This window comes from Moschus berezovskii, chromosome 28 (assembly GCF_049115385.1).
Source record: "Moschus berezovskii isolate FMDL1 chromosome 28, NW_MosBer_1.0, whole genome shotgun sequence".
Classification (NCBI taxonomy): Eukaryota; Metazoa; Chordata; class Mammalia; order Artiodactyla; family Moschidae; genus Moschus; species Moschus berezovskii.
This window is the reverse complement of record NC_142487.1, coordinates 27,347,799-27,491,977: the sequence shown is the minus strand read 5'-3', so window position 1 is coordinate 27,491,977 and position 144,179 is coordinate 27,347,799. Positions and strand designations below refer to the sequence as shown.

The 144,179-nt window shown below is 43.2% G+C and overlaps 1 pseudogene; it reads left to right on the top strand.

Annotated features, from left to right (window-relative positions):
• The first annotated feature begins 143,110 nt into the window (after window positions 1-143,110).
• The window catches only part of LOC129549608 (acidic leucine-rich nuclear phosphoprotein 32 family member D-like), a 1,468-nt pseudogene continuing 399 nt past the window's right edge, over window positions 143,111-144,179 (top strand).

Here is a 144,179-nt window from a genome sequence, read left to right as displayed (position 1 = left end):
TAACTGTATACAGCTTCTCCATCTTCGGTTGCAAAGAATATAATCAATCTGATTTCGGTGTTGACCATCTGGTGATGTCCATGTGTAGAGTCTTCTCTTGTGTTGTTGGAAGAGGGTGTTTGCTATGACCAGTGCATTCTCTTGACAAAACTCTATTAGCCTTTGCCCTGCTTCATTCCGTGCTTCAAGGCCAAATTTGCCAGTTACTCCAGGTGTTTCTTGACTTCCTACTTTTGCATTCCAGTCCCCTAGAATGAAAAGGACATCTTTTTTGGGTGTTAGTTCTAAAAGGTCTTGTAGGTCTTCATAGAACCGATTAACTTCAGCTTCTTCAGCATTACTGGTTGGGGCATAGGCCTGGATTACTGTAATATTGAATGGTTTGCCTTGGAAACGAACAGAAATCATCCTGTCATTTTTAAGATTGCATCCAAGTACTGAATTTCGGACTCTTTTGTTGACCATGATGGCTACTCCCTTTCTTCTAAGGGATTCCTGCCCACAGTAGTAGATATAATGGTCATCCGAGTTAAATTCACCCATTCCAGTCCATTTTAATTCACTGATTTCTAGAATGTCGACGTTCACTCTTGCCATCTCCTGTTTGACCACTTCCAATTTGCCTTGATTCATGGACCTAACATTCCAGGTTCCTATGCAATATTGCTCTTTACAGCACCGGACCTTGCTTCTATCGCTGGTCACATCCACAACTGGGTATTGGTTTTGCTTTTGCTCCATCCCTTTATTCCTTCTATAGTTATTTCTCCCTTGTTAATATCATTCAAAGGTCAAACGTTTCAGTTTTTTCAGTAAATTTTTGATTTTAGAGTAGGTTCAGATTTACAGAAACAGTTGCAAAGGTTGATGCAGGAAGTTCCCGTATACTCCTCATGCAGCTTCTCCTGCTCTAACATCCACTGTCATGATATGTTTGTCAAACTAGGAAACCAGCCTTGAACATTATTACTAACTGAACTCCAGGCTCGGTTTGGATCTCTTTCTGCCTCAAGAACTTCTTTTAGTTTGTGCAGGGAACTGGCGACAAATGCTCTCAGAACTCATTTTGCTGAAAATGCTGTATTTTACCTTTGATTTGGAAATTTCTTTTCTATTTCGGTATAGAATTGCCATGAACATTTTCTTTCAGATGTCGTTCCGTTGTCTTCTGGCTGGAATAGTTTCTGAAAATGTTTCTAATGATGCTTAGCTTTGTTCTTCTAGGTAAGGTAACCTGTTTTCTTGGGCTGCCTCTTGGAAGACTTTCTTTGTCAGTAGTTCTCAGCAATTTGATTTAGTTTGGTATGGTTTTCATCAGATTCATTCTGTTTGGGGTTATTTGAAGTTTCTTAAACCCATGAATTTATGTTTTCAGAAGATTTATAAATTTGAGGGCCATTTTTTTCTCCAAGTATTTTCTGTACCACCTCTCATCTCCCCTCCTTTTGAGACTTCAATTACATGATGTCACTATCACTTAAATTCTCTTCATTTATTTCTGTCAATTTTCGCTGAGTTTCACTTTGGATAATTTATATTGTTATGTCTTCAAGTCTACAGATCTTTTCCTGTGCCATATCTGCTGCTGCTGCTGCTAAGTCACTTCAGTCGTGTCCGACTCTGTGTGACCCCATAGATGGAAGCCCACCAGGCTCCCCCGTCCCTGGGATTCTCCAGGCAAGAACACTGGAGTGGGTTGCCATTTCCTTCTCCAATGTGTGAAAGTGAAAAGTGAAAGTGAAGTCGCTCAGTCGTGTCCGACCCTTAGCGACCCCACGGACTGCAGCCTACCAGGCTCCTCCATCCATGGGATTTTCTAGGCAAGAGTACTGGAGTGGCTTGCCATTGCCTTCTCCGTGCCATATCTAATCTGCTCTTAATCAACTGATACTTTGAATTAGATGTTATGCTTTCTGTCTCTAAAGATTCCATTTCATGATGTTTTTAAATCTTGAATTCTCTCTTCATGTAATTAAAACTTTCTGCATGCTGAACACATTTACAACAGCTGCTTGAAAGCTTGTGAGATAGTTACAAATTATCTGTCATTTCCAGGCTTCTTTTATTTATTGATTCTTTTTCCAATAATTGTCCTACTCCTTTACATAGTTAGGGCTTCCCTGGTGGCTCAGAAGGTAAAGCGTCTCGCTGCAATGCGGGAGACCTGGGTTTGATCCCTGGGTTGAGAAGATCCCCTGGAGAAGGAAATGCAACCTACTCTAGTACTCTTGCCTGGAGAATCCCATGGACGGAGGAGGCTAGTAGGCTACAGTCCATGGGGTCGCAAAGAGTCGGACACGACTGAGTAATTTCATTTTCTTTCTTTCTTTTACATAGCTACTAAATTTTAATTGGATCCTAGATAATGAGTTTATGCTTTAATTTCTGTGTTTTGTTGCATTCCTTTAAGGAATGTTGGATTTTTATTTTGTAGGCAGTTAACTTACTTATAGGTTGATTCTCCAGTGCTTTTATTAGGATTTGACGTTTTTTATCAGTTCACTTGGTCCATCATGTCTGACTCTTTGCATACCTATAGACTGCAGCACGCCAGGCCTCCCTGTCCATCACCAACTCCTGAAGCTTGCTCAAACTCATGTCCATTGAGTTGGTGATGCCATCCAACCATATTATCCTCTCGTCCCCTTCTCCTCCTGCCTTCAATCTTTCCCAGCATCAGGGTCTTTTCAAATAAGTCAGTCCTTCACATCAGGTGGCCAAAGTATTGGAGTTTCAGCTTTAGCATCAGTCCTTCCAATGCATATTCAGGACTGATCTCCTTTAGGATGGACTGGTTGGATCTCCTTGCAGTCCACGGGACTCTCAAGAGTCTTCTCCAGCACCACAGTTCAAAAGCATCAATTCTTTGGCACTCAGCTTTCTTTATACTCCAACTCTCACATCCATACATGACTGGAAAACCATAGCTTTAACTAGACAGACAGGACAGGTATATAGGATATTTTACTTCAGGGATAGTTTAGCCCTGCTACTAAAGTGTGACCCTCTCAAATGCTCTATTAAACTTGTCATGTATTCAGGGTTATGAATTTCTTTGCCTTTACCTCTCATGGCTCATCTGGTACAGAATACCCCTGCAATGCGGGAGACCTGGGTTCGGTCCCTGGGTTGGGAAGATCCTCTGGAGAAGGGGAAGGCTCCCCACTCCAGTGTTCTGGCCTGGAGAGTTCCATGGCCTGTGTCGTCCACGGGTCGCAGACTCGGACACGGCAGAGCGATTTTCACTCACTGTCCATTCTCACTCTTGAAAACGCAGCCTATCCACAGCCTGGTTTTCTGCCTTCAGGTCTGCCTCCAGTAATTGCTGTTTCTTGGGATTTGTACTTCCTCGGTCTTATGAGGTTTTCCTCTGTATGTCCTCAGATTGGTGTTTAGCTGAAAACTCAGGGGACTCCTGTATAGATTTTTGGGACTCCTGCATGTCGTAATCGCTTCTCCTCTAGAACTCTGTCCCACGAAGTCTGGCTGCCTAGGCTTCCTTGAACTCCTTATTCTGGAGCTGTCCTGCTGGTTTTAGTTATCAGTTCAACTCATCAAGACCTTGCTGGGCGCTGCTTGGGTTTCTCCTTCATGCCTTAGGAATCATCGCAGTGCAAAAATCAAGACTACCTTAGGCTTCATCTCGCTTCTTTACCTCATCCCAGGGGCCGTGGCCCCACGTTGTCTGTCGTCTGATTTTAGAAATCAGTTACTCCATGGATTCTTTCCTGTTTTCTAGTGGTTTAGGATGGGAAATATGTTGTTACTCTTTCAAGGCCAGAAGCACCATATTCACTTTTTTTTTTAAGTCAGGTTTTTTTAATGAAATCAACAAAACTCACTAATTCAAATTAAATCGTTTTGAATGGTTTCTCAATTATATTTAAACATATTTAAAACCCACTTCACTAAATTGATTGGTGGGCTTGATTTGCTGGCCTTAATTACCATTGTATCATGATTTTTATTTATAAGGTCACTTGTTTATTTGTTTTTTATTTCAGTCACTAAATGAATATTTATTGAGATTGTAATTGTATAGAAATTCTGGCCTAGTTATGGAGAATGCAGAAGAAAGTAACAGCTAAATGAATTGTTTAGTAATGAAAATACTTTAATTTTTATTATAAAGATCATGCATAAATAAACATTTAGAAACAACTTTCCCTTCTTTTCAAATGGTATGTACTAACTTACTATATACATATCAACTGTTTATGTTTTCAAAATTCAGTTTCTCAGTTGTGTGGTATCTTCTAGTATATCTTTCAAGTCAACAGATTTGAGTTTTCTATAGTTAAGATTTAATTTCAAAAGTGGTATGAATTTACTTGAAATATATTTTGATGATAGTACTTTTCTCTGGATTTAAAAAAATTTTTTTAACTATTCTAGATTTGTCACTTAGATTTTTAAGTTTTGAATTTTTTTTTTTTTTTTTTTTTTTGCTCGGGAGAAAAAGGGGGTCTTTTAACAATATTTATCCAGGAAAGTATATTTATTCTTTTTACTAATATTTTTTATGAAGCATTTCCAATTAAAAATGAAGAGAAATTGTTTTGATTTCACATCTTTTTCAAACATCCTTTTGACTTTGGGATTTAAAGAGAAATGTATCAGAGTACAAGTAGTGCGGATGTAAAGCATTTGTAGAACGGTAGGAATTTGATTCGAAGGAAGTGAAATGGAAGTTGTGCAACCAAATCTACATTTTTTAGTTTTCCCTTCCCAGTGAGTAGATGTTGTTAGAGATTTGTTTGCTGCTTATAAGGTCAAAATAGCCATGTTTTAAACTTTATTAGAGGACATAAAAACTGATGACCAGAGCCCTTCTTGGACAGGGAGGGAATAACAATGACACAGCAGGCTCAGATATAAATTTCAAGTCTCTGGTTTGCAGTGCAAGGAAGGCTCTTGCCAAGAACAACTATGATTTGGCTGTTACAGGAAAAGATGAATAGTGAAGGTCCTAATGAGGCTCAATTCATTCTACTAAGAATAACAGTTTTTCTTCAAACATCTTTTGTTTGACTCTTTAAGGAAGAATAAGGAAAACCTGTATTTTATTCATTGTTCTGAGGGGCCATTTGTAATTAATAAAAAATAATACAGGTAGCCCACTGGTGAAGAATCTGCCCACCAGTGCAGGAGACACAGGAAACGTGGGTTCAAGTCCTGGGTCAGGAAGATCCCCTGGAGAAGGAAATGGCACCCCACTCCAGTACTCTTGCCTGGAAAATTCCATTGACAGAGGAGCCTGGTAGGCTAGTCTTTAATATGAGGAACTTTTGTCTTTTTGAGGGTTGTTAATGAAACAGACTAAGTTAAAGCATATATTTTACCTTTTGACCTTAAGCTACTCTGTGATTTTCCACAGGTTTGGTTTTAATCGAGTTGTTCAATAAGAAAAGAAAAAAACTTAGCTGATGCATGACATTCATCACTAAAATTTTATTTTTGTGATCAAATAATCAAGTTAGGTTCGATTTAGCCATTTACGTTATTTACCAGAAGCTCCACATTAATTTGTAAATCTGATGTTTGAATCATACTCACAAAAACACTGGTGAATTTTGTCGTATTCGTGTTTTAAACTCATTTTGTTGATGTACACTTTGGAGGCCGTCACAGATTTTTTCTTTAGGGAGCATTTCTTCTGTTCATTAGGAGTTACTTAAGCATGGCTTTTCATTGATTGCTTTTCTGCATGCTAGGAGTGTAACATAATCATCTCTGCAAGGTTGTCTCAGTAAGAATCAGTTCAATGGGTGACTTCAGCAGCTATTTTTAAATGAAAATCATGGCAGCTCATAGTTATAGGGCATTAGTTACAAAGACTCAAGAAATGAAGAAAACGCTATGTAGAGTTTTAATTCCCCATAATTTTGTTGTCTGAGTGATAATAGGTAGCTATAAGTGATTACAATAATGTCTTTCAATTCAGTTCAGTTCAGTCTCTCAGTCGTGTCCGACTGTCCGCGACCCCATGAATCACAGCACGCCAGGCCTCCCTGTCCATCACCAACTCCCGGAGTTCACTCAAACTCATGTCCACAGAGTCGGTGATGCCATCCAGCCATCTCATTCTCAGTCGTCCCCTTCTCCTCCCGCCCCCAACCTTTCCCAGCATCAGAGTCTTTTCCAGTGAGTCAGCTCATCGCATGAGGTGGCCAAAGTATTGGAGTTTCAGCTTCAGCATCAGTCCCTCCAATGAACACCCAGGATTGATCTCCCTTAGAATGGACTGGTTGGATCTCTTTGAGGTATTCATTCACTAATTTTTACCATTTTGGTGTGCTCACCACAATGAGAAATAAGAAGACACACATAAGATAATACCACTGCCTTTCAAAGGCTTGCAGCCTTGTCCTTGCCTGGTTTTTATTGGCGTGTAGTTGATTTACAGTGTGTTCATTTCAGGTGTACAGCAGGGTGGGTCACTTACACACACAGCCACTCCTGTTTAGATTATTTTCCCATCTAGGTCACAACAGAGCGTTGAGGAGGGTTTCCTGTGCTGTACAGTAGGCCCTTATTAGTTATCTATTTTACTAAAATCTGTATGTGTGTGGGCTTGCCAGGTGGCTCAGTAGTAAGGAATCCACCTGCCGATGCAGGAGACACAGGAGTTGTGGTTTCCATCCCTGGGTCGAAAAGATCCCCTGGAGAAGGAAATGGCAACCCACTCCAGTATTCTTGCCTGGAAAAGTCCGTGGACAGAGGAGCTGGCGGGTACAGTCGATGGGCCGCCAGAGTCGGATGCGGCCGAGCGATCGAGCCCAGCGCAGCAGTGTGTGTGCCAGCCCAGCCTGTTTCCCTCCTGTCCCCTCCCCCTCGGTGACCAGAAGTTTATTTTCTGCATCTGTGACTCTGTTTCCATTCTGTCAGTCCATCTGTACCACTTTTTTAGATGCCACATGTAAGCGATATCATGGATTTCTCTCTGATTTCCTTTCCTCAGTATGAGAATCTCTAGGTCCATCCCTGTCACTGCAGATAGCGTTATTTCATTCTTTTTATGGCTGAGTAATATTCCATTGTGTATAAGTGCCACATCTGTTTTAAAAAATTTTATTGGAGTGTAGTTGGTTTACAATGTTGTATTCATTTCTACTATAAAACAAAACAAAGACCCTCAAAATTCTTTTGTTGTCTCTCTGTCTCAGTAGCTCTGAAAGCATGGAGCTCTTCCAGAGTGTCCCTGCCTCTGCCTCATCAAACTCACCCCCAGTCCTCCCCAGGCTGCTTCCCCACGGGTCTGGTCATCCCACACTCCCTTTTAGAATACCATTTTCTTTTCCTGACCTGTTCTCCCTTTACTCGTGCAGATAAATCTGGCCTTTCTGGGCTTGTTCCAGTTCTCCTGCCTATTGATTCTCCAGACAGATGTACCCAAAATACCAAGCCCAGTAGTCTCCAAAGCAACAAATGCTCATTCATTTTTGAAGATGAGGAGAGAAGGCTATGAATATGCACATATTGATATCTTTGCCTACTTTGCACAATATCATGGATGTGACTACACTGTTTTCACAGAAACTTGCTTCTTAGAGCTGAATAGAGTCTCAGGTCATTAGCTGGCCCTGTTTCTTACTTCAAGTCATTCAGCTATTTATACTCTGTATTATTCTGAGACTTGACAAATTGGTTTGATATGCTACGAGTCATGGATTTATGGAAAAGAACATGGATAACCTCCAGTCATTGACATTTTGATAGTGCTTTTCCAACCACACTGTACTACTTGAATTTTTTTCATTTTGGCCATTCCGTATAGTTAATCTCTAAGAGTTCAATTTCAGTATATTTCAATTTACTATCTAAATGTTGAACAATCCACCAAATTTTGGACCCTCTACTCAGTGCTGGAGATTTTAAAAGTTACTTTTTACATCGCCCCAGCTTCGAGGTGCTCACAGTCTAGTGGAGAGGCAAATGCTCGCTCTTCTACAGTCTAGGCAGTGGCTGACAGGCAGAATAAACACATGGAATGAGCTCGGAACGGAGCACAGAGGACACAATGCTGTCTGAACATCGAGTAGTGGCCATGAAGTTGATCTTTAGTGCATTTGATATGTGCAAGCAGAACTCCTGGCATAGCAATTAGAAGATATAGTTTTAATGCCAGTAAGTATTGAATCTTGTTTTGTAAATGCTCTCCCTTTTTCTTCCTTGTTACTATAAATGTTGTTGTTCAGTTGTGTCCAGCTTTTTGCAGCCCCATGGACTGCAGCACGGCAGGCTTCCCTGTCCTTTACCATCTCCCCAGGGTTCACCCAAACTCATGTCCATCAAGTCGGTGATGCCATCCAGCCATCTCATCCTCCATCGTCCCCTTCTCCTGCCCTCAGTTTTTCCCAGCATCAGGGTCTTTTCCAAAGAGTCAGTTCATCACATCAGGTGGCCAAAATATTGGCACTTCAGCATCAGTCGTTCCAATGACTATTCAGGTTGCTTTCCTTTAGGATTGACGGGTCTGATCTCCTTACAGTCCCAGGGACTCTCCAGAGTCTTCTCCAGCACCACAGTTCAAAAGCTTCAATAAATAAACATAAATGGGTCATCTCTAATTTGTCACTGAGTCATTTTCATTCCTCTGGTCTGCCTTATTTCTAGCCCGTTTTCTCAGAAGGTAAGCAGGTTACTCAGCTAAACAGTCGCTGGGGGAATGACTTCAAATTGTTTTCTTGGAAATGAAAAGGTCGATTTGGGGGGAAAAAGTCGTCTCTGGGAATCATGCAGCCCTAGTACCTTTCTCTCTGCCTCCTCTTCCTTCCCTGCCTCCTCCTGTCTTCCTCTCCTCCCCCTCCAAGCTGGTGGTGGCTTAGCCATCTTTAACATTTCAAGGGTGCCCCAGCTGACTAGAGTAAGGACCTACTTAGTGCTTTCTTATTCTGAGCCCATGGGAAAATCCTTAAATTTCTCCTTGCAATGATCTCATATTGGAACTAGGGGATAAGAAAAACAAAAATGCATGTTAACTTGTGTAAGGAAAATTCCAGTTTGTCGTATTTGACAATGAATACTGTGGGTTTAGGTATCGACCAGACTTTATTTTAAACGGTAAACAAATGAGAAATGATACTATGCTGGTCAGCAAGTCTTAGTTCCAAGAAGACTTTTGATTTCTAAATGTTCTGCTTCTCTTTAAGATAAAATGTTTGAACTACTGGCCATTGGAACTTCACTTCTCTGACCATGTCTTCGGAACCAAAGGTAGATCTCAGTTCTGCATTGAGGAGGAGATGCAGCCAGGGGCTGGCCCTGTCCCCTTGGGTGGGAGCTGCAGGAGGGTTGGGGTGGGGCTCTGAAAGCTCTGAGACCCTTTAGACACACTGGTGGGGGGAGGCGGTCGCCGTGGATAGAACACCCCCTCTCAGATGCTGGCCTGGATAGTCTTCCTCACTGCCTCTGAATGGATCACTGATGGGGAGACCTGGCGGTCTCAAAGGAGCGTTCCCATCACATTTACAGAGAACTGCATCCATCTCCAGGGAAAGAATGCCAGGACTCTCGAACAGCCGTGCTCTGGCCAAGGGCAAAGAAAGGGATACATTCCTTCTGTGTTCACCACACAAGCAGAAAGGACTCATTTCCTCTTCTAAGTGTGTCATGTGGAAAGTGTTTGATTTGGTAGTTAGATATAGTGGAGGTGTTGTTTAGTCGCTAAGTCGTGTCTTGAGACCCCATGAACTGTAGCCCACCAGGCTCCTCAGGCCGTGGGATTTTCCAGGCAAGAATGCCGGAGTGGGTTGCCAGTTCCTCCTCCAGGGAATCTTCCCAACCCCTGGATCGAACCCAGGTCTCCTGCATTGGCAGGTGGGTTCTTTACCACTGAGCCACCAGCAAAGCTGGTGAGTTATAAAGTAAAACTTTGGCAAAACTAAAGTTATTGAGCTATTTAGCAAAGCTGCATTTAACTTACAGTTGGGTTAAAAAGCAAAGCAAACGCTTTGGCCGTGTCGTTTTTTAAGATAGTCTGTTTCCATTCAGTGCAGTGCTTTGCCTTCTCCAGTGCTGAACAGCAGTCAAGCCTCACCCTGCACATGCCCCTCTCTCTCGCTCTGAAGTTTCGGAAAGAAAATCACAGAGGGACCGGGAGAAGCCGGCCCTCGGGGGCCACGCCCGCATAGCACTGAGCGGGAGGCGGCGTGGCTCAGTGCTGCGTTTGTGACTCTGAAGTCACATGAAGTTCTCCAGTGTTCTGAGGTAAAGAAGGAAATCAGTGTCCGTTCGTTTCAAATATTCACCAAAACCACTCCCCTCTCCCCTGCACTGTGTGTCTAAGGGAATGATGGCACCAAGAAACAGAGGAGACCATGCTGGTGTGGAAATAAATTGGACGACAAAAACTTGACTCAAGCGCTAAAGCCTTTGAAGCTGCCCTAAGCTTTCTTGAAGCGTCTTCACAAATAATCTCCATCAGTTCTGTCTGTTCTAACTGGGTAGCCTTTGAATTTTAAAAGAAACTCGTTCGATGGAATGGTCCTGTTCAGGTTTGTCTTGGGTATGGCACTATAGCAAGAACCCGAACAGTTTCTGTTAAAGGTCACGTTTGTGTTCATTTGAGAAGTGTCACAGTAGGAGCCCAGCTGTTTTTCCTTGCTGGGTTAGGTAGGTCTGTCTGTGTGAGAGTCACAGACTCGCCTGTAACGCAGAGACTGTCATTTCTGCAGGAAGTTGTGAGTCCAGTTTCTAACGTTGACCTCCTGGAAAACTTAAGACACCAAATAAATACTGACCGCCAAAGGATAAGCGTTTTCACTTTTCTCTCCCTCCCCGCCCCCACCCTGTACTGCTACCTAGCTATCACCATCTGTTACCATTTTCCCAGAGTTCTCTCTTTCCCCTGTATTCTAAGTATTCTTCCCTATTTTCTGAGGCAGATTGTTTCCATGTGTCTTTTTTTAAACATCTGACAAAAGACTGTGACCTGAAACAAACAGATATTTCTCCAACAAAGATGGATTTATTTGAGATCATCAGTAAATTGCAGTTTGGGGTCTGCAATTATAACGAGCAAATCCCTGCAGGGTAAGGGAAGGGCAGAGTTTTTACAGAGGGAAAAGGGAAGCTGGGAGAGTTACAGGAAACAGAATCTCTGCTTTCATTGGCTGAGTTCTCACTAGGGAAGAGTCCTCTTCCATTGGTCTCTGCTTTCCTTCTTTGCAGGGCGAAAGAGCTCCCCCTGACGGTCTCCCAAGTCTGTTTAATTGAGGTTCTGTTTTTTGGTTGTTGTTCAGTCACTATGTCTGACTTTTTGTGACCCCGTGGACTGTAGCCCACCAGGTTCCTCTGTCCATGGGATTTCCCAGGCAAGAATACTGGAGTGGGTTGCCATTTTCTTCTCTAGGGAATCTTCCTAACCCAGGGATTGAACCCAGGTCTCTGGCAATGAAGGCCGAATCTTTAGTTCTACACCACCATAATTTCTTTTGTATCTTTTAAATCTCTGAATCTCTTAACAACTGCCTTCTTTATTTTTCTTGCCATTCCTGCCTTCAATAACTTTAGAAAAAAAGGCCATCTCCCATTATTCTTTACATTTATTTGATATACAATATTTATTACTTCCTTCTTACTTCTTTAAGGATTAACTTTTCTGTCCACTTCTTTTGGAAATTTAAATCATTATCCAATATCTTTTCTTGTCTCTGGAGAGAGTCTTTCCTTGGCGACTTTTCTGATTCCTCTTTTTCTCCCCATGCCTTGACTCTGGCTATAAATTAAGTGCCTTCATTTATAAGATAAGGCGGGCCATGCCGTAGCTTCATGGTAAAAACCACAGGCTCTAGCATCAAAAAGGCTGATGTTGGAATCCTGGATATTTGACCTTGGGCGAGTTATTTCACCTCTGCAGTCTTAGTTTTCCTGTTTGTGAAAAGGATACAGGAATATTTATAGGAGAAAGTAGCTGTAAGGCCTAAAACAGATCTTTTATATTTAAATGCTGGGCACGGGGCCTGACACGCAGTGAGCACTCGATGACTAAGATGTTAGTGTCCTTTGAGACATTCCTTCTTTGTTTCAAATATCATCTTCCCTGTTAATAATTCCCAGACCTGTTCCCAGATATCAGCCCTGAAGTGTCTCTCTCAGCTCAGACCTGGATCTTCCATACCTACAGCACTGTTCGTACAGATGATGTCCAAAATTGGCATGCCCCAAACTAGTTGGATTGAGAACATCCTGGAGAACACTGGTATGATGTCTTAGTAAGAATTCCTGTGACGGTGTCCTTTTGGGAGCTGACGTTGTCAAGCAAACAACACTCTATAGTAAGATGGTTTTTCCTTGGTCTTTGGTGTGTCCAAGCATGTTCAGTCACGTCCAACTCTTTGCAGCCCTATGGACTGCAGCCCATCAGGCTTTTCAGTCCATGGGTTTTTCCCAACAAGAATTCTTGAGTGGGTTGCCATTTCCTCCTCCAGCTTCGGTCTTTGGACTGTTCCCTAAATACATGGAAACCTGTATGCCTTAAATATAAAGCCAACTGTTGCAATTTGATTATAATGTAGTGGTCTGAGTAGGTGTCTAGGCTACATCTGAAAATTAAGTGTAGCTGTATTATCATTTTAAAGGACTGTGGGGTTCTTTATGCTTGATTCCCTCCTGCCTCCACCCACACACACGTATCTCCTATTTATTTCAGGGAATTGACTCATGTAATATGTGACCGTGGGAGCTGACAAATTTGAAATTTGTAGGGAAATTTCAAATTTCCCTATTTCAAATTTCTGGAAATTCTGATAGAAATTGCTGCTGCATCATTGAGGCAGAATGTTTTCCTTCTCTGGGAAACCATAGTTTGGCTTTTAAGGCCTTCCGGCTGAGTGAATGAGGCCTGTTCACATTACTGAGAATAATCTTACAAGTCAGCTGATTACAGATGTCAGCCACATGTACAAAATACCTTCACAGAAACACCCCAATTAAGGTTTGATTGAATCAATGCATACTATAGACCTGCCAAGTTGACCATTAAAACTGACCATTACAGACACTAACAAATTATCCCCTGGAACCAACTCTAACCTTCCAATTTTTACATTTCAAAACTTTGGGGAATTCTCGATGTAAGATTCTATGTTAAGTAATCCATTGGCTGCTCTAAGGCTCTTGTTTCTTCCCCCATGTCTCTGGATTTTACTCACTATGATAGACAGTACTGACTATGATGTACTAGGCACTGGCCAGGTATGTGTGTGCTCAGTCGTGTCTGACTCTTTGCAGCCTCATAGACTGTAGCCCACCAGGCTCCTCCATCCGTGGGAATCTCCAGGCAAGAATACTAGAGTTGGGTGCTATTTCCTACTCCAAGGAATCTTCCCGACCAGGGGTCAAACCTGCGTCTCTCGCATCTCCTGCACTGGCAGGCAGATTCTTTACCACTGAGCCACCTGGGAGCCCAGCCAGGTGTAAGGGTGCACATGTCCCTGCTTCTGGCCCATCACCTCATGGCAAACAGATGGGGAAACAGTGGAAACAGTGTCAGACTTTATTTCCTGGGGCTCCAAAATCACTGCAGATGGTGACCGCAGCCTTGAAATTCAGACGCTTACTCCTTGGAAGGAAAGTTATCACCAACCTAGATAACGTATTGAAACGCAGAGACAGTACTTTGTCAAAAAATGTCCATCTAGTCAAGGCTATTGTTTTTCCAGTGGTCATGTATGGATGTGAGAGTTGGACTGTGAAGAAAGCTGATCACCGAAGAATTGATGCTTTTGAACTGTGGGGCTGGAGAAGACTCTTGAGAGTCCCTTGGACTGCAAGGAGATCCAACCAGTCCATCCTAAAGGAGATCAGTCCTGGGTGTTCATTGGAAGGAATGATGTTGAAGCTGAAATTTCAACACTTTGGCCATCTGATGCGAAGAGCTGACTCATTTGAAAAGACCCTGATTCTGGGAAAGATTGAAGGCAGGAGGAGAAGGGGATGACAGAGGATGAGGTGGTTGGATGGCATCAGCGACTCGGTGGACATGGGTTTGGGTAAACTCCGGGAGTTGGTGATGGACAGGGAGGCCTGGCGTGCTGCAGATCATGGGGCTGCACAGAGTCAGACACGCCTGTGCGCCTGGACTGCACTGATGCCTGCGTCTGTCTCCGGGGCTCTGCCATCACCCTGTGCAGGTTCTCAGCACCCGATATTAGAATTAATGCAGTAAAACCATTTGATTTGACGTTACCTCTCTCTTGCTCTCTTCCTTTTATTATTCTGGGAATTGACTGCATACTTTAACGGGCTGTCAAGGCTCAGCATTAGTTTGTATCTGATTGATCTGAACCATCATTCCTGTTTCAGCCTGACAGAATTTTCTGTGTGAGTGACTAAAGTTGCATGTCATAGGTATACATATGCTCACATTTGCTAAGGTATTTAAATTCATTCATATTCAAAGCACTTATTCATACTGGATTTGTGTTCAATTTGTATTCATGTGTATCGGAGTATTATTGAAACAGAAAGTAAATTTGCTTAAACCCATTTAACAGCAAGCATAAATTTTCATTGTCATGTTGCTATCCTAGCTTTCCTTCAGCTCCAAAAGATCTACCAGATCAAAAGATCTACCACGAAGCCATACCCCTGCATGTGAAAGAATTAATTTTTAAATGAATGAATATGATTCTTCATCTGGTTATCTTTCTCAGCTTATGTCTAAGAGCCTGAGTAGTTTTCCACTGTCATTTTTAAGTCCAGACAGCAGTGTCTTCCTAAGGGGCTAATTCGTGAGACGATGAATAAGGACAGCAGGACTGTTACCAATTGTCCAGGCAATTTACCGACTTAACTATTGCTGAGGACAGGAGGAACACCAAGCCAAAACTGTGTGTGCTTTGGTATAGCAACATGTCAATTAGAACATGGGCCTGGCACCCTAGTCTAAAACCTGAGGAAGAAATAAAATGGTAAAAAGACAAGTAAAGGAAAAACTGAAATGTAGTAAGCATCTTCGGAGAAGGCAATGGCAAGCCACTCCAGTGTTCTTGCCTGGAGAATCCCATGGATGGAGGAGCCTGATAGGCTGCTGTCCGTGGGGTCGCTAAGGGTCGGACATGACTGAGCGACTTCGCTTTCACTTTTTACTTTCCACTTTCACACATTGGAGAAGGAAATGGCAACCCACTCCAGTGTTCTTGCCTGGAGAATCCCAGGGACAGGGGAGCCTGGTGGGCTTCCGTCTATGGGGTCACACAGAGTCGGACACGACTGAAGTGACTTAGCAGCAGCAGCAGGAAGCATCTTTAAGACAAGATCAGGATAGAATAGCTCTTGACTCGGAAAGATGCTCTTCCGATCCTTGCTTTTCCATTTAAAACAACTTTGCTGCTGTGATTAAATAATGTAACATTTCCCCCTCTCTTTAATTCCTAGCTCTTTGGTAATATAGACTGTCTTAAGTGGAAGTGTTAATTAAAAGTAAATTCTCATATGGCAGGTGCTGTTCCTTTTTTGCCCATTTTTCTGCTAAAGGATGTTAATTCCACTAATCTGACATCTAGAAATAGTATAATTAAGAGTATTTGTGAGGGCTTGTACACACAAATCTAGTATTTATTGATGTAATACTCTTCATATTATATGACTATCAAGTGTTTATTATCTACATAGTGTGGGAAACGACCCGACATTAACTTCTCCTTTGAGTAGTTACAATAATTTTTTCATAATAAATAATCCTGAGCAATAAATTCTTTTTCTAGGCACTGTGGATGTAGCAGCTATAGACTGTTTATTATTATTTGAGTTCGTGGCAACCTTAATCAAGATGAAACGTCTCACAGCTGTTTGTTTATGTCTTACTCTAAGCGACAGGGTTTAAATTTCTTAACCCTTCTGCGTTTCAGATAACTCAGCCATCCATCAAAACTGCATTGTTATTAACATAAAAATCAGTGATTCAGCAAAGAAAGAGGATAGAAATCATCTGTAAAAGACAGCCTTTGGCTCTCTACTGGCAAGTTTACATGTCCGCATTGATACTATTATTTTGTTAACTTTAAAGTTCTGCCTCAACTTCTAAGTTCTTTCAGCTGGGAGTATATCTTTTTTAGTATGCTCATCACTATAAAATTAGACTTAAGAAAAGCTATTCAGAGGCTGTAATAATAGAGTTTCAGTGAGTACAAGTCTCGGTCCACAAGCTCAGCTGGAAGAAGAGTTAGTCACTCAGTCGTATCCGACTCCTTGTGACCCCATGGACTGTAACCCGCCAGGCTCCTCAGTCCATGGGATTCTCCAAGCCAGAATACTGGAGTGGGTTGCCATTCCCTTCTCCAGGGGAATCTTCCTCACCCAGGAATCAACCCAGGTCTCCTGCATGGCAAGCCGATTCTTCACCATCTGAGCCACCGGGGAAGCCCTCAGTTGGAACAGCACACTTTAAAAATCTCTTTTGAATGATCCCTGTTCTGCCTCTGGGCCATCACTGGCAGAGGTTCTTTTTGGTAGGGTCTCCCTAAGGTCCTGGGGCTTGGGAAGGGCCGTAACTTCAAAGAGGGGTCTCAAGGCCCTCCTGATCACGGATGAGACACCCCCATTTTCTTGCCTTTTGGGTCTCTGAGTTTTGTGGTCACCTTTGGCATGTCTCTGAACCTAAGGGTTTTATGCTGATTCTCAAATAGGTGCCCCACGGGCCCCTGGCACAGAGGTGTGAGCACGTGGCGTGTGCAAGGGCAGACCGACTGGGCCACTTCTGCTCCCTCTGGAGCCTCAGGCCTGATTCATCTGGGGTCTCCAGGAGCCTCTCCTGTTGTCTCCTGTTGCTTCAGAGGTGCCATTCTCTGCAAAGGACTGAAATTTAAAAAAAAAAAACTTTACAAAGGACTTATGCTTAAATAAAAAAACAAACAAATAAACCCTTTGCATTCCAAAACCCTGGATACAAGAAATTAAAGACTTGAGCTACCCTGAGACGGGTAAGGATACAAGGGAAAAATAATTCATTAACATGAAATGAGTTGCCATTTAGGTATTAGTGTTAGTTGCTCAGCCGTGTCCAACTCTTTGTAACCCCATGGCCTGTAGCCTGCCAGGCTCCGCTGTCCCTGGATTCTCCAGGCAAGGATACTATAGTGGGTAGCCATTCCCTTCTCCAGGGGATCTTCCCGGGCCCATTTAGGTATTAACACATCATCAGATTAATAAGCCAGCAACTTATCCTGCCACAACATTTTTTTTCTCTGTACATGAAAAGTGCAGAGTAAGATTTACAAGTTTTCAACACTTCTAATGCCTCTGAGCGACTGAACTGAACTAGCACATTTTTATTTGTTGACAAGTTTGTCCTCACCAGACTCAAGGTGAGGTGTCAGCAAGGTGGAACCTGGTGCTGGGCAGACAGTAGACCCTGAAGTCAACCTCAGTATCTGGGGTGGACTGAATCAGATTCTCAAGCAGAGAGCCTTGGGCACTGAACAAGACTCTTCTCCACTGTGACCTCAAGACCTGACCTACCCCACAATCAGACCTGTGGGGTATTGACTGTCATTTCTGGCTGTGCTGGGTCTTAGATGTGGCACTCAGAATCTTTAGTTGCAGCATGTAGGATCCAGTTCCCTGACCAGGGCTCGAACCCAGGCCCCCTGCATTGGGAGCACAGAGCCTTAGCCACTGGACCACCTGGGAAGTCCGTTTGATTGACATTTCTAACCCTAATCCACCTCCTCCCCTCTTGCCAGTGATACCTGGCAGAGGACAAGGATTGACCATCTCTCCTCCAGATTCCTTGGATGCTGGGCACTCAAGTGATTAGAAAATCAGACGCTTCCACCCCATCCCTTACTTGCTGATAATGCCCTAAAAGGTGACACGAGTGGTCAAGAACCCTCCTGCCAATGCAGGTTAGACGTAAGAGACACGGGTTTGATCCCTGGGCTGGAAAGATCCCCTGGAGCGGGGCATGGCAGCCCACTCCAGTTTTCTTGCCTGGAGAATCCCGTGTAGAGAGGAGCCTGGTGGGCGACAGCCCATGAGGTCGCATAGAGTTGGACACGACTGAACGACTCACCACCCTCAATGCTCTAAAGTGACTGACAACACGTCAGAGAAACTTCGGGCATTCTCTTCACCCCAGCTGTTTCCAAAAGTTATTATTTTCACGGAGATTCTAGCCTGTTCTGGTAAATAAAATTCCTCTGGTAGTTTTCGGGCAGGGACAGTGGGCTTCAGAAGGTGGCTTGTGTTGTGAATCTAGTACTCAGTTATGAAAAGTGTCTGGGAGAGCTGGTCACAGGCTCAAGTGTGTCTCACTGAGCCTGCCTTTCCCAGGGCCCATAGACCACGTCCACCGGGGATGGAAGACCTGCTGTGACCTACGGGTGACTGTCCCTTTCTTCCTTTAGGGAGTGTTCCTCCCCGCCTGTGTTCTATCCTTACCTTTTCCTCCAAACTTCCAGAAGTTCTATCAGGCTACCCTTTGATCTGCCAAATCACCCCATTTGTTCATTTTTTTATGTCCTCTAAAGCATCATGGGCTTCTGGTCTTACCTTTTAGCTATCGCTTTATCTTCTAATTTCCCAACACGTTTATAGAAGTCTGTTTGAAATACCCAAGAAACTGGTATTCCTACTCAGAGTGTAAGCACTTCCAGATAATATATGTCATCTCAAAAAAGCCTTCATCCCTAACCCAGAAGAGTGTCTCGCAATGGGAGTATCTGGTGGGATAAGTGGATGTTGGGTAGCAGTTTTGACCCTTTTCATAGGAAGTGAATTTCTAAATATTTTAATAGCATGTGAAATAAACCACTTTCCCCCAAACATGTTTATATCATGGCACCAAAAAGGAAAGGATGTTATTTGCATATCACAAAGGGTACAAACTGCCCATGGACAGAAACAAACAGCCTGGGGCTCTGACTGTAGCCCTCCTCAGATGTATGGTGGTAAAAGAGAAGATTCAACGTCTTAACTCACCAGTAACCACACCATTAGAAGGCTCTGTATCAATAACTGTCTACCCAGCTATGTCTAGGACACTCATTATCTGAACAATTAACATTGCTTATTTTTAAGTAATAGCGAGAAAGCTATAATATTTACTATTATTGGAGATTGGGCTATGATGCAAAGCTTCCTGAAAATGGCCTCATGTGCTTTAAGGAAGCTAATCTGTTCCTGTGATAAAAGTCTTCTTTATCAATTCCACTGTCTATTTTTCATAGCTTTGTAATTTGGGGTTTTGACTATTTTAAGTATAGTCATTTTCTTTGAAATGTGGGTTGCCATGATATTCCATTTGTGTATTTTCAGGAAAAAGTTTTAAAAATATATCTTATGGAAAGTACCTAAATATGACCAACCTCGAAAAGAGAAAAGTCTGGAGCAAGGTTTTAATACAGAGCAAGACTATCTCTGAAAGGCTATATGTAGTGGGGGCACCAAATTTTTATGAATTGTTTCAGAAAGCTGAGTTGGGACCAATAGTTTGAAGCTATGGAGAGAAATAATTTAGGCTCAATATATTTTTAAAAGGACCCGTCTTTTGATGGGGTGCTCATGGTTTATAACATAAATGGCATTATTTTGAGAGAGGGATAACTTAGGTATGGCATCGGGTTTTTTTCTTTTTGCAGCCTGAGGCAGTTGTAAATAACTTAATGTAGCTTTTTACAACTGTGTATTCTATAGTATTTTTTCTTTTGGTGAAATTTTAACTGTTAATGTTTTTGGCATTTGTTAAATAAAAATTTTAGGAAAAAAAATAAAAGGACAGAAAACAATTGGGAAGTAAACTAGGCTTTCTTAAAAGGAGTGGGTATTCCTTTATCTGGAAGATAAAAGTGGCTGAAAGGCGATGAAGTATTCTGAAGATGAGCTTGCCCGGAGCTCGTGTTTGGTTGACGTATGTGATGTTTGATTCCACCACTCGTTATCTTAGTTTCAGTTCAGTTCAGTTGCTCAGTCATGTCCAACTCTTTGCAACCCTGTGGACTGCAGCACGCCAGGCTTCCCTGTCCTTCACTATCTCCCAGAGTTTGCTCAAACTCATGTCCATTGAATCAGTGATGCCATCCAACCATCTCATCCTCTGTCATCCCCTTCTCTTCCCGCCTTCGATCTTTCCCAGCATCAGGGTCTTTTCCAATGAGTCAGTTCTTTGCATCAGGTGGCCAAAGTATTGGAGCTTCAGCATGATTCCTCCAATGAATATTCAGGGTTGATTTCCTTTAGGATGGACTGTTTTGATCTCCTTGCTGAGCCACTAGGGAAGCCTAACGTGTTTTACTGGCTGCTGATTAATAGCAAGTTGTCTTTGGTTCTATTTCCTGAAGTGTTTAAGATATTTAGGAACTCTGTTAGTGTCCCTAAAGTTCAAAGGCCTTGGTGTGACAAGATTTATTGAGAGGAAAAGGCTAACTGGTGGTGACCAGACACTGGTGACCTGGGAAAAATGAGCCACAGCAAATATACTTTTAAAAATGAGCAAAAAACAATGTTTTGCTCATTATATATTGGCCAGAAGGAATGATGAGAAGAAAAACATTTTTATTGCAAAATTGTATTTGCACAAATTTTTCAGATGTCAGAAAATGTCAGATGTCATCTTCAGCAGGATTGCTACTCTCTGTTCAGCAATATGAGTCTGTACTATTATCGCAAATTATGCATAAAGGGACTTCAGTTAGATAACCCACCACATACATACCAAGTAAACAGGGAAGTCAGCATCTATAAACAGATTTCTCTTTCTCTCTTCTCTTTTCAAATCTGTGATTTTTTTCTCTGAAAAAGAATACTCATTTGGTTACTAGGGTGAGAAGTTGGCTCCATATTTTCTTTCAAATGTGGATTTTCAAAATATCTTTTTACTGGACATTTTACAATGAGCAGCACTTCAATGAGTCCCTAAATTTGGACTAAATACTAGGTTGTATAAGAGATTTTACCCCTTTATTTTAAGTGTGTTAATTAATTTGATCCTTTTCTTCTGGGAACTAGAGAGACCACCTCAAGGACAAATCTGCAATATCATCAGAACTTGATTGAATAATTATGTACTCTTTAATTCACTTTACTTTTTATTGAGCCATTGTAATTAATATTGGGGTAAAAGAAAGTATTCTTAAGGAGAAGTGGGAAAGTAAACTGATAAGGACATGAGAGAGGGGTTGCCGCTTCTGAATTTGGGCGAGTATTCACTGAAGTTTGAATATTAAGGTTGAGCTGATTACAAGATGTGCTAATAAATTTTATAGTGGGATTTCCTGTGCAGCTTAGGAGCAGAAAGCTCCCTGATACATACCTCTGTCTTTTCTCTTTTTCTCTTAAACACTTCATTTTAATGTTTTTAACCCCAAATTAACAGAATTTTCAAGAATTTTCTTTAAAAAAATAAAACTTCACCAAAGAAGATATACAGATGGCTATAAGAGTGTGAAAAGATGCTCCACATTCTATGTCATTAGAGTCACGCAAATTAAAACAAGGAGATACCTCTACACACTTATTAGAATGGCCAAAATCTGGAACACCAGATGCTGGGGAGAACGTGGAGCGACAGGAACTCTCATTGCCGGGGGGAATGTGAAAGGGCACAGCCACTCTGGAAGTCAGTGCGGCGGTTTTATGCAAAACTAAACGCAGTGTTAACGACACGATCCATTAATCATTCTCCTTGGTATTTATTCAAAGGAGTTGAAAAATGTATGTCCACACAAAAACTTGCATATGAATACTTACTGGATCTTCATTCGTAATTGACAAAACTTGGAAGCAACCAAGATATTCTTCAAGAGGTGAGTGGATAAATAATCTGTGGTACATCCAGACATTGGGATATTTCTCAGCGCTAAAAACAAATGAGCTCTCAAGCTATGAAAACATGAAGGAATCTTAAATGCACATTACTTAAGTGAAAGAAGCCAGTCCGAAAAGCCTGCATACTATAGGCTTCCAGCTATATGACATTCTGGAAAAGGCAAAATTATGACGATAGTAGGAAGGTCAGTAGATGCCAAGGGTTAAGGGGAAGGGAGGGATGAAAAGGCAGAGTCCAGAGGATGTTTAGGGCAGTGAAACGACTCTGTACAACACCGTAGAGCCAGACGTAGGCCATTGGAAATTTGTCCAAACCTGTAAAACACACAAAGCAAAGCATGAACCATAATGTTAACTATGGACTTCGGCTGATTATAGTTTGTCAACATGGTTTCATCAGTTGAACCTCCTCCTCCCCCGCCCCGCCGCTCTGATGGGGGATGTTGATAAAGCATGCGTGCACATCAGGGGCACATGAGAAACTCTGTCCCTTCTGCTCGGTTTTGTTTTGCACCTAAAACAGATCTGAAACATGGAATATTTTTTAAAAATAATGAGTATATTCACAGAATGTGATATATTAAAAAAACACAGTATTCAAAACAGAAACATAACACCCATCTAACATAGAGAATTTCAATTTGCTAATTATTTTGAAAATACTTTAGGCTGTGCAGAAATTAACAAACATAAACATGATTTCATTGATAACAACTGTCAAAGACACTGACAACACCTATTTTCAACTTCGACCTAATTCAGTTCAGTTCAGTCGCTCAGTCGTGTCCAACTCTCCGCGACCCCATGAATCACAGCACGCCAGGCCTCCCTGTCCATCACCAACTCCCGGAGTTATACCAGCCTAAAAATGAAATACGGGTAAATCACAGTAAATAAAAATGTAGCTGTGTTCTCTCTCTCTTTTAGTGTCTGGTGCTGGTTTATTTTTTCGATTCGTTAATCAGATGTATAAACACAACCTATCTGAGTCAGTTGGGGAGTGTTGCGTGGAAATATCACCACGTGGCTTCATGGTTATGTATGTTTAATATCCGTAATTTAGGAAAATAATGAACACAGATGAGACTGTTTCTGTGGCCCGGAGGTATTCATCTGGTGGAAACAGACATTGGAACAACATCGGCATAAAATTAATGTCTCAGACTTGAGAGACTTGACTGATAGAAATATAATCATTAAGGGTTTAGAATACAAATTATCTGGTTTATTTTGCAACTATCTGTAAATATAAACTACTGTACGAAAAGGTATTATTTGAAAGGTAAGTCTAAATGCCCCAGAGGCTAACCAGTCTTTCAGAGTCCTGAAATGACTGAGCATTCATAAGTTAACCACAAGTTTCTAAGTAAAATGATTATTATACACACACAGACACACACAAATATATTTTTATATGTATGTGATATGTATATTCCTTATCAGCTGATGTTGCAAGCACTACCATAGCTATCTATTTTAATATATATACATAATATGCATGTACATATGTATACCCACAATTATAAATCCATACGTGTTCTAATACATTTTTTAAAACATACACAAATATTGACATTTTAAAAGTATAAGAGAACAAATTTTAAACCTAATATCTGACTTCTTTTTTGTTCATTTATGGTATTGGCATAGAATCATTTTTCTCCCACTATGGTCTTATTAATGGTGTTCTAGTGGTTTACTTTTTAAATATCACTCTCATAGTGACAACCTCATGCTATCACAGAATGTTAGTTGAAGGTAGAATATGTATTTAGTGTGAAGCTTATCATTAGTTATACCAGATGCAAATTCATGCTTTAAATAGTCTTGTTAGTTTTGGGCTCTTGTCTGATCTCATCAGATTATTATTACTTTAACCCTCAAGTGGAGGGAGAAGAGCTTGCTTTAGCAGTAGGCAAAACGCTGGGCTGGAAGAAGCACAGGCTGGAATCAAGTTTGCCGGGAGAAATATCAATAACCTCAGATATGCAGATGACACCACCCTTATGGCAGAAAGTGAAGGGGAACTAAAAAGCCTCTTGATGGAAGTGAAAGAAGAGAGTGAAAAAGTTGGCTTGAAGCTCAACATTCAGAAAACAAAGATCATGGCATCTGGTCCCATCACTTCATGGGAAATAGATGGAGAAACAGTGGAAACAGTGTCAGACTTTATTTTTTTGGGCTCCAAAATCACTGCAGATGCTGATTGCAGCCATGAAATTAAAAGATGCTTAGTCCTTGGAAGGAAAGTTATGACCAACCTAGATAGCATATTAAAAAGCAGAGATATTACTTTGCCAACAAATGTCCGTCTAATCAAGGCTATGGTTTTTCCCGTGGTCATGTATGGATGTGAGAGTTGGACTGTGAAGAAAGCTGATCGACGAAGAATTGATGCTTTTGAACTGAGGTATTGAAGAGACTCTTGAGAGTCCCTTGGACTGCAAGGAGATCCAACCAGTCCATTCTAGAGGAGATCAGTCCTGGGTGTTCATTGGAAGGACTGATGCTGAAGCTGAAACTGCAATACTTTGGCCACTTCATGCAACGAGTTGACTCACTGGAAAAGACTCTGATTCTGGGAGGGATTGGGGGCAGGAGGAGAAGGGGACGACAGAGAATGAGAAGGCTGGATAGCATCACCAACTCGATGGACATGAGTTTGAGTGAACTCCGGGAGTTGGCGACGGACAGGGAGGCCTGGCGTGCTGTGATTCATGGGGTCGCAAAGAGTCGGACACGACTGAGCAACTGAACTGAACTGAAAGGTTCAGTCTGGCATTTTCTCGTTCTTCTCACGTACCTTCATTGTAAATATTTATCGGTCACGTATGGTTTCTATGTAGGCATATTTTTTTCAACTTTTTATTTTGTATTGGGATATAGCCAGTTAGCAAACACTGTTGTGACAGTTTCAGGTGAGCAGTGTAGGGACCCAGCCATACACATGTATGCATTCTCCCCCAAAGTCCCTCCCATTCAGGCTGCCACACCGTACTGAGCGAGCTCCATGCGCTACAATAGGCCCTTGTTGGTTACACATTTGTAGAGTATTTTTAAGCTAAGTGTCCATGTTGTAAAGAGTATTTGAGTTCAAATAGTTGAGATAATACATCCTATAAACACGTTTAACCAGAAGCCCACCGCGTAATATAGAGTCCGCATCTTTATCGCCTTCTGCTGGTAGAACTCCCACTCTGCCCTGATTTCTGTCCTTGACACGTAACTAAGAGACATTTGTCAATCCACTGGAAAATATTAGTAAAGGCTACGTTCTTTCTTAATTTTAGATAAATATGCAAATAAAGCACTCGTTTTCCCCACGCCCCAGTGGATTGTCTTGACAAATCCTGGTGTGAACACAACGTGCCACTGTGGAGGTCCCCGAGCCCCCTGCATAGTGGCAGGCAAATCAGCTCACCACAAGAACACAGCTCTTTGGGCTGCCTCTGCAAATAGCACCTTCAGTTTGCAAACTGTTTTCTAAACAGAGGCACAATTAAACATTCGTGGCTTACTGAGTCTGGGCTAAAGTAAGCATAGTACATTGAACACATGACTGAGCAGGTCTCAGACGAACGGCTCAGTAGTAATACAGGGGAGGACAAGGAAAGAAGGTCATGATTGCTTGGCTGCATTTATGCTTGCATGCCGTGTGCTTTTCCACTGCTGTACTTATTTCCATTCCTTCTTTGGATTTCCCAAGTATTTATATAGTCCAATAAACTCTATACTTGTTGGATTCCAAAGGAACATGAAATCTCAGAGTTTGAAGGCACCTGCTGCTGCTGCTGCTGCTGCTAAGTCGCTTCAGTCATGTCCGACTGTGTGCGACCCCATAGACAGCAGCCCACCAGACTCCCCCGTCCCTGGGGTTCTCCAGGCAAGAACACTGGAGTGGGTTGCCATTTCTTTCTCCAATGCATGAAACTAATAAGTGAAAGTGAAGTCACTCAGTTGTGTCCGACTCTTAGCAACCCCATGACTAGAATATATCTAATCTAACTCCTCCCCTCAAGGCATAAATCCTTTCTACGAAGGCCTTAGAGGTGGAAGTCCAGCTTCTGGGTTTCCACTTGTAGAACGGAATGATTATTTCCTCAGTAGGTCAGATGTAATGACTCCCATAATAGCTCCTAATCTTTTTAAGGTCAAACATCCACAGATCTTCAGCTATAATAAACACGACAAAGAATTTTCAACATACTGATGAATTCCATCTAGGATCCTATGGTTTACTTTGCTAGTCTTTTTCTAAAATATGAAATATATATGCAATAAACATGAAACAACAATTCAGAATACTCCAAGTGCTTTGGTGCAGCATGAAAGTGATTCTGTTAAGTCCTCTGATTTGGCCCTCGCACTCTTCATGTCAATCACTTTTTGCAGCAGATAAAATTTGATGATTCTTCATAATGCGCTAGTCTACCAATCAGATCTACTGTTTTTAAGATTCATGTCAATGTGTGGCAAAACCAACCAATATAATATTGTAAAATAATTAGCCTCCAATAAAAAATAAATAAATTTAAAAAAGAGGAAAAAAAAGAATTTTTGTAAGCATTTCTGCTAAGAGCCATCCCTAATCATTTTTTTTAAGCATCTGACCTTTCAAAAGAATGAAATCCTAGAGGCTTTTTTTCTTCTTGTCTGTTTGTGTTCCTAATAATAACTCTATCGGTATATTTTGATTTTGCATTCCTGGTGATCTGATGAACTAGTGCTAAGTTTTGTATCATATGTATTGCTTTGCCCCCACACCCTGCTCCACTGATCTGAGTTTTTTCCACAGATTGAGAACCTAAACTATGCATCATTTTATTTGCCAAGGCATGTGATATACATTTTATAATATCAGATGTTTGATTTGATTGGATCCCCTGGTGGCTCAGATGGTAAAGAATCCGTCTGCAACGTGACAGACCTGGGTTTGATCCTTGGGTCGGGAAGATCCCCTGGAGAAAGGAACGGCTACCCACTCCAGGATTCTTGCCTGGAGAATCCCATGGGGAGGAGCCTGACGGGCTACAGTCCATGGCGTCACAGAGTCAGACACGACTGAGCAAGTAACACGTTTGATCTGATTGTCAAAGTAATAAAAATTATGTTGCAGGGCTATGGAGGGTTTTTGTTTTATTTATCCATTTGTGTATTGGCTTCGCTGGGTCTCGTTGCTGTGTGTCCAGGTGCGGGAACGGGCGCTCTCCTCTGGGCGCAGTGTGCGGGCTCCTCCTTGCGATGGCTCCTCTCGTCGCCAGGCACAGGCTCGAGGGCTCCCGTAGCTGTGGTCCACAGGCTTATTGCCTCGTGGCGTGTGGAATCTTCCGGGATCTGGGACTGAACCACATGTCTTGCATTGGCAGGTGGATTCTTAACAACTGGACCCCCAGGGAAGCCCTGAGACCATGAGTTTTTGTTAATAAGCTGGAGTGAAGTGAGGCTAGGAATGCGTTACCAATGAAAGGAGGAGGAGGTGTTGAGAGACGGACGGGGAGGGATGCAGGGAGGCAGCGCAGAAACGTGAAGAATTAGAGTCCAGGCTACAGAGGCCCAGCCACGAGCAGCTAGTTTCCGTGGCCTGGCGCGCTCCGACTCCCTGGTGGGGAAGGACTTTTCTACACGAGCCTGTGTGCTCAGTGCTTCGGTCGTGCCCGGCTCTTTGCAGCACCATGGACTGCAGCTCGCCAGGCTCCTCTGTCCATGGGATTCTCCAGGCAGGAATGCTGGAGTGGGCTGCCACACCCTCCTCCAGGGATCTTCCCAACCCAGGGATCGAACCCCAGTCTTCTGTCTCCTTTGTTGCACGTGGATTCTTTACCTGCTGAGCCACTGGGGAAACCCATGATCCTTAGAGATTAATTGAATATTAGGATTAATATTAGCATCTCCAACCCCAAGATGAATTTGTGCAGGTGCCACTTATCATGTTCATAATTAAGATGAGGACAGTCCGCCGACTCTTCTGCCCCGTATATATACACAACTCGTGCCACTCCATGGGCCTGATGACAAAACGGGCTTCATTGGCAGCTGCTCCCTTAGAGTGAATGAAGTTATTCAATCCGTTTCTGAAGCAGGTTTTCATCCGCATGTCTCTGACTTTCCATGAAGAAAGGATACATAGCAGGACCTTGAGGCCTCTATAAAACAGATGTTATGAAACTAACCTTTATGTCTGGGGCTATCCTGCCTCTAAGAGCTTCCAGACTTTTTGTTAGGAACCCTGGATGATGAGGAGCCTGCCTCTGTTTCAGAAAGAGCCTTGATGATTTAAAACAATGGAAACTGGCAAACTGTATCAGAAATAGGGACATAAATCTTTCCTGAATGCTTCAAATAAAGTAAGATAACAAAAGAAAAGCAGCATTGCTCTGCTAAAGGAACAGCTTTCAGAAAGGTGAATGCAGCTTTGCCCCTTCCTGTCTGTCTGTCCTGTCAGGAGACTCTGGGTGGCAGGGAACTGTGGAGGTTGAGGGCCACACGTGCTACTTAGGGATTTGCTGTAGGGAGATCAAATCAAATAATGTAAGCGGGGAGGAACTGGGAAATCAGTCTATCCGATCACAGCAGAGGGCAAGCAGGACTTGTGGGTACTCCACCTTTTTGTCACGGATGTAAGCGGGGAGGAACTGGGAAATCAGTCTATCCGATCACAGCAGAGGGCAAGCAGGACTTGTGGGTACGCCACCTTTTTGTCACGGATGTAAGCGGGGAGGAACTGGGAAATCAGTCTATCCGATCACAGCAGAGGGCAAGCAGGACTTGTGGGTACGCCACCTTTTTGTCACGGATGTAAGCGGGGAGGAACTGGGAAATCAGTCTATCCGATCACAGCAGAGGGCAAGCAGGACTTGTGGGCACGCCACCTTTTTGTCACGGATGTAAGCGGGGAGGAACTGGGAAATCAGTCTATCCGATCACAGCAGAGGGCAAGCAGGACTTGTGGGCACGCCACCTTTTTGTCACGGATGTAAGCGGGGAGGAACTGGGAAATCAGTCTATCCGATCACAGCAGAGGGCAAGCAGGACTTGTGGGCACGCCACCTTTTTGTCACGGATGTAAGCGGGGAGGAACTGGGAAATCAGTCTATCCGATCACAGCAGAGGGCAAGCAGGACTTGTGGGCACGCCACCTTTTTGTCACGGATGTAAGCGGGGAGGAACTGGGAAATCAGTCTATCCGATCACAGCAGAGGGCAAGCAGGACTTGTGGGCACGCCACCTTTTTGTCACGGATGTAAGCGGGGAGGAACTGGGAAATCAGTCTATCCGATCACAGCAGAGGGCAAGCAGGACTTGTGGGCACGCCACCTTTTTGTCACGGATGTAAGCGGGGAGGAACTGGGAAATCAGTCTATCCGATCACAGCAGAGGGCAAGCAGGACTTGTGGGCACGCCACCTTTTTGTCACGGATGTAAGCGGGGAGGAACTGGGAAATCAGTCTATCCGATCACAGCAGAGGGCAAGCAGGACTTGTGGGCACGCCACCTTTTTGTCACGGATGTAAGCGGGGAGGAACTGGGAAATCAGTCTATCCGATCACAGCAGAGGGCAAGCAGGACTTGTGGGTACGCCACCTTTTTGTCACGGATGTAAGCGGGGAGGAACTGGGAAATCAGTCTATCCGATCACAGCAGAGGGCAAGCAGGACTTGTGGGCACGCCACCTTTTTGTCACGGATGTAAGCGGGGAGGAACTGGGAAATCAGTCTATCCGATCACAGCAGAGGGCAAGCAGGACTTGTGGGCACGCCACCTTTTTGTCACGGATGTAAGCGGGGAGGAACTGGGAAATCAGTCTATCCGATCACAGCAGAGGGCAAGCAGGACTTGTGGGCACGCCACCTTTTTGTCACGGATGTAAGTGGGGAGGAACTGGGAAATCAGTCTATCCGATCACAGCAGAGGGCAAGCAGGACTTGTGGGCACGCCACCTTTTTGTCACGGATGTAAGCGGGGAGGAACTGGGAAATCAGTCTATCCGATCACAGCAGAGGGCAAGCAGGACTTGTGGGCACGCCACCTTTTTGTCACGGCTGTAAGCGGGGAGGAACTGGGAAATCAGTCTATGCGATCACAGCAGAGGGCAAGCAGGACTTGTGGGCACGCCACCTTTTTGTCACGGATGTAAGCGGGGAGGAACTGGGAAATCAGTCTATCCGATCACAGCAGAGGGCAAGCAGGACTTGTGGGCACGCCACCTTTTTGTCACGGATGTAAGCGGGGAGGAACTGGGAAATCAGTCTATGCGATCACAGCAGAGGGCAAGCAGGACTTGTGGGCACGCCACCTTTTTGTCACGGATGTAAGCGGGGAGGAACTGGGAAATCAGTCTATCCGATCACAGCAGAGGGCAAGCAGGACTTGTGGGCACGCCACCTTTTTGTCACGGATGTAAGTGGGGAGGAACTGGGAAATCAGTCTATCCGATCACAGCAGAGGGCAAGCAGGACTTGTGGGCACGCCACCTTTTTGTCACGGATGTAAGCGGGGAGGAACTGGGAAATCAGTCTATCCGATCACAGCAGAGGGCAAGCAGGACTTGTGGGCACGCCACCTTTTTGTCACGGCTGTAAGCGGGGAGGAACTGGGAAATCAGTCTATGCGATCACAGCAGAGGGCAAGCAGGACTTGTGGGCACGCCACCTTTTTGTCACGGCTAGATATTGACAGGCAGCCTTGGAGAGCTGCTGCTGCTGCTAGGAAATGTGCCTCGTGGCTTAGAATCTCAACATTTTGCCGATTTTCTATTTGGAGGCAATTTTTACACTCCAGATTTGGTCAGTAAGGATTTTTCCATAATTTCATATTTGTTTAATGTTTCTACAGCCTAGGGTGGTTGTTGTTGAGTAGCTAAGTTATATCCAACTCTCTTGTGACCCCATGGGCCATAGCCCACCAGGCTCCTCTGGCCATAGGACTTCCCAGGCAAGAACTAGAAAGAGTTGCCATGCCCTCCTCCAGGGGATCTTCCCGACCCAGGAATCGAACCCACGTCTCCTGCTTGGCAGGTGGATTCTTTACTGCTGAACCACCAGGGAAGCCAGGGTAGGCGCGTTGGGAACAGTTGTTGTTAAAGAAGGTGAGGTCACATGGTAGGACTCACCCATCTCCTTCGAGGCTGACTTAAGCCCCGTTCTTTTGATGGTTATGATGCGTTCTCCATGGCCCTTACTCTTCACAGCACCATTCTTAAAAGCTGTAGTATTTGTTGAGCTCTTACCATATGTCAAGCGTTATTCTGACACTAATAGATCATTTCATCCAAGACCTTTAACGAGCCCATGAGGTAGGGAGCAGTCTTGTCTTTGGTATCATTATCACCATTATTCTCACTGTCTGAAGCTATTTCAGTCCGGTGATGTTTCTCACTCCTCCAAGCTCTTAGATTGTGCGGTGGAGCCAAGAAAGAACTGAAACTCTTGAGCCCACGCTGTGTGTGCCATTATGTTTCTACGAAGTGGTTTATAGGGGTTAGCTGTGGGGGGGGGGAGGGGAATCATGACTATAAATATATTTTCTTCTAAAATGAGTTTCAAAAATGAGTTTGTCTTGATGGTTGTCAGACCACCACAGTTACCCATCTGCCTTTAAGAAATGGCGTGGCTTCCCCACCCGCTAGTCCCAAGTCCCAGTAAGAGGTTTGGGATTGAGTCAGGGACGTTAGGTTTAACACTGAGAATCCATGCAGAGGCTGTGTTGACTGTATAATCTTAGAGATGATGTATTCCTATACTGATAATACTTCTCAATGTTCTGTATATTGTCCTACGAATTAATATTTGGGTCTTTTAAATTAAGCTCTTTCCTCTGTCTACTCTCATAAACTCTTTGTTTTTTAAAATTTATTTATTTATTTTAATTGGAGGCTAATTACTTTACAACATTGTAGTGGTTTTGCCATACATTCACATGAATCAGCCACGGGTTTACCTGTGACCCATCCTGAGCCCCCATCCCATCCCTCAGGGTCATCCCAGAGCACCAGCCCTGAGCACCCTGTCTCATGCATCGAACCTGGACTGACGATCTATTTCACATATGATCATATACATGCTTCAAAGCTATTCTCTCAAATCATCCCACCCTCGCCTTCTCCCACAGAGTCCAAAAGTCTGTTCTTTACATCTGTGTCTCTTTTGCTATCTTGCATATGGGGTCGTTGTTACCATCTTTCTAAATTCCATATATATGCATTTGTATACTGTATTGGTGTTTTTCTAACTTACTTCACTCTCTATAATAGGCTCCAGTTTCATCCACCTCATTAGGACTGATTCAAATGTATTCTTTTTAATGGTTGAGTAATACTCCATTGTGTGTATGTACCACAGCTTTCTTATCCATTCATCTGCAGATGGACATCTAGGTTGCTTCCTTGTCCTCCCTATTATAAACAGTGCTGCGATGAACATTGGAGTACATGTGTCTCTTTCAATTCTGGTTTCCTCGGTGTGTTTCCCCAACAGTGGGATTGCTGGGTCATATGGCAGTTCTATTTCCAGTTTTTTAAGGAATCTCCACCAACGGTGTAAGAGGGTTCCCTTTTCTCCACACCCTCTCCAGCATTTATTGCTCGTAGACTTTGATAGCAGCCATTCTGACAGGCATGAAATGGTACCTCATTGTAGTTTTGATTTGCATTTCTCTGATTATGAGGGATGTTGAACATCTTTTCATGTGCTTGTTAGCCATCTGTATGTCTTCTTTGGAGAAATGTCTGTTTAGTTCTTTGGCCCAGTTTTTGATTGGGTTGTTTATTTTTCTGGAATTGAGATGCAGGAGCTGCTTGTATATTTTTGAGATTAATTCTTTGTTGGTTGCTTCGTTTGCTATTATTTTCTCCCATTCTGAAGCCTGTCTTTTCACCTTGCTTATAGTTTCCTTCATTGTGCAAAAGCTTTTGAGTTTAATTAGGCCCAATTTGTTTATTTTTGCTTTTATTTCCATTACTCTGGGAGGTGGATCATAGAGGATCCTGCTGTGATTTATGTCAGAAAATGTTTTGCCTATGTTTTCCTCCAGGAGTTTTATAGTTTCTGGTCTTACATTTAGATCTTTAATCCATTTTGAGTTTATTTTTGTGTATGGTGTTTGAAAGTGTCCCAGTTTCATTCTTTTACAAGTGGTTGACCAGTTTTCCCAGCACTACTTGTTCAGAGATTGTAGTTTCTCCATTAAACTCTTCTTGGATTAGCATACTGAAATTTTTTACCACGCACTGTGTAGTCAAATTGGGTGCTTCCTAGGAGGCTCAGTGGCAAAGAATCCACAGGCCAGTACAGGCGACTCAGGAGATGAGGGTTTGATCCCTAGGTCCGGAAGATCCCCTAGAAGAGGAAATGGCAACCCACTCCAGTATTCTTGCTGGAAGATTCCGTAGACAGAGGAGTCTGGTAAGCTACAGTCCAGGGAGTCGCAAAGGAGTTAGATATGACCTAGTGACTGAACACTATGCAATATGTAGTCATGGTTACGCTGAGCATAGGTGCTCAGAGGCTAGAAGATTCCCTTTGCTGGGAGCTGCAAAAACTGTCCTCCACCGGTCTTTCACCCATAAAGTTTTCTTCTTCTTCTAGTGTAAGAAAGCTATCTTCTACTGATTTATTATATATTCCCTACCAATGGAGAGTGCAGTGTTAGGGATACAAAGAACATTCATAAATGTATTCATCCTAACAAAGAGCAAAAGAGCAGAGATAAAGAGAAACTGATCCATCAGCTTTTTAAAATTTCCAGTCATTTATTCAGCTTGGCTATGCAAGTGAATTTTCAGCCACATTGAAGCGTTTTTAATTAAGGCTCTGCTCTCACTCTAGCCAGGTTGGTAGTTCTGCCTAAATTGACTGGCCCCAGTTAATAATGGGGAGCCACAGTGAGTGGCATTTTAATTTAGAATTATTTTCTAGAATCTGAATGACATCTCACCACGACTCATATACCAACTACTTATCACTTTTTGCTGCTACCATGTCTCTTTCCACAGCAGATAATGGGGAGTTTAAAAATAAACTATCTGCAGTTTGCTGTTTACATTGCTGATTATGCCCCAAGTCATTTTGAGTATTGATGAATTCCATAGAGTGGTTTCCCTCTTTCTTGCCAAACGATCTATTACTACGGCTTAATGATCCCTCTGTAAAGTCTCAGGGTGCCACGCTGCAGAGATAAAAGAGACTAATAGGAAGAGTGGACATTTGAGGGCTGGAGGGGACAGAGCTGGCTTCCGAAACAGTTCCAAGCTAGTCACTGGGACAGGCTTCCTGTTAAACTGACCTCCCTAACACAGAGACCAGAAAAGCAGGGTTTGTGGAGTAAAAGAACTAATTTAAATAAGGCAACTTATGTCAGTGTAAGTATGTCTGTTGGATCTAGAGAATGAAGAGAGGTCATCACCAAAGCAAATTCAATTTTGTATCATGGGTCCTTGAGTGTTGGTCAAGATTATCTTAGTTCTAGGCAACAAATGCTGAGTCTGGCTAAAAAAAAACCAAACAACACAAATTTCCCAAAAGGATGCTGGTTAGTGCTAAATATAGGGAGAACTGAAGTGAAATGATAATCACTCAGTCTTATCCAACTATTTGAGACCCCATGGACTATACAGTCCATGGAATTCTCCAGGCCAGAATACTGGAGTGGGTAGCCTTTCCCTTCTCCAGGGCGTCTTCCCAACCCAGGGATCAAACCCAGGTCTCCCGCGTTGCAGGCGGATTCTTTACCAGCTGAGCTAGCAGGGAATTAGACTCAAGGAGAACTGGTTGAGCCTCAAAAAGGGCAGGGCCAAACGGGACCAGTGACCCTAGCACCATTTTGATTTTCCAGGCCTCCTTTCTGTGCATCTTCCTATGATGATTTGAATCTTTTAAGTAAGCTTTTCCAGCTGGTGGTGGAAATGTCCAGGAGCAGGCTGATCAGCTTTCAACTTTGGGATAAGAGAGGGTAAGGACTGTCTTTGCCCAGCTCAGAGTCAGAGACTTCTAGAGAGAAAGTCTCTTTGGTTTGGCTGGGATCATGTGATCCTCCATTTTGGAGGGTTAGTTCAGTTGGTAAAGAATCTGCCTGCAATGCAGGAGACCCTGGTTCGACTCCTGGGTCAGAAAGATCCGCTGGAGAAGGGATGGGCTACCCACTTCAATGTTCTTGGGCTTCCCTTGTGTCTCAGCTGGTAAAGAATTCTCCTGCAATGCAGGAGACCTGGGTTTGATCCCTGGGCAGAAATATGTCCCCTTTGAACTCATATGCAAAAAGTGAAGAGGAACTAAAAAGCCTCTTGATGAAAGTGAAAGAGGAGAGTGAAAAAGTTGGCTTAAAGCTCAACATTCAGAAAACTAAGATCATGGCATCTGGTCCCATCACTTCATGGGAAATAGATGAGGAAACAGTGGAAACAGTGACAGACTTTATTTTTGGGGACTCCAAAATCACTGCAGATGGTGATTGCAGCCATGAAATTAAAAGACACTTACTCCTTGGAAGTGTCTTATGACCAACCTAGACAGCATATTAAAAAGCAGAGACATTACTTTGCCAACCAAGGTCCGTCCAGTCGAGGCTATGGTTTATCCCGTGGTCATGTATGGATGTGAGAGTTGGACTGTGAAGAAAGCTGAGTGCCAAAGAATTGATGCTTTTGAACTGTGGTGCTGGAGAAAACTCTTGAGAGTCCCTTGGACTGCAAGGAGATCCAACTAGTCCATTCTAGAGGAGATCAGTCCTGAGTGTTCACTGGAAGGACTGATGCTAAAGCTGAAACTCCAGTACTTTGGCCACCTCATGCAAAGAGTTGATTCATTGGATAAGACCCTGATGCTGGGAAAGATTGAAGGCAGGAGGAGAAGGGGACGACAGAGGATGAGATGGCTGGTTGGTATCACCGACTCGATGGACATGAGTTTGAATAAACTCCAGGAGCTGGTGATGGACTGGGAGGCCTGATGTGCTGTGATTCATGGGGTCGCAAGGAGTCGGACACGACTGTGCGACTGAACTGAACTCATATATTCAAGCCCCAACCCTGTTTTCAAAATGCTAGTGTGTTTGAAGTTAGTGTCTTTAAGGAGTGACCAAGTTAAATGTGGTTGTTAGCGTGGGCCCTAATCCAGGTTATTGGTGTCCTTATGTGTGTGAGAATGCTCAGTCATGTCCGACTCTTCTGGGACCCCATGGACTGTAGCCCACTAGGTTCCTCTGTCCATGGAATTCTCCAGACAAGAATACTGGAGTGGGTTGCCATTTCCTCCTCGAGGGGATCTTCCCAACCCAGGGATTGAACCCGTATCACCTGTGTCTCCTAGGCATTGGCAGGCCTTTACCACTGAGGCACCTGGGAAGCCCCTGGTGTCCTTATAAGAGGAGGGAAATAGGACACACGAGATATAGGGGTGAGGTACAAGAGGAAAACCAGGCTAGGATGCAGGGAGAATGTGGGTTCACAGGCCAAGGACAGAGGCCTCAGGGGAAATCACATTGTTGACAGCCCTTCTCAGATTTCTAGCCTTCGAAACTTCAAGAAAATAAAATTCTATAGTTTAAGCCCTGTGTGTGTGTGAGAGTTGCTCAGTCGTGTCTGACTCTTGCGACTCCATGGACTGTAGTCCACCAGGTTCCTCTGCTCTTGGAATTCTCCAGGCAAGAATACTGGAGTGGGTTGCCACTTCCTTCTCCAGGGGATCTTCCCCACCCAGGGATCAAACCCGGGTCTCCCGCACTGCAGGCTGGTTCCTTACCATCTGAGCCATCAGGGAAGTCCTTAGGCCTGTAGTCTGTGGTCTTTTGTTCTGGTTCCCCTAATACAAGGGCTTTGCATACACCAAACATGTCAAGATTTTGTCAAGACATGGAAAGATCCAGTCTCCTTTGAGAGTTTTGGAACACCAGTAACCAACTAGGCTACTGGGGATTCTGGGAGAAGGCTCCCCAGGGGCAGTGGGCAGAGCACTGTGTGGAGTCGGGGGTCACCCAGAGCCTGCTTTTCCTGTCGATGCCCCCAAGGGGGTGGCCAGGTGGACTGGGCTCCTCCCCACCCTTGGCAGGGCTGTCTGCCCCTACCCTTCGGCTATGGTGATACAGTTATGAGAGACTCTCTGAGCAGTCTAGAAATCCCAAGTGGGAGTGAGAGAGATGAGGGGGAGTCCGCGTGTACCCCTGTTCCCTGGGGACCCCTTCATCCCCGAACTTGGTATCAGTCCTTTCACCTCAGGCATAGGCTTTGTTTATAACCTTAAAATTAATCATAAAAATGCAGCCTCCATGTTTGCTCTTGCCTGAGAACCTCACAAAACATTAGGGATAGTATCAATTAATACATGAATGTGAACATCTTCATTAGAAAAATAAGATCACGGATATTTCCTTTACTCCCTAAACATTTTTCCCTAAAGTAAGGCATTTATGTGTATCCTCATTTCAATGTATAGGCATGATTTTATGTTGGCTTTCTTCCCATCTCATACAGAATTGCTAATGATAAGCACCCTAAGGTAATGGATGGCCTCAAAATTTAAATAGCATGATACACGTTATACTTGAAACCAAAACACTGAGATGTGAGGGAAGATAAGGTGAAATAAATGACCCAATTTACTGTAACTCTACCCCTCATTTTCACAAAACAATTCCAAGTGTTTTTAAGTGGAGAGAAATGTCCCATAATCTAAGTTGAGTTCTCTGAAGGACCTTTACCACCTCCAGCTTCTGGGGAAGAAAATCAAAGAGAAACAGCTTTAGAGAAAGGAGAAGAAAACTGTTCTTCCTACTTGAAAGACCAGGAATACAGAAGTTTTTGTCATTGACACGACATTCACATCTGCCCTGCACTGCTGACTGAAATTCCAAAGCATGCATGCACTTGAGCTTGATTGTGGAGGAACGTGTTGAGTGGGCGGAGGAGGCCTGGATGAAATTTCAGTTTAGTGTGCACGATCTAAGACATTAAAAATGGATAATAAAACTATAGATTGGATTTGGTAATCCAAGAAGTATTTAATTTTATGCCAGAAGGAAATATTTCCTCTTGTCACCTCTGTCAAAATCACTGTACAAAAGATCTAAGTTTAACCTGAGATTTTATTCTTCAAGAGTATTTTTGAAACTGACTCAACTTTAAATAGTTTTCAATCGATCACAGTATAAACAGGTTCAGTGATACCTGTTCTTTCATCTTAATAGGAGTGAAGGGCAAGAACACTCCAGAGATGATTACTTTTCGAGTCATATAATTGAAAATTGAGTATATCTGTAAAAATTGTAGCCTTAGTAATTCATGGATTTATATCGTCTCTGCAAGTAGGATGTTAAGGCTATGTTTTAAGTTCATTCAAAGCTCTAGGAAGAGCTTATAGGAAAAATAACAATATTAATGACAATAAGATTGTAATATAAAATTTGTTGTATTTCATTTTTATAATGGTAGTATTAAGGACATTAATTCTTCCATTGAAAAATACTTATGGAGCCCCCAGGATCCACTCTCTGATAGTCTCTGTAGTAGCTGGTAACAGTTGATAACCCCAACCAGGCTTGATCTCTGCTCCTTGGTGTTGATGGCCTTGCGAGGGAAAAAGGATGAGTTTGACACGGTTTTTGTGACGCTTGTTACCACGAAGAGGTTCGTGTCTGCGTTAGTGCCTCTGCTGTGGGTGCCGGACGTAGACAGATGGCGCAGCAGAGTTTCCCTGAGAAAGTAACGCTGGCTCTGAGATCTGAAGGATGAGAAGGAATCCGCTAAACAAAGAGAAAAGCAAAGAACTTCCAAGGCACAGGGAACGACATGGAGGTAGGTCAGGAGGCCGGGACGATAAAGGGAGCCACAGTGGCATCTGAGGCTGAGGCATTGCTCTCAAAAGACTGTCAGTGTGGAAAGAGTTTGGGATCAGAAAGGCTCTTCACGAAGTGATGCGATTTGCTGCACGGACCATTGTAAGCCAAGTGCATAAAGAACGAGGAATTAGACGGGCTGATTTTTTTTACATGGCTCTGTCTCTGCCAATCAGTCACATTAAGTGTTTGCACTGATGTCTGCAGGACCTATCTGATTCAGTGAGCCAGATGATGGATGTGTTTGGTCCCGAAGCGCATGGATGGCGTTTTCCATGTGTTGGTAGGAGGTGTCCATTGAAAGCCACAGAAGGTTCACTACAGAAGAGATTATAGGGGTCCCACAGGTCAGTCCTTTTTCCTCAAATGGAGAAACAGAGGCCAAGAAAAAGGGGCGTTCTCTATGACTGCACAGCAACCTAGTCACAGAGGTGGTGTGAAAACGTTGATTGATTCAGTTCTGCTCTCTCACTTGTTTTCCTCATAGGCAAGTTGTCATGACAATGTCACCTATTTTGGATTACTCATGGAAGTAGTATTTTCCACTTCTACACAGCTTCAAAAAGAACACAGGTCTGAGAGCAGTTTAACGCACTTTGGTTCTGTTAATGATATTGATGACCAGCTGTTGTAATATTAACAACACTGAATATTATCATGGCAGAGATCCAAATGAACAGAAGAGATTTTGTATATAGATTGCTGAATTATAAATTAAATACTTCATACAAATGAAAATCCTTTAAAACTAGACTTATAAGCAGCATGAATCGGTTTCCTGTTGCCGGCTGCTGTGAGTAGGCAAGTGTGATGGAAGTGTACAGAAAATGCATCATCTCTATGAAAACAGGGCTTCGAATCCACTTTTCTTTTTCCTGAAGATTACCTTCTTGCTTTGTACTTGTACATAATGTCCACTCACACAGACACACAAAAGGATTTTTCATCAGGCTTCTTTCAAATCGGTGGCATGATACAGCTTTTGGGAAGTTCAACTTGAAAACTACTCAGCCATGTATCACAAGTCAATTTTTTTTAATTTTCTTAAATATTTATTTCCCTTGGAAAAAAATGGAACAGCTAAAAGGAAAGCAGAAGGCGTTTCTTTAAAATTCTGCTTCAGTTCTATTTTTCTTGTTGTTCAGTCACTCGGTCATGTCCGACTCTTTGCGACCCCGTGGACTGCAGCACGCCAGGCCTCCCTGTCCATCACCAGCTTCCAGAGCTCACGCAAACTCATGTCCATCGAGTCGGCGATGCCATCAGCCTTCTCATCCTCCGTCGTCCCCGTCTCCTCCTCTCTTCCGTCTTTCCCAGCATCAGGGTCTTTTCAGGTCCACAGTCATTCTTTTTTCATTTATTGAAGTATAGTTGATGTATTAGGGAAGTTCCAGGTGTATATAGTGATTCACAGTTTTCAAGGTTGTATTCCACTTAGTTATTTTAAAATATGGTCTGTTTTCTCCGTGTTATGCAGTGTATCCCTGTAGCTTATTTTTCACGACAGCGTGTGCCTCTTAACTCCCTACCCTTGTCTGCCCCTCCCGCCTCCCCGCCCCCCATGATCACAGCTCCTTTGTTCTGTCAGTCTGCCTCATTTTTGTCACGCTCACTAGTCTGCCACGTTGTCTGGATTCCACGTATGAGTGGCATCTTACTGTGTTGTCTTCCTCTTTCTGACTTGCTTCACCTAGTATGATCCTCTCTAAGTCCATCCCTATTGCTGCAGATGGCATGGTTTCATTCTTTTATGGCTGTATAGTATTCCTTAGAGAGAGAGGCACAGCTTTATCCATTTATCTGTCGATGGACACAAGTTGCTTCTGTATCTTGGCAGTTGTAAATAATGCTGCTATGAATTTTGGGGTGTATATATCTTTTTAATTAGCGTTTTGGGGATTTTTGGATGCATACCCAGGAATGGAGTTTCTGGAATGTATGGCAGTTCTTTTTTAGTTTGTTGAGAACCCACCACACTGTTTTCTGCAGTGGTTATACCTCTTTATATTCCCAGCAACTGTGTATGAGGGTTCTCTTTTCTCCTGTCCTTGCCAGCATTTGTTAGTTTTGCGCTTTTTGACGATGGCCATTCTGATGGATATCTCACTGTCGTTCTGATTTGGATTTCCCTCATGTTGGTGATGTTGAGCACCTCCTCCTGTGCCTATTCGCCATCTGCATTTCCTTTTGGGGAAAATGTCTATTCAGTTTCTCTGCCAATTTTTTAATTGGGTTGCGTCTGTATTCTCCATGTTTTCTTTTTTGACGTGTGTGTTTTTTATGTTGAGTTGTGTGAGCTATCTATCTGTGCTGTATATTAACCCCGATCTGTCACACTATTTACGAGTATTGTCTCCCATTCAGTAGGTCTGTTCAGTTTGTTGACTGTTTCCTTTTCTGTGCAAAAGCTTTGAAGTTTAATTGGTCCCGTCTGTTTATTTTTTGCTTTTACTTCCTTTGTTTAGGAGGTGGATCCAAAAACACATTGCCCTAATTTATGTCAGAGAGTATTCTACTTATGTTTCGTCAGAGTTCTCTGGTGTCCAGCCTTACATTTAGGTCTTTAGTCCATTTTGAGTTTATTTTTGTACATGGTGTTAGAGAATGATCTATTTGCATTTTTCACATGCAGCTGGCCAGTTTTCCCAGCACCACTTGTTGAAGAGACTGTCTTTTCTTCACTGTATAAGCTTGCCTCCTTTGCTGTCAGTTAATTGGCATGAACGCATGGGTTGATTTCTGGACTTTCTATTCTGTCCCGTTTGATACTCAGTGTTGTGCTTAGTAAAATGAGATTTCACGTGTTTCATTATTACAGGTTCATTGTTCATTATTAAAGGTTAGAAATCATTTCAGTTCTGGCTTTATTTTGTTGAGGGGAGCGGTGTATCTCAAATACTGAAATTAAAGGTGATGAGAGACTTAAGGACCTTATTCCTGATGTTTAGGTTAAAAAAAATTGTTTGAATGCTTCATTTCAACTCCTTTATCTTTCATTGTATATTAGATGCTTACATGGTGTTTCCTTAGCTAATTCTTTTCAGCGGAATTCACCATGTAAATGTTTATTGTTATCTAAGCTTTTTTAATGACTATTAAAATTTTGGGAAATAAATCACTGAGAAAAAGGATGGGAGAAGGCACTGAGGGTTTAACTGGCGTAACAGCCATTTGCGTGAACGAAGCATTAGGGTGTTTTCCTGCAATGCGCTTCGTTGCAAATTCAGCATTTTGGTGAGCGGACCTTGGTGCGCGGTTCCTCTAAGCTGGATTGGAGAGGCCCCTCTGTGCGACCTTCCCTCTTCTTCCATGTCCCTCAGAGGACTCTGACTGACCACAGAGCCGCAGTGGGGCTTGAGAGGGATCCACTGAACTATGAGGCCAGCAGCCAGTGTTAGGCTGAGTTCTGTGTGTCTCATGCCCCAGGTATGTAAAGCAGCTTTCTTCCTTTCCCACTTTGTATTCCTCCTAATACTATTGATATATATTTGTCGTTTTTAGTGCATGATGAGAATATATCATTGTCTCCTTGCAGAGCAGAAGCTGTGCCTCCTATATGTTTCCATTCCCACAGTGCCAACTTACCACGTTGATTTCAAAGAGAACATGTGAGCCAACCACCAAAAGCTGACCTAAAAATAGACTTTGAGAACAAACCATTTCCAAGTCGAGGGCCTGTAAGGAGTGTGTGCGCACACACATACACACGCCTACATGGCGTCACATAGTATGGTCAGTCTGCATTCCACAGAAATACAAGTGTGTACATTTGATTTTTATAAATAAAATGTGCTACTTCTGAAATATCTATATTCATGTGCTCCGTGTGGGCAAAGATATGAAGACATTTAACCGGTGCTTTGTAATTAGTGCCACTTGAACTTGTTAGTTTGATTTTTTACTTTACCATTCATCCTCTTCATTTTCCTGAGTTCCTTTAAGAAATACATGTATTCTTTCATCTGTACTGCGTTGATCTGAGATAGACTGCCAGATGTTTCTCCAACAAAGATGAGTTTACTCAGGATCAACAGAAAATTGTAACTTGGGATCTGTAACCATGGCAAACCATATGCCATGCAAGTCCCAGATGACAAAGAAAGGGGAACACTTTCATAGAAGGAAATGGAAGTGCAGAGGACTGTGGTAAATAGAGTCCATGGCTTTTCACTGGCTGAGACCTTGCCAGGAAAGAACAGGTGTCTTTCTCCTTCCTGTTGGGCTCCGCCATGTCCCCGGGTGTGAGGGCTCCCCCTGCCGGTCTCCTAACTCTATTTAGTTGAGATTTCCGTTTATTAATTTTTTACAAAAAACAAAAGGGAAACAAAGCTTTAGAGCACTGATAAGAGTTCTGATAAGAGTGAAGAGCTGACTCATTTGAAAAGACCCTAATGCTGGGGAAGATTGAAGGCGGGAGGAGAAGGGAACGACAGAGGATGAGATGGCTGGATGGCATCACCGACTCCATGGACATGGGTTTGGGTGACCTCCGGGAGTTGGTGATGGACAGGGAGGTCTGGCGTGCTTCAGTCCATGGGGTCACAAAGACGATTGAGTGACTGAACTGGACTGAAGAGGGTGTCTGGCTCAGAGTAAGTGTAAGTGAAACGCAGATAGACACTCTCCTAATGATAATTTGGTTTGCTGTTGCTCAGAGTTGATTTCATTTGCTGATAGATTTGAAGGGATATGGAACTTTGATTTGGGGGTTTTAAGAAGGTGGTGCTAGGAGCTGTAGTTTTCACTCAAACTTGACTTTAGGAACCAAGTTATCAGTGGTTCCCTTGACCTGGAAACAGCGATGTAACAGATTGTACTCATGTGCTTCCTGACAGTTATCTTAAATAGAAATTCCTACATTAAAGGAAAGTGGATATGCCTTCAGTAGTTACTTCATTCAGAATTTTACTGAGCACCAGCTTTATCCAAACACTGTCTCAGACTCTGAGAACACAGGATGAATGGGCTGTAGTTCCTCCTCTCAAGAAACTGTCTTTGCTGAAGAACCTGTTCCTACAGGTTAAGCTGCAGGTGCTTGTTGGCATGGGTGTGGCCATGCATGCCTGTGTTCTACCTGCCTTATTTAAGTATGAGTCTTCTTGTAGCATTTTTCAACGCAAATAGATCCTAGGGGAAAGAGTTCTGAAAAGTGAAAAGCCCTGGTACTACTCCCACAAGGAGGCAGTCTTGGAGAACAGAAAGTACCTGGGCTTTAAAGCCGTTCAGACCTCGGCTGAAACCTCCAGTCTAGCATGTTTCAAGTCTCAAGCTCTGGGCTTTGCCAGTGACCTGAAGATGGTAAAAACCGCCTCTCAGTGGTGCCAGAGGTCTGAGATCATTTCGGTGTCTGGTTCCCGGTCAGCACTTAATACTTGCCTGGGTTCATTGGAATACGGTCGTAAATTAATGTCGTCAACAGTTTAGTATGGGAGAGCCAGCCTGCACTGTGTTCAAGAGCCCTTTCCTGGAGCCCACCTGCCTGGGTTCCACATCTGATCCTGCCACGCTGTAGTTTACTTGATTGCGGGGAATCTCTCTGGGCCACTGCTTTCCCATTGGCATTTTAAATAAAGAGTCAGTTCAGTCCAGTCGCTCAATTGTGTCAGACTCTTTGCAACCCCATGGACTGCAACATGCCAGGCTTCCCTGTTCTTCACCAACTCCTGGAGCTCACTCAAACTCGTGTCCATTGAGTCGGTGATGCCATCCAACCATCTCATCCTCTGTCATCCCCTTCTCCTCCCGCCTTCAATCTTTCCCAGCATCAGGGTCTTTTCAAATGAGTCAGCCCTTCACATCAGGTGGCCAAAGTATTGGAGCTTCAGTTTCAGCATCAGTCCTTCCAATGAACACCCAGGATTTATCTCCTTTAGGATGGACTGGTTGAATCTCCTTGCAGTCCAACGGACTCTCAAGAGTCTTCTCCAGCACCACAGTTCAAAGGCATCAATTCTTCGGCGCTCAGCTTTCTTCACAGTCCAACTCTCACATCCATACATGACCACGGGAAAAACCATAGCTTTGACAAGACGGACCCTTATGGGCAAAGTAATGTCTCTGCTTTTCAATATGCTGTCTAGGTTGGTCATAACTTTCCTTCCAAAGAGTAAGTGTCTTTTAATTTCATGGCTGCAATCAGCATCCGCAGTGATTTTGGAGCCCAGAAAAATAAATTTTGTCACTGTTTTCATTGTTTCCCCATCTATTTCCCATGAAGTGATGGGACCGGATGCCTTGATCTTAGTTTTCTGAATATTGAGCTTTAAGCCAACTTTTTCACTCTCCTCTTTCACTTTCATCAAGAGGCTCTTTATTTCTTCATCAATTTCTGCCATAAGGGTGGTGTCATCTGCATATCTGAGGTTATTGATATTTCTCCTGGAAATCTTGATTCCAGTTTGTACTTCACCCAGCGCAGCGTTTCTCATGATGTACTCTACATATAAGTTAAATAAGCAGGTTGACAATATACAGCCTTGACATACTCCTTTCCTGATTTGGAACCAATCTGTTGTTCCATGCCCAGTTCTAACTGTTGCTTCCTGACCTGAATACAGATTTCTGAGGAGGTAGATCAAGTGGTCTGGTATTCCCATCTCTTGAAGAATTTTCCACAGTTTGCTGTGATCCACAATTAAAGGCTTTGGCATAGTCAATAAAGCAGAAGTATATGTTTTTGTGGCATTCTCTTCCTTTTTCAATGATCCAGTGGTTGTTGGCAATTTGATCTCTGGTTCCTACTCCTTTTCTAAAACCAGCTTGAACATCTGGAAGTTCATGGTTCATGTACTGTTGAAGCCTGGCTTGGATAATTTTAAGCATTACTTTGCTAGCATGTGAGATGAGTGCAATTGTGCGGTAGTTTGAGCATTCTTTGGCATTGCCTTTCTTTGGAATTGGAATGAACACTGACCTTTTCCTGGCCTGTGGCCACCACTGAGTTTTCCAAATTTGCTGACATACTGAGTGTAGCACTTTCACAGCATCATCTTTTAGGATTTGAAATAGCTCAACTGGAATTCCATCACCTCCACTAGCTTTGTTCATAGTGATGCTTCCTAAGGCCCACTTGACTTCACATTTGAGGATGTTTGGCTCTTGGTGAGTGATCACACCATCGTGGTTAACTGGGTCATGAAGATCTTTTCTGTATCGTTCTTCTGTATATTCTTGCCACCTCTTCTTAATATCTTCTGCTTCTGTTAGGTCCATACTATTTCTGTCTTTATTTAAATAAAGAGTAAGTTACTGTTAATAATGGAATGTTAAGAATAGTTCCTGGTACCTACTAATTACTATGAGTTTTGTTAAAATTAGATTTAACTCGCTTTGATTCTATGGAATTTACACTTATTAAATTAGACAAAAACTTTTCAAGATTTGGGAGACGTTTTTATCAATTTTTCAATAATGAGATGACAGTGATAATATCAAAGCAAACGACTAACTAGATTATCTCCAGTCGTGTATTTGATGTGTCTTAGTAGTGAGATCACCAAGTAGACTAAGAAGATTTCATAGAAATAATTTTACTTTCATCCCTGTTTTGGGTACTGTCCTTTGTTTATTTTTGTTGCTGAATAACTTTAAGCTTGCATTTACACTGTATGTGTGCTTAGTCACTCAGTAATGTCAGACTCTTTGCGACCCCGTGTACTATAGCTTGCCAGGCTCCTCTGTCCATGGAATTTTCCTGGCAAGAATACTGGAGTGTGTTGCCATTTCCTTCTCCAGGAGATCTTTCTGACCCAGGGATCGAACCCCATTCTCCTGCCTTGGAGCCCAGGCACATTAGAGGAACACCAAGGCAGGCTTGCCTGGTCTCCCTTCTCCCTGGTGTCAGCAAGGCCTCAGCTGGGAGGGCTGTGTATCTGGGAAGAACAGATTTTCAGCATTTAGAGATGATTTATTTCAACCATTGTATTTCATTGCTAGGGTAATAAAAAATTCCAGGGTGATGAACTCTCTCGTTTGCCACCTTTGAAATGTCTGAAGGTGAGAGATGTTGGAATTAATGGTTAAAATGTAACTTTTAAAATTACCATGGCACAAGTCAGGATTCCCAAAACCTGTTTTGCTCATTGTTACCAGTGCTGTTGGGCTGAACGTAGTTTCACCAGCAGACTCGCCAACATGACTCATGTGGAGTCAGCAACGACATTTCTAGCAAAGGAGCCGCAGCTGTCATCATGGTCAGAGGGCCCCATGTCACCGCTGATACATTGCTGAGGTTGTTTGGGAGTATAGCAGTGATATTGTCTGGATGTTATTAAGGCCAAGGAGAGTCTTACCTCGCTCATGTCAGTTACCACAGATGTCAAAAGCCTAGTGTATGTTATTTTCCCTCCCAAGGTTTTAGAGATTTTTTTTTAAAACATCAATAAATTATCATATATTCTAAGAAACATTTGGAAAAGATAGTATTTGTGATACACATTGTCTAGTCTTAAGAGAAAATTTTGTCTGGTTTCTAACAGTAACTATTTGATATTTCATTTTGTTACATATCATTAAACAAGGTAACATTAAATAACTATCTTTTGATATTTAATTTCATCTCTCTCACACTACTCTTTAAATGATACTGATAAATAAAGTTGCCAGAAAAAAACACAGTTGTCCAGTCAATTTAATTTCATATTAACAAAAAGAATATTTATACTATAAAATGATTCATTGTTTATCTGAATATCAAATTGAACTGGGAGCTAAATGTTTTTATTTGCTAACTCAGACGATCCTGTAAGTGTTGTCACAAGTCCAAGAAGACAACTTTGAAATCTGTTGTTTGAAAGTCTAACACCCGTTTCAAGACAGAGTTAATAATGATTGTTTTTGTGAAATACCCTTGATGCCTCCAGGAAGATTCGGGTCTCTCTGTAGCATCCACGTATCTTTAATGCACCCATTCCAGAGCTTGCATCAGTGTGTTACCATTTCTCTTTACGTCTCTCACATTCTAACCTGTGAGAGTAGGGGTCTGTTTTCTTCAGCCTCGAGTCACCAGAATCTAGCTCTGTGCCTGACAGATTAAAGCAGATAACTCATGGATAATGAAGGCTTTCTGGTGCCCAGCCTGCAGCCTCCTGCTGAGCTCCAGAGAAACGGACATCCAAGGCACCTTAGATTGTCCATCGGCTCTTCCAGGCCAGCATATCCAAAGCTTACTCTGTCCTCCTTTTGTGAGACCTGATCCTGTCCCTCCAGTTCTACCCTGGTCAACGGCAGCACTGCTCAGTCAGCCAAGCAACCACCCTGGAAGCCTTGCGAGGTGTGCCCCTTGCCATGCCTGTCTCCGTCATCTGTTCAGCATGTAAGATCTTAAAGGTTCTCCTTTAAGATGTCTCGTACTCAGCCCTGCTTTCCAACCTCATTGTGAAATAATGGGGAAGAATAGCAGCGTCAAAGACCAAGTGGAACTGAAATTCAGAAATAATAAATTACTTCTGAATATAAGCATTCTGACTTCGGTTGTAGTTCTAAAACAAACAACCCCCAAATATCTGATGCCCAGTTTCAAAAGAGAATAACCTTTTACAGGGCTTCCCCAGTGGCTTAGCAGTAAAGAATCCACCGGCAATGCAAGAGGTGGGGGTTCAACCCCTGGGTCAGGAAGATCCCCTGGAGAAGGAAACAGCAAGTCTCTCCAGTGTTCTTGCCTGGGGAATCCCACGGACACAGGAGCCTGGCGGGCTACAGTCCATGGGGTCGCAAAAGAGTCGGACACAACTGAGCGATTAAACAACAAATTTATTACATCAGGAAGAATAGAATTTTTGGTTAAAGTCTAAAATGCTCTTTAGAGGAATATAACTTTATTTATAGACAGTGATTATACCTACAGAGTAACCTGATATAAGTGATCTGACTTTTGTCGTGTTTTTGTAAGTATTTTGAGTAGTTATTGTCATCCTTGGAATCATGGGACTTGTTCCCAGCCACACAGGTGGTGGCAGAGTCCAGCACGGTGGAGTCTTCTGCAGCCTAAGTTAGTGCTTTTCCAAATACGTGCCTGACATCGCCCGTTTTTTAAATTCTGAGTTTGTTTACTGTTCCACAAATAACCTTGTTAAGAAGGAGATTGTCATCTCTGTTTTTAAAATCAGTTTGATAATCACATAATCTTAAGTACACACATGCAATGTCTCCTCTAATGTCGTCTGAAAAATGCCGTAAGAGAAATTGTCTGTCTACGTTTTTTCTGCTCATTGGCTGGCTATCTCCCAGGAAGAAGGGTATGCGGGTTAGAATGAAGAAGAATGGAATTCATGCTCCAATTTGGCTCCGTCTGGCTGTTTGGTATTACATAACTTATCTGACCTACTGCTCAGTTTGTTTACAACGTGGGAGAATAAGTCCCTCTTCTTATGCCTACTCTGGACCCAGCAATGTTGGTTTAGGTTCCTTTTTGTGGTGGTTGTTGCTTAGTAGATAAGTCGTGTCTGACTCTTTGCAACCCACGGACTGTAGCCCACCAGACTCCTCTGTCCATGGGATTCTCCAGGCAAGAACACTGGGGTGGGTTGCCATGCCCTCCTCCAGGGGATCTTTCTAACCGAGGGATCTAACCACTGTCTCCTCCACTGGCAGTTGAATTCTTTACAACTGAGCCAGCTGGGAAACCCAGCTTCCTTTTCCTGTCCCTTAAATGTTAGACGAGTTACTCACATGAATAAAAGTACTTTTTTCCCTCTGTTTAGCCTAAGTTATTTAATATTAGAGTTATCTTTCTAAAAAGTAAAGGGTCACTGCTGGGCTTCCCAGGTTGCTCATCAGGTAAAGAATCCATCTGCAATGCAGGAGAGAGACCCGGGTTCGATCCCTGGGTCGGGAAGATCCGCTGGAGAAAGAAATGGCAACCCACTCCAGTGTTCTTGCCTGGAGAATCCCGTGGACAGAGGAGCCTGGCGGGCTACAGTCCATGGGGTTGCAGAGTCGGACATGACTGAGCAGCTAAACACAGCACAGCACATGGTCCCTGCTGTCTGGTTATTTTGAACTCAGACACCTGGGCTATACAACATAGGCACTGAAACGCTGATCTGTGCAAGTTTTACTGCTCTTAAATATAAGTTTTAAAATGCTGTGTTAGTGAATCAATGGAATGTATCATCACATTACATTATGCTCGTGTGTTTCCTGAAAAAGCTGTGCAGATGCATGCCCTGTGCTCATCACGGGCTAGGAAGGCGCGCTGGATTTGAAGAATGACCTTCGTGCCAAGTTAATCGTTCTCTTCTCATGTATGCTAGGTCTTTGCAAGTTAAGATTCTGTGTGTCAGAAGCTTTGTGAAGTGCCAGTGTGTTGATTCACTTCATCCGGCCTGAAAAAGAAATGCCTCAAAAGAGAAGCACTTCCGCATCAGTAATTTTTTGCTGGGAAATTAAACTTCCTGTAAAATTTGCACTTCTGTAATTATGAGTGAAGGTAGGAATCTTTTCTAAAATTACTGTGATGAATTCAATACATACAGAGAAGGTTTTAAATACATTACAGCCAATACTTTGTACTATACAGCTGGAGAAATGAAACAGTACTAATGACATAAAGCTTCAGGTGTCCCCCGACTCTGTCATGCTCCTCTGCCCTTTCACAACCCAGAATCTGGCATTTATCGTGCTGTATGTTCTTTATTGGGCTTTCCAGGTGACGCTCGTGGTAAAGAACCTGCCTGCCAATGCAGGAGACCCGGGAGATGTGGGTTCAGTCCCTGGGTTGGGAAGACCCCCTGGAGGAGAGCATGGCAAGCCACCCCAGTGTTCTTGCCTGGAGACTCCCTTGGACAGAGGAGCCTGGGGGGCTACAGTCCATGGGGTCACAAAGAGTTGGGCAGGATGGGAAGTGACTCTGCGCGCACACTCGCACGCACACACATGCTCTTTCTAAGTAGATTTTCAGTGTGTAGGTTTGCATTCCTCAGTGATTCATGCAGCTTGGATTTGCGTGTTTTTTAACTTTATACAAATAATATACTGTTCTGCTTCTTACGCACCCCTTCCTCCTGCTCGGTTCAGTGAGCCGTCTGTGCAGACACAGGCATCTCCAGCCCACTTACCGTCACTGCTATTATGAGTTTGTCACTGTTCACTTGGTGGATAATTAGGTTGTTTGGGGATTTGTTTTTTCAATCCCAGAAATGACTGCCTTGAGCACACCTTGTTCATCTCTCTGTACACAGGTGTGAATTCTGTTTGTGTACATACAGGTGGAGTTTCTGGGGCATGGAGTCTTCAGCTTCCATGAGACACTGCAAAACTGCTCACCAGTATCAGCTTACATTGGCCAGCAGAGGAGAAGAATGCCCTTTGCTCCACATCCTCTCCAATCCGTGATTTTATATGGCTTTTGAATGGGTGGTAGGATCATCTAGTGGCTTTATTTGTATTTCTTAGATTCTTTACCATCTGAGCCACCAGGGAAGCCCTCTTAGATTACTAATGACTTTAAAATATTTTACTTGTTTTTATCAGCCATTTGCAATTTCTCTTCTCAGAACCGCTTTTTCCCCCTAAATTACTCTTTGTGATGCCTGATGTCATGTTGGCTTATCTGGGCTCAGGGAAGCCCAGATAGCTGATAAGCATTATTTCTGGCTGTGCCTATAAGTGCATTTATGGAATGAAAGTTGCTCAGTCGTGTCTGACTCTTTGCAACTCCATGGACTGTACAGTCCATGGAGTTCTCCAGGCCATAATACTGGAGTGGGTAGCCTTTCCCTTCTCCAGGGGATCTTTCCAACCCAGAGATCAAACCCAGGTCTCCCACATTGCAGGCGGATTCTTTACCAGCTGAGCCACAAGGGACCCAGAATGTGACTGCATTTGGACATAAGGTCTTTAAAGAGCAACTTGGTTAAAATTAGGTCATTAGAGTGGGCCCTAATCCAGCTGATTGGTGTCCTGATAAGAAGGGAAAACTTGGACAGATGGAAGGACACCGAGGGTGGAAGCTCACAGAGACGGTCCCAGGACGCAGTGAGAAGGGCCCCCCTGCAAGCCGAGAGAGGCCTCAGAGGGGACCAGTCCTCTTGACACTTTGATCTTGGGCTTCTAGCCTCCAAACTGGGAGGAATAAGTTTCTGCTGTCTAAGCTCCCTAGTCTGTTACCGTTTCTTATGGCCAGCCCCAGCAAACTAAGAGAGTCATGAATGGTGTTTGTAATGACAGACACTCGTTATGACCATGGTGGGACAAGCAGATCCCATTCCTGGGAATCTGAAAATGTTCTTAGGGTTACATTGAAAGAACAAGCAGGTGGAGGTGACTTGTTTGGTAGGGAGGTTGAGAGAAAAAGTCCATCATGTTGTTTTCTGAAAGTCATGAGGATTTTGGATTTATGTCCTTGCCATGGGTTAGTTTTTCAGCTACTCTGTGAACAGGTATTGTAAAAATGTCTTTCCACTAAAAGCCCTTTGCTCACTGGGGAGTCAGAGTCAGTTTCTTACAACTGAACTGAAGAAATACACTGAACATGCCCAAGCAAAGTTTATTTAAAGATGATATGCATGGGGAAATGTTTTGTTAAGTAACTCTTCTTGAGTTGGACTTGAATTAGAAAATTTTCGAGTGTTTAATAACAAGTGTGTCATCAAAATCCTCCCTCTTTCTGAACAAGAAATCATTTCTGGCTATGTGTGTTTTAATCTGAATCCTCTTTTGTTGTTTAGACGCCAAGTCGTGTCCGACTCTTTGTGACCCTGTGGACTGTAGCACGCCAGGCTCCCCTGTCCTTCACTGTCTCCCAGAGGCTCACATTTATGTGCATTGATTTGGTGATGCTATCTAATCATCTCATCCTCTGTCACCCCTTCTCCTTTTGCCTTCAATCTTTCCAACATCATGGTCTTTTCTAATGAGGCAGCTCATCACATTAGGCAGCCATAATGCTGTCATCAGTCTTTCCAGTGAATATTCAGGGTTGGTTTCCTTTAGGATTGACTGGTTTGATCTCCTTGTTGTTCTAGGGACTCTCAAGAGTCTTCTTCAGCACCACAGTTCTAAAGCATCAATTCTTCGGCGCTCAGCCTTCTTTCATGTTCCAACTCTCACATCCGTATGTGATGAGTGAAAAAACCATAGCTTTGACTATACAGACCTTTGTCAGCAAAGTGATGTCTCTGCTTTTTCATACTGTTTCTAAGTTTGCCTTTAGCGGGACTTTCTTTGTCACTAGAGTAGGCCTTGCATGGCATGATAGCCATTAGTGATTCGACAGGTAGCTTCTTTGGAGAGCCCATAAGAAGAATGATGTGTTTAATCGTCACCTGTGATCCCTATGAGTCCTCCACTTTCCTTCCCCCTTTCCTGTGTTTGGAATATCGATAAGTACATGAACTTGACCTTAAGAACTGTAAGTTCATGTGCTTCTGCAGTGAAGAGAGACCTGGGTGAGGAGTTGGACTAAGGTCTGAACTACTGTTTTAATTCACTTGAAATAGAATCCTTTCTTGGCTCATATATCTCTTGTATTGTTCAGATACGCAGCTGTAACTGAGTTTCAGAGATGTATTATATATAAAAGCCTGTGCTTTCTCCAAAAAAACATAATTTTTTTTGTTGACTTATGTGGACAGTTAGATAGATATTTCTAGACTGAGTCATTTTTACTTATAATACCAGGCATCATTTATAAAACTGGGACAAAAACTGATTATCACGTCCCTTTGGTTGTGCTTTGATTTTCTTCCTTTACAAGATCCACAGTTAATTATCAATTTTCCTTAAAAAGTGATCTATGTAAGTATTACTTTAGAATTATATTTTTTTAGTAAGGCTCATGGGGGTGATTTTAACAGAGTGAAGCTTTATTTTAAATAAACATATACACTTTGGCTAAGATGTATTTTTTAAAATTGCCCTTTGCTATCAGCTGACCAACATGGCCTCGATGCCCCCTTCCTTTGACAAAATTAGCCAAGCTTCTTCTCGACTATATGCACCCGCCCTCTCTTTTCTTAGAGCATTTATTTAGGAAACATGTAGTCATAAATTCTTTCTTTGCTCCATTTGAAATTAATAAATGTTAAAAAAAAAAAAAAAACCTCCTGCCAAGGAATGTCTTTCTTAGGCACCTGTGAACCATTCTTTTGAAATGTGATCTTGCCATGCTTCTCATTATAAAACCATGAAGACAGGGGAAACTTTACTTCCCTTTGTTGTCTGATTCTCTCACCTTTTCTTCAATCATCCTCTCCTTCACTTGAACCACCCACTCCCATAGCGACACCTTGGATCTCGTCATCACAAATAATGTTCCACTTTCAGAACCACCGATTCAGTCAGCTTTCCCCCGACCACATCTCTGCTCTTGTTTTCTGCCTCAATCCAGCTTGCTTGCCCCGACAACTCCCTTGTAATCCTCGTCCACTGTCTCTGAGCCGTCAGGCCGCTGACTGTTTCTTACCAGTTCCTCTGTACCGACTTCGGTCGTTTCTCACCTGATCTAATCAGAAGCCAAACAGCTGCAGCGTCACTCCTGTTGAAATCCTAGGTCCTTCTGTCTTCTCCTCTTCCAGTCCCGGGTGAGTTCGGTCTTCATTTTCTTCCATGCCCGAGCACAGTTGTCATTTTCCAAACGCTTCTAGAGGAAGTCACATGAAAAGGAATATTAGTTCCAGTATATTCAGGTGCCACTGGTTTGTAATGGACTTTTCACTCTCTTGACAATCCAACTGAAGTACTATTTAATGATTTAATGTATCCTCCAATCTCCAAAATGACTGTTTCTAACTTTCTTTATTCTCTGGAACATTCCAAATTCCACAATCCATCCTACTCTGTATTCTTAGCAGTTTTATCCAGCTCTACTTTTCAGAAAAAAATAGAAGGCATCAGATAGGAACTCCTTTATTCTCCACATCAAATATACACACCTCCTGAGACCTGACTTCACCCTCTCACTCCCTTCTGCTGCAATATGTGAGTTAAAGTACGCAAATAACACCCTTGGACATTTTTAAGCAGCTTTATTATATACAAAAAGCTACCATATTTATACAATTTGGGTTTAACCTATGCATACCCCCATGAAACCGTCACCACAGTCAAGGTGATGAACGTTTCTATCACCTCCAGACGTGTCCTTGTGCCGTGTTGTAATGACACAACGTGAGATCTGCTCTCCTCACACGTTTGTTAAGGACGCAGTGCAGCATTGTTGGCTACAGGTACGGTGTCACACATTCATCTCCAGAAATTATCCATCTTGCATCACTGAAGCTCCATAGCCACTGAACAGCAACTCTGCGTTTCCTCCTGCCCCCAGTCCCTGGAAACCACCATTCTCTTCTTGTGTCTATGAGTCTGATTATTTTAGATACTTCATATAAGTGGAACCATGCAGTATTTTTTCTGTGAATGGCCTATTTCACTTGGCATGATGCTCTCCAGGTTCATCCCTGTTGTCACATACGGCAGGATTCCCTTCTTTTTGAAAGCTGGACCATCTCCACTGCACACATTTCTCCATCCATTCATCTCCTAAGCCTGTTTTCCACACCCATTCTCCTTCCCGGCCTCTCTGCCCCACTTCACTGGCTGCTTCCCGTTTCTTGAACACACCCCGGGCGTGCTCACAGCTCCGCACCTCTGCGCTCTCTGATCCATCTTCCTGGAGCGTTCTTCCCCATCTGTGTGCATGGCCCACTGCCTTGCTCCTTGGGGTCTGAGCTCAGGGAGCACCTCAGCGAAGTCTTCCCTGCTGTCTTATTTAAAATTGTACCCCCTTCCATCACACACACCATATTCCCCCACTTCACTTTACTTTCCTCTGGCAAACTACATATTCTGGTGATTTATTTATTTACTATTTACCTTTTTAAATGAGAAAGTTAGCCCAGTGGAGGTAGGGGGTATTTTTGTTCACTGCTGCTACCTCTAGCACATAAAGTGGGCTCAGTAAGAATCTAGCCATTTAGTGAATGAATCACGCCTGGCAGTTTCTTCTTATGTTAAAAAATGAAATCAAACGAGTCACATGACTGAGAGGAAAGTGAGGAAACCCAGATATCAAATGTAGAACACTCCTTGTTCAGAAATGATGCTTTAGCCAACACTTTATTCAGATCTAAGTTGGCTTATAGATAAAACCTATTACTTTTGTAGGTAACTCAATAATCTAGCCTAAGAATCTAATAACTTGTAGATAGTGCAAACATAAAAAAAGAAATCTTAGCACTGTACACTCACTTATTTATCCCTAAGGCAACTCTGAGCCAGTGAGTGATTCTGAAGATTTTTATGAATATTTCAAGTGTTAGAAGAAAATGGTCAGAAATGCTTAGGGATTAAATGCAGTTTCATGGATCCTGATTCCTTAAAAACTAGCAATCCACATAGGGTTTGTAATACAAATCTTGGTGAGTCAGAAAATTCGGTCTACCAGAACACCTGATGCCTGCATTCCGATTATTTACCAAGTGCTTACTAAATGCCAAACTCTTAGGTCAGGGTGTTGTGATACAGAGGAGGTAGGCATCGTCTCTGCCTGGGAGGGGTGTGCGCGTGTGTTAGTCACTCAGTCCTGTCCGACTCTTTGCGACCCCATGGACTGCAGCCCGCCAGGCTCCTCTGTCCGTGGGATTCTCCAGGCAGGAACACTGGAGTGGGCTGCGATTTCCTTCTCCAGGGGCTTCCTGACCCAGGGATTGAGCCCATGTCTCTTGTGTCTCCTGCATTGGCAGGTGGATTTTCTTACCGCTGCGCCACTTGGAAGCCCTGGGAGGGGTGAGCCGTCTATAAATGAGAAAGTTTGCTGTAGTTTCCTTCTTCTCTCATCCTCTGTGTTGGAGACTGATACCCTCGTGTACCTGTCAGACAGACTCTTACATTTACGAAAAGCGCGCATTTTCTCTTTCTCAAGAGTGCTGCTTCCCAGTAGAGACTGTTCTCCACTGGACAGCGACTGTTTCTAAACATGCAGTGCTGTTCAGCGCCTCAGTCGCATCCGACTCTTTGCGACCCCAGGGACTGTAGCCCGCCAGGCTCCTCTGTCCATGGGATTCTCCAGACAAGAACGCTGGAGTGGGATATCCCTGACCATTCCCTTCTCCAGGGGATCTTCCTGACCTGGGGATCGAACCTGTGTCTCCTGCACTGTAGCGGATTCTTTACCACTGAGCCACTGGGGAAGCCCAAAATATGCAATCAGTTCAGTTCAGTTCAGTCGCTCAGTCGTGACGGACTCTTCGCGATCCCATGAATCACAGCACACCAGGCCAAATATGCAATATCCTCTGCTTATTTACATGTGCCCTCTGCAACTATGACTTTTCATCTTTTATATCGCTTTCTTCCTGTATCCAACATTATTTCCTCTTTTTAAAAAATATAGCAATAATATTTCTTTGCTGTGGAACAGTGGCCCTAATTGGCATAGGTCATGTTGCTTAGAGCATCAAACTGGAGTGTTGATGAGATAATTTATCTGACAGGTGTCTTCCCAATTTGGGGTTCATCTTATCAACATAATTACATTCATTTCCTTTGTTAAGTCAATCTCAGTTTACATTTCCCCTTACACAAGCTGGAATTAAGATTGCTGGGAGAAATATCAATAACCTTAGATATGCAGATGACACTACCCTTATGGCAGAAAGTGAAGAGGAACTCAAAAGCCTCTTGATGAAAGTGAAAGAGGAGAGTGAAAAGGTTGGTTTGAAGCTCAACATTCAGAAAACAAAGATCATGGCATCTGGTCCCATCACTTCATGGGAAATAGATGGGAAAACAGTGGAAACAGTGTCAGACTTTACTTTTTTGGGCTCCAAAATCCCTGCAGATGCTGATTGCAGCCATGAAATTAAAAGATGCTTGCTCCTTGGAAGGAAAGTTATGACCAACCTTGATAGTATATTAAAAAGCAGAGACATTACTTTGCCAACCAAGGTCCATCTAGTCAAGGCAATGGTTTTTCCCATGGTCATGTATGGATGTGAGAGTTGGACTGTGAAGAAGGCTGATCGCCGAAGAATCGATGCTTTTGAACTGTGGTGTTGGAGAAGACTCTTGAGAGTCCCTTATACTGCAAGGAGATCCAACCAGTCCATTCTAAAGGAGATCAATCCTGGGTGTTCATTGGAGGGACTGATGCTAAAGCTGAAACTCCAATACTTTGGCCACATCATGCGACGAGTTGAGTCACTGGAAAAGACTCTGATGCTGGGAAAGGTTGAGGGCGGGAGGAGAAGGGGACGACGGAGAATGAGATGGCTGGATGGCATCACTGACTCTGTGGACATGAGTTTGAGTGTACTCCGGGAGTTGGTGATGGACAGGGAGGCCTGGCGTGCTGTGATTCATGGGGTCGCGGAGAGTCGGACACGACTGAGCGACTGATCTGATCTGATCTGATCTTACTTCTTTATTATCAGCCTCTGGAGATATTGATTTCATCTGTGGTACAATATAACTGGAAAAATTGAGGCTAACATTCTTGCTTTGGCTAAAGGCAGTGTTTTAAAATGTGTGGTTTCTTCTTCTATGGGTAAATAATAAATCATGTCAAATCCTACTGAGTTTGGAATATAAAAATATATATATTTGTTAGACCTCACCCCAATGGATTAATTCTTTCAGACTACAAGTGTGTCTGTCCCCGGTCTCTGCTTACATCCCAGAATTATCAAATTGCTAGAAGTAACAGGTGAACACTTGATTTCTTTAAAAGTATAATTAATTCCAATTTCTGAGTGATCAGATTAAATATTAGGCATGATCTTTTATGCAGGGGGCTCTATAAACCTGGGGATTATTATAGACACAAGAGAGACATTTTGAGATACTAGCAAGAGGTCTGGATTAGGAATTGGGAGATAAAAATCAGTAAGTGGTTTTGTAGTCTCCAGCCAATCTCTTAATCTCTATAACTTTGTTTCCTCTTTTGAAAAATGGAGCTGTCACTTGCCCAATGCATCTTGTAAGGAGCCTGAGATAATATAATGAGTTGCTGTTGTTCAGTCACTAAGTTGTATCCAACTCTTTGCAACCCCATGGACTGCAGCACACCAGGCTTTCCTGTCCTTCAACATCTGCTGGAACTTGCTCAAGCCCGTGTCCATTGAGTTGGTGATGCCATCCAAGGGATCTCATTCTCTGTCATCCCCTTCTCCTCCCGCCATCAATCTTTCCCATCAGCAGGGTCTTTTCCAATGAGTCAAACTTCAAGCAGCATAAAAACTGTATCTATGTAAATAGTTTAAAAATTGTTAAAGGTGATATTTTGTAAATGCAAGACATTTCTTACATTTGTAAGACCAACCTAGACAGCATATTAAAAAGCAGAGACATTACTTTGCCAACAAAGGTCCATCTAGTCAAGGCTATGGTTTTTCCAGTGGTCATGTATGGATGTGAGAGTTGGGCTATAAAGAAAGCTGAGAGTTGATGCTTTTGAACTGTGGTGCTGGAGAAGACTCTTGAGAGTCCCTTGGACTGCAAGGAGATCCAACCAGTCCATCCTAAAGGAGATCAGTCCTGGGTGTTCATTGGAAGGACTGATGCTGAAGCTGAAACTCCAATACTTGGGCCACCTGATGCGAAGAGCTGACTCATTGGAAAAGAGCTTGATGCTGGGAAAGATTGAAGGCGGGAAGAGAAGGGGACGACAGAGGATGAGATGGTTGGATGGCATCACCGACTCAATGGACGTGAGTTAGAGCAAGCTCCGGGAGTTGGTGATGGACAGGGAGGCCTGGCGTGCTGCAGTCTATGGGGTCTCAGAGTCGGACATGACTGAGCGACTGAACTGAAGACATTTCTCATTCTATTTATGTTTTTGTTACTTTTAACATTAGAAGGGCCTTTAAAATTTTGTAGATTAATAAAAAGGAAATATCTGCTATAATCGTGAGTCAATTAAACAAGATATTTGTTGTTAAACAGTCTTTGGGTACATGCTCGGTCATCTCTGACTCTTTGTCACCCTTTGGACTGTAGCCTGCCAGGCTCCTCCGTCCTTGGGATTCTTTGGGCAAGAGTACTGGAGTGGTTGCCATTTCATCCTCTAGAGGATCTTCCCAACACAGGAATCAAACCTGCCTCTCCTGCATTGCAGGCGGATTCCTTACTCCTGAGGCACTGAGGAAGCCCCAAACAGTCTATAAATAACGCTTACTAATGACGAATTTTTATGGGATTAAAATGTGCTAGCTCACTTCTGATTGCTAATTAGGAGCTGAAAATAACTGTTCCCATTTTCATTCTCAAGCAGGAATCCCTATTGCGTGCGTCTGGGAAGCCTTAGTACACTTTGTTCTTCTGATCTATTCAGGAAGTCCCCAGCTTATAAATGGATTGGGTTCCAAAGTGCACTTTCAGTAAGTTTTTTGGAACAGAGAAAAACCTTTTCTTTTTCCAATTAAAAAAGAAGAAACATTTCATGCTCGGGGATTTTCCACCTTCTTGCCTTTGCTCATACTTTCCCACCTGCCTGAACAAGCTTGAATTCTACTCATTCATCAAAACCCAGAACTGTGAGTTCTTTGAGAGCAGAGAATGTATCATATTCATTTTTGGGAACTGAAGTCTTCCTGGTTTTCCAGGTCGTTGGCCCATCCTTTCCTTTAATGTGCAAATATAATAGCACGACTGTCCTGTTGCCTCTAGCAAGACCACAAGGTCAGTGATGCTGTTACTCAGAGCATCCCAGGGATGCGCCCTTGATCCAGGTTGCTGCTTGTCCTTCTCTGGTCTGCTACACCAGATCACTGTGCACGTTTCCCCTCAACACTGACCCAGCGCTTCCAGTTACCCAACAAGAGGCTGCAGAGACTGAGCCAGTGTTAGAGACTCTAACACTGCATCACGCTCGTGGTAAAGAACCCACCGGCCAGTGCAGGAGACGGAAGAGATGTGGGTTGGATCCCTGGGTCAGGAAGACCCCCTGGAGGAGGAAATAGCAACCCACTCCAGTGTTCTTCTTGCTTGGAGAATCCCATGGACAGAGGAGCCTGGCGGGCTACAGTTCAAAGTGTCCCCAAGAGTCAGACACGACTGAGCGCTCCTAACACTGCAGAAGAGGAATACTGAAATTGGGGTCAGAGAACGTGCTCCTGGAGGCCCCGCGCTGTGCCTGTGGTCCAGGCTCTTCACGTCTGTCTGCTATTGCCTTCTCCTGTGACCACTTTTCCTTTCCCATTGGGAATCCCCATCAATCCTGCCCTCAGTTCTCAAAGCACAAGTCTGTTATTCCTCCTTTGTCCTTTTTCGAGAACCCTGATTAATAAACCAACAAGAAAAAGAAAAAAATCAGTTGACATAATCTGTCAGAAATCTGCCATCTCTACCCCCACTGATTGACACCAGGAAGAGAACCTTTACAGAATACGGTTAGCCTGTACCTCGGAAGCTTTGGCTTATTTTTACCAGTGTTTAGGGCTGCCTTAAAACTGCAAGAAAAGAGGACTCATAGCTACAAAGCTGCAAGCACTCACTAAAGTGGTTCCTGAGAGCAAAGAGGAAATTGGCTTTTCTTTTTTCCCTGTCATTCAGCTTTATTTTGAAATTGACTTTTCCAACCTTGGAAGTCACAAGAAATAAATTGCTTTCTAGCCACTTAGAAATAGTAATTTTGTCTTTTTTTTTTAACAATCAAGCGTTCAGAAATTTGCCACGTTTTGTCTCCAGCATATACCCAGTTGATGCCGTGCTGCGGATTCATGTTTGTTGATGAATAGTTGAGTGAAGAAGCAGTAAGTGGCATCAAGCCTTTCCTAATCGTCCTTGTTGGAAGTAGCTTCAATCTGAATGTTAGCGTTTTGCATACACCTTTCTAATTTATCCCTTTCTATGGACAGGGAGGCCTGGCGTGCTGTGGTTCATGGGGTCCCAAAGAGTCGGACACGACTGAGCGACTGAACTGAACTTCTGTTATGATGCTGTGTGTCCATTTCATGTTCCCTACTCTAAGTGCATTAAAAAGATGAAGCATATATTTTCATTATCGTATATTTCATCCTGTTTTATAAGTTTGTACATATCCTATATGTTTCAGCAATTATGTTCCCAGGGAGACCTATCTGTCCATCCTCCTTTGCATCCATCCATTTCTTGGAGTAGCGTAACAAGTGAGACATTCTGGCATGTTTCTTAAGGATGCAAGCATTGGAACATCACTTCCCCCATAGATAGACTGAAAACAATAAATATACCCGTATCATAAGGTTCTTGTTTAGAGCTGAATGAGTGGATGCGTGCAACATGCTTAGCTCAGAGCTGGATCTGTAGTCAACCCTAAGAGAACTTTAGATATGATTTGTTGTTGTTACTAATTCAAGGGGAAAAAAGGAAAGTGTCTACTTGTCAGGACCTGTTGGGTGTTGAGGACAGAAGAGGGATTGTCTTTGGCCTAAAGGGGTGCGCCGTCTGATGGGGGGACAGAGAAGTACGGTCAAATGAGCGCCGAGAGTGGAGAGCAGAGAGCGGTGGAGGCTTCCAGCCCAGCCTGCGGAGGCAAGGCTGCGTCAGAAAGGTCTTTTTGATTCCTGAGTTGTACAGTCACATCGAAGCTAAAGTGTCGTTGCCGATAATAGTCACTGGGGACGTACTTACTTGGTATGAATAACCGCGCATAACAGGGGGAAAATGCTGCAATTGAATCAACAGTCATCCATTTAATATAAATTTATTTATTTTAATTGGAGGCTAATTACTTTACAGTATTGTGTTGGTTTTGCCATACACTGAGTCATCTTTCAAGGTGGATTGAAAGTTGGCAATTGAGGAGGTCATGATTATACAGAGCATTCGTGGTGTTTTGTATCATTCGGCCAAAAACTTGGGGTTCACGGGAAATGCAGAACCCCGGGTGTGGCACAGCCCAGAGGAGGCACCTGAGGTGAGCAAGGTGCTCGGTCAGGTTTGGTTAGAACCCGTACTCAGCATGTTCGTTCGTGGCTGGACCCGCCCCAGCTTCATGGAGAGGGGACTGAAAACCAGTTGCTTGACGCCAGCCCGCAGTGGAGAGGGCTCAGTGTGGAGAGCCTGGCTTTCTGTGCAGCTGATCACCTCGATTCGGGGAATGGACAGACTCCTGGTACAAAGAAAAACTATAAAGGGACAAGCCCTGGCAGACCCCAGCCTGCAGGTGACAAGATTTTAAGACTGAGAGAGGGATAAGAAAGATAGGCACCTTTGGTCAGTAATTCCTGATTCAGCTGGTGTGCAAAGAATAAAAGGTAAAGAAAGATGCGTCCACAAAGAATCTGTATTTACCATGTGCAGAATTAAATTCATCTTCCTTTTCCTTAATCAGCCCTTCTTCCCACCATCTTTAATTTGGCTTTGTCTATCTATACATTCGTGATGTGAAAGTTGCTCAGTCATGTCCGACTCCTTGCGACCTCGTGGGCCAGACAGTCCATGGGATTCTCCAGGCCAGAATACTGGAGTGGGTACCCTTTCCCTCCTCCAGGGGATCTTCCCAACCCAGCGATCAAACCCAGGTCTCCCGCACTGCAGGCAGACTCTTCACCAGCTGGGCCACAAGGGAAGTATGCATCTGTGACCTGCGCTATCCGTCTGTGCATCCTTTGTCACCATTGACTCGGCTCTTGCCCTCATCTTTTCGATCAGTCCATCAGGAAAGCTTGATGACTGCGCTGCTTAGAAGTTGCTCAAGTACATGCTTCCTCCAGCCCACCTCGCCACTTGCCCTGTTGCAGGCTCCAATTACTGGAAGCATCTCAGTAACTTCTTACAACACTTCCTGAGTTTGGTTACTTCTCTGCCTTGTGTCAGCCTTTATCCTTTTATACAAGGCCGAATGACAGATCTCTTAGGCTTTGTGGCTATACCATCTCTGTCGTGACTGCTCAACCCTGCCCTGTAGCCTGAGAGCAGATGTAGACAGTATGTGAACACACGGACGTGGCTGTGTTCCAGTAAGCCTGTCATTACGGGCACTGGGATTGAATGTCACGTGACATAAAATATTACTCTTCTCCCCATTTTAAAAGCCCCTTTAAAGGCATATAAGCTATTCTTAGCTCACAGGTTGCAGAGAAACAGGTGGTGGGCCAGATTTGACCTGCAGACTGAGGTAATCTGTTTTGTACTGTCACGAATGACCTTTCCAACAACTGCAGAAAGATCGACATCGAATTGCTCATCAGAGACGCTGGCCCCTTCACTGAATAAGTGCCTGCGACCTGTACGTCCTCTCTCATCTCCAGCCTTTTCCCCGACTCAGATGCTCCCTGCGTTTCTGTCATACTATTACTACACTGTCATTTATGATTCTAAAAATACATCAAGGATTTTAATGCCTTCGTGCCCTTTCACGTGTTATTCTATCAGAAAAACTTTTTAATTCATCTAATTGGCAGATATCACAGGACACACATCAGATATCATATCTTTATTATCATTTTCTCTGAATCTGCAATTCTGCAGAATTCATTTCTCTTTTATTTGTATTCCATTGTACTTCATACACATATTTTTTTCCATAAAGATTATCATGTGGTTAAAGTTTATTTTTTAAAAAATTACTTAGCTTTATTCATCATGGTCATTAGAGTCATTTTTTAAGTTTAATCACCTTAAATTTGCTTTTTTAAGGGTGATTTGATTTTTTAAATTTTATTTGTTTACAATGTTGTTAGTTTTAAGTGTACAGCCAAGTGATTCAGACACACACAGAGACATATATTCAGGTCATGAACTTCTTAGGAAAGTGTCCAATAAGTCTCCGTTAAGCACAGGGATATGTATCCCTATGTGCCAATGGAAATTTGCTGTATGGCTCCGGGAACTCAGGAGCTCTTAAAAATGCTCTTTGATCTCCATATTCCTTGATTCTTTCAAGATGCTGTATATCTCACTGGTTATATTCGCAATCTCTGGAGTCAGACTGCCTGGGTTACTAGCTCTGGCACTTACCAGCTTTATGATCATCACTGAGTTTCCTAACCTTATTCTGCCTCATTTTATTCATCCATAAAATAGAATAATAATAGTATGTCATAGGGTTACTGCAAGGACTAAGTAAATAAAAATACTTACAGCAGTACCCGATAATAGAAAAACTCAAATGATGATTATTAATTTGTGCTTATTATCTTCTCCTTAGCAAGCTTTTTCAGTAAGTTACATACATACCATCCAACCAACAGGTCAAAAGTGTAAAAAGTATGTAAAGACATTTATTTGATATTGTAGAAATAAAAATCTCATATTTGTTTTATTGCTGTTCTAAATTTTCAGCTTGTTTTTCTGATCCATAGGTTATGTTTATTTCTAGATCATGACTTCTGCCTTGGATTTTCTGTTTTAATTTTTTTCTTCTTGTATTTCCAAATCCATTTAACTTTCTATATTATTGCCTATCAACAGACCTATATTTCATTTGCATGTATTCCACAAACATAGCTTATCTTGAATTAATGGGGCTTAGACAGGAGAAAGAACACCATGAAAATGTTATGGCTGAAACAGGCTGAGGCTAACTTCAAAAGAAACAAATGCAATTGAAATAATCTGTTTAAATCAGTTATTTGTCATGTATGGAAAAAGAAAACAGTTCTTTTCATCTGGTTATTTTCTCCTTTGGTATAAAAAGTGTAGGCACCTAAATTTAAGGTCGCTGTGGAAGTTTTTAGACCTTATTTCTTTGAATATTTTTCAGCCATATCTTTCTCCCCACTTTCTACATTTCCGGTGATGTGAATGTTAGATGTTTCTTAGAGTCCATCAAGTCCCCAGAGTTCTGTTCATTTGCTTTTCCCGTGTGCTTCCTCTCTGCTTTTCAGATGGGCTATACCCTTCTGTCCTTCATGCTCATTAATTCTTTCTTTTGTCTTATTCTACTCTTGAGCCCATCCAATGTGTTTTTAAATTTTCAGTTATATTTTTCACTTCTCAAATGTCCCATGTGGTTCTTTATATTTCCAAATTCTTTGCTGCTTTTTCACATGTTTCCAGTGTGTTTGCAATTGCTTTCTGAAGCACTTTTATAACACTTGCTTTGCAGTTTTTATCAAGGAACCCTGAGCTCTCCTTCATCTTGGCATTGTCGTTTGTTGACTGTCTCATGCTAATTTAAACTGTGACCTTCCTGATTCTCTGTAAGGGTGCTACTATGGAACTCCGGATCTTATTTTACCTTCTCTTTGATCTGGCTTCCTGTGACACCCCTCCATCAGGGGATTGGGGGAGGAAGAGGAGTGTTTACTGCCCGTGAGGGTGGAGGTCCAGATTCTCCACTTGGCCTCTGTGGCCTGAAGGGGTTTGGAGGGATGGGAAGAGGGCTGAGAGCTCTGGCTCCTCACTAGACTTCAGCCGATACCCTGGCCAGGGGTGCTTTTTCTTTCTTTCTTTTTCCTAGGGTTGAGGCGGAGGGGTATTGGAGAGGGACTGGTTTTGTTACCGTTGGGCAGTGGTGAAATTCCTAGTTCTGCATTAGGCTTTCTTGACTACATCCAGCGGTGGGGAGGAGGCGAGCTCTCTGTCACTCAGTACAGCTGGGTGCTGTGGAGGTAGGAAGGGCAATTGCTTGTAAGTTCTCTCTCTCGCTAGGCTGCCCCTTTCATGGTGTGTTGGCTTGAGAGAGTAGGCTTTTGTTGGAGCTTTACAAATATCTCATCTCATCCATGTTTCTGAGTTGCTTCTCCAGCTCCAGATCTAGGTTACACAAAACCAAAATCCCAAGAAGCTTACCATGTGTCATTTCTTGAGACCCAAGACTCCTAGGTGGTCTGACTTCTCTCCACCTCTCAAAGTCTTCTTGTGCTTGCTAAACAAAATGTCTAGAGTTTCTAGTTGTCCTTAGGGGGAAGAATAGGAAAAGGCACTTCTGTTACGTCTTTCCAAAAGTAGAAGTCCAGCATCTCAGTTTTCTAACTGTCAGGAAACACTTCTTAACCTTTGAGGCTATGCACATTTCCAGAAAGACAGACCAAATCGCTCAAATAAATTTAGTAGAACTCTTGTTCTTCCAACCTGTGATAAATATCCATTATATGACAGAGGTAAGAAAATATCTCCCAAATTTCTCATCTAGAGAATTCGCACTATCTTAAGAATAATTTTTATTATTCTATCATCACATCTTATAAAACACTTTCAATGTTTTATTTCCCAGCTGGATATAAAGTTTACCTTGGAGACAGTCTATATATCAGTGGGGCTGACTCAGCTATACTAAAAGTGAACTTAAATTTCGGTGCCCACATTTTGTAATACCAAAGGAGAAAATAATCAGGTAGGCTCTTTTGTCCTTCCACCATCAGTTCAGTCAGTCATAGCCCAAGAATAAACCCAGACAAAATTTCCATAAAAATGAATGAGCAAAACGCAACGTATAAACTAGAGTGAAGACTGGACATGACAGGTTTTCTGCATATTTCCCATCATAATATTTTTTTATCTTAAATTCAGATATAGGCACCACAAGCTAGCCACTAAGTATTTACCAAGCAATCACAAATTGCCTGCAGCTCTATTGGAACTTGTTCGGTATCACATAAGCGTTTGCCATATCTATTCTATTCAGCCTGTGGGTCATCCTTTCAATGGGTCTGTGGCATGTCGGGGTTTGGGACGCTGTCTGTGGCTGTGGAATAATTCTTAGAGTGCTAAATCATCCAATCTCCCTTTTGGGTGAAGTGTCAAAACATCATTGTCTAAAACTAAAGCAGATTGTTTTCTAGAGCAGGTCTTGAGGACTCAGGCAAGCATGCCTCTGGGAGGTTTTGATGATATGAGTAGTTACACCAAATTGCTCATAGCCACAGCTCTCTTGGGCACTCCAGTGAGAATGTTAGAAATTAATTCAGTGGGTCAAACTGAATTGCTGTTTATGAGTCTCAGAACATAAAAGAAAAAGAACTAAGAAAGAAAAAGAGAATATCTTCCTGGGTAAATTCCCTCAGAGCCTTGTCAACACGATGTTGAATTTTTTTTTTAAATTAGTCCCTCATCAGCTCTATAGATGTGGTCCATGAGTTTCAGAAGAGACATTTTCATGTCTTCTTTTAAAAGCAAAATAAAGTTAGTCCCTTTGGCCACTGTTAACTTCCACTGAGAGGCTGTAAAAGCACAAGCGACTACCGATGCTTTTTGAATGAGCACCGACTAAACCCCAGGAGCAGCAAGCACTTCCCTTATGAGGCTCTCACTGATGCTGTGTGTCCCCTGCAAATGAGCAAAAGCCTTTGCTTGGTGTAGATTCATTGCAAATCTGTACTGGGAGGAATAAAAAGATACCGTTTGAAAATGCATTGAGGAAGTCAGCTGAGAATAATACAATCGTCTTTATCGTGTCTCTTTTCAGTGTTATTCAGCACACTGATGCATACTGTTCATGCTGCAGAAGAGTAGATTGGTAAAGGGAATAAATTAGAAGACATTTATGCAGGTCTCCTATTTTATCGTTGGTAGATTATCTGTTTAAAATCATATGATTTCAAGAAACAGATTGCTTTTTTTTGGCTCCTTGTTATTTTTGAGATATAATTGACATATAACATTGTATTCATTTTAGGTGTACAACTTGATGATTTGATGTAAATATATGTTGCAGAATGATTATCATTGCAAAATAAGGTTCACTTGTGTCTGTGCATGCATGCTTAGTCGCTCAGTCATGTCCAACCCTTTGCAACCCCATGTACTGTATGTAGCCTGCCACCACACAGTAAGTGACGAATTGTTTTTTCTTGGGATAAGATCTATTAAGATGTACTCCTTTAGCAATAACTCTGCTTCAAAACAAAGGTATCAAACCGGTATTGTTTCCTGTGAAAAGAATGCTTGAAGATGCTGCCATTACAGAAATACTTGGGGACTTTCTGGTTCCTAATAGCTTTTATAATAAATGTACATTAAAATAAACATCTGTTGCAAATATTCAGGTTTTGAAGGTAAGTAACTAGGTCACCTGAAACAAAGTCTTTTTTAATTAAGTAGATACAATGATTGAAAATCAAATAGTTTAAATTAGTCTAGGAGCTGGAATACTTTCTTATCAGGGGAGCTGGAATACTGTCTTATCATGGAAACCAACCATTAAGCCAGTGTCCTACCTGTGCGTTGCATTATGTAAAAGTTATTCAATTTTCTACATGAGGAAATTGACTGATTTTTTTGTGATGAGTTAAGGATCATCCCTTCCACCTCGGTGTGCAGAATGCTCTCTAGATTCCCTTCTCTTATTTTCTTAGAAACACTTGCTGTCTTGTTCAGTCACTACATCATGTCTGACTCTCTGCAACCCCATAGACAGCAACTCTCCTGGCTTCCTTGTCCTTCACTATCTCCCAGGGTTGCTCAAACTCATGTCCGTTGAGTTGATGACCCTATCTAACCATCTCATCCTCTGTCGCCCCCTTCTCCTCCTGCCCTCAGTCTTCCCAGCATCGAGGTCTTTTCCGATGTGTCTTTTTCTTCGCATCAGGTAATAAAAATATTGCTCTCTTGGTCTGGGAAGAATTGCAGTTCCTACTGATGGAGGGGACCCATATCCCCACATCTCAGCGCTACTCACTGCCTTCCTCAAGAATTTACTCTTTCATGATTTTTTCTTTTCTTTTGTAGTTTTCAGCAATCAGAAATTCAAGTCCCAGCCTTTATGAACAATGTTCTAGTTTGTTATCTTAAAGAGTTTGTCTTGAGCCATCATTTTAAACAGACAATTATGGATTTGAAAGTACCAAATCTCTGACCTTTTCAAGTTTTCCTTCTGTCTTCTGAGTAAGATTGTGATCATGTATCTACTTTTTTTTTTGGCCAAATACTCTGGTCCTTGACATTATTTGATTTTTTGTAATCTTATTTCTATTATTCTAAATTCACTGCTTGTGTATCTTGCAAGTTTTCTCCTGTAAATAACAGTGGATTTTGCATCACTATACAAAAAAGAATATTATGCCTCAAATGTTGCAATAATTTTCATTTTTCTTCAAATAAAATAATTTGAGGCATACTTACCAAGTGCCAGAGTAAAAATGAGAATTTTATAGAGAGATAGACAAGAGTTAATATCTCTGTACTCATGAAGTCACACGAATATCTTTAATATGATTTAGGGGGAGCAGTAAAAGAGAACTGAACAGTGCAGTGGAGTCAAAGAGGGAGTGAGTCACCCTGCCTCCCAGGGTTGGGAAGTGTCATAGGGACGATGTCATTTAAAGCGACGTCCCCAACAGTGAGAAAACGGGAGAGAAAGAGACAGTCTAAGAAACAGGAGAAGCAGTTGCAAAAGCAGAGCAGACTGAAAGTAAATAATTTTTTTGCATAATGAAACAGTATCCTAAAGGGAATAAACTATGGTGGGTGTGTGGGTGTGTGTGTGCGTGTGCGTGTGCGTGTGTGTGCGCGCGCACTATGGAACCGGCATACAGCTCATGGCTGATGATGTTAAACTGACCGGAAATACAGAAAACAGAAGTTGATGATCTACCTTTTTCCCTGTAAAGAACTGGCATTACAGCAAATTAAACGGAATCACATGTATAGAGATTACATCAGAATGGACATTACGCCTTGAAGTCCCCTGCCTGGCTCGGCTGAGTGCATTTCCCTTCCTCTAGCCCAGAGCTGACCTGAACGCTGAATACTGTGTTCATCTCCCACGTGCGTACCCCTAAACTTCTGTGTGGCTTTTGCCCATTTGTGAAGTTCTATAAATAGAATTATTCTATGTGGAGTCTTTTGTAACTTACCGTAATCGATAATGTTTTTTAAATTCCCTTGTAAGGATATACTGTTATTAGTTTCATAATTTTACAGTTGGTTACATGTGGCTTATTTCCATTTTTATGAATAATGCTTCTGTGCATGGTCTTCTTATGTATGTGCAGGAGTATCAAGTAGTTTTGCTAGGAAATTTGGTTTTCTAAGTGGTTAAATCAATTTACACTCCCACCAGCAGCTGTGAGGACTTTTGTTGTTTCTTGTGCAAATGGTACTTGGCACTAATTAACCTAAATTGTTTACTAATATGGTAAGTGTGAAATGGAATCTCTGTGGTTTGTCTCCCTAACTACCTACCCATGAGATTGAATGTCTTTCATACGATTATTGGTCATTGATGGTCTTCTTGGAAATTCCTGGCCAATTCTTTTTATCTTTTCCTGTGAAGTTACTTTTTTCTTGTGGATATGCAGTTCTTTATGTGTCACAAAAATTTTCTCACATTGTAGTTTACTTATTTCACCTTCTACATGGTGATGTTTTAAAATCTAAGGTCCTTTTTACAATTTCAATTTTATTCTGATGCTAGATGTGGAACCACGCAGAGAAGCTGAACCTAGAGAAGGGACACCAGTTAAAAAGCAGTTGGAAAAAATGCAGATCATGAGGGCTTAAAAGTAAACAGTTGCAATAGAATATAACCCCTTCATGGGAGGAATGAAGCCTGAGTGTTATTTCGGAGGCAGAAGTGACAGCTTGAATGTCAGTTTGTAGGGAGGAGGATGAGAACAGAATGTGGGGGACCTCTTCCTTTGTTAACAGTGCCATCAACTATAGGCACGATTAGCGTAGATATTGAAAATGTGTTAATTTTGAGACAGTTGAATTAGAGGATTTTCCAAGCACATGAATATGGCTGTAGCTCTCAATAGCGGTTTGTGCAAGACTTGCTGTGTTAATCCAGGGATTATTAACTCAGAGAAAATAACTGAAGCTATGGGAGATCACTTAGGAAGCGTTCAGAGTCTTAGGTCTCATTTCCACAAGAATTGGGACAATGGTCTTGTTGCCAATATCCAAGAAAATGCATGATACATTGTAGGTGCTTAATAAATATGTGTTGAACTAATGGATACTTTGGGCCATTATTTAGGAGCATGAGAAATAGAGAGCAGGCAGCCAAGTCGGGAGAACCGGAAGAAAAGGGTGTGGAGGCAAGGATGAAGAGAGCCTTCAGCAGCGTTCAGTGAGCCAGTGGGAGTAGTTTCCGTTTCCCAGTTGGAGCCGATGTCGACCGTCAGTGAGCTGAAGAGCAGTAGGAAGAGGAAGCAGTTGCTGTAGAGAGTTTAGGGGACGTGGTGATACAGGGGTGCTGGGGTACCAGGTTCCCTCAGTGAGGTCAGACTTGTACGTTAGTTCAGCTCTGCTAGGGTTCAGTTCAGTTCAGTTGCTCAGTCATGCCCAACCATTTGTGACCCCATGAACCGCAGCACTCCAGGCCTCCGTGTCCATCACCAACTCCTGGAGTTCACCCAAACTCATGTCCATTGAGTCGGTGATGCCATCCAGCCATCTCATCCTCTGTCGTCCCCTTCTCCTCCCACCCCCAATCCTTCCCAGCATCAGAGTCTTTTCCGGTGAGTCAACTCATCGCATGAGGTGGCCAAAGTATTGGAGTTTCAGCTTTAGCATCAGTCCTTCCAATGAACACCCAGGACTGATCTCCTTTAGAATGGTGCAGATCAAAACTACAAGTATCACCTTACACTAGTCAAAATGGCCATTGTCAAAAGGTCTACAAATAAGTGCTGGAGAGGATGTGGGAGAATGGAACCCTCTTGTACAGTTGGTGGGAATGCAAAGTGGCTCATTCTTTAAAAACTAAAAACAGACCTACCATATGATCCTGCAATCCCACTCCTGGCCATATATATATATATCTCCAGAGAAATGATGCATGCACCTCAGTGTTCACTGCAGCATTGTTTATAATAGGCCATGGGAGCAGTCTAAATGTCCACTGACAGGAACCTAGAAAGAGTAGTACATAGACATGATGGACCCTTATCCATATAAAAGAACAAAATAATGACATTTCCACCAACACGGATGGGCCTAGAGATCCTCTTAATGAGTGAAGTCAGACAAATATCGTATGATATCACATATATATGGAATCCAAAAAATGGTACAAATGAACTTATTCACATGATAGAAATAGTCACAGATGTGGAAAACAAAATTATGGTTAACAGGAGGAAAGTGGGGTGGGTGAGGGAATAAATCTGGAGACTGGGATTGACACACACACACTGCCATAAGAAACTATTAGGGACCTACTGCACAGCACAGGAAACCTGCTCAATGCTCTGTAGTGACCTACCTGGGAAAACAAAGAGTGGGTATATGGATAACGGATACTTTGCTGTGGAGCAGAAACTAATGCAATAGTATAAATCAACTATGCTTTAATAAAAAGTTTTTAGAAAATAAGTATGGTACAGTTTTGAAAAAAATTAATCAGAAGGGCTCAAAGTGGAATTGACACAGTGACCCTACCTAGAGGATCAAAATTGGGCCCTGTTACCTTTATCAAAATATGTGGGGGTTTTTGTACTAAAGAACAGAGAACAAATTATGAGTGATGTCATAGCTTGTCAATTTTCATACAGTTCTTTCCTGATTTTAACACTAAAAAGCATTGCGAGTTTCAAAGCTTGGATCAGGTAGCGACAATGAAGGTCATCAGCAGACTGATGGGGACTCGGTGTCCCTTATTTGAATCCCACAGCAGCACTGCAGGGCCCTTGGACTCGTGCACAGACTTCATGTCCTGGGGGACAAGTACTCCAGCTCAAGCGCTGTCAACCAGCTTACACTGGCGTCTTTGCCTAGGAAATTCCTTTATGCAAAGCAAAAGGCACTCAACATTGAGCAGCATCTGTGGCTCAGTGCCAAAACAACAACAAATAAGCAAACCTATTTCTCTGTGCATTCTTCCAAAGTTTATGTAATGGGAACAAATCATTTCTGAAAAGTAAAATATATTCCGGTAAGCAAACAACGCTGACAAAGTATGGCAGTCAAGGTTCCATGAGCTTTACTGGCATCTCAACTTGGCAAGCCACTCCAGTACTCTTGACTAGAAAATCCCATGGATGGAGGACCCTGGTGGGCTGCAGTCCATGGGGTCGCTACAAGTCAGACATGACTGAGCAACTTCACTATCACTTTTCACTTTCACACATTGGAGAAGGAAATGGCAACCCACTCCAGTGTTCTTGCCTGGAGAGTCCCAGGGACGGGGGAGCCTGGTGGGCTGCCGTCTATGGGGTCACACAGAGTCGGACACGACTGAAGTGACTTAGCAGCAGCAGCAGCAACTTTCTTGTATACCCCGTTCACTTCACCGGAAATCTTTCGCTTTTTTTTATAGAAAAATGGCACTGATGAACCTAGTTGCAGAGCAGGAATAGAGGGGCTCAGATGTGGAGAATGGGCTTGTGGACACAGCAGGGGGAGAGGCTGGGACGAACGGAGAGCGCAGCCCTGACGTACATACACAGCCGCGTGTAAAACAGGTCACTGCGGGAAGTGCCGTACAACAGGGACCCCAGCCCCGTGCTCTGCGGTGACCTCGAGCAGGGGGCGGAGGGGGAGACGGGAGGGAGGCTCACGAGGAGGGGATATATGTGTCCTCACAGCTGTTTCACGTTCTGCAGCAGAAACTAACAACATTGTCATTATCCTCCCATTAAAAAACATTAAAGCAATTGTAGAACTAAAATTGAAAGTATATGACACATAGAGATAAGTCAATAAAGTGTATGTTTCAGTCAGCTTTTGCTTTCATCTCTTATTTTCTTGTGTTGTACTATCTCTTATTAAAGAAGTGAATATGACTTTCAGTTCTTGCCAGGTGATGGGAAGAAAATAATTTCCTTTCAATAAAGAAATATGAATACCCAGAAAATTGGAGATTTTTTAATAACCAAAATGATAGCAGACAGCCAAGAAAATTCATTTAGCTTGTATTCTTGGGAATACAACCAAAAAATGAACTTCTCATCCCCTTACCAGTCTGAAAGAGCAATGGCTTGATGCAAAATGAAACAGCATGTTTGGTAAAGAATCATAATAGCCATTGTTTTTCAGAGCCTCCTTCACATGAGGTACTGTGCAATTTCATTAAATAGTCATTTAATCTTCACTGTGCAAAGTGCATCTGTATTATTATCTCTACACATAGAAAGGAAAGTAAGAGAAATTAAGATTTTTAGCTCATTAAGCTAGTAAGTGGCAAAGCTAAGGTTTAAACCCTGATCCATTTGCATCCAAACTTGGTGTTTGCATCACCCTACTATATGAATATTTGTTGTACATTTATCAGTACTTTAGGCTTCATTCTAAAATCACATTTAAAACCTCAAAAATAAAATTGCAAATATAGAAAATTCAATATGAAGGGATCTTTGCATGAACAAACATTTGAAAGGAACCTATCACGGGGAAGGACATTTTCTCTAGACACTGTAGGAAATACAAAGATTTATAACAGTCCTCAACTCAGCTCGGTGCTCTGTGGTGACCTGGAGGCTGGAATGAGGGGTGGAACGAGCGCTCAGGAGGGAGGGGATATGGGTAGGCACACAGCCAGTTCACACTGCTGTGCGATAGGAACCAGCACAACATCGCATGACAACCATCCTCCAAGTGAAATTTAAAAAACAAGCGTCCCAATACTCAAGGAGAGAATTAAGGCAAACACTGGATTTATTATGAATGGGAAAAGGCAATAGTAGTAATAAGTCCTACCAAACATAAAGTGGCAAAAATGCATGAAGAAGAATTCATATGGTCTCAACGGACTGAGACATATCTCAGAGCAGAAGGGGGACCTGTATGTGACTTGAGTCGTATAGTGGGTGGAAGTCAAATCCAGAGTCTTCACCAAGTGACCAAGCAAACTTGAAGGAGCATAGAAAGACCCTGAGATTGTATGTGAGTTATTTGGTGCATCTGAACATTTTTCTAGGGAGGAACCCACGGTGTTCAGCGGATTTTCAATTCTGTCCGTGACTGAGAAGCGGGTAAGAGTCCCTGTGGTAGAAAGGAAATAGAGGGGCGGGGAAAGTGAAGTCACAGTGTCAGTCGCTCAGTCGTGTCTGACGCTTGTGACCCCGTGGACTGTAGCCCGCCAGGCTCTGCTGTCCATGGGATCCTCCAGGCGAGGATACTGGAGTGGGTTGCCAGGCCCTCCTCCAGGGGGTCTTCCCAAGCCAGTGATAGAGCACGGGTCTCCTGCACTGCAGGCAGATCTTTACCATCTGAGCCCCCAGGGAAGCCCCACAGGTGACGGAGGGGAGCGATAAATGAGGAGTTTGAAGTTAACGTATACACAGCGTGCTACATGAAACAGCTGGACCACGAGGACCTGCTGGATAGCACAGCAAGCTGTACTCAGTATCCTGTGATAACCTACGATGGAAAAGAATCTGAAAACCAGACATATAACAGTCACTTTGCTGTACACTTGCTAACACAGCTTTGGCCAGTAACTATACCTCAGTCTTTAAGAGGAGGAGGAGGATACCCGCGGTGAGAAAGGAAGCATGGGGGAGACTTCTGGCTGCGGCAAGGGGAAAGCAAACGCTGTGTTACTGAGCAGTCAGCCCACACGCCCGGCCAGGGTCGGGGCATCCCGCCTGCAGAGAAATGAATGGAGGTAGATGGAGCCCGAGTCTTCACAGAACCCACATTCCAGATCAAGGACTTTGGAAATGAGACTTAGGCCAGGTTTCTGAGGATGTTCATTTCATGAGATCTGTGCTCAGGAACAATTCATTTTCTAGTGATTTCCAAGAAAAGGAGAGATGATGGGCTTCATGATCTACTTTAACGGGAAGTCTCCAAGCATAATTGTGTTTAAGTGTTTCAAATGTTCCGAGTTTAAACAGCAACAACAAATGATGTGCATGTTTACAGTTCTATTAGATACTTCTCATTTGGTCGTTGGAACAATCTTGTTTTACAAGTAGAGCAAGCATTCTGATTTTTTGGCTGAAGCAAGTAAAAGATAATCCAATTTAAAGCATCAGTTCAGTTCAGTCAAGTTGCTCAGTCGTGTCCAACTCTTTGTGACCCAATGAACTGCATAGTACTGTATTTAAAACAAAGCCAAAGAGAAAAGTTTAGCATATAAAAGATGTAGTTGAGCATGTGCGTGTGTGCTAAGTTACTTCAGTCATGTCCGATTCTTTGCTGCCCTATGAACTGTAGCTAGCCCACCACTGTCCTCCATCCATGGGATTCTCCAGGCAAGAATACTGGAGTGGGTTGCCAGGCCTTCCCCCAGAGGACCTTTCTGACCCAGGGATCAAACCAGAATCTCTTCTGTGTCCTGCATTGGCGGGTGGGTATCTCACCACTGGTATACCACCTGGGAGATCGGCGGGTGGGTATCTCACCACTGGTATACCACCTGGGAGATCGGCGGGTGGGTATCTCACCACTGGTACACCACCTGGGAGATCCTGAAGTTGAGCATAAACTGCATTCATCTTCCGTGAAGCGACATTTAACTTTGGATCATACAATAAATGTTCTGTGGAGAAATAGAAAAGTAACTATTAGTAAATAAGAATATAGAAATTATCCATCATCCTGTGACTCAAAGGTAACCACTATCTGCCTTTTGACATATTCCTTTCCATACTTATTTTTAGGTATCTTTGTATACATAGGGGCTTCCCTGGTGGCTCAGCTGGTAAAGAATCCACCTGCAATGTGGGAGACCTGTGTTTGATCCCTGGGTTGGGAAGATCCCCTGGAGAAGGGAACAGCTACCCACTTCAGTATTCTGGCCTGGAGAATTCCATGGACTGTATAGTCCATGGGGTCAGAAAGAGTCAGACACGACTGAGCAACTTTCACTTCACTTCACTTGTACACATGTATATTTTAAAAGAAATATTATATGCTCTTTGATAACTTGCCTTTCGCACTCAAAGATATATCATTTCCATAACATGAAATATTGAATACGTCTCCGCACCTGATTTTAATGATCACCGACTGCAGAGAGAAACTATCATTCCTTGAAGTCTACTCTTTTGATTGTTCCTGACCTCATCAATGGTATAAAGTGATCATTGTGTGAGAGCCACCAAAAAGGAATCTTGGCGATCAAAATAAGTAGGTGCTAGAGAAAAAAAACTGCAGAAAACTCTTGACTGTTCTCAAATTCATATGTATCCCTTTCCTACGGCTACCACAACAAATTACCAGAAACTGCAGCTTGAAGCAACAGAAGCCTCTTCTCTCACGGTCTTGGAGCTGGACATCTGAGGCCGTGGTCCTGGCAAACCCGTGTTTTCTCTGCGGCTCTGGAGCAGGAGCCTTGCCTGACTCCTCACTTCGATGGGTGCCAGCACTCCTCGGTGGACAGCTCCATCACTCCTTTCTCTGACACTTCTCTTCCCCCAGGAGGATTTCACTCACACACCTTGAGGTTTTACATGGAAGCTAGACCCAGAAAATGCAAAGGGTTGCTGGGAGAACCAGCATCTTGGTGATCCAAGCCTATGATTTTGCACTCAGCATGTAGGAGATAAAACCCTGAGCACATCAGCTGGATCTCCTAGCCTGCCCACACAGCCACCCCGGACACCTGACTTCCCTGTGAATGAATAGGCCAGCTGAGATCCCTTGAATACAGCCCAGATTGCTAGTGCAGACCTGCCTAAACTAATTTACAGCTACCATTGACTCCAGATCCATGCCTTTCAGCTAACAAGGGCATTAGCTCACAGCACTTGGAAGAGCTACATTGCTTTCTTTTTTAACAGCTATTATAAGAGTGCCAACAAAAATCTAAGGATTTGGAGCATCGGGGAAGGTACTTCTTTTACTCTGGGATCATTGTGTCTGACCTTCCTCACTGAATTCTGATTTTATGCCATGAGTGCAAAACAACGCTTCCTTTTAGAGCACTGAGTGAGGGAGACATAGCTTCACAAATTCTGGTTTTTAAAGAAAGATCACTTTCATCTTTCTACTGAATGAACATAAAGAGGCAATAATTAAAGGGAACAGTTTGCTATGGGTGGCATATAAAAGACCTATTGCTTACAATTAAGTAAACATTGAGGGGAAGTCATTAGAAAGGCAAATTTGCCTAGAAAAAGTACATATCATCTTCCAAGTACAAATACAATTGACGGAGGATATTTTGGAATATGAGCATGAAGTCACTGTTTTTATTTCAACTGAAATCTTCAGCTCATACTGTCCTTGACTTGAGGGTCTATTGTTCAAATTACATCTGCAATAGATCTCCATTTAGTATCGCCTATGACTGTACTCGGCTTCGATCCCTGGGTTGGGAAGATCCCCAGGAGATCTTGCGGATCTCCCAATACTCTTGCCTGGAGAATCCCATGGACAGAGGAGCCTAGTGGATTGCAGTCCATGGAGTTGTAAAGAGTTGGATACTACTGAGTGACTAACACATTCACTGTCACTTTTTTCACGACTGTACTATATAAATTACCAATTAGGGTTGTTCTTGTGCAATGAACAGTTGACACACATAAAGAAGTCCCCTAGGAAAGCTGGATGGCAGCATATAAATCAACAAAGTTAGAACACACCCTCATGCCATCAACAAAAATAAACTCAAGATGGCTCAAAGGCTTAACTATAAGACATGACACCATAAAACTCCTGGAGCACAACAGAGGCAAAACATTCTCTGACAGATGTCTTACCAATGCTTTCTTAGGTCAGTCTCTCAAGGCAATAAAAATAAAAGTAAAAATAAACCTAATGGACCTAATCAGACATAAGATCTCGCACAGCAAAGGAAACCATGAACAAGATGAAACAGCAACAGGTGGCCTGAAAGCATGTGAAGTTGAAGCGACCAAAAAGGACTTAATTTCCAATATACAAACAGCTCCTCAGTCCAGTCCAGCCGCTCAGTCGTGTCCGACTCTCCGCGACCCCGTGAATCACAGCACACCAGGCCTCCCTGTCCATCACCAACTCCCGGAGTTCACTCAAACTCATGTCCACAGACTCGGTGATACCATCCAGCCATCTCATCCACTGTCATCCCCTTCTCCTCCTGCCCCCAATCCCTCCCAGCATCAGACTCTTTTCCAGTGAGTCAGCTCTTCGCATCAGGTAGCCAAAGTACTGGAGTTTCAGCTTCAGCATCTGTCCTTCCAGTGAATATTCAGGACTGATCTCCTTTAGGATGGACTGGTTGGATCTCCTTGGAGTCCAAGGGACTCTCAAGAGTCTTCTCCAACACCACAGTTCAAAAGCATCAATTCTTCAGTGCTCAGCTTTCTTCACAGTCCAATTCTCACATCCATACATGACCACTGGAAAAACCATAGCCTTGACTAGACAGACTTTGTTGGCAAAGTAATGTCTCTGCTTTTTAATATGCTATCTAGGCTGGTCATAACTTTTCGTCTGAGGAGCAAGAATCTTTTAATTTCATGGCTACAGTCTCCATCTGCAGTGATTTTGGAGCCCAAAAAAGTAGTTTCTCACTGTTTCCACTGTTTCCCCATCTGCTCCTGTAGGCCCCTTAATCTATAACCTTTGTAATGATTCGGTTTCCCTAACTGACAGATACACTGGCCTGGGCGGGGTGAGCAATCCTGAGCACACGTCCAGGTAAGTTCCAGTTTAGTGGCGAACTGTTCAGGTAAGAATCAGAGAAGAAACACCTAGCGGATGGAGAAACAGGAGACAGGAATGAACCAGGAACAGAGGACTGGCCGACCAGCAGAAAGGCCGAGTGGGAGAGAAGCAGTTTTTAAGGGCAGGTGGGAAACCAGCGGACCACAGACACAGCTCCAACGCATGCTGGCACTGTGGCCTGAACCCGCGGTGAATACGGCTGCCAAAAGTCAGCTTGAAACATACAGTTCTCATATAAACACTTGATTCTCATATAAACACTTGAAGCATCCTACTTTATCATAGTTGGAGTACTTCAGAGACTTCAGTAATTTAGTCCAAAGATGTCGATTTCTGGTGATCTAATCTGAGTTTGCACTCAGAAAATCCAAGTTCATGGGCATGCTCCTTCTGGTATCCACTGACCCAGTTAGAATGATATTGATAACAACAATCAAGTATTTAGGGAACTCTTACTCTGTGCCATGCCCTGAACTAAGAGCTTTACATGTATCATTGCAGTTAAGCCTCAGAGCACCCTATGAAAAACAAGTATTACTATGCTCATTCCATAAATTTAGAAAACTGAGGCCTGATGGAGTTAAATGATCCATGCAGATGACACAACTAGTGACGTCTGATCCAGCAATCCCGCCCCGGCGCATATCTGAACAAAGCTAAAATTCAGAAAGATGCGTGCGCCCCTGTGTTCACAGCAGCACTGTTCACAGCAGCCAAGACTTAAAAACAAGTGTCCGTCAATGGGTGAATGGATAAAAAACAATGTGGCACATATATACAGTGGAATACCACTCAACCATAAAAAACAACGAGATATGCTATCTGCAGCAACATGGATGGACCTGGATTTTATCATACCAAGTGACTTAAGTCAGAAAAGAGAAAGACAAACACCATGTGACCTCACTTATATGTGGAATCTAAAATAGAACACAAAGGAACGAATTTATGAAACAGACAGATGGACATAGAGGACAGACTTGTGGTTGCCAAGGAAGGGGTTGGGAGAGGGGAGGATTGGGAGCTGAGGCTTAATAGATGCAAACAATACAAAATGGGGAAACAACAAGGTACTTCTGTATAGCACAGGGAGCCATATTCAGTATCTTGGGATCAGCCATAATGAAAAAGAATGTGCGTTTATCGTAACTGAATCACTTTGCAGTGCAGCAGAAGTTAACACGACATTGTACATCAGCGTCCACACTGAGAGGTAGACGTTGATTTCACCTCCTCTGTAAAGAGCTCTCTCCTATACTTGGGCGCTGCGACTAATGGAATGCAAGTCCACGAGACCTTCTTAGTCCCGGCCCTAAGCAGATGGGAGGCGTCCCATTTAACATCCTCTTGAACGTAACCACGCCACAAGGAGAAGCTACAGGGAGGACCAGCTTGCTGTCACGTGAGGGACCCAACTTAGGATTCCAGCCCAGGACACCCCTGAGAGGACCCAGTGCCAGACAATGCATCACTTAGAGAAGAAGCACCCCCAGGGGAGGCCAGCCCACATGCCAGAGTCAAGAAATAATTCGGTGGTGATTGTTTTAAGCTGCTAAGCTAGTAGATATGTTTGATTTGAGGGGGGAAAAAAAGGCACCTGAAAGAGTTTAAAGGTTGGTATTTTACCTGTTTGTGCTACTGATTAGGAATAAATCCATATATATTATGCAAACCACCAGATATTTAACTGGCAATGTTCATGTGTTAATCACTCAGTCATGTCAGACTCTTTGTGACCCCAGGGACTGTAGCCCACCAGGTTCCTCTGTCGATGGAATTCTCTAGGCAAGAGAGTGGGTAGCCATTCCCTTCTCCAGAGGATCTTCCAGGGATCAAACCTGAGTATCTCACATTGCAGACAGATTCTTTACTGTCTTAGCCACCAGGCAAAGCTCATGTGTGGCTATAAAACCAAATGATTCGTTGTTTAAAATGAAAGTCCACTTCGTTTGTGAATTAAGATGGACTGCTGGAGAAAGAGACACAGGCGTAGAAAAGGTGGATTCCGAGGGGGCAGGGGTGGGGGCGTGAACTGGGAGGCTGGGGTGCCACATACACGCCGAATAAGGTAGGTTCCTAAGGGAGCCGCCCGTGTAGCACAGGGAACTCTATCCAGTGCTCTGTGGTGACCTAACTGGGAAGGAAACCCGAGGAGGAGGAGGGGTGTCATGTGTATGTAGAGCTGATTCACTTTGCTGCACGGCAGAAACGAGCACGATGCTGTGAAGCAGCTATACGCCAATAAAAGTCAATTTTAAAGAAAGACGAACTGCTGGAGAACATGTAATAACAGCATGCCGCTGTAAATCTTTTCCATTACTCAAAGTATGTACTTTAAAGAAATAGATATTTGTTGTAATATGGCAAGGAACATACACTTGGTTCTTCTGAAAACTGGCCTGAGTTGTGAAAACAAAAATGTTAAATAAGGAGATCCAAGACACAGCCCTATTTATAACGCTTAGTTCTGGGATTTTATCTTCAAGGCTCTGTTCCTTGTCTCCCTGCCTGACATGGGAGTTTCACAAAAAAAGCTTCTCTGGAGCACGGGCACCCTGGAATACAAATCAAGGTCATCAGGATGGACACATAGGCCTCTATCTAAACCGTCAAAGACCAGTAAATTCCAAGGAATTAAAGGTAAAAAATTCTAAATTTACTTCAATAAGAAATGTCTGAGTCAACAATCAATAAAGTCTACAATTAATCTTAAAAATGACTTTTCTCAATTAAGTGAAACAGAAATTAAAAACTGTAACAGCAAAATATCTACCCAAATCAGCTTGGTCTTCATCAAGGATATGAGATTGGGAGTCCCAGAGCTGCCTTTTATTGAGAATAAAACCAGACCACAGCTGTGAGAGGACATGCAGAAGACTGATGAGTCTGTGATTTAGAAGTGAGACCATCACTTATTCCTTTAATTTTACCTTTATTTTATTTTTTTTTTACAGTCTCATAACATTTTTTAAGTAATTATTTTTTATTGGAGGCAAATTATTTTACAATATTATATTGGTTGGTTTTGCCATATATTGACATGAATTCGCCCCGGGTTTACATAAGTTCCCCCCTCCTGAACCCCCCCACCCCCCCTCCTCCCTTTATCCTCCCTCTGGGTCATCCCCAGCCTCTATTAAAGCACATTGTTTCTATATTTGAAATTACTCTGTGTTCCACGACACCACAGAAATGGATAAGACATCTAAAATAAAGTTTAAGTGGCTGAGAAAAACCATTCTAGAAATCAAAAATTGCCCTAGTTGTTGACCATACTCAAATTTGGATAATCAACCATTTGTGAAATTTCTTCACTAACCCTTCATTTGTTTAACCAACAGACACTGAGCCATGATACAGACTAAGGTTTCAGAAATAAAAGGTTCTCCTGAAGCAGATCTGAATTTGGCATGACTTAGGATTTAGAGAGAAAGATGCCCGGATGTGGCAAAAAGGGTGGCAGTGGGCAGGTCAGGCGTGGAAGCCTTCATGGGGGAATAATTTTTTTTTGTTTGATCTTTCAGTCTGGGACTTACAATGTTTCAGCTTAGGACTTTTCAGTTTTACAATGGTGCAAAAGCAATGTGCATCCAGAAGTCATACTTCAAATCCTGGATTTTGAACTCTTCCTGGGCTCTCTCGTGAAGCTCCTAGTCAGCCACACAGACATGAGGGTAAACAATTGGTACACTTACAGCCATCCTACACTCACACAGCCATTCTGGTTTTTACTTTCTGTGCAAAATTTAAGAAGCTGCATGAGACAGTCAATGCTTTATTATAAAGTAGGCTTTGTGTTCAATGATCTTGCCCGGTTGTAGGCTGATGTAAGTGTTCTGAGCACATTTGAGGGAGGCAAGGCTAAGCAATGATGCTCAGGAGGCTTGGTGTATTCATTGCATAAATATCAACTTACGATATTTAGAATTTACAGTGGGCTTATTGGAACATAACCCCATCACAAGTTGAGGAAGATCTGGATTCTTAAAGGATAAATAGCTTGGTCCTGAAAAGCTAAGCCATTCTGAGAAAAGAGAACATCACACACAAGGAAAGTCACCTGAAGTAGCACGGGAGAAGCCGATGAACGCGACGGGGGTGACGCAAGGTGGGAGGGGAGGAGAGACGCCCATGACCGCGACGGGGGTGGACGCAGGTGGGAGGGGAAGGAGAGCTGCCGATGAACGCGACGGGGGTGGACGCAAGGCGGGAAGGGGAGGAGAGACGCCGATGAACGCGACGGGGGGTGGACGCAAGGCGGGAAGGGGAGGAGAGACGCCGATGAACGCGACGGGGGTGGACGCAAGGCGGGAAGGGGAGGAGAGACGCCGATGAACGCGACGGGGGTGACGCAAGGCGGGAAGGGAAGGAGAGGAGCCGATGAACGCGACGGGGGTGGACGCAAGGTGGGAAGGGGAGGAGAGCCGAGGCAGAGGAACGCGGCAGCGGTAGGAGCAGAAGCGGACAACGCGACACGCGTTCTCCAAGCACTAACCAGTGGAACCCTTGGAAGAATGGCTCCTCATTGACGGATTATCCACCCAGATTGTCCTTACTCCAGTTCAGTCGCTCAGTTGGATCAGACTCTGCGACCCCATGGACTGCAGCACGCCAGGCCTCCCTGTCCCTCACCAACTCCCGGAGCTCACTCAAACTCATGTCCATCGAGTCGGTGATGCCGTCCAGCCATCTCATCCTCTGCAGTCCCCTTCTCCATCTGCATTCAATCTTTCCCAGCATCAGGGTCTTTTCATATGAGTCAGCTCTTCACATCGGGTGGCCAAAGTATTGGAGCTTCAGCTTCAGCATCAGTCCTTCCAATGAACACCCAGGACTGATCTCCTTTAGGATGGACTGGTTGGATCCCCTTGCAATCCAACGGACTCACAAGAGTCTTCTCCAACACCACAGTTCAAAAGCATCAATTCTTCGGCACTCAGCTTTCTTTATGGTCCAACTCTCACATCCATACATGACTACAGGAAAAACCATAGCTTTGACTAGACAGATCTTTGTTGGCAAAGTAATGTCTCTGCTTTTTAATAAGCTGTCTTTTAATAAGCTCCTTTCTTCCAAGGAGCAAGAATCTTTTAATTTCATGGTTGCAGTCACCATCTGCAGTGATTTTGGAACCCCAAAAAATTAAAGTTTCTGTTTCCCCATCTATTTGCCATGAAGTAATGGGACCAGATGCCATGACCTTAGTTTTCTGAATGTTGAGTTTTAAGCCAACTTTTTCACTCTCCTCTTTTACTTTCATCAAGAGGCTCTTTAGTTCTTTTTCACTTTCTGCCATAAGGGTGGTGTCACCTGCATATCTGAGGTTATTGATATTTCTCCCGGCAAACTTGATTCCAGCTTGAGCTTCATCCAGTCCAGCGTTTCTCATGATGTACTCTGCATATAAGTGAAATAAGCAGGGTGACAATGTACAGCCTTGACATATTCCTTTCCCAATTTAGAACCAGTCTGTTGTTCCATGTCCAGTTGTAACTGTTGCTTCTTGACCTGCATACAGATTTCTCTAGTTAGAAGATTCAAAAACAAGATTTGATTAAGGTTTGCTGAGACAATGGTGAACAGTTTTGCTAAAAACCCAAAGCCTTTAGCCAGACTAGTTCAACTGCAAAAAGAGAAAATACAAATTTGAGGAGATAGGGGAGAAATACATACCAAGACTTCTAATTAAATAGGAAAGACAAATTAATGACATTTATAATTTATTCTTGCAATATGGGGTTAGTACCAATGCCACAATTTTAAATCTGCGACTGTGCCACTGTATCCTTTTGCAAACTCCTTAAAATAAGAAATTGCATTAGAATACCTCCCTTAGAAGTGCTACGAGATAAACCAGAACTTTATATTATTAGTTACTATATCATTTGAAAACCCATGGCACATAGAGATAAACTTTCCTCTGGAAAGTAGATCATATTTATTTGTTTTTTGTCTGTTTTAATGCTCAATAGAGATCAGGAATTGGAGAGTTTTTTTCCCCAGCAGTTGTTAAGTGGATCACCTCAACACTCTGAAAAGGATGGCATCCAATAAAAGTGTGGCAGTTAATAACCTTCTTTCATGTTTCGGAAAGTACAAGATAATTCCAATGGCATAAATTAAAAAGTAATATTGAAACAGAAACAAATCATAAAATGTGTTTAATCAAAAGGCCTGGCTAAAGCAACAGAGCGCGCTGTTCGTCAGCTGCGCTGAGCTAGGGCGGAAGAACCAGGCTGTAAACAGGCCGGGGGGTGACGTGCGGAGGACGGCTGGACAGAGCTGGGAAGGTGGAAGTGCAATGGGTAGCGTGGCCGTTTGGAAAAAGCGAATTAAGGGAGAAGGAAGAGCCAAAGGCCATTTCCAGAATTCCATCTGGCTGACAGCCAAAGAGAACTCACTTAAACTTCAGGTCAGATAGTGTTCCTTTCTTTCCTCAGTACCACGCCGCTGTTCCTCAGTTCTGACCGTGTCTCCTAATACTGCCCCTGGCACTCACTCTGCACCAGCCTGTTCCTAACACACCCCAGACATCCCTGGGGTTCGACACTGGCTGTTCTCCTTGCCTGGGATGGTCCTTCCTCTGATATCTGGTTGACTGGCTCCCTTCCCTCCTCCAGGCCTCTACCTACATGTTGACTCCTCAGGACGATCTATATTCACTGCTCTTTTTAAATGGTCTTAATAACTGCCTCCTCCCCCACCATTTTCAATCACCCTTTCCCTGCTTTATTTTTCATAGCCCTTATTTTACAACAGTGTTTCATTTACTCTTCTGTATTATACTTATTTTCTACTGTCTTTCTGAGACTGAGAATAGAAGAGCAGAGATTTGGAAGAGAAAATAAACAGGTCACTTTTAAATCAAACTGTGGTGTCCACAGGCATTTAGATAGAAATACTCCGCAGATGGGTATTCTGATCTGGAATGGAGCTGGTAGAGATTTCTGGAGCTGTGAGTTAAAAGTCCTCAACATACACACAGTAGTTTAAGCCACAGGTCAAGGTAAGATCAGGACTTCCCAGGTGGCTCAGGGCTAAAGAATCTGCCTGCCAGTGCAGGAGATGTGGGTTAGATCCCTGGGTCAGGAAGATCCCATGGAGGAGGAAATGGCAACCCACTCCAGTGTTCTTGCCAAGATTATCCAATGGGCAGAGGAGCCTGGTGGGCTACAGTCCATGGGGTTGCAAAGAGTTGGACACGACTGAGCACACACGAACACACAGAAAAGATTACTCACAAGAGCGTGTGTTATTCCAGTAAGAGTTCTTGAGTGTAAGCAAAAAAACATTCAGTTACCTTAATAAGAAAGGGATTTTGCTTCTAGCAAGGACTCACAAATGTGTCACCATTGCTCCACCTTTATACCACTTAGTCAAATACCAGAATTCAACACCAAGTTTGCTAAGAGTCTGTCACTCACCTCTGTCCTGTCCATCAGTATGTAATGAAGGGATATCCTCTTTACCCAGACCGTCCCTCTTCACTCGTGTCATGGAGACGTCTCCAAGAAAGGAAGAGGTTTGAAGGCTGAAAGGCCACATGAGCCCCACACCTGTCCATCCCAAAGTATAGCATGAATTGAGAAAAAACATGGAAGGTCAAGGATGAGAAATTGGGGCTCTCTGCATTGTAAAATGTGGACAGTAGCATAAAAGCCAATGATGGAATCTTAGAACAACCCAAAGAATAGAAAGTGACAGGCAGCAGACGCGGGAGACGCCCGGCTCCGGCGGCGCAGACGCGGGAGACGCCCGGCTCCGGCGCAACCGACCACGTGCAGAATCGTGGCTGACAGGAGCTGCCCTGCGCCCAGGGTTAGGGCGGTGGCCGAGAGGAGCTGTACCACGTTCAGGAGGCGGTGGCTGCTTGGGCACCGGAGGGACGAGAGGAGCTGATCCACATTCAAAGCAGGAGGCGTTTCCTTGAGGAGATACCCCTCGTCCAAGGTAAGGTACAGCGGCTGCACCTTGCTGGAGCAGCTGGGAAGAGATACTCCACGACCAAGTGGAATATAAGAATCCAGTGTTCTGGGGAGGAAGGAACAAGATGGCGGAGGGATAAGATGGCAAGACCACTTTCTCCCCCACAAATTCATCAAAAGAACATTTGAATGCAGAGTAAAGTCCACAAAACAACTTCTGAATACTGGCAGAGGACATCAGGCTCCCAGAAAAGCAGCCCATTGTCTTCTAAAGGAGAGAGAAGAAATCCAGCTCCACCCACCAGAACACCGACACATGCTTCCCTAACCAGGGAACCCGGACAAGTCACCCGTCCAACCCCACACACAGCGAAGAAACTACGTAATAAAGAGAACTCCACAAACTGCAAGAAGAGGGAAAGGCCACCCCAAGCAAAGCAATATAAGCAAGATGAAGAGGCAGAGAAATAGCCAGCAAGTAAAGGAACAAGATAATTGCCCACCAACACAAACAAAAGAAGAAGATATAGGAAATTTACCTGATAAAGAATTTCAAATTTTGATGGTGAAAATGATTCAAAATCTTGAAAGCAAAATGGAGTTACAGATAAATAACCTGGAGAAAAGGATTGAGCAGATGGAAGAAAGATTTAATAAGGACTTAGAAGAAATAAAAAAGAGTCATATACGATGAATAATGCAATAGATGAGATCAGAAACACTCTGGAGGGAACAAACAGTAGAATAACAGAGGCAGAAGACAGGATAAGCGAACTAGAAGATAGAATTGTAGAAATAAATGAAACAGAGAGGAAAAAAGAAAAACGAATTAAAAGAAATGAGGACAATATTAGAGACCTCTGGGACAATGTTAAATGCTCCAACATTCGAATCATAGGAGTCCCAGAAGAAGAAGACAAAAAGAAAGACCATGAGAGAATACTTGAGGAGATAATAGTTGAAAACTTCCCTAAAATAGGGAAAGAAATAATCACCCAAGTCCAAGAAACCCAGAGAGTCCCCAACAGTTTAAACCCAAGGCGAAATACTCCAAGACACATATTAATCAAATTAACAAAGATCAAACACAAAGAACAAATATTAAAAGCAGCAAGGGAAAAGCAGCAAATAACACATAAGGGGATTCCCATAAGGATAACAGCTGATCTTTCAACAGAAACTCTTCAGGCCAGAATGGAGTGGCAAGACATACTTAAAGTGATGAAAGAAAATACCCTACAGCCCAGATTACTATACCCAGCAAGGATCTCATTCAAATATGAAGGAGAAATCAAAAGCTTTACAGACAAGCAAAAGCTGAGAGAATTCAGCATCACCAAACCAGCTCTCCAACAAATGCTAAAGGATCTTCTATAGACAGGATACACAGAAAGAGTGTATAAACTTGAACCCAAAGCAATAAAGAAAATGGCTACGGGATCGTACTTATCAATAATTACCTTAAATGTAAATGGGTTGAAATTTTCAAAAAGGCTAGGAAACAATTCTCATAGCCATCAATAGTTCAGTGTTGAGTTCATGAATAGTTTTTAAAGTTTGGGACAAACTGTAGTATTTGCTATTTGAAGTTCTATTTGTAATTGGCATATTACGATGTAACATTGGTCTTCATTTCCATCTTAAAATGCCTAAAAATGCCTAACAGGTTTTTAGATTTGTGAATTTTAGTTGAAATGTATTTTACGATGTTACTAAACCTGCAGAAATATTGAAATATTTCAGAGAACTTATTCACTGTACATTTAATTTATTTTATTTATAAAAGTTATGAACTGTAGAAAGTTTTACTTGTTGGGTCAAATGTTTGTTGCTTCAAATGCTTGTTGCATTTGAAGTGCTAGTTACAAGAAAATCAAATACCTTCAATGTATAAATGCTATTAAGTTTTTAAAGGACTCTGGAGTATAAGTAAGTTTGTTTAAAGAAATTTAGTCTGTTCAACTTGAAAAAAATAAATAAAATTGGAAAAAAAAAAAAAAAGAAAGTGACAGGCAAACATAGTTTACAGAAAGCAAAAGAAATAACTACGGAGTAGCCAACACACACATGAAAAAATGCTCAACGTCACCAACTATTCAGTTCAGTTCAGTTAAGTTGCTCAGTCGTGTCCGACTCTTTGCGACCCCATGAATCACAGCACACCAGGCCTCCCTGTCCATCACCAACTCCCGGAGTTCACTCAAACTCATGTCCACAGAGTCGGTGATGCCATCCAGCCATCTCATTCTCGGTCGTTCCCTTCTCCTCCTGCCCCCAATCCCTCCCAGCATCAGAGTCTTTTCCAGTGAGTCAACTCGTCGCATGAAGTAGCCAGAGTATTGGAGTTCAAGCTTTAGCATCAGTCCTTCCAATGAACACCCAGGATTGATCTCCTCTAGAATGGACTGCTTGGATCTCCTTGCAGTACAAGGGACTCTCAAGAGTCTTCTCCAGCACCACAGTTCAAAAGCATCAATTCTTCGGTGATCAGCTTTCTTCACAGTCCAACTCTCACATCCATACATGACCACGGGAAAAACCATAGCCTTGACTAGACAGACCTTGGTTGGCAAAGTCATGTCTCTGCTTTTTAATATACTATCTAGGCTGGTCATAACTTTCCTTCCAAGGAATAAGCGTCTTTTAATTTCATGGCTGCAATCAGCATCCGCAGTGATTTTGGAGCCCCAAAAAATAAAGTCTGACACTGTTTCCACTGTTTTTCCATCTATTTCCCATGAAGTGATGGGACCAGATGCCATGATCTTCGTGTTCTGAATGTTGAGCTTCAAGTATTAGAGAAACGCAAATCAAAGCTACGATTAGGCCTCATCTCACACTGCTCAGAATGGCCATTATCAAAAAAATCTACAAACGATACATGCTGGCAAGGGTGTGGAGAAACGGGAACCCTCCTACACTATTGGTGGAAATGTAAACTGGTACAGCCACTACAGAGAGGCATAGAGAGGCATAGAGATGGTGTGGCAGCTCCTTTAAAGCTAAAATAGAGCCACCATCTGAGCCAGCAATCCCATTCCAGGCATAGATCCTGAGAAAACGTGAATTCAAAAGGATGCATGCACCTCAGGGTTCATGGCAGCGCTATTTACAATAGCTAGGACGTGGAAGCAGCCTAAACGTCCATCAACAGCAGAATCGATAAAAATGTGGTCCACACACACAGTGGAATATTACTCAGCTGTGAAAGGGAACGAAACAGTGCCATTTGCAGAGATGTGTGTAGAGCTGCAGATTGTTACACAGACTGAACTAATTCAGAAAGAGAAAAGACAAATGTATTAATAATATCACTTGCATGTAGAATCTAGAAAAATGGTATGGATGAACTTATTTGTGGAGCAGAAATAGAGTCATAGGTGCAGAGAACAAACTTCAGATTCCGAAGGGAGACGGGAGGGCGGAGTGAGCTGGGGCAGCGGGACGTGTACGCACCACTCTATACAAAACAGGTAATAAGGCCACTGTACAGGGTGGGGAGCTCTGCGCAGTGCCCCGTGTGACCTAAATGGAAAGGAAACCCAAAAAAGAGGGGATATGTGTATAACTGGTTCGCTTTGCTGCACAGCAGGAACTAATATAATATCGTATCGCAGCAACTATACCCCAATAAGCATCAATAAAATATACAATGAACATCAAGGACAGCCTTTAAAAGTTGCCCCAGAGACTCCCAAGGTAAAACGGCAGAATGAAGCCGGAACCCAGCCCCTTGCCCACGTCAAACCTAACAAAATGAATGGCAGACTGGTGTTAGGACCAGCGCACTCAAGGGAAGGAACACAGCTTCAAGGCTGCGTTGGAAATAGTGGCTGGACAAAGAGAAATACAAGACTCTAGGAGCTGGGGTATGCGTCTTCCACCCCCCAATCCCTCACCCCACACCTCCAGGAACCAGTGGGACAACAGTGAGATGACAGAGTCCTGGGGAAAGTTCACGAATGTCTTCACAGAGGCAAGAGGTGAATGGCCAGGGGGAAACAGCAGCCAGGAATATCCAGGGGAATATCCAGGGGACCCCTTGATACGAGAATCTTCTTCACCATAAGTTCACCATTTTCTTCTTTCTATCCAAAAGAGAGCAAGCAAATGAGGATTCTACTCAAAATATATCAGTTCAGTTCAGTTCAGTCGCTCAGTCATGTCCGACTCTCCGCAACCCCATGAATCACAGCACGCCAGGCCTCCCTGTCCATCACCAACTCCCGGAGTTCACTCAAACTCATGTCCACAGAGTCGGTGATGCCATCCAGCCATCTCATTCTCTGTCGACCCCTTCTCCTCCCGCCCCCAATCACTCCCAGCATCAGACTCTTTTCCAGTGAGTCAACTCGTCGCATGAGGTGGCCAGAGTATTGGAGTTTCAGCTTTAGCATCAGTCCTTCCAATGAACACCCAGGATTGATCTCCTTTAGAATGGACTGGTTGGATCTCCTTGCAGTACAAGGGACTCTCAAGAGTCTTCTCCAATACCACAGTTCAAAATATATAAATGGCATCAAAAAAGCTTTTTTAAGAAGATAAATAATCCAATAGGAAAATGGGTAATACAAACAAATGTATCAAAAGAGAGGAAACAAAAATTATAAATACATAAAAGATGCTAAACTTCATTAGTAATCAGTAAAATGCATTAACACCATAGTGAGAGTTTATTTTACACCCAACAAACTGGTAAACACTAAAACGTGTGGCATTGCAGTACCTTAAAAGAAGAGATACAAATGAGCTTATTTATAAAACAGAAACAGACCCACAGATTAAAAGACAGAACTGATGGCTGCCGGGGAGTGAAGGGGTAGGTAGGCAGTTTGGGATCAAGACATGTACACAGTGTTACATTTAAAATGCAAAACCAATAAGACCCCACTGTGGAGTGCAGGGAACTCCGCTCACTGTCATGTGGCAGCCTGGCTGGGAGAGAGTTTGGGGGAGAATGGACCCATGTGCATGTATGGCTGAGTCCCTGTGCTGTCCACCGGAAACTGTCTCAACATTATTCATCGCCTGCACTCCAGCATAAAATAAAATGCTTTTTAAAATGCAGTAGTAAGCGTGGGTAAGGATGTGAAGGAATGGGGGTCTCATAAACTGCCAGTGGGAGCAGAAAGTATAAGCCCTGGCAAGCAGTTCAGCGTTGCTGTCTGTGGGTTGGAGGAACCAACCCCACATTTCGGTGTGCTGCTCTGACCCTTTTACCAAATAATGCTTAGGCCACTGGTTTTCATGGGGGCCCAGAATGAAAGAAGTCTCTGCAGCAACCACTATGGAAAACTGTGGAGTTTCATCAAAAACAGAACTACTATATATGATCCAGTAATTCCATTTCTGGATATTTATCCAGAGAAAACAAAACACTCTAAAAGACTGATGCAACCCCATGTTCATTGCAGCATTATTCACAACAGCCAAGGTATGGAAGCAACCCGAGTGCCTATAGGTACGTGAGTGAATAGAGAAGATGAGAGATGTGTGCATCTACACGAAGATTGCTCAGCCACAGAGAAGAGCGGGATCTTGTTGACAACACGAATGGACTCTGAGTGCTAAGTGAAACGTCAGACAGAAAACGACAAGTACTTCGTGATCTCATTCACATGTGGAATCTAAAAATCAAGACAAAAGCAAAAATGAACTCATAGGTACAAGCTGTCAGAGGCAAGGAGAATTGGAGGCAAAAGTTGCGAACTTTCAGTTTTAAGATAGTCTTGGAATATAGTGACAGGATAATGACTGCAGTTAAATAAAAAGGAAAAAAGAAAAATAATAGTCATTTAAAAAAAGAAAAATAGTAGTCAGCAATTCAATTCCAAACACCACAGTGAGTTCAAGTAAGATAAAAATGAGGACATCATTATTAAGTCTTAGAAATGATGCAGTGAAATAAACTCAGAGATCAAAATTCAGTAGTCCAAGAAATAAAAAGAACATAAAGTGCAAACAGTGAATACAGGCAATCAAGAATCATTGCTCTAAGGTCATAATTATATGCCTTAGCATTTCCACTTGTTGAAACAGATGCAAAGTAAATAAGCATGTATACATGCAAAGAGCTAGCCACCTGAATTACGTTTTATATGCTGTTTATATTAGTTAAAAATATAATAATAATGTGACATATATTCAAAGTTAGGGGATTCATTATACATATTAAGGTAAATGGAATATTGCACAACCATTTAAATAATGGGTAAGAATAAACTTATTCATGAAGAAATCTGTCCCTGATTCCCTCTTGGATTGATAAAGTCTGAAATATTACATATGTTAGGATTTAGGATTTTGGTTTTAGAAAAAATTAGTTTATTAAAAGAAAGAGATATAGATAGACAGTTTAAGACGCTTTGGGCTATGAATAACAATAACAAATTCATAGAGGATTAAATGCAACCATTTCTTATCCATATGGAGAGGGTCTTTCAATTGGGCAATAGCAAGCCACTCAATAGTTAATTCAGTTGCTCAGAAACAGGGTCAAGGAGGTTTCTAGCTGTCACCTTGATCTTGAAGCTTATTATGGTCAATTACAGCTTAAAATCTATCGACGCTTCTCTCTTCAAGGGTATTTCTGAAAGAGGAAGGCCTTTGCCCACACTATGTCAAATAAACGTCTCTCGTCACTGTCATTGCTCCAGCTCAGTGACCCTTTCCCTTAGATATGGGAGATGGGGGCGCACTTCTCAGAAAAGACCAAGTCCCCACTCTAGAGCACAGGTGCCTTGGGCGGGCCGAATGTCTGAGTCCTCCCAAATGTCTGGTATGGGAGTCCTCCCAAACGTCTGGTGTGGAAGCCCTCAGCAGGCCCTCCATGTGACAGCACTAGCGGGGCGGGGGAGGGGGCGGTTTAGGTCTAGGCGAGGCACGAGAATGGCACCCCCATGATGGGATAGGTGTCCCTGTAAGAAGAAAAAAGAGACCACAGTCCTCTGTCTCTCTCCCCACTTCCCACGCCCCACCATCCTCCAGGTTAGGACACACCAGGAAGGCAGCCCTCTGCAAGCCACGGAGAGCGCCCTAGCAGGACCTGACTCGCCAGCACCTTCATCATGGACTTTTCACGGTTCTCACAGCCTCTAGAACTGCGAGAAATCAACGTTTATTGTTTCAACCACCCAGGCTATGGTATTTTGTTTTGGTAGCCTGAGATGGCTAAAGATATGTCTAATTAACAACTCTTTAATTATACGTCAGGATGTCACAAATTTCAGGAAACAGCGTGCACAAAAACATACAATAATATATTTCAATAATATGAAAGCTTTAAATTTCTCTTTAAACTTTTGCCTTCTCTACATTAAACTCTAAATGAATGACTCGTGTTTCTTATAGCATGTCTCATTTTTATAAATCAAGAACTCATTAGCAGGATTTTGCATTAATTTAATTTCTGCTTTTATTTGACCAATAAAAATGCAAATTAATGCTCAAAATGTTCTTGGCTATCTAGAGAAACTAATTTATGTATACCTTAAATTACAAAGCAGCAGTGAATTAAAGGATCAAAAGAAAGAAAAATGGTGATAACATTTTCATGCAAAAGTTGAATACCCAAAGTCAAGTTGGAAAAATTAAAATATTGCATTTTATATTTATTTCCTTATTATGGACTAGGTTATCATTATTTAAAAATACATCCTGTATATAAGAAATAAGACAATACTGAGCATATACTTGCATATTTGTTGCTTATATTTCTCTTAACTCCCCAAAAAGCTTGACGACAACTATTAAAGAAGAACATTAAAATAATTTAGGAAAACAAGAGCCACTGATGAAAAGGTGGAGATAATGCTACTGAAAAAGTTTCATTAAGGATAGTTTTTGAGGCTAAGCAATAAGTGAAGCTCTGAGCTTCAAACAGGACACAAGACTCCTATGAATTAAGACACTGTCTTTATCTAAGGCACTTGTGTGCAGCAAGATTGTGTAGAATTGAGTATTGTTGTCATGGAAAGAAAATGTTCTCTTGTCTGGGAGCAGCCCCCAGGTGGATAATAATGTTTTATGCCAATTTTTCAACAAACCAGGCAATGCTGGATTTCAACCCTGGAATGAAACTATGGAGATCTTAGGGTTTCTTTTTTCTCCAACTCCCTTTTGAACATCTTCATGAACTCAGACTAGGTCCTCTCGAGTTCAAAGTTTAATAAAGTTCTACACATAATATAGTGGCTTTCAAACTGATTGAGGGATTCATGTGGAGACCTCTGATAGCTCAGTTCTTTTAATATGTATTTATTATTTATTTGGCTGTACCAGGTCTTGCTTGCAACATGCAAGATCTTTTAGTTGCAGCATGTGGGATCTAGTTCCCTGACCAGGGATCGAACCTGGGCCCCTGCATTAGGAGCACAGAGTCTAAGCCACTGAACCACCAGTCCTGACAGCTCAGTTTTTGATGGCAGCTATGCCACATGGCTGTGAACTTAGCTAATAAGTTCATTTAGCTAATAAGCTCTCTTATCCTTTAGAGACACCTTCACTCAGCACGGCAACTCTGGAGCATCTAATATCTGAGGAAAATATATTTTCGCATTTTTTTCTAATTATTCAAAAGCACACCTATTAAAAAAAAAAAAAAAACTTTAGACCTCATAGTTAATCCCACCACACAGAATTAACTCCTGTCAACATCAAATATCTTTCCTTTCATAATTTTTTTCTGGACAGGCATGAGGAAAGGGTAGGATTTAACATATAAATTTACAAAATTGAGATAGTGCTTTTTTCTACTTGTGTGTATGTGCACGCTCAGTTGTGTCCGACTCTTTGCAACCCCACGGACTGTAGTCCGCCAGACTCCTCTGTCCGTGGAATTCTCTAGGCAAGAAGACTGGAGTGGGCTGCCATTTCCTGCTCCTACTCTTGTGCCTCTTGCTTTGGCAGGAGGATTCTTTACCGCTGAGCCACTGAAGGAGACAGTGGAGCCTCTGAACATCACACTCTTCGGGAATGAGATTATTAATGGCTGCAAGATGTTTCACTCGGATTGTCCCTGACTTAAAAGAGCTTCCAACTTTGCGAATGGTGCGGGAAGGACACACATTAAGTAGAAACCCTACTTCCGAATTTGAATTCTGATGTTTTCCTGATCGGCTGTCCAGTGCTGTCTCGTGATGCTGGGCAGTGACAGGCAGCCACGGGTCCCCGTCAGCCACGCCGTCACAAGTGCGAGCAGCTGACCGGCAGACAAACTTTCTGACCCATAGCACCATTCTGTTCTTCCCTTCACTGCAGTGTTCAGTAAATTACAGGAGATCTTCAACACCTTATTATAAAGTGGGCTTTGTACTAGATTTTGCCCAACTACAGGGTTAAGGGAGTGTTCTGAGCTCGTTTAAGGTGGGCGAGGCTAAACTATGATGATCGGTCGGTCAGGTGGATTAAATGCATTTTGACTTAATGAAATTTTCAATTTACACTAGTGGGTTTACGACTCATCCTTAAGTCAAGGAATCCCTATACATGAATATGCTACACTATTTTATTTTTGCTGAAACTATTAGTATTGAAATGTGGTTTGCTCTGGAGGGAGGGGGATTTGTGTGTGTTAGTTAGACCAGGAAAGTCTTAAAAGGTTGGAGAGGGTGACCTACATATGAAAAAATAGATCAAGGTAAATCTGCCCATTACAGAGGTCTTAATGTAGGTGTGTGTGGTAGTCACTCAGTCATGTCCAACTCTCTGTGACCCCATGGACTCTAGCCCACCAGGCTCCTCTGTCCATGGGGTCCTCCAGGCAAGAAGACTGGGAGTGGGTTGCCGTTTCTGTCTCCCTAATAAAGGGAAATGAGGAACATTTGATCCACGGTTGCCCACTCATCTCTTGGCATCCCAGCCCTCCTTCGAGGCACTCAGTTGCCAAAAGTCAGACCGAGCCACGGAGTAAAGGAGAACAAAGTTGACCCTGGGCGCTGGCAGGCACATTTCTTAATCATTTCTTTCTTTTCTAAAATACGTATGTGGTTTTTTAATATTAGAAAAAATGATGTTAAAATATTTGGGTTTTCCCTCAGATATTAGATGCTCCAGAGCCGCCCTGCTGAGTGAAGATATTCACCAAAGGACAAGAGAGCTCGTTAGCTAAGTGTCAGAGCTTCACAGCCCGTGGGGCAGTTACACCATGCATGGTCTCAGTGTGGGCCGTTTTCATCCTTCTCCATGGAGATGCCAAGAGATGCGTGGTGAGCAGCATTTCCGCACTTCTATAAATCCTCACTGGCTAAAGCTTCGGTGAGCTGTGCTGTGCGTGCTCAGTCGTGTCCAACTCTTTGAGACCCTTTGGACTGTAAAGAGGTTGCACCAGGCTCCTCTGTCCTTGGGAGGTTTTTAGGCAAGAATACGGGAGTGGGGTTCTGTATCCTTCTCCAGGGGATCTTCCCATCCCAGGGATGGAACCCACGTCTCCTGCATCTCCCACGTTGCAGGCAGATTCTTTACCACTGAGCCATCAGGGAAGCCCTGCTTTAGTGAGTTAGATACTTCCAAAAGTGTGAGCCAATGACTTTTGAAAACAAACTTATAATTGAATGTTTAAGCATCAAGAAGCTGTGCATACACTGAGGGATGGAGTTGAGAGTTTTTGTTTCCTATGCAGACATTTTGAGGTCGGGCTGCACCCCAGATGACCCTGACAAGGCGCTGGGTGAGGGGAACCTTGACCGAGAAAGTTGGGAGGGCGGCCGGGAAATGCATCAGCGGCACCACCCTTGTCAGCGTGACTCGGAGCTCTCGGGTCAGTCAGAGACTCTGAATTACAGGCTGGCATTTCCTCCATGCTGCGTTATTACAATATTTGCTTTCCCAAAACAAGAAAACTGAGTTAAAACACTGAGAAAAGAAAATTGCAAACAAATGTTTCTAATCCCTTTGGAAACATTTCATTGAATACCACCTGGGCTAAACCGATCTTCAATATCAAGAAAAAACAAAGATAGGAGGTTATCCTAGATAATATAAAAGTTATCGAGTTTACAGGGAACTCAGACCACAGTTCCATAACAACCTAGAATGATGTGAAGGGGTAGGAGGTAGGTTCTAGACAGGGATACATATGTATGTCTGAGTCTTTGCAACGCGATGGACTGCAGCCTGCCAGGCTCCTCTGCCCATGAAATTCTCCAGGCAAGAGTACCGGAATGGGCTGCCATGCCCGCCTCCAGGGGAGTCTTCCCAGCCCAGGGATTGAACCTGGGTCTTCTGCCTGGCAGGAGGATTCTTTACCACTAGAGCCATCTGGGAATCCCAGGGACAGACGTATATCTAAGGCTGATTCATGTTGATGTATGGCAGAAACCAACACAACGTTGTAAAACAATTATCCTTCAGTTACAAGTCATTTTTTTTAAGTCATTGAGTTTAAACCAATGAAAGGAATCAGGGAAAGGTGACATCGAATGAGGATGACGGTAAGCTGTTCCAGGAATCAGAGGGGGAAGCAGGTAAAGAGGTGGTAGACTCGGTGGGAACATGACTGGAGGTAGAGACCCAAGACAATCACAGCACTCCCCTTACGGGATGCAGCCCGTATTTAAGCGGGAACTCGCTGTCCACGCGGTTAAGTGTGGTCGTTATAGAACCTTGGCTGTGGGGCCCAATAGTGGGTGCAAGTCCCCCCACCTCGGTTCTGCGGGGCTGACTCACTTGTGTTCTGTCCTCTGCTCAGTCGTAAGTCAACGTATATTAAGCTCCTGTGATGCACCCGGCTCTGTCCACCCATCACTATTTACTCCTTTATGATTGATACAAAGACATGCAAAAGAAGCTCATTCCTTACCGTTCTCAAATTTGCCAATGAATTACATCATGGAGCTAGGGAAATGGGATAAAGGCATTCTGAAAGCAGACTTTCTTTTTTTTACTAAAGCAGCACCAGCTGAAAAAAATTAATAAATGATGAGATAAGTCTAACTAGAAGGAAAGGAGAACAGCATTCTAGGCTGGGAAATTAGGTTGAATAAATTAACTTAGTCTAGAATAAACTTTCTTATGAGCTGGGGACATTGAGAATAAACATAATGATTGAAAGAAAGGCTCTGCGGGGAGATATGGAAAACTGGTAGAAAATAAGTTACAGACACCATACACTTTAGAAACAGGGAGACTGAAATGTACCTTAAAGGCAATAAAGAGCTTTCGTGTATTGTTGAGCAATAGTGAGGTTATGCTGGCAGTATTTTAGCCTAGGAAGTGTGTATAGGGAAGATTTAGAGAATCACCAGGAACCTTCAGCAGGAGTGCAGCTGGGAACGGATATTGGTGTTATTTGGAAAACTGGCAGAGAGAAGATAGAAAAGAGAAAAAATAGTAAGTTACTTCAAAGTAGGAAAAGATAAAACTTTGATTACACATTCAAAATCAAGATGCAAACCCAATTACTCCCACGTTTCTGACCTGGGATATGACTAATGTGTTAACCACCAGTAAGTGGGGAAAAACTGTCTGCCCATCACATACAACAGAAAGTCTAACGTTTTGGGCGCCAACCCAAACAGATCCCCTCACAGTGTATCATTTCACAGATTCGACTGATACAGCATGTATTTAGCTGTCACTCTGTGCTCAGCCTGTGCTCACTGCAAGTCTGTGATACAGATTCAGGCTTGGTTTCGGTCTCAAATGTCCTGCTCCTTGGTATTTGGTGTCCCGATTTACATACCGAGAGACAGTCTACGTTATTGTCACTGGATTTTACCCCACCATATGTTCACCCTCCTCTGTCCGTTCACAGCTAATCCATCAATATGCACTCTTTGCGACCCCCATGGACTGTAGCCCGCCAGGCTCCTCTGTCCATGGGATTCTCCAGGCAAGAAGACTGGAGCGGGTTGCCATTCCCTTCTCCAGGTGATCTTCCCGACCCAGGGATCAAACCCAGGTCTGCATTGCACGTGGATTCTTTACCATCTGAGCTGCCAGGGAAACCCTAATATGTTCAGTCATGTCCGACTCTCTGTGACCCCATGAACTATAGAGTCCATGGAATTCTCCAGGCCAGAATACCGGAGTAGGTAGCCTTTCCCTTCTCCAGGGGACCTTCCGACCCAGGGATCGAACCCCGGTCTCCCGCACTGCAGGCAGGCGCTTTACCACAACTCCCACCAATATTATGAAGGCACCGTGAAAGCTTTAGCTCCATGTCGCTCTCCGTTCTTACCCGCAGCATATCTGCTTCTCTCACCCTAGCACACAGACTAATATTTACATTGTCCACAATATTTTAGTATTAATAATCTCATCCTCCTGTTTCAATTGGATGGAGATACCACTGAAGACAGAACTCTACATTCTCTTTTGAGACAATCAGTGCTGGATAAACTAGACATACTACCTACTATTGATAAATCATTAGGGGAAACTCATAGCCAAAAATAATTCCAAAATTTGCTTTGCTTTATTCTCTCATATCACGAAGAATGAGTGTTTGCAATATAATTGCAAAATTAAAGCAGCAAAATACCAAAACCAAAATATATATATATATTTGGGATTTTTCTAGTCTGAAAAGACATAAATCTTCTCAATCCTCTTTTAGAGCTTTCTTTAAATCCATTAAATCTACAAAAGGACAAATCATTTTAAAAGGATAAACTTTAATTAACACTAAAGCTTCCTGGAGTAACGTCAGCGGCATGGGGGAAGGAATCGTTCCCTTTGTTCCCTTCAGTCTACACTAGTAAAGGGTCCACAGGTCAGTAAAGGCATCCACAGGTCAGTAAAGGCGGCCCCACCCTGAACAGCAAGATGCTGGAGAAGGTCACCGGCCTGAAGTTAGGCGGACTGGAGCACAGAGTGGCCCTGCCTGCCAAGTCCAGCCTTCCAACCACGGCAGCCCCCAGCCCAGAGACCCTTGGAGTGGCAGGGGAGCTGTTCTCCTGGCCGCAGCGGTGCCCCTTGCTAACTGGGCTGCAGAGGCAGTGGGGTCTGGGACTCCATCCCTCAACTGCTGAGGTGCCCGTGACTCTAGCCCCTCGCTCCCCACCCCAGCCTGCAGTGGCAGAGCCCATGAAGGGTCTTTTCAGAAGCACCCAGGCGTACCTGCCCTCCGCCTGCAAGAAGCATGGCCTGCAGCTCACGGGATCCCAGGTGTGAGAGATGAGCCCACGATCCAGGTGCCCCAGGAGGCCGCACCAGGGAGGCACCAGCGAGGCCCAGGAAGAGCTAACAGGGACTTGGGAGATGCTTCTGACAGAGGCAGTGGAGGGCGGAAGGTGCTCACTCTCAAATATAAGCAGAGGCAGCTCAGGTTGCTGTCTAGTCGCTCAGTCTGTCCAACTCTCTGAGACTCCATGAACTATAGCCCACCAGACTCCTCTGTCCACGGGATTTTCCAGGCAGTGCTGGAGTGGGTTGCCATTTCCTTCTCCAGGGGATCTTCCCGACCCAGGGATTGAACCCTGCCTCCAGCATTGGCAGCTCAGGTTAAGAGAAACCAAAACCCTGTGCTATTAAACAAACGAAAGGTGTTTGATTCCTTACCTACTGAATCATTTTAAGCAAGTAGAAAGCTGTTTGCTACTTCAGATGCACCAGCAGGGGAACAACCCATCAAGCAACATAAAGAATCACAGCAGCGCTGTACCACAAAAAGGAAATGACAATCCTACAGAAACCAAACCTCAGTCGAAGAAATTCAACAGCCTACAAGAAAACTCAGAAAAAATATTTAATGAGCTAGGAATAAATTAATAAGCAGAAGGAATACTTTACCAAAGAGACAACAACTCGTTTAAAAAAAAAAAAAAAGGCAGGGTGGAGAAGAAATTCTAAAAAAGAAACAAGGAAATTCTGGAGCTGAAGAACTCAATAAACAAAATGAAGAATGCATTTGAAAACCTTGGAAATGAAGCAGACCATACAGAAGAAAGAATTAGTGAGGCTGAAGATAGAAAACTAGAAATGATACAAATAGAAGAAAGAGAAATAAGATTTTTTAAATGAGGCAGTATTATAAGAGCTATCCAACTCTTACAGGAAAACCAGCATTAGAGTCAAGGGTATCCCAGCAGGAGAAGAAAGCAAGAAGAGAGCAGAGAGTTTATTTGCAGAGAAACCAACACAACATTTGAATCAACTACACTTCAATTTTTAGAAATCATCACTGAGAAATTCCCAAGCTTATGAAAGGAATTAAAAGCTAAACAAACACCTACACCTCAGTGCAAAAAAGGCCTTCTCCAAGACACATTATATTAAATATGTTGAAAGTCATATGACAAAGAATTTTAAAGGCAACCAGGAAAAAAAACAACAGCGACCTACAAAGGAACCCCCCCATTAGGCCATCAGCGGATTTCTCAGCTGAAACTCGACAGTCCAACAAGGAGTGAAATGACGTTCTCAAAGAACTGAAACATAACACTACCATCTGAGAATACTCTCTCCAGCAAAGTGGTCATCCAGACAGGAAGAAGAAGTAAAAACTTTCCCAGAAAAACAAAAGCTGAAGGAGTTCATCAACACTAGGCTTGCCCTACCAGAGATGTTGAAAGGACCTCCACCACCAGAAAAAAAAGGCAGAAGCACACAAAACTGTGGGGAGAAACAGAACCAGAAGATTGAAACTCCTTTTATCAGGATAGGTTTTTAAGGTTAAAGGTTAGGGGAAGGTGTAGAAAAAGTGAATAGCTTCTTTCATTAGTAACAAAACTATAATTCAAAAAAATCCATGCATCCCTATGTTCATAGCAGCACCATTCGCGGTACCCAAAACCTGGAGACGACCTACACGTCTATCGACAGATGGACGGATACAGATGCGGTGCAGACACACCACCAACTACTGCGCAGCCGAAGCGAGGGCGAAACGATGCCGGCAAGTGGCTGTAACTGGAGAGCAGCACACCGAGGGGAGCACGGCCGAGTAAAGACAATAACACCGAGCCACACCCCTGACGCGCGGGACCTCAGCATACGGCACCGAGCCACACCACTGACGCGCGGGACCTCAGCATACGGCACCAAGCCACACCACTGACGCATGGAACCTCAGCATACGGCACCAAGTAACCTCTCTTCACATCAGAGATAGACTTACAGATACGGAGGTCAGACTAGGGTTGCCAAGGGGTAGGGGAAGAGGGAGAGACATACACTGTGGGTTTGCGGTGGGTAGACTCAGACTATTACCTTTGGAATGGATGAGCTACACGGTCCTGCTGTATAGCACAGGGAACTACTGGACTGGATATAATATGTCCAATCTCCTGGGATAAACCATAATGGAAAAGAATGTTTTTAAAAAAGAATGTATAGTATGTGTATAACTGAGTCACTTTATTGTACAACAGAGATTGGTACAACACTGTAAATCAAGTGTACTTCAATTAAAAATAAAGGTAAAGCTCAACAAGAAAAAATTACCTAAACACAAATGAAAGCATATCAAAATCTAGGGAAGGCAGCAAAAGTGGGACTAAGTGGGAAGTTTCTAGCCATATAGGCTTACCTCAGGAAACAGGAAAGATCTCAAACAATGTAACCTTAAAAGAACTAAAGAAAGAAGAACAACGTCTAAAGTCAGTGGAAGAAAGGAAAGAATTAGACTCAGAATAGAAGTAAATGAAAAAGAGACTAGAAAAGATGAGTAAAACTAAGAGCTGGTTCTTTAAAATAAATAAACAAAATTAACAAACTTTCAGCTACATTACTAAGAAAAAAGCAAACACTCACAAATAAAATTAGAAATGAAAGGAGAAATAACAATACATGTCACAGAAATACAAAGGTTTATAAGAGAATATTATCAACAAGTTCATGACAATAAATTGGACAAGTTGGAAGAAATGAACAAATTTCTTAAAATCCTACAACCTTCCAGGACTGAATCATGAAGAGACAAAATCTAAATAGCCTGATCATTAGGACAGAGTTTAAACAGCAATCAAAAAGCTCCAAACGAAAGCCATGAAAGGAAAGCTTCTTACACTTTACTGACTTAGTTGGTTCCCTACCATCCTCCAGAGGCAATTAAAGAGGATTTTGCACTGTTGAAATATTTCACCAAAAAGTATTTTAATTAGTGAAAAGATAATAAACAGATATGTGGTGAATGAAAAAAAACCCTCTGAAGAAACTTTGGAAAGGTGGGAAGGCAGAGATCAAATAGTAAGTTAAGTAACCATTAGTAGCAGTGTTGAAGGAAGTGCTATCTTTTAGATAAGGAAAAAAAAGTAGAAATTGGCCTTACAAAATTTGTTTCATTTGAAGTTTGTAATTCGAAATGGATCAGAAAATAAATATTTATCAGTTGTATTTATTAAGTGGAAAATTTTAAAAACAGAGGGGCAAATCACATATCTGTTTACAGACCGAGGCAAAGTAACTGTCTTGCAAAGAAAGTGAAAGTGTTTGTCACTTGGTCGTGTCCGACTCTGTGCGACCCCATGACTGCTGTCGCCAGGCTCCCCGTCCCTGGGATTCTCCAGCAAGAATACCGGGTACTGCTGCTAAGTCGCTTCAGTCGTGTCCGACTCTGTACAACCCCACAGACTGCTGCCGCCAGGCTCCCCATCCCTGGGATTCTCCAGCAAGAATACTGGCTGCTGCTGCTGCTGCTAAGTCGCTTCAGTCGTGTCCAACTCTGTGCGACCCCATAGATGGCAGCCCACCAGGCTCCCCCGTCCCTGGGATTCTCCAGCAAGAATACTGGAGTGGGTTGCCGTTGCCTTCTCCAGGGGATCTTCCCCACCCAGGGGTCGAACCCACACCTCCTGCATTCTGCATTGCAGGCGGATTCTTTTCCACTGAGAAGGCCCTTCCATGAATGGGATTGGTGTCCTTACAAAAGAAACCTTGGAGAGATCCCTCGCCCGTTCCACCTTAAGACCTACTGACCTGAAGCAAGCAGACTGCAGATACTTTTCTAACAAGGACGAGTCTACTCAGGATCAGCAGAGGATTGTTCGTCCGGGTCCACAACCACGTGTATGCACGCGCCACCACACAGAGGAGGAGGCCGCTTTCACAGGGAGGAACGGAAGCTGGAGGCTCTAGCAAGCAGAGTCCACGGCTCTTCACCGGCGAGTCCTTTCCAGGCAGGAGAGGGCTGTTTCCTCACCTTGGCGCTGCTGTGCTGCTGTCCTCACTGGGTGTGAAAATGCCTCCTCCTGGCGTCTCAACTCTACTCAACTGAGGTGTGTGTGTATATACACACACACATATATATAATATATAAAACATATATAAACATATTATACATTTGCATTATGTATATAATAAATGCTCACACACACATATATAAAACATAAACATATTATACATTTGCATTATATATATAATAAATGCTCACACACATATATATTAAACATATACATTTGCATTATATATATAATAAATGCTCACACACACACATATGAACACAATATACACACAAATATTTTTACAGATCACAGGGAAAAGACAGCCTGAAAGCCCTCTCCAGACACCAAACCCGTTGGCCCACGATCTCACTTGGATTCCATTCTCGAGGACTGCAAGACACCAATGTCTGTTGCTTATCCCCGCCCGGTGTATGGAGCTCTATCACAGCAGTCCAAACAGACGACGACAGCCTCTCCGTACTGTGCCCTTTGGAAGGAAGTCGCTATGCACGTCCTACACTGAAGCACAGGAGACTCATGCTCCGCCTTCATGAAGAAGAGCGTCTACATCAATTCCTTGGAAATCTGCACCATTTTTTCCAAGACATGCCAATGAGAATTCAGGGTCCTCCTGGGGCTCAATGTGTTTGCATTTCACTCTCTTTCTTCCTACTTCATGATCGATACCCTTGCTTTTTCCTCTCAGTCTCCTGCAGAATATGGCATCCACTTTGTAGCTGGTGTTAGGTTGTGGGTCTCAGACACACATTATCGACATAACTTGGGAACTTGTTTGAAATGCAAATTCCCAGTCTCTACTTTAGAATCAGGAACTTGGGGCAGAGCCCAATAATCTGTGTTTTAACAAACCTTCCAGGTCATCCCTGTGTGTCGTGCTGTTAGAAGTCAGGATAAATGCATCCTTTTTTCACGCCTCATCTCACAGCCGAAAACCCCACTGCCTCCTCCTATGACTGGTAGCAAGTCTCAGCTTCAATATTGCTTTAACTGACCACCTAGCATTGAGATCTCAACCTCACAACTCTCTTTTTTTTTTTTTAATTAAGTGATCCCACCAACATCTCTGGCAACCTGGAAAGTTCAGATATCACATCCTCTCATTTCACGATTGGGCTTCCCTGGTGGCTCAGACGGTAAAGAATCCGCCTGCAATGCAGGTGACCTAGGTTCGATCCCTGGGTTGGGAAGATGCCCTGGAGGAAGGCATGGCAACCCACTCTAGTATTCTTGCCTGGAGGATCCCCTGGTCAGAGGAGCCTGGCAGTCGACAGCCCAGGGGGTCACACAGCGTCGGACAGGACTGAGCACACAGCACACATTTCATTACTGACATGCTCCATCTTGTCGCTTCCGTCAAGCTTGTTCCTGCTCTTCCTGATCTAAATTTCTCACTGAATTCCTAAAAGGAATTTATTTTTGATTGACACCCTCCTGTCTCCACTCTGTCCTTAAGCAATAGCCACAGTTTTCTCTGTAGACATGAATGTCTGTGTGGGAGTGTTAAGACCTGCCATGCCCTAACTTGAACTGGATCCCTGAGAGTTAATCCTCTCGCTGAGAACCTCTGCCAATGTCCTTGATGGTTGCAGGTTTCCAGCTGCTTCCTGCTTCTCCTCTGTTTCCTGGGCCTCCATCTGGTACCTGGAAGCCTGTCCAGCCTCCTGCGGGAGCCAGCACTAACACTCTATAAAGTTTTTCAATTACTGTGCTTGTGCCAAGCTTCATTTCACAGCATACTAAATGACAAATGCCTTGAGACGCTTTAAGAGCCATTCAGCAGCTCTAGAGCAGTTCTTAAAAACGGAGGAGAAAACAAAGTGGTTCAGTCCCCCCACTATCCATTTTAACTTCACTCCATTATAAAACTGCTATACATAAAATCCCCTGAGCTGTAAAATATTCATTTCCTTATTCATCAGTTACTGATATACTTTATGAGGAGGCCTATTTATATCACAGTTTCATGGAGACTGCTTATGAAAGGATAACTTTTGGAAGAAATGCTAAATGTTCATTTTCATTGAAATATCATAAATCCAATCCATGAGGAGCTCACTGAAACCGTGATTCAGCCAGAACCTATTCTCTGATGCAGTCACTCACTCATTTGAAAAATATTTCTTGGCATATCACAGTCACTAACCTAACTCTGTACTGTCCTTTGCTGTAATTACACTGACATGATTTTATGATTTTTATAATTTTCAGTGGACATGTATCACTATCATAAAAAGTGGAAGAAAAACATTTTAAAAAGACAATTTCATTTGCAAGTATACATTCCTCAAAATTCCACCATAAATTCAGTCAATAAAAGACTGAAATATCAATAGTCAATTTTTGAAACATTTGGTATAACTTGTATGTTCATTTAAAAAGATGAAATGACCTTTCTTCTGTATTCTTTGTCCATGTTTCAGATGTAATCATTAAAATAGATTTTTACAGTGGAATGGCTTAAAGGGTTTGAAAAATTTTAAGATTTGATATATATTGCCAAAATCCATTGACTTTAGTTCTTGAACATATACACACATATTGACTTCTTTTGGAATCACTGAAGTAATATAAATTTAGTATCAAGTTTAAGGAAAATGGGCTTCCCAGGTGATGCAGAGGTAAAGAATCCACCTGCCAACGCAGAAGATGCAGGTTTGACCCCTGGGTGGGGAAGATCCCCTAGAGGAGGAAATGGCAACCCACTCTAGTATTCCTGCCTGCGATGTTCTGTAGACAGAGAAACCTCGCAGGCTACAGTTCATGGGGACTCAAAGAGTTGTACACGACTGAGCATGCACACATGCATAATGAAAATGCAACAAGTTTTAAAGGAGGCCAAAAAATCACTTAATCTCAGTTCTAGAAATAATTACTGGATGTCTCACTTCAGTCTTTTCTCTGTGAGTGAGTGAAAGTCGCTCAGTCATGTCCGACTCTTTGCGACCCCATGGACTATACAGTCCATGGAATTCTCCAGGCCAGAATACTGGAGTGGGTAACCTTTCCCTTCTCCAGGGGGTCTTCCCAACCCAGGGATCAAACCCACGTCTCCCACACTGCAGGCGGATTCTTTACCAGCTGAGCCACAAGGGAAGACCCTTTTCTCTGTTATTTCGTCTTTTTTTAACACACTGGTTTAGAAGATAGTCATTCCATTTTCTTATTTTATGAATATTTATATTTTGAAATTCTAGATACTTTTTCCCAAATCATATCAAGAAAAATTAACTTTCATCTTATAAAAGTATAAGTCAGCATATTTTTATTTCCCTAGCACTTCCCTTTCTACAACTTCCTGCTCTTCACTTAAATAATTTGGAGATTCTTATCATTTAACAGGTAATAGTTACTTTCTAATTTTTGCATTATTTTATAACTATAATTGCAATGATAGTTTAGACCCAACTCTAAATTTGTTTCAGTTCTTACTGTCACTGCATTTATAAAATTTCTTCTTTCTTGAATAAGCTAGACAATTAAATCCTTGTGAATCTGAAGCACAGCGTGGCATAAACTTTTCAGAACAAGTATGTAGGTGGCACCGGAGAAGGCAATGGCACCCCACTCCAGTACTCTTGCCTGGAGAACCCCACGGACAGAGGAGCCTGGTGGGCTGCAGTCCATGGGGTCTCGAAGAGTCGGACACAACTGAGCAACTTCATTTTCACTTTTCATTTTCTTGCATTGGAAAAGGAAACGGCAACCCACTCCAGTGTTCTTGCCTGAAGAATCCCAGGGACGGGGGAGCCTGGTGGGCTGCCGTCTATGGGGTCACACAGAGTCGGACATGACTGAAGTGACTTAGCAGCAGCAGCAGCAGCAGATAGGTGGCACACATTCGAAGTCTTTGCATATTTATTAATAACTTTCACTTTATTCAACTTTTTGTCTTCAATAAATGTTTGAATTCACGCTGTTTAAAAAACCCTTCCTGAATGCTTGCTTTCCGTTCCGTCGCTCAGTCGTGTCCGACTCTTTGCGACCCCGGGGACTGTAGCCTACCAGGCTTCTCCGTCCATGGGATTCTCCAGGCAAGAATACTGGAGTGGGTTACCGTTTCCTTCTCCAGGGGATCTTCCCGACCCAGGGATCGAACCCAGGTCTCCCGCATTGGAGGCAGATGCTTTAACCTCTGAGCCACCAGGGAAGCCCGTAGAAGACATCAATGGGAGATAGAGATCAAGATGGTGACGAGAGAGAGGGTAGAGAGAAACAGCTCTGCGGAAAGTCACCAGTGTGACCAGGAAATGTCCGAGGCATTGTTGAACTAAATAAGTTCTGTGCAACATTATTAGAACACATGCTGAAAGTATTACCCCCACCCAAAAGTGGTCAGAAGTCAGAGGTATACTGGGTTAAAATAAATTGGCCTTATATTTGTTTTTTTCTGATTACTTCATTTAACTAGCAAATATACAATAGGAGTCTTTCAGAAGCCATTGTATTGTGCAAAATCTCCCACACTTTTCAGCCCATTAAACCATTTTCCAAATGAGCACATAAAAAAAAAAATCTCAGTTAAACGGAGTTGGGAGACTAGCAGGGGAAGCTCTCACACCCTACAGCATTGGCCAAGCCCCATAGGAACAAGAAGACTCTTCTTTCCTGGCAAGGATTCAGCCAATGAAAAGCCATGGACTCTGTTTCCTACAGCCCTCCTAATTCCCTTTTCTTCTCTAGGAAAGAGGGATGGGGTCTCCTTCCCTTCCTGTGTGGTGCTTGCCTTGGTTGCAGATCCTGAATTCCAATTCGCAATAAACTCGTCTTTGCTGAAGAAATATCTGGTGGTCTCTTAGCTTCAAGTCGACCAGCATCAGATGAAAGTATCGTCCTGTGGGACACACTTTAAGAAACACAGGTCACAGTTTTGGTTCAGACGTGTCGATTTTTCTGGACACTTGGTGAGCATTTTTATTAATAGATTAGCATGTGTTTTGGGTCAATCTCTCTTATTTCTAAGACTATCCGCTCTATTTTTCCTTCTGGGATTCTGATTATAATTTAGATTGAAATCTCCAAACATGATTTTTCTTTCTGTCCTCTTTTCTTTCAACTTTCTAATGTTTTTATTCTTTTCTTGTAAATCCCGTTAATGTTTTCCATCAGAATCCAATTTACCTTTGTAATATTTTCGTTTATAAGAAATGTATATATTTGGTCTTCAATCTTGTTTCTGCCGCAGAACTTAAAACCCTCAACATTTCCTGACAGGTATCTTTCATTATTCATAATAAGCCCCTTTTGAACACACCTGAGTTTGTCAAAAAAGTATTAATAACTTCCAGAAAACCCCTAACGATGGAGGCTATTTGCCAAAGGAATCCACCTTGTAATTAGAGGTTTGGACTTTCAACCCCATCCCTCTCCCAACCCACTTCCTCCCTCTGGGGAGGTTTAATTAACCACTGCTGACCAGTGACTTAATCAACTATGGCTGCTTCATGAAATTTCCATGAAAATTCGTAAGGACAGAGTTCAGAGAGCTTCCAGGTTGGTGGCCAGTCAGAGATGCGAGGAGACCAGCAGCCTGGAACCACCAGGCCCTTCTCCCCATCCCTTGCCTTATGCATCTCTTCCATCAGCCTGCTCCTGAGCTGCTTTCTTTTAATAACCTAGTTCTCTAGGGAGTAAAATGTCTTCCTGAGCTCTGTGAGCCGCTCCAGCACGATAATCAAATCAGAGGAGGGCGATGGGAACCTTCAGTCTACAGTGGTTTTCAGAAGCACAGGTGACAACCTGGACTTAAGACTGGCATCTCGAGGGGGGGGGTTGGGGGCGGGCAGACTGTGGCCCTGAGCCCTTACCTCTGGGATCTGGGGCTATTTCCAGGCAGATACTGTCAGAACTGAGTTAAATTGTAGGGTCCACGGCTGGTGTCCCAGAATTGCTTGAGGTAGGAAAGTCCATGCATATTTATTTGAAGTACAGAACATCCTCTGAGTAGTAAGAGCACAGAACACAGAAGAGGTGGTTTTGCTTTCTAGCCATTCACCACTTCCATCCTGATTTTCCATCTGCTGATTGTATCTTCCATCACCTCACTGTATTTCCTGACCACGGCTGAGGCCGCGCAGTCCTATGTCACTCCACACATGCAGATTTTTCTCTATTGACTCAGAGACTGAGTCATGAACCCCAACAGAGGTTCATGATCAAACACGAAAAACCTATGAGACCTCGCCTGAACCGACCAAGCACTGCAAATGCAGGTAGGTCGTGCAAACACCTCACAGATTCAGATTTAGCAGCCCAAGTAAGCCAGGGGAGAATTGGAACAATGAAGAGTTTTATCCATAGGTCATGCTTTCCTGTCATTCTCCCTAGCAATGTCTGGGACATCTTACACACACACACACACACCACACCCATGAATGGAAGATCCGTCAGTACAAGCTCTGGGTCCCGTTCACCGCTGTTTCTCTGGGATCTATCTAGAACAGAGTCTGGCTCATCACACGTTTACTTACCAGCTGTCTATTTGTTGCAAGAGACAGAAACCCAAGAGGAACCAGATTAAAAATCAAGGGGAGCACGTCGCTGGTGGGACTGTGCCTAAGACTCTGCCGGCTAATGCTGGGGACATAGGTTCGATCCCTGGTCCAGGAAGCGTTCCTTGCCCTGGGGCAATGCCTGTGTGCCTCAACTACCGGAGCCCGCACCCTCAAGCCCCGCCCCGAAGCCAGAGAAGCCACAGCACGAGGAGCCAGTGCCCCGCAGCAGAGAAGAGATCAACGCAGCAGCAAAGACCCAGCACAGCCAGAAACAAGCAACTCACCTCTTCAGAAAAGCTCGCTTACAAAATAAAACAAGACGAAAGCCTGGTCTAAGGAACTCGGAAATCCAGAAGAGCATCTGGCTCCAGAGACGAGTGAATCCAGCTTCTGAAATAACACTGGCAGGGCTCAGAGTCTGCTATCCATCTCCAAGTGAACTCCCTTAAATGGAGTTCTCATAGAAACAAGTCTAGGGTCCTTTCCTACCTCTAAGTCCAAATCTACGCCTTAAGGGCTGAGGTAAACTTTAGGAAGAGTCTCCTGCACATAACCAACTCTGTTAACAAATTTTGAGGGAGGGACACCATGATACACAGCCCAGGGGGTCAGCAAGGAGCGGGGAAGGGGGGTCTGAACAGAAGCGGTGGGGTGGCCTTAGCAGTCACAGGAGGAAAGGAGTCTCCGATCCGCTGCGCCACGAAGCAGATGCTCAGGGAATGTATACTGAGTCAAAGAAGGAATGTGTCTCTCACGAGTGGCCCCCAAGTCCCTGTCGGGATCCACGTCTTATTTCCCTTTCAGCGTTGAACTCGGGGACGGTTTTAACCAGGTACAGCCAGAAAAGCCAAGTGAAAGTGCCAGTCACTCAGCCACGTCTGACTCTTTGTGACCCCATGGACTGTAGCCCACCAGGCTCCTCTGACCATGGAATTCTCCAGGCAAGAACATGGGTGTACCTATGGCTGATTCTTGTTGATATATGACAGAAAACCATAAAATTCTGGAAAGCAATTATCCTTCAGTTAAAAAAAAAATTTTTTTTTTAAAGAATGCTGGAGTGGGTTGCCATCTCCTTCTCCAGGGGATCTTCCTGACCCAGGGATAAAACCCAGGTCTCCCGCACTGTAGGTGGATGCCTTACCATCTGAGCTACTAGGAAAGCCCAGGGTACAGCTGAGGGCAAGTCAAATGGGGTACTTTGTCCTGGATCCTTCCTTCTTATTTTGGGGGGAAGGCTATGAATGAGCTTCCCTAAAGGTGTGCAACTGTGTAAAAGCTGCCTCATAAACATTACTAATGATAGCAACCATTATATTCACATTTGGCTTGTTCATTGATTTTAGCCACCTAAAATACTGAGGATTAGTCCCAAACATGTATTGGATTTGCTAAGATTTTCTGTAAGCCTAGCACAGTGGTCAACATGGATTAGTGTAAGGTCGGTTGCAATGTGTAGCCCTTCTGGTGCCTTGCACCTAATAGCAGATGCTGGTTCAGATGAGACAGAGGAAATAACTCCAGTGATTGGCAGATTATAGTCAATTTATAGTTTCAACAATGAGCTTTTAACTTCTTAAAAAAGACATACCATGTTACACCTACCCATATTCTGCCAATGGTAATTTCTTCTGCCAAAATAAAATGTTTATATGCTGGGCCCCAGGCCTACCGAAGATGATTAATTGTGCTGAAACCTAACAGAGAGGTACACATAGTTCAACGAAGAAAAGTGATCTTCTCAGAAGGAAGATCTTGTTCCTAAAATTTCTCTATGTGTTACATAACTGTCAATGGAAGTTCTGAGAAATCTTCCCGTGACGGTGTTTTACTTGGAATCTGAAATAGATTTTGGCCAGCTTTCCTTGTATTTTACTAAGAAGTTATTAACTTTCTAACTAAAAAGCCACGATGTTTTAGGCAGTTGTCATCATCCTGAACTCTTATATTTATACAGGGTTTTAGAGTTTAAGTAGTACTTCCATTTATATATTTCTTATGAGCCCTGTAACCCACACTTACTCATAATATCAACCCTGATGCTGGGAAAGATTAAGGGCAGGAGGAGAAGAGGGCAACAGAGGATGAGACGGTTGGATGGCATCACTGACTCAGTGGACATGAGTTTGAGCAAACTCCGGGAGATGGTGATGGACAGGGAGGCCTGGTGGGCTGCAGTCCATGGGGCCACAAAGAGTCAGACGTGACTCAGCAACTGAAGAACAACAAAAGCTGTTCTAGATTAAACTGTACCTAAAGTTTGTCTTTTAAAACCAGAAGACCCCTGCACTTATGCTCAATTAACCTGCCACAAAGGAGGCAAGAACATACAATGGGGCAAAAACAGTCTCTTCAATAAATGGTGCTGAGGAAGCTGGATAGCTACATGTAAAAGAATGAAATTAGAATATAGTGTAACATCATGTACAAAAATAAACTCAAAGTGGATTAAAGACCACTTAATGTAAGACCAGATACTGTAAAACTCCTAGGGGGAAATTAGCAGAACACTTTTTGACATAAATCACAGCAATATTTTTTGGATCCATCTCCTAGAGTAACAGAAACAAAAATAAATAAAACCTAAGTATACTTATAAGCTTTTGGATAGCAAAGGAAACCATAAACAAAACGAAAAGACAACCTTTAGAATGGGAGAAAAATATTTGCAAAAGATGTCACCAGCAAGGGATTTCCAAAATATACAAACAGCTTATACAGTCAATATCAAAAAGAAGCCAGTTGGTTTCTTTTTTGAACCAAATTGAAGCCAATCAAAAAATGGGCAGAAGACATAAATAAACATTTCTCCAGAGAAGTCATCCAGGAGGCCAATAGGCACATGAAAAAATGTTTAACATTGTTAATAGAGAAATGCAAATCCAAACTACAATGAGATAATCAATCACTCCACACCAGTCAAAACAACCATCATTAAAAATCTACAAATAACAAATGTAGAGAGGGTGTGGAGAAGAAGGAATCCCCACTGTTGGTGAGAATGTATCCTGGTGCAACCCTATGGGAAACGGCAGAGAGGGTCCTTAAAAACTGAAAGTAAAGTTACCATGTGATCCAGCAAACCCACTCCTGGGCACACATCCAGAAAAGACAAAAACTAGTTTGAAAAGATGCATGAACCCCAGTGTTCACAGTAGCACCATTTACAATAGCCAAGCATGGAAGCAACCTAAATGTCCATCACCAGATGAATGGATGTAGAAGAGGTATTATATACCCTTAAACAGAATGAAATAATGTCATTTGCAGCAACGTGGATGGGCCTGGAGAGTATCATACAAAGGGAAAAGGCAGCCGGAGAAAGACAAGGATCACATGGTGTCATTTACACGAGCAACGTAAAAAGAATTATACAAAGGAACTCACCCACAAAACAGAAACAGAGTCACAAGCAGAAAATAAACGCATGTTTACCAGAAGGGAAGGGGTGGTGGAGGCATAAATTAGGAATTTGGGATTAAATAAACAAGGACCTACTATATAGCACAGGGAGCTATATTCAATATCTTATAATAACCCATAATGACGAAGAATCTGAAAACAGTGTGTGTGTGTGTGTGTGTGTACACACATACATACATATATGTCTAACTCACTTTGCTGCGTACCTGAAACGTTGTAAATCAACTGTACTTCAATAAAAAACAGAAGAAAATAATTGAGAAAAGTACCATGTGTACACAATTACAAGGCAATATTGTAACAGTTTTTAAGTCTCCACATCACTGGCAATAAAGCAGCACTTTATCAGACTAATCAATTGCGTTAATTCGGACACGACTGAGCGACTGAACTGAACTGAACTGAACATCACTGAAAGTCATTTTCATGTGGGTGGATTATGCCATCACCAAATACTGCCACTGTGAAATACACCTGCCTCAATTATTGCCATAGAATTTTATGAAATCAGTGATGATTGTTTGAAAAGAGGTCTTTTATAAAAATTCTAATGTTTGGATGTTTGAAGCATTTTGACTCTCACTTAAGTGATGCTTTTTTCTAATATAATTGTAACTTTGGGAAGTAAAATTTGTATTGAAATAAGAGGAACCAGAGATCAAACTGCCAACATCCGTTGAATCATCAAGAAAGCAACAGAGTTTCAGGAAAACATCTACTTCTGCTTCATTGACTATGCCAAAGCCTTTGTGTGGATCACAACAAACTGTGGAAAATTCTTCAAGAGATGGGAATACCAGACCACCTCACCTGCCTCCTGAGAAATCTATATGCAAGTAAAGAAGCAACAGTTAGAACTGGACATGGAACAACAGACTGGTTCCAAATCGGGAAAGGAGTATGTCAAGGCTGCATATTGTCACCCTGCTTATTTAACTTATATGCAGAGTACATCATGAGAAATACTGGGCTGGAAGAAGCATAAGCTAGAATCAAGATTTCCAGGAGAAATATCAATAATCTCAGATATGCAGATGACACCACCTTCATGGCAGAAAGTGAAGAGGGACTAAAGAGCCTCTTGATGAAAGTGAAAGAGGAGAGTGAAAAAGTTGGCTTAAAGCTCAACATTCAGAAAACTAAGATCATGGCATCTAGTCCCATCACTTCATGGGAAATAGATGGGGAAACAGTGGCAACAGTGACAGACTTTATTTGGGGGGGCTCCAAAATCACTGCAGATGGTGACTGCAGCCATGAAATTAAAAGATGATTGCTCTTTGGAAGAAAAGCTATGACCAACCTAGACAGCATATTAAAAAGCAGACACATTACTTTGCAAACAAAAGTTCATCTAGTCAAAGCTATGGTTTTTCCAGTGGTCATGTATGGATGTGAGAGTTGGACTATCAAGAAAGCTGATCGCTGAAGAATTGATACTTTTGAACTGTGGTGCTGGAGAAGACTCTTGAGAGTCCTTTGGACTGCAAGGAGATCCAACCAGTCCATTCTAAAGGAGATCAATCCTGGGTGTTCGTTGGAAGGACTGATGCTAAAGCCGAAACTCCAATACTTTGGCCACCTCATGTGACGAGTTGACTCACTGGAAAAGAGTCTGATGCTGGGAAGGATTGGGGGCGGGAGAAGAAGGGGACGACAGAGAATGAGATGGCTGGATGGCATCACCGACTCAATGGACGTGAGTCTGAGTGAACTCCGGGAGTTGGTGATGGACAGGGAGGCCTGGCGTGCTGTGGTTCATGGGGTCGCGGAGAGTCGGACACGACTGAGCGACTGAACTGAACTGAAATCAGGCACAGCACCAGGTTTTCGACATTAGTGGAACACAAGTCAAAACCATAATGTGCCATCCTTACCCATTTACTGGAATGACCACACTGACCCTACCAAGAGCTGGCGAATGCTTCGAGTCACCGGAAATCTCCTTCTCTGATGGTCGGAATGCAAACATGGTAAGCCACTGGAGTACAGTCTGATGGCTTCTTTAAGAGTTAAGTATGTCCCTACCATGTGACCTAGCCATTCCACAGCACCCCTGTATTTACAGGGGAGTGGAGGAGGAGGAAGGCGGGGGAGGAAGAAGTAATTATGTTCCCCAGTGTTCCTAGCGGTATTGTTTCTAACACGCCAAAATTGGAAACAGCCCAAACGTCCATCAGCTGGTGAACAGGTCAACATCCCGGCAATGGAACACTGCACAGCACTAAAAAGAAATGAACTGCTGTTGCAAGCAATCGCATGGCTTAATCTCATGTCATTATGGCAAATAGAAATCAAGTAATGGGTATGGTTCCATTTGTATGAAATTCTAGAAAGTGAAAACTAATCTACAGAGAAAAAGCAAGTAACTAGTGATTGCCTTCGGAGAAGGCAATGGCACCCTACTCCAGTACTCTTGCCTAGAAAATCCCATGGATGGAGGAGCCTGGTGGGCTGCAGTCCGTGGGGTCACTAAGGTTCAGATATGACTGAGTGACTTCACTTTCACTTTTCACTTTCACACATTGGAGAAGGAAATGGCAACCCACTCCAGTGTTCTTGCCTGGAGAATCCCAGGGGAAGGGGGAGCCTGGTGGGCTTCCGTCTATGGGGTCACACAGAGTCGGACATGACTGAAATGACTTAGCAGCAGCAGCAGCAGTGATTGCCTAGAGTTGGAGGGGAGCGGAGGGAGCAACAGAAGAGAGATTACAAAGGAGCACAAGGCGTGTGGTGATGGTTTCAAGGGCAAACGAATATGTTAGAACCTACACCAAATTGTATCGTTTCAATATGTGCAATTTGTAATATGTCAGTGATGCTTCATTAAAGCTCTCAAAAGTGACAATTATAGCCCCTCTTGAAAGTTGATATAAAATATGAAGACGTGCCTAATCTTTCTTTCCTTTAGGTTGCTTTCCCCTCAGACCGTCCTGTTTTCTGAGTAGGCACCTCTTGTGCATTTTCATTTGCAAATTCATTCCAACTCAAGGCCCTTCCTTGAACATTTGCTGTCTGCATTTCACAGCACTGTGTGTAACCGCAGACTATACGGCTTATAAATGATTCCCTGCTTGAGAGGCTCTTTTCTGGCAGGAATGCAGGGCACTGTGACTTGACATTTGCTCCCCTGTCCTGGGGGGCCAGCTTCCCCTAACTCCATGCCCCAGCTCATTTTCTAGTGAAGAGCACAGTTTATGCAGTTTGGGTTGGTTGGTGTCTCCTCCCTGAGGACTCCTCCGTTTTGGTTTTTAATAGTTATGAAAATACGCTAACACATTTTTAAAAAGACTTGGAAAATACAGAACAAAGTTACACATAGTTCCATGTATGCCACGATTGTTTTTTTTTCAATCTGTTTTTGCTTTGGTAGCCCACTATTTCTTCTGCCGCAACCTATCAGAAAACAATCTGATGACAAACTAATCATCAGGACCGTTTTATTAAACATTTGATGGAGCATGATGATCTCATCCTGCTTCTTTTCTTTTCCATTATTAAGGGTTTGGGCGTGCCAAAGGGCGGCTGCTACTACATGTATATATCTTTCAACACCAAACTTCACACGGTGTCAGAACATTTTTCTCTCTACTTTGGCCTTTTATTTCTAACTAATTTTTAACCAGTATTCTTGCTCCGCATTGTTTGTAAAGCAGAAACTTGAAACACAAGATGCTTATTCTTAGAGGAAACACTAAAGAAATTGCAACGTGGAAATAACTAGGGAAACAGCAACAACAATAGCAAAAGCAAACAGGCTATTTTGCGGTTACTTTCCTAGAACATTTTGTTAATTCATTATTTTTTCTTTCTTAACAATAAAGTGAAACATTTAAAATGTGAATTTTTACTGATTTTTCTGGTCACCCTGCTTATTTAACTTATACACAGAGTACATCATGAGGAACGCTGGGCTGGAAGAAGCACAAGCTGGAATCAAGACTGCTGGGAGAAATATCAATAACCTCAGATATGCAGATGACACCACCCTTATGGCAGAAAGTGAAGAGGAACTCAAAAGCCTCTTGATAAAAGTGAAAGAGGAGAGTGAAAAGGTTGGCTGGAAGCTCAACATTCAGAAAACAAAGATCATGGCATCTGGTCCCATCACTTCATGGGAAATAGATGGAAAAACAGTGGAAACAGTGTCAGACTTCATTTTTTTGGCTCCAAAATCACTGCAGATGCTGATTGCAGCCAGGAAATTAAAAGACGCTTACTCCTTGGAAGGAAAGTTATGACCAACCTAGATAGCATATTAAAAAGCAGAGACATTACTTTGCCAACAAAGGTCCGTCTAGTCAAGGCTATGGTTTTTCCCGTGGTCATGTATGGATGTGAGAGTTGGACTGTGAAGAAAGCTGATCACCGAAGAATTGATGCTTTTGAACTGTGGTGCTGGAGAAGACTCTTGAGAGTCCCTTGGACTGCAAGGAGATCCAACCGGTCCATTCTAAAGGAGATCAGTGCTGGGTGTTTATTGGAAGGACTTATGCTAAAGCTGAAACTCCAATACTTTGGCCACCTCATGTGACAAGTTGACTCACTGGAAAAGAGTCTGATTCTAGGAAGGATTGGGGGTGGAAGGAGAAGGGGACGACAGAGAATGAGATGGCTGGATGGCATCACTGACTCGATGGACATGAGTTTGAGTGAACTCCGGGAGTTGGTGATGGACAGGGAGGCCTGGCGTGCTGTGATTCATGGGGTCGCAGAGAGTCGGACACGACTGAGCGACTGAACTGAACTGGACTAAAACGTTAATCCAAAATTTATTCATTTTAGTTAACCATCTGAGATTAGTTTTTACAGTTCATTTATACGGAAAGAGAACGATGTCTATTTGAATTCAGTTTTGACATTTATTGAGATTTCCTCTGGGCTTAATATATAAATGGCTTTGTAAATATTACATTGAAATAGAAAAAGACAGCCTTTGAGAAAGGTAAAAGTTCAATATCCAATTTATTATAATATTTGAATCCTCCTTATTTGTCCTAAAATTTTATTTGAAAAATTCCAAACCTAAAGAATATCCCATATACCCTTTGACTGAATTCACCAACTGTTAGCATTTTACCATGTTTGTGTGTAGATAGGTACAAATGTGTATAGTTTTATGTTCTTAGTAGAGAGATACTATTTTTTTCAGAATTTAAAACTAAGTTTTAGAAATAGAAACTTTAGCATATATCTAAAGACTATTCTTACACATAAACATAATTCTATTATCAAAATGAAGAAATCTGTGTTCTAAATCATAGTCCATATTCAAATTTCCTCAATTGCTCCAATATTGTCCTTAATAGCTTTATTTCTACCAAACTGATAGAATAAATAAGAGAAATTATATGCAGAAAATGAATTTTATCAACATCCTTTCATGATTAAAAAAAAATTCTCAGCAAATGAAATCTACAAGAGACTCTCCTTCTAATAAAAGTTACTTATAAAAACAGACTATTGCTAATATCACAGGTAGTGGAAAATTATTGAAAGTTTTCTTCCTGAGATGAGAAAAAAATACCTGGATGTTCACCACAACTACTTCTAATTATATTACAGAGAAGATCCCAGCCAGTTCAATAGGCAAAAAAGAAATACGTAAATAGTATAGTAGGAAGAGAAAGACGTAATCCTGTCACTCACAGATGGCATGATTGCACACCTAGGAACCCAAATTATCAAAATTAAAGAGAATTTAGCAAAGTCACTGGTTATAAACTCAATATAGTATGCTGCTGCTGCTGCTAAGTCACTTTAGTCGTGTCCGACTCTGTGCGACCCCATAAACGGCAGCCCACCAGGCTCCCCCGTCCCTGGGATTCTCCAGGCAAGAACACTGGAGTGGGCTGCCATTTCCTTCTCCAATGCATGAAAGTGAAAAGTGAAAGTGAAGTCGCTCAGTCGTATCCGACTCTTAACGATCCCATGGACTGCAGCTTACCAGGCTCCTCTGTCCATGGGGTTTCCCAGGCAAGAGTGCTGGAGTAGGCTGCCATTCCCTTCTCCATACAAGTCTCTAAAAGATATCAAATACATAGGAATAAGCTATTGAACTGATACAAAGAAAACTTGAAAACATTGTTAAAAGATAACAGAGAATGTTTAAATAACAGAGGAATGGGAAGACTCAATTATAAAGATGTCAATTCTCCCAAATCTATTTATGTAGTCAATGTAATTCTGGTTATTCAGCAGATATGTTGTGAAAATAGGTAAGCTGGTTTTAAATTTGTATGGAGAGGCAAAGAACCTGGCCAAATTTAAAGAAGAAAGTTGGAGTTTCTACAGACCAGATAGCAAGATTTATTACAAAGTGACAGTGTGATGGCAATGCAATGATGAACAAACAGACCTAGGAAATAGTGGTTCTTTTAACAGCGGAAGGAAACTGATACAACTGATGCTCCCCCTGGCTGGCCGCAAAGCCGATCCCGGCTGGCTATAAACAGCCTACCCTCTGCATCCCATGCCTGCTCACACACGCCGCCACTGTCTGTACTGATGCTGTTTGGACTGTTTCTTCCAATACAGCCTCAACACTAAACTGCCTTGATCTGTATCTGATGGCTATTGGCTCATCTACCAAGTATCTGTTTAATTTCAGTGATTGAAGTATTCATCTCTAGGACTTCATTTTCTAATTTGTGTTCTTTTTCATCAACTTTTATTTCACTTGAAATCTGTTTATTATTTGAAGTCTATTTCCGGTCAATTTCAAATTGTTCCAATATTTCCAATTCTTAGGGAATCAACACTCATGTTTATGTCATTGTTTTTTGCCCTTAATTTATTGCTTTTAATTCATGTTTGTCTTCAGCTGTCGACTGATTTATGCTATGAGCGTCTCCTGTACCTAGAGTTATGAGAAAAGTTTCATGTTTACATCTGAGAGGAAACCAGATTGCTCAGGGACGACTTTTCCTCCATCCCAAACTCTGGACAAGGAGCAGCTTCCCAGCTTCACTTAGGAACGGTGCGTGGAATGTTTCCAGTTCTTTAAACCAGGGCAGTGGGATGTGGCTCAGAATTAACGCAGGACATTCAGTCCTAACTTCTTCAAGTCACATACACCTGTGTCACTATTTGACCATTAGAAACCCAGCCCCCAACTACCGTGGGCTTGCTTAATTCCTCTTTAATATTATCATTTTTATTTCCATTTTTGTTTTGAGTACTGGTGATCATGGTCTTTTGAGCTCATCTATGTAACTATTTTAAAGATAGCACACTCACATAAGCTCAGATTATCACATTGCTGGAAGTTTGAAAGGAGAGGGGAGGGTGCCTCTTCTATGTACTTTCAGTTTGAAATTATTTAGTCTTGTTTATGTTGAGTGTGATGATTTCTGTTTGTTTTTTTTTTACCTCCTTGGAATTTCTTTTGCTTTCTTTTTTCTATATCCTTCTTGATATTTGATTTTATATCAGAATATTTTTAAAAGTTACTCTAAGCCCTAAAATCTTTAATTCAGCCATTATAAAATATTAATTTAAAACATATATGTTATATACACTACCATGTGTAAAATAACCAACTGGTGGGAACCTGCTTGTATAGACAGGGAACTCAGCTCAGTGCTCTGTAATGACCTTGAGGAGTGGAATGGGGGAGGGGGAAGAGGGAAGCTCGAGAGGGAGGGGATATATGTATTCATAGAGCTGATTCACATTGTTGTACAGCAGAAACGCTTCTCCTTGGGAGAAAAGCTATGACAAACATAGCCAGCATATTAAAAAACAGAGACATTACTTTGCCAACAAAGGTCCGTCTAGTCAAGGCTATGGTTTTTCCAGTGGTCATGTATGGATGTGAGAGTTGGACTGTGAAGAAAGCTGAGCGCCGAAAAATTGATGCTTTTGAACTGTGGTGTTGGAGAAGACTCTTGAGAGTCCCTTGGACTGCAGGGAGATCCAACCAGTCCATCCTAAAGGATATCAGTCCTGAGTGTTCATTGGAAGGACTGATGCTGAAGCTGAAACTCCAATACTTTGGCCACCTGATGTGAAGAACTGACTCACTGGAAAAGACCCTGATGCTGGGAGAGATTGAAGACGGGAGGAGAAGGGGATGGCAGGGGACGAGATGGTTGGATGGCATCACCAACTCGATGGACATGGGTTTGAGCGAGCTCCTGGAGAAATACAGCATTTTAAGGCAACTGTACTCCCATTTTTAAAGACTAAAATAAAATGTTAAATATTACTTAATATTTAAGCAAAGAAGCTGGTGATACATATCACATGCTTTTGATGCTACAAATACTAGGTTAGCCTTTAATTAGGAAAAAATTAAGTATTTGACAGTTTTCATAAAGTTTATTTTAAATCCATGTTTATTATGAAACTTGTCCTCATAAAGTTAGGTTTCTGAGTATATCAATTTACTAAGAAGGTCAGTGATCCCCCCTGTATTACTCAAAGATCTGGTTTAATAACTGTGAGGACTATTGACTTATAATAATGAAACTATAATTATTTTATTCAGAAAATTACAATTAGAGGACAGCATTTCTTCACTTAATGTTGCAAACTGTCTCAGAGGAGGCTAATTTATTTTTTCAGTCTACATGGCTCTGTCTGTGTGATCTCTGCCTTGTTCCCTGACCCGATTTCACTTCTTTCCACTTTCTCGTATTCCCTCTCCAGCCACACAGGCCTCTCAGCTCTTCCTAGAGCACTCCAGACACACTCGACAAGCCCGGCTTGATCCTTCTGTCTGGAACACTCTGTTCTTATATTGGCATGGTTAATTCGTTCACCTCCCTCAAATCTCTGCTTACAGATGGCTCTCTCAAGAAGACCTACTTTCTCTGACTACCTGATTTAAACTGTAACCTGCCCACCACCCCCACTCCTTCCCATCCGCCTTGCCCTTACCTTCTTTTTCTATTGCTTATCACTGTCAGTTACCACTTTTCACCATCTAAAATGTGGGGTTTGCTCAGGTATGCCACATATATCATGTTCACTATTTCTTTGCACGCACACCCTGCCCTGGCTGATCTTTGTGGCCCACTACTGTTGTTTGTTATTGACACTCAATACATCAAGGGCAGAGAATACCATGGAGAACACAGTTAAGTAATCACAAAGAGCTGGACATGACTGAGCAACTAACATGCTCACTTTTTTGGTTTCCCTGGTGGCTCAGACAGTAAAGAATCCACCTGCAATGCAGGAGACCCAGGTTCAATACCTGGGTCAGGAAGATCCCCTGGAGAAGGGAATGGCTACCCACTCCAGTATTCTTGCCTGGAGAATTCCATGGACAGAGGAGCCCAGCAGGCTACAGTCCGTGGGGTTGCAAAGAGTTGAACATGACTGAGTGACTAACACACTAACTGCTCAATAAATGGTTGCTAAATCTTTTGAAATTTTTCCACCACTGACTCTGGCTTCACTAATATTACAACAAATTTTTCAGTGTAAGAGTGTTGTAGAGTCTCTTAAAGTTAAGAAAAGCATTTTTAAGCTTCTCCTCTCAGCATTCATTGTATGAAAAAAGTAAGTTAAGAGTGGCAGTTCAGTTCAGTCGCTCAGTCGTGTCCAGCTCTTTGCGACCCCATGGACTGCAGCACACCAGGCCTCCCTGTCCATCACCAATTCCAGGGGAATGCTCAAACTCATGTCCATTGAGTCAGTGATGCCATCCAACCTTCTCATCCTCTGTCGTCCCCTTCTCCTCCTGCCTTCAATCTTTCCCAGCATCAGGGTCTTTTCCAGTGAGTCAGTTCTTCAAATCAGGTCGTCAAAGTATTGGAGCTTGAGCTTCAGCTTCAGCATCAGTCCTTCCGAAGAACACCCAGGACTGATTTCCTTTAGGATGGACTGGTTGGACTCCTTGCAGTCCAAGGGACTCTCAAGAGTCTTCTCCAGCACCACAGTTCAAAAACATCAATTCTTCAGCACTCAGCTTTCTTGATAGTCCAACTCTCATATCCATACATAACTACTGGAAAAAACATATCTTTGACTAGACGGATGTTTGTTGGCAAAGTAATATCTGCTTTTTAATAAGCTGTCTAGGTTGGTCATAACTTTTCTTTCAAGGAGCAAGCATCTTTTAATTTCATGGCTGCAGTCACCATCGGCAGTGATTTTGGAGCCCCCCCAAATAAAGTCTGTCACTGTTGCCACTGTTTCCCCATCTATTTCCCATGAAGTGATGGGACCGGATGCCATGATCTTAGTTTTCTGAATGTTGAGTTTTAAGCCAACTTTTTCATGCTCAAGAGGCTCTTTAGTTCTTCTTTCCTTTCTGCCGTAAGGGTGGTGCCATCTGCATGTCTGAGAAAATCAATATATTTCTCCCCGCAATCTTGATTCCAGCTTGTGCTTCATCCAGTCCAGTATTTCACATGATGTACTCTGCATATAGGAGAAGGAAATGGCAACCCACTCCAGTGTTCTTGCCCGGAGAATCCCAGGGATGGCGGAGCCTGGTGGACTGCCGTCTATGAGGTCGCACAGAGCTGGACACAACTGATGTGACTTAGCAGCAGCAGCAGCACTCTGCATATAAGTTAAATAAGCAAGGTGACAATATACAGCCTTGATGTACTCCTTTCCCAATTTGGAACCAGTCTGTCGTTCCCTGTCCAGTCCTAATTGTTGCTTCCTGACCTGCATACAGACTTCTCAGGAGGCAGGTCAGGTGGTCTGGTATTCCCATCTCTTGAAGAATTTTCCAGTTGGTTGTGATCCACACAGTCAAAGGCTTTGGCATACTGCAGGCACCATTTAAAATGATGTAAGTGCTTGACTTTATGGAGATTAAAATCTATTAGGAAAATAGTACTGAGGGAATATTAAATAATTACAAGAGTGTAATGTTCTACAAAGTGATGTTATTAGGATTAAATTTGTAGCCCTAAGAGCAAAGCTGTGAATCCTGCATTCTAAGTCCAGGAACCTAGAAGTTACTGAAAGTAAGTCACTTCGTTGCTTTGAGCAGATGGAGCGACCTGTGCAAGCCTTGTATACTCTTGGCACTTATTTCTAAAATCCCCCAAATTTGTATATGTTGGAGAATATTACAGAGAAGAAACGTTCATAGTTCGAGGAATTTTCAGGATTTATTGTACAACACTTTTTCTGGACATCCACATTGGCCATGAGGAAGACAGTCCAGAATTCCCCCACACTACAAGTGAAAAATTAGACAAAACAGGAACAGCTTTCAGACATCAGACAGCACCAAGTTGTGACTCCTGAGAAGAGGGATGTATCCCCGGAGGCCCCCCATTGTCTGCGCCTCCTGCCTGGAGGGAGGCCCCCCAAGAGAGCACGTGGACCCCACAGACACCCTCCAATTTGGCACCATCCACGCTGTCCTGCAAGTGTCCACTTGTCTATCTCCTTAGACTATGAAGGGCTTCCCTGGTGGCTCAGATGGTAAAGAGTCCGCCTGTGATGCAGGAGACCCCGGGTTGATCCTGGGTTGGGAAGATCCCCTGGAGAAGTGAAAAGCAACCCATGCCACTATTCTGGCCTGGAGAATTCCACGGAAAGAGGAGCCTGGGGGGCTACAGTCCATGCGGTCACAAAAAGTCAGACCTGACTGAGTGACTAACACTTTCGTTTTAGACTCTGAAGTCCTCCTGAAGAAGAACACTTATCCATCTCTATATTCCTAAAACACACCACAGGGAAGGGTCTAAGTAAACATTTGCCAAATGAAATAGACCCTGCAAGGAATAGGAATGTATGGACTGAAAAAGCATTCGCTAGCAGACACTTCTGTGTTTTCCCATTGAACACCCACAGCAACCTTGTTGGAGACACGCTAACTCTCATGTTGGGAAACTGGCTTGTTAACAGGCCACAGCCGCAGAGCTGGTAAGCTCCAAAGCAGGTGCTTTTTCTGCCCGCTCTTGCTTCCTCCTTCTTGAAACAGGTTACCTCCTACAGATTCTGCATCCTGTAAAGCCCCTTGTCATAAAAGCATGACCTCTACAGCAAGGAGTTTTAAAGTATTCTTGAGTTCTCTAAGTGGGCAAAGTCATGTGAAAAGATGAAATAATTTTCTGAGAGAATATTTAAATAAAGGAGAAAGCAGTGTATCCAGGAGATTATTCACTCAATTGAGAATACAGCTTCTGAAAGGAATTTAAAATAAAATATAATGAGCATCCATTTTAAAGTGGAAGGTGGGCTGAAGAAGAAATTAGTTTCGGGCAGGAAGAGACTGTTTCATAAATAATGAAGGTAACTATCTAGGTGTGGTCCTCTTTGCTGACATCAAGACAAAGAGGTCAAATATATTGAATTATTCATATTCCGTGTGATTACTTTTCAACTCACTGTTGTTTCTTACGGCGTATTTCTTTGGGCTACACAACTACAAGTTTTTCCTGTAGAGCAGCCAAGCTGTTCCATCAGAAATATCTATCATTCAAGATTGTTTTTTTTGTGAAAAGCTACTTTACTTTCAAATTTCAAGTTTTCTGTAAAAGTAAAGCCATTTTGAGTGTGCCAGATTCCTTTAAATGCTCTTTAGTATTTTAACAAAGTCCTTATCTAGAAAGAGAAAGGAAGAAAGAGGGAGAAAGATTTAAAAAGTCTTAGAGAGAGCTTGAGAAAGAGTCTGAGAAAGAGAGAGAAGAGTCTGCAAGAGAAAGAAAATTTGAAAGAGAAAGAGAGAGTTTGAAAGAGAAGAGTTAGAACGAGAACTAGAGTTTGAAACAGAAAGGCTGAAAGAGAGGAAGAGAAAACCACACCCCGGAAAGCACTCTTCGTAGCTCGTCGAGGACGTTTAGAAGGCGGGTGCCTACCGTTCCAGGGACGTGTCTCTCATGGGCACACTGCTCAGACATCTCCAGCCCAGACTCTGCGTCTCACTCCTCAAAAGGCGGAGGGGAGCTCTGCTTCCCAAACGGCCACCCCCTTTATTGCTTTGGTTTCCAGCAGTGGTTCACAGCGTGCTGACCCCATCACCCCATGTCAGCATCACCTGGGATGCAAATTCTCCAGCTTTCTAGACCCACTGAGTCAGACGCCGGGGCAGGGAACTCAGCAGAGGAAGTTTAACAAACCCTTTGGGTGATTGAGATCCACTGATTTACCATGGTCGTTTCAAACTTGGCTGCGCTCTGGGCTCCTCTGAGGAGTTTAAAACTACACTCTCAGGGTCCTCCCCTCAGATATTATGATGCGGTCACTCTGGAGAGGGCCCTGGGCAGCAGGAGTCTTAAACAGCTCAGCAGGCATCCTCCTCTGGCGGTCAGGTGGTTAAGACTCCAATTCCCAATGCAGGGGCCCAGGGTTTGTTCCCTGCTCAGGGATCTAAGATCTCAAAGCTGCATGGTGCAGAGTTAAAAAAGGAAAACTCAGCTGATAATCCTAATTTGCAGTGACACTGGAGACGCCTTGCTTTAGAGCTTGTTTTACTCCTTACCCATGAAAACGAGTCTGCCTGGAAAGAGGTGCCAGCTCAGTAGCCTAGATCCACTTCTGAGGACACCAATCGAAGATACTCTTCCTGGAGAGATCTTGCTTATATGTAAGCCCAGACGCCAGGCATCCAGGGTTCCCCTGTGCTGTCTGAACCGAAGTCTTCTCCTGAGCACCCAGGGGTTCCACATTGTACCCAGAACTCAATCTCAATTGAGTTCACCTAATACAGCAACTAGGCAAAGATTGGTGGGAAATGATGAAGTTAAACATGATTCTTATATTTGATGCTGCTTAGTTTCAGATTTTCCAGGCGAGAGTACTAGAGTAGGGTGCCATTGCCTTTCATGCATTGGAGAAGGAAATGGCAACCCACTCCAATGTTCTTGCCTGGAGAATGCCAGGAACGGGGGAGCCTGGTGGGCTGCCGTCTATGGGGTCGCACAGAGTTGGACACGACTGAAGCGACTTAGCAGCAGCAGCAGCAGTTTCAGATTTGAGGGTAATGCTTTTTCAGTGAATGGACATCTCGGCATCTAAATGTGAGTGCTGTAAACACAGCACCGCTTGAGATACAGAGCATATGCTCCCTTCTGTCCTGTCAGGCAGCCGTGGTTGGACCTTCCCTGGGCTCCCACAGTCGCTTTATTTCAGCACACCTGAGGCTGTCTTCCGGGTAATTGCTCTGTGTCTCTCCCGGCTTGTAGGCTGCGAGCAGAGGGTGCATTTTATACATCTCTGCATCTCCAGAGCCCGGGCTCAGCAGGCATGCTTGAGGATTTGGGTCAGTCAGCAGCTGAACCGTGAGAGCTTCTCTCAGCCTCTAAGCAAGGATTTGTATAGTCTGTCAGTGGCCTTGGGAAAGAGGGCACATTCATGGCTTTCAGCAAGACAGAGGCTATAAAACCAGGGTGGACACAAAGAACCCTGAGACTGTCTCCCTTTGCTCCGCTTTCCCTTCTTCTCAACAAAGTAGCTGATCAGAAAAGTGGAAGGTTGAAAAACACAAACCAGAAATTTGTTTAAATTTCTGGCCTTTTTAGGAAAAGGAGGGTGGGAGATGCATTTAAATCCCTTCAAAAATCAATGCAATAACAGGATAAGATATTCTTTGGAGACGCTGCCTCTGCCATATGTGTCGCTACCTGGCTTTGTCCACACAGGTTACTCTGGCCTGTGGGCCGGGGCGACAGTGAGATCCAAGTATGTTTCTGCACACAGTCAAGTCCTGTGTGCGTGTTAGTTGCTTAGTCGTCTCTGACTCTTTGCAACCCCACAGACTACAGCCCGCCAGGCTCCTCTCTCTGTGGAGTTCTCCAGGCAAGAACACTAGAGTGTGTTGCCATTCCCTTCTCCAGGGGATCTTCGTGACCCAAGCCCCAAGTTTATAGTTTATATGTTATTTATCTAAGTTTATATGTTAACAGTTTACTTAGGACCTATATTCTAAATGTATTCTAACAGGATAAGATGCATTAATGCATTTTTTAATGCATTGAAAAACAGGGCGGGGGTGACCTTCTACACCTTTGGTGGGAATGTAAATTGGTGCAGCCACTATGGAAAGCAGTCTAGAGATTCTTTAAAAAACATATGATCCTGCAATCCCATTCCTGGGCATATATCTGGAAAAGAAGAAAACTCTAAGTCAAAAAGGTACATGCCCCTCAGGGTTCACAGCAGCACTGTTTACAACAGCCAAGACATGGAAGCAACCTAAGCAACCATCCACAGGTGCAGGAATAAAGAAGATGTAGTCCATGTGTGCAGTGGAATATTACTCAGCCATATAAAGAATGAAATAATGCCATTTGCAGCAACATGGATGGATCTGCATGTCCCAGTCACTCAGCCGTGTCTGACTCTGTGCGACTCCATGGACTATAGCCCGCCAGGCTCTTCTGTCCAGGAGATTCTCCAGGCAAGAATACTGGAGTGGGTTGCCATTTTTTTCTTCAGGGGATCTTCCCAACCCAGGGATTAAACCCATATCTCCTGTGTCTCATTTACTGGCAGGCAGATTCTTTACCGCTGAGCCACCTGGGAAGCCCTGTGGATGGATCTAGAGGTTATCGTACTAAGTGAAGTCAAAGACAAACATTATGTGATATCACTTACTCATTCACAAAACGGAAACAGACTCGCAGACATAGAAGGAAACTTGTGTACCAAAGAGAAAAGAGGCAGGGGACAGATGACTGTATATGAAGTAGATAGACAAGAAGCTGCTGCTGCTGCTGCTGCTAAGTCACTTCAGTCGTGTCCGACTCTGTGCGACCCCATAGACGGAAGCCCACCAGGCTCCCCCGTCCCTGGGCACAAGAAACTATATTCAATATCCTGTAATATTAATATTCTGTTATCTTGTAACAGAAAAGACTCTGAAGCTGTATGCCTGGAACTAACACAATACTGTAAATCACCTTTAAATATATTTTTTTTGTAAAAGGAGTTGACGCACATTTTTTTGGAAAGAGTCACACCCTAAATATTTAAGCTCCGTGAGCCACGTGGTCTCTTTACGCTACCCTGTAGCACCCCGCAGGCACGCTCAGTCACATCCGACCCCGCAGACTGTAGCCCGCCAGGTTCCTCCGTCCATGGGATTTCCCAGGCAAGAATCCTGGAGCGGCTTGCCATCCCCTCCTCCAGGGGACGCTCCTGACACAGGGATCAAACCCTCGTCTCCTGCATCTCCTGCCTTGGCAGGTGGATTCTTTACTGCTGAGCCACCTGGGAAGCCCCACAGAAGCACCCTAGACTGTAGGTGAACGAATGCGTAAGACTGTGCTCTTGTAACATTTAATTTGCAAGACGAGGCAGGGGCTGGATTTGGCCCATTTGATCCCGACCATGATTGTTGGCCTCCCCCAGTCAATAGAAACTGACTAGAGGCCAGACAAGAAATTCAGTTAAGGCTTTCCTGGGGCTCCTGGGCCAGCTGCCGGCGCGTGAAATCAAGTAAAGTGCTTGCTTGCTTGGTCCTGGAAGTGGAGGGAGGACCTGTTCCCACCACCGGGTGGGAGTAGGGGGGCCCAGGGGTCGGGCTGGAGGGTGGCTCGGGTAACTTGCCCATCCCTGTGTGACGCTGAGTGCGTGGGACATGTGCAGTCCCTGCTTTTATTCCCAACACCCAGTTTTTTGCTCCCAGCTCTTCAGAAATGGCAGGTTTCTTGCTCTGCACGTTTCGGTGCAGGGTTTCCCCAGCCGTGCCCGCACACAGTTATGTTCAGTTCCATGCAGTTGCTTTGTATCCCGTAGCTGAAGGAGAGGTGTGTCCAGGTGCAAGCTTTGCAACGAAGGGTCCCAGGTCCCAGACCTATCTCACATTGGCTGTGTTCTGCCCACCTCTGATCTAAATCAATTTGTCCTGTATTTGGGCTACTTCCCTTTCTTCTATGTTATGTTTAAAAACAGTCCGGATTTTTCAGCCTCCAGTTCAATAAGGGCTCCAAAAGAGATATTTCTAACCTGGCCCGTGCATAGCCCTCTGCACCAATGATCACTAAATTCAGAACACAAAGCCAAGCAAGGCGTGCCTTTTCAATCCCTGACCCTCAATCCCTTCATTCTTATTTCATTTCTCACCTTCCCTTTGTATTCATGTGACTCACAGTCCCTCCATCGTCCTTCTGAAGCTGAATCCCTGCATGGACAGCCCAAGAATCATGTTTGAATAAGCACCCAGGCAGCTGTGATCCTGCTGAAGTTTGGGAACCCTTGCCCCCTGCCACCTTCTCTCCCTTGAATAATATCACTTCCACGGAACCAGTGGCCTGGGGACCTTCTCACTGGAGACGGGAACAGATTTCCCCTTCCTTATATCCTCGTGTTGCTCTAATATTAATGTTTATGATGCTATCTATGGTTCCTGGCTGAGTTTAGAACAGATTAATAGTACCCCTGACCAATGGTCCAGAAGAGAAAGTCTTCCAGCTTTGCAGACAAGCTCTGCCTGGGGCACCTATACACTGCCGACACATTATTGAACCTCTCTGGTCTCTCTGGGTGTTCAATTTCCTCAGCTTTAATATAAGGATAGATTTTATTTTCTTAGTCTCCAAAATCATCGTGGATGGTGACTGCAGCCATGAAATTAAAAGACTTTTCCTCCTTGGAAGGAAAGCTATGACAAAGCTAGACAGCGTATTAAAAAGTAAAGACATCACTTTGCTGGCAAAGTCCATATATTTAGTCAACGCTGTGGTTTTCCAAGGTCACATCGAGCCTAGTATATTTCCTCAAAATTCTTGGATCTACCTAAAAGATTAAAGCAAGTTGGCAGAAACTACCTCTCTTTCTCTAAAATAAAGTGTATATAGTGAGTAAGCCAATCGAGGTTTGAGTCCAGGCTCTGCTTTTACTCACTTTATGGCCTTCAGTTCAGTTCAGTCACTCGGTCGTGTCCAGCTCTTTGCGACCCCATGAATCATAGCACCCCCGGCCTCCCTGTCCATCACCAACTCCCGGAGTTCACTCAAACTCCTTATGTATGACCTTAGTCTAGTTAATTAACACCTGGAAACTGGGACGCTTGAGTTCTAGCCCTGGCTCTGACACCATAGCTGCATATAATCCCATAAAATTACTGTCAGGCTGCACCAGGCAAGGAAACACCCTACAGATGGTGCCTAGGCTTCTTTCTAAATCACTGTATGACCTGAGGTCTAAAATTGAAACTTTTATATAATCATGAAAGTATTGATTTAGTGAGTGTGAGAGGCAGGAGAGCAGAGAAACTCAGATAGCTGGGCACATCTAGTCGAAACCAAGGACAGTTATAGCAACAATAAGCTAGTCTCATAAAATGGAAGTCTTCCACTCCCTCTTCAGAGTTTCGCGGAGGAACTCCAAGCTCCAGAAGGCTGTCTCAGATGCAGCCCTTTAGACCTTGAGAGAAGTGCTGCCTCTGTCCTGACCAAGAGAAGATGGCCCACATCGCAGGGGAATGCAGCTCGCCAAGAGGAGCTTCTCCTTCTCTTTCCAGCCAGAGGCTTAGGTTCACCTACTGCAGACCCGGGGATGGGGAGAGCACGCCCCTGGGAAGAGCACTGGAGCGGATTGCCACTTCCTCCTGCAGGGGATCTTCCCGACCCAGGGACTGAACCCATGTCTCCTGCATCTTCTGCATTGGCAGGTGGGTTTTTTTACCACTGAGCCTTCTGGGAAGAGCTTAGCATCATGGGAAGCATCAGATAAATGCAACCTTCTGTGTTTAACCTAAATAACATGCACATATTATGCGAATCCTCACAAGGACAAAGGGCAAGTGCCTGAAATGAACGTGCAGCTAAATCTGTGAACAGAGACACTTCCACCTCCCACCATCATTTAGTGCAAAGCACCTAACACTTCACCCTCCCCAGGGAACTCACAGCGGCATTGTGTGGTCAAAGATTGGCTGATCATGGCAAAATATACACACTTGACTGTAAACCTTCTACCACGTTATTTCTTTCATAAAATAAGGGGTGCTGGAGGATCCAGCTTCCAGCTCTGAACTTCTATGTGCCCAGAGATGTGCTGGAGCTAGCCCTACCACCTCTCAAGAGCCAATTATTAAATACTCAGAAATGTTATAAGCCAGTGGTTAAACCTCAGATAACATGAAAATTGCTATGTTTGGAATATTTACAGCACAGAAATTGGCTAAGGATACAACTTACGACTTTTTTTGGAGGGGGCAGCTAGCTTACCAGCATGTCGCTGAATATGAGCCATTTAACCACATACTGGGGGTGTGCAGGGCACAGTGTCAGAGGCTGTAAGGAGGTGTTTCTCAGCCAAACACATGGCCACCTTCCCAGGTGGCAGTGGAAATACGAGGATACATTTTTGTTTGTCAGAATAACAGATGGGCATTACGGGCATTTAACAAGCAGACGCTTGTTATGATAAATATCCCACAATGTGTCCGATCGTTTCTCCAAACAAAGAAACATCATGTCTAAGATGTCAAGTGCAACCCCACTGAGAAGCAGTGCACGGAGAACAAATATCTTCTAACACCCATTTGGGGTCCCTTCTTTGAACCTGTATAGGAGATCACATTTGCATAAAATTATTGTCCATAGAAGGAGCTCGGGATTCACTGGTGGCCCAAAGGTCAGGACTTCGCCTTCCGAGGCAGGAGGAGAAGATCCAATCCCTGGTCAGGCAGCTAAGAGCCTGCAGGCCTCTCCGCCAAAAAACCAAAGCAAACAGAAGCTACTATAACAAATTCAAGGCCTTAAAACTGGGCCACATAAAAAAACCTTAGGGAAAGAAAGAAAGAGCAAACAGAAGCAGATGGGGCTCCACCCCAGAGAGAAACCTGCTGACGATTTATTCCTTAATCCTAAATTCCTTAATTCCTAAATCTAGTCTCCGAGGGTCACTTGCCCTTTCTCCTTGATCCTTCTCTCTGCCTTATTGCTAACTCCACTCTAAACCATTAATGAAAATTTTCTTTTAGCCCACTTCTATGAGACACTGAATAAGGAAGGGGTTTTTATAATGGAAAAGAATATATATATATTATATATATGCATAACTGAGTCATTTTGCTTTACAGCAGAGATGAACACAACATTGTAAATTAACAGAGAATAAAGAAGCGGCATGTTGGGCTGCAAGTGACAGAAAACCCAACTAGTAACAGTTTAAGCGTGTGGTGATTTTTTTTCTCATACTGATATCAGGAGGCAGACGCTTGTTAGTTTCTTTTCAGCAGCTCAAAGATAGTGACTTCTTCCTAATGGTTTCCAGCTGCTTAGGAGGCTCCGCCAAACAAGGCCATTTCCCCAGGAGATGAGGAACCAGATCAGAAAAGGGAGTCATCTGTATCCAAAAGCAAAGGCTTTCCTCGAGGTCCCTAGACTCCAGCTTACCCCTCAAGGACCAGGCTTGATCGATGATCTGTATACACACCCTCACTGCCAGGGAGCGTAAAGTGGATTTTAGCTTCCTATACTCCATCATAAGAGGAAAGTGGATCCAAGTGACAGGTGAGAGAGCCAACCCCAGTGTATGTCACCGGCAGAAACTTTCCTGCATACCTCCAGGGAATATCACAGTTAAATATCGGCACATTAAAGGTATAGAAACAGGCCTACTCAGAACAGGTGTGTGTGTGTGTTTGTGTGTGTTGGCTGCTCAGTTGTGTCCGACTCTTTCCGACCCCATCCAATAAGAATGGATTTTTCTCATAAAACAAACGAACGCAGCCCCGGGGGAGCTGGCGCATTCAAGGGCCCTCATCCAGAATTGCTTTCTTCCACCTGGATTCATTCTGAAGATCCCCATCAACGTTCACTGTTTGGAGTCCATAAACAATGCATGTCAAATCATCACACTGTACACATTAAGTAGCTTACAATTTGTTGTCCATTACAAATCGATTTTTAAAAGCCATGGAAGCATCAACAAAAGAAGAGGTAAAAAGCAGAAAATATTAACAGCGTGCCCCTAGGGGCTCACCAGGAAAATTCTTCCCCGTGGATTCTGCAGTCTCTTTCCCCAGGCTGCTGTTTCCGCTGTGCAGAGATGAGTCAAGCCATGCCAGCCATGAATCACTCTTTAAAGTCCCCTTGATTCACAGGAAACATCCTGGGGAAATGACTTCATTTCTCTAGAACCTTCAGGGAGAGAACACTTGGGTCAAGGGGATTTGGAATGTGAGAGGCTCAAGGTTCACAGTCTTGATCATCAAACTAGCATTCAGCAGGAGGGCCAGGGAAATCATAGTTGATCAGGCCTTGCTCAGGGAATCTGATCCAGTAGGCCTGTGGCAGGTGGGTGCTCAGTGGATAAGTCGTGTCCAGCTCTTTGCGACCTCATAAACTATTAGAGCCTGCCAGGCTCCTCTGTCCATGGGATTTTCCAGGCAATACTGGAATGGGTTGCCATTTCCTCCTACATGGGATCTTCCTGACCTAGGGATTGAACTCACATCTCCTGCCTTAGAAGACAGGTTCTTTACCACAGAGCCACCAGGGAAGCAGGTCTGAGGTGAGGCTCCAGAATTTACATGTTTAAGCAAGGTCCCAGGTGATCCTGGTCGGGATCGAGAAGCAACGCTTTCAAGGAAAGGATGTAGAAGGTCAACTTAAAGGTGGTAGGGCGCTGAGAGGCATAGGACCCAGTACTTCCCCTGTGAAGGAAGAGGCGGGTTATCAGGAAAGGGGGATGGAGACAGGAAGTTGTGAGGAGAGCATATAAGAAGTAAACTAGCCACACAGGGAGTCGGGAGCATTCACTCTGGGCTGAGGCCCTAACCAAAGTAGATGTGATACCAGTTTTCACTGAGCAGTGTCTCTGTGCTAGGGACTGTGCTAAGAATTTTGTGTGCATTTATCCCTCCTAAAACACTATGTATTAGGAATTTTATAAATCCCATTTAACAAGGAGACAGCAAGTTCATGGGTCTAGTAAGTGGAGAATCTAGGATTAAATTCACAAATTGCAAAGTTTATGGTATCAGCAACCCTGCTGTGTGCGTGTTAGTCGCTCAGTCGTGTCTAACTCCTTGTGACCCCATGGACTGTAGCCCGCCAGGCTCCTCTGTCCATGGAATTCTCCAGGCAAGAATACTGGAAAGGGTTGCCATGCCCTCCTCCAGGGGATCTTCCTGACCCAGGGATTGAACCAGGGTCTCCTGCACTGCAGGCAGATTCTTCACCTTCTGAGCCACCAGGGAAGCCCAGCAACCCTGCTGTTCTGAATTAAAAGCATCTGTTAAGCTATTTTGAAATGAATCTCCCCCTAAAGAGCCCACCTGACTTCTTTCTGTGGTCAGTGTTGAGAATTTCTCACGATGCATCCTTTAGATTCTGACGGTGGCAGCAAAGCAAGAGAGACATGTGACAGGACTTCCCTGGAGCTCCTGGTTTAGACTCCGCACTTCCGACCCAGGGGCGAGGGTTAAGATCCCACATACCTCGGCCAAAGAAGGAGAAGAGAGAGAGATGCCAGGCGTAGCAGGACAGGGTAAGCTGCTTTCTCTGGAAGGGCCTCACAGCTTGGAGACTTTGCTATCACGGAGCTGACCCCCAGTCTCCCAGACCAGTCGCTAAACTCTCGTGATCCCAGTGGACCAAACACCGCTTCATTCGTCCGTAACAAAGAGGCGATGCCTCCTCTCAGTGACAGCCAGAACACTTACATTATGCCTGGAGCAAGTTCTTCTGACAGAACCAAAGTATCTGGGACTTAGACTAATATTCAGAGTGCCATTTGGTGGGTGAGTCAGGCTATTTACAGGAAGTAAATTAAGATGCTGAAATCCAGCTAGTAGACCATGGTTAGGCAGGTATTTTCAGTCAGCATGCATTCTGAGATCTGTATCTACGCTACACTGATTATTAAATAATGTTTGCAGTTTGATTACCTAGATGATAAAACACACAAAACCATAAATCACAGGCACTCTGCAGGAAAGCTAATTTAGAAGCAAGCAGCAAATAAGAAGATGGTGACTAATATTATACAGTGGAGCATCTCACAAAGGAAGATATTATAAATATTTAGCATATTTTGAAAGTAGGAAATACCTAAGAAGGTTTCAAATGGCATAGTTTTTTATGTTTACATATTTGGTTTAAAATAAGTTTCTTTTGCTGGAAAATTCATCTATATATCAAAGTGAATTTCCATATGATTTAAATGAGAATATATACTAAGAAACAAATAACTAACTATAAACCCTGTGGAGGTGTCTCACCTGTGGAATACTAAATACATGGGGTAACAATGTGGCTACTTATCTAAAGAGAAGTAAAGAACAGCTACTTGTAATGCAAATATTCCAATAATCTTACAAGAGTCAAATGTCAGTCAAATGGCCACATATGAAGGCAGGATAATTTATTACTTTTCTTAGTTTAACTTCCCCCAATGTAAATATTAATACATCCTTAATGTATAAAGCAAAGAGTGATGCTCACCATATAACGTCACACATTTTTAAAGATGCTCAAAACAGCACTTTCCAAACATATTCATACAAAACCCCCGAGCACTGTTCACTTATGTAAAACACTGGGAAGAGTTGATACGGTTGCATTATGCGCGCTGATGTGCTGAACTGTGAAGTCGGGTTAGTGACTGGAACAGTCCTATTCAATTGCCGAAGCATGGCATGGACTTCACTCCCCACTTGGAGTCATCGCTACAAACAGAAAGCAGCGCCGCGGAGGCAAGTTTCTGTCCTGTCGCTCCGTCTGCACGAGGCCCAGGAGCAAAGCCTGCCAGGAGCAAAGCCTGCCGCGAGCAGGGGATTCAGAGCTCGTATGGACAGTGTGAAAAGAGGAAAGCTTTTTTAAGCACCTAAAAGATCAGCCTCACAGAGAAGTATTCTCAATGTTTTATAATCACTGATAACGAAAAACAAACTGAAAAAATATGTATGTATGTGTGATGGAAACTCTTTGCTTCACACCTGAAGCTAACACAGCCTTGTGAATCAACTACACCTCCATTAAAAAAAGCCGTCCTCATCCACGCACAGATCACAAGCAATGCTGAACTGTTATCGTTCAAAAAGTATTTCAGGACTTTATAATGCGCACATTTTTCCTTGAACGCTTAAGTGCCTCTAAAGAGTACTTTTATTTACAGACTTTCCACAAGTTATTAAAACCTTTAAAAAATGCCCTCAAAATTAACAACCCCTTCAGTGTGTGGAATTCTAAAGCGTAAAGCTTTGGACTCTATGACAGTTGAACAAAAAAATGTGAGCTAAGACAGTTTGCTCCTCCTCAAAGAAATAAGATGCTGCCAGATTTATGAAATCCCTTCACAGTTTCCGGAGGGGCTGGTTGGTAACGTGGGATCTGGCGTCATCTACTGGGCAGTCGTAGTAACTTGTCCCTACTTGTTTCTTCAGCTAAATAATGTGTGGTTTATTACTTAATCTGTGAAATAGGTACTCCTGTGAAAGTGACTGGAAAGGAACTTGCTAATATGAAAATACTATGTTTAGAGTGGGGCTTTGATCTTTTTGAACGGCCATATATGTTTTCTAAGAAAATAGCTTGATTTAAATAATTACAAAACACAACACAGAAACTTGAAAGACTTAGGCAAAATGAGAAAATGAATTGCAGCAGGACAGAGAATGAAACTCTTGGGACTTCTCTGAGGCCCAGTGGCTAGGACACCACACTTTCACTGTTAAGAGCCAGGGTTCGGTCACTGGTGAGGAAAGTAAGATCCCATAAACTCCACAGGGCAGAAGAAAAAAAAACCCTTAAGGTCACTCAGCCAAAGAAGGTGGGCATTGGAGACAGTCATGAATCTGGTGCTGGCAACCAAGGGTCATTTAACCCATCAAATCTAAAGGCTTACTTTTTCTCTCACTGTTTAGAATTAAAGCGGGTTATCTAGTGTAACATAAATCAAGACCCCCAATGAATTAGCATTATGAGAAATCTATTCTAATAGATTTACGAGAAGGAACTCTGAAGGCATTCTTTGAAATGTCAAACAAAAATAAATATGCAGTTTAGCTTGACTCAAAGCTCCGGGATGAACCGTGTTTAGCATGCGAAGTTCTGGGGCTTTGTCTGGGCCATAGACACTACAGCCTCTTAGGAGGCAGGTGCTGAAAGATGCAGTGTGCAGGTGATTGCTCGGTTGCCAAGAAGGAATTTCTCCTTTCTCGCGTGTTTTTATACCAGACATCAAGAACACACTGTAGATTTCTTCACAGATACTTTCTCCTCCATAGGTCTGAGGGAAACCGTAATTCCGGGCCCCTGTGTGTGTTCCTTGGTTTCACACAGGTCTCCAAGGGGACCAGCATCAGACCGTATTCTGCTCCCCACTCTGCGTATTTTCTAGCACAACGTCTGACACGCCGGCACATATACAGGACTCACACAGTAAAGTGCTCGTCGCTCAGTCGTGTCCAGCTGTTTGTGACCCCGTGGGCTGCAGCCTGCCAGGCTCCTCTGTCCGTGGGGGTCTCCAAGCAAGAAGACTGGGGTGGGCTGCCTTGCCCTCCTCCAGGGGGTCTCCCCGACCCAGGGCTCGAACCTGCCTCCCGAGATCGAACCGTGGCCCCTGCATGGCAGGCGGATGCTAAGCCACTGGGAAGCCCTGATGGGATGAGTATAGAGGAGCCAAAGCCTGCATCTCCCAGTCCCCAACTTCGGGGATGAGAGCAACCTGCAAGGGGCAACGAAAAGGCAAAAGAGGCGACTAACGTTCAGTATGCCTCCCTTTTACTGAAACCCTTGAAAAGACAAACCTAATCTAAGGGACAGAAAGCAGATCAGTTACTGTTCAGGACTAGAAGCGCGGGGAGAGGGGGCCGGATTAGAACACAGGAACATCTGTACATGATGGAAGTGGTCTTGATTTTGGTGGTAGTCCTCAGGGGTATATGAAGTTTTCAAAAAATTAAAGTGTGCGTCTTTAATGGGCACATTTTATCTGACATAAACTATACCAGAATATGGAGCTGATTTATTTTAAAATGAGACTGGGGTGAGTCCCGTTCTCCCGCTATTAGCTGTGGCATTCTTTTAATTTTTCTTTCAAATGCATTGTTGATTGGAGGGTAATTGCTCTGCAGTGTTGGCTTCTACTGCACAGCAGCATGAATCAGGGGACAGCACAGGTAACCCTGCCCTCCTGAGCCCCCACCCCCCACCCAGCCACGCCTCCAGTCATCACAGAGCGGCAGGCTGGGCTCCCTACCTTATACCAGCTGTGGAATTTTTCTTCACTTAATCTCTTCTCTGTGCTAAACTTGAGAATTAGGTTTTCTGACTACTAAGGAATTGTTTGCTGAAAACTGAAAACCTGGATAGGTCAGCGAGTCCTAGAAAATGTAAAAACTTTACCAAAAACAAGGGAGACCATTCAGCACTGTGGACAACACAGAGTAAATATGTACGGAGGGCTCTAGGCTGACCCCCGCCACTGGGACACTCATAATGCTCCAGAAGAAAGACCGCATGTTTAGACATTTTAACACCAACATTACTTCACCATTGACCAAGAGTGCGCTTCTTTGCATTATATCAGGGCAACCTCAGCCAGCACACTTAAGATCACGGCGACCTCTTGAATCTATTTTTTATTGTACTGAGCCAAAATTTCCACCAGAAACTGACAGGGAAGAAAAGAGAAGAGAAGAAAAGGTCAACACCCACAAATAATTAGACTTTCTTCCTGCTTTCAGCAGTCAGAGTGACTTTTATCACAGACAAAAAGAAAAGTTGCTGTATTTGGATTTCACACATATAAGTATGCAAGGAACATCTGCTATAAAAAGCTTTTTCACTGTTCTGGATCCTAAAGGGCAAGTACCTTTCACTTCTTCTTTACTCAAATATTTTCATTAAGACTTCCCAGAATAAAGGACAAAATGAGTCATCAAAACAAAAGCAGAGTGGAAACCCAGAAAATGATTTTTATAAAATGTGAGTTTTGTGTGTCCAAATACAAAGAGTTTATCATCTTCACGTGTGTCGTGACATGCGCTATGTCAAACTGTACAAGTATGGCTTCATTCTGGGGGGGAAAAAAGAGCCCTTCTCACTCTCCTTTTAGAAGAAATGTATTTTAAATCATCACAACTGAAAAATAATATGGTAAAGTGTCTGCCTGCAATGCAGGAGACCCGGGTTCGATCCCTGGGTTGGGAAGATCCCCTGGAGAAGGAAATGGCAACCCACTCCAGTACTCTTGCCTGGAAAATCCCATGGACAGAGGAGCCTGGTGGGCTACAGTCCACGGGGTCGCAAAGAGTCGGACACGACTGAGAGTCTTATTTCACTTTCACTTAAAATGTATGATTAGGGAGGGAGCCGAGCAGCCAGCCGCGCCGCGTCGCCGGTTTAAGCGCAGTGCGGGGCCGCGGCCGGGGGCGGCGGTAGTGAGACCAGAGCTGCGCGCCAGCCCCCTTTTCCCTCCATGGTTTCTCTCCGCTCCCGCGAGTAACTTGGCTCCGGGGGCTCCGCTCGCCAGCCCGCACGCCGCCCGCCGCCCAGGACCGCGCCGTCGGCCTCTGCCTCGAGCCGACCCCTTCGGACGGCCCTCCCTGCGCAGGCTGGGACGCCTCGCCCCCGCCGCGGAAAGGTAAGTTTGAAGAGGGGGGAAGAGAGAGAAACATGGACATGAAGAGGAGGATCCACCTGGAGCTGAGGAAGCGGACCCCGGCAGCTGTTCGAGAACTTGTCCTGGACAATTGCAAATCAAATGATGGGAAAATTGAGGGCTTAACAGCTGAATTTGTGAACTTAGAGTTCCTCAGTTTAATAAATGTAGGCTTGATTTCAGTTTCAAATCTTCCCAAACTACCTAAATTGAAAAAGCTGGAGCTCAGTGACAATAGAATCTGTGGAGGTCTGGATATGTTAGCAGAAAAACTTCCAAATCTTACACATCTAAACTTTAGTGGAAATAAACTGAAAGATATCAGCACCCTGGAACCTTCGAAAAAGTTGGAATGTCTGAAGAGCCTGGATCTGTTTAACTGCGAGGTTACTAACCTGAATGACTACCGAGAGAGTGTCTTCAAGCTCCTGCCCCAGCTGACCTATCTGGATGGCTATGACCGAGAGGATCGTGAAGCCCCAGGTTCAGATGCCGAGGTGGATGGTGCGGATGAAGAAGAGGATGATGAAGATGAGGGTAAGGAGGAGGATGAAGACGGTGAGGAAGAAGAGTCTGACGATGAAGAGGATGACGATGAAGACGAAGACGTAGAAGGGGAGGAGGATGGAGATGAAGTCAGTGGGGGATGAAGTCAGTGGGGGAAGAAGAGTTTGGACATGATGGAGAAGCTGATGAAGATGAGGATGAAGACGAAGATGAGGATGAAGAAGAGGAAGAAAGCGGGAAAGGGGAGAAGAGGAAGAGAGAAACAGATGACGAGGGAGAAGATGATTACTAAG